Raw genomic sequence first — 143,523 nt, 5'->3', positions numbered from 1 at the left:
AGTCTATTTACAGTGCTATGAAGAAATACCTGAGACTGGGTAATTTACAAAGAAAGAGGTTATATTTGGCTCACGGTTCTGCAGGCAATACAAGACGCATGGTACCAGCATCTGCTTCTAATGAGGGGCTCAGGAAGCTTCCACTCACAGCAGAAGGCAGAAGGGATCAGGCATCACATGACAAGAGGAAGGAGGCAAGAGAAAGGGGAAGGTACCAAGCTCTTTTTAAGAACCAATTCTTGAGGGAACCTAGTAGAGCAAGAGAGAACACACTCATTACTATGATATTGGGGATCAAATTTTAACATGAGATTTGGAGAGGGAAACTATCCAAACTATATTAACCTCCTCTAGTGTTTGATGCATTTTTCTGTAAGGAGATTTTGAAATCATTCCCCAGATCCTCAGCAGAGAAAGCCAGCAACACCTTAGGTCTCAGTTCTTAAGGAAATCACTGTTCCTTTTATACTAGTAATAGGAGTACACAGATTAAACACTGAAGAGCCAGGTTTGTGGTAAACTGAATGGAGCAAAATGCTTGACAAAGAGGGGGAAGAGATCATCTGTCTTTTCTGTCCCTTGAAAAGCCTTACAAGATGTCGTTGCTCAAACCGCAGCTGAGCACTAGAATTTGACAAAACCTTGCATGGCTGTTCAGCAAGGCATCATCCAACAGCTGAAACTGAATCTAGTAGCCCCAGCCTCTGAGGATTGCTCATTGTCCTCACTTGTGGGAAAGTCAGCCCAATGGAAACATGCATATTACACAATGGGTGAGAGACATAGGCAGCCCAGAAAAAGTCAGAGACCCTGATGCTTTCCAGTCCCTTCCTTGTCTATACTTGGCCTAGATTTCTCTTCTTTTTCTTTCTTTTTTTTTTTTTTTTGGAGACTGAGTCTCGCTCTGTCACCCAGGCTGGAGTGCAGTGGCACGATCTTGGCTCACTGCAAGCTCCGCCTCCTGGGTTCACGCCATTCTCCTGCCTCAGCCCCCTGAGTAGCTGGGACTACAGGCACCTGCCACCACGCCCCGCTAATTTTTTGTATTTTTAGTAGAGATGGGATTTCACCGTGTTAGCCAGGATGGTCTTGATCTCCTCGCCTCAGCCTCCCAAAGTGCTGGGATTACAGGCATGAGCCACCACGCCCAGCCCACTTGGCCTAGATTTCTTACACAAGCATCAAGAGATCAGTTAAATGCCCTGTCCTATACGAAAAAAACCCAAAAACCAAAACCAACAAACAAACAAACAAAAACTATGTGATTCAGGAAAACAGAATGTAAGAAGACTTTACATTTACCAGGAAAACAGATTTATCTGCGGTAGCTTTTGGAAATCTTTCTTTAATAATTTTGTGCCTTCCAAATGACTTTCTTTAAGAAAATGATTACTGAAACCAGAAAATAGGATTTTATTGGAACACAGCCATACCTGTTTGTTTCTAAAGGAATTAAAACTTTAATAGCTTGTAGCTTAATGTTGAATTCATTCTTGGCTTGGGCTATGCGTCGCTGATGCGGTGCTGTCCAGGTGCCCTGGAGTGTTTCTTGGTATTGCCAAACACAGCCATTTCCCACTGGACTTCCTTGGCCCCATTTTCCACTCCTCTGAAAGATAAATCACCCCCAATTACTGCCTTAATTGAATGGAATATTTGAGTCGACGTGATTATATCTAGCGCCAGAAGCAAAGAATCTAGCGTCTTTGACTCATCTCCAAATGTTAAATTCCAAAAATAAAAGATACTCAGTGATTAAATAGTTTATTGTAAGTTAAGTTGACTGCAAAATTTAATGCACTGAAGTTCTGTGCTCCCACTCCTCTCAGCCTATAAAGAACTGTTGCTGTGTATTTCTTGAAGAAATACACTATAGATAATCATTAAATATCAGAGCTAGAAAGGCTCTTAGAGGTCCCATTGATCTCTCTCACATTTCATCTTACAGTTGATAAAACTCAGGCTCAGAGAGGTAAAGTTACGTTTTACCACAAGGTGCAATGGCTCATGCCTGTAATCCCAGCACTTTGGGAGGCTGAGGTGGCTAGATGACCTGAGGTCAGGAGTTTGAGACTAGCCTGGCCAATATGGTGAAACCTTGTCTCTACTAAAAATACAAAAGTTAGCCTGGTATGGTGGCAGGTGCCTGTAATCCCAGCTACTCGGGAGGCTGAGACATGAGAATCGCTTGAACCCAGGAGGCGGAGGTTGCAATGAGCCGAGACCACACCACTGCACTCCAGCCTGGATGACAGTGCAATATTCCATTTCAAAAAAAAAAAGTTACATTTTTACCAGACCCTATAAGACGCTGGTAGAGGAGCCAGAAATGGAATCTAGTTCTCAGCCGTGGGCTTTTGTGCTTTATCATGTTTACAATAGAATAGCTAAGTGACACTGTTAGCAATATAATCTTTAGGCAGAATAACTAAAACAATTCAGTCGTTTTTCAGAGATGTGCCAGAGAATCTGGATGAGAAGAAACCTTTGGAAACATGCAGTTCAACTTTCTAGTACATCAGAAATTCCATTAGAGTTCCTAGGTAGAGGGTATACTAGTTAGATTAATATCCCTCTTGCTGCTGCTTTAAAAAAACAACTCCTGGCCAGGTGCAGTGGCTCACTCCTGTAACCCCAGAACTCTGGGAGGCCTAGGTGGGTGGATCACCTGAGGTTGGGGTTCAAGATCAGCCTGACCAACATGGAGAAACCCCGTCTCTACTAAAAATACCAAAAATTAGCCGGGCTTAGTGGCACATGCCTGTAATCCCAGATACTCGGGAAGCTGAGGTAGGATAATTGCTTGAACTTGGGAGGGGGAAGTTGCAGTGAGCCGAGATTTCACCATTGCACTCCAGCCTGGGCAACAAGAGTGAAATTACGTCTCAAAAAAAAAAAAATAATAAAATAAAATAAAACAACTCCTAAACCTTGGTGGCTAAACATGGTAAAAGTTTATTTCTCATTCACTTAAGAGTGCAGGTGTTCCTGACTGGTGGCAGCCTTCCATGAGGTGATTCAGGAACCCAGGCTCCTTTAATCTGGGTAGGGTTAACCAGTAGGGTTAACCCAGCTGTAGGGTTTCCATGTCCTCTGCATGCAGGATGAAGGATGGAGAAAGAACAAGCAGAGAAGTCTTCTTAATCTTCTTGGTCTTGAGAGAATACATCTCATTTCCTCTCACATTCCACTGATGAGAACTATCCACATGGCCCTGGCTAGTTGCAAGGAGGCTGAGAAATGCAGTCTATGGCTGGACACCGCCTCCGGGCACTGTGGAAGGGGGAGCACAAATGTTTGGTGAACCTTCCGGAAGCAAGGGGCTGGGCCTATCCCCCTGCATCCATCAGTCATTGACCACAGATTATCTGTGGGGTGGGGAGTATGTTAATCTTTCAGTCATCTGAGGCTTAGGCAGCTGCCTTCAGCCAAATGCAAGTCTCTGGGGAGGAGCACATGTGTAAACCATTAGCAGCCAACGCTGGCACACCAGCCTGTCTAGGGGGATTTATGAGGGCACCAACAGCATCTGCTACAGTCTACCCTTTGTACCATTCAGCTCCAAATGTTTCTCATGTTAATGTCAGTCCATCTGGCTGCAGGTTTTCTGGGATTCTGGCTGGTGCAATTTCTGGGACCTTATAAGAGAAGGGCTAGTGGAACAAACTTAACAACCCTGACTGCTGCAGCTGGTCCTGAGGCTATAATAAATACAGTGTTGCCCAGGATGAATTGTTGCTCTTTGCAGAATGAAAGGGGTCTGATATAATCATTTTGCCACCAAGTAGCGGTTGGTTTTCTCAAGGTGCTGTACTGCCTGGAGGGCTCAGTTTTGCTCTTTGTTCCTGCGGCTGGACACTCAGCAGCAACAGTAACTGGATCAGCGTTGTTGAGAGGGAACCCATGCTGCTGAACTCACGCATAACCCACATTGCTTCTACCACAGCTACTCTGCTCATAAACCACTGTGCAAATGCTGGTGTGGCTGAGGATAGAAGCTAGCTGCCACCCAATAGATGACTGCTTATTTAGAGCCTCATCTGCAGTGCATGCTGTCTAGTGGACATTAGCTGGCATTTCTTGCCCACTGCCGTCAATCTACTCACATGCTTCTTCTCCAAGCATTCTTTTTTTGTTTGTTCGTTTTTGAGATGGAGTCTCGCTCTGCTGCCCAGGCTGGAGTGCAGTGGCGCAATCTTGGCTTGCTGCAACCTCTGCCTCCCAGGTTCAAGCAATTCTCCTGCCTCAGCTTCCAAGGGGCTGGAATTACAGGCGTGTGCCACCATGCCCAGCTAATTTTGTATTTTTAGTAGAGACAGGGTTTCACTATGTTGGCCAGGCTAGTCTCAAATTCCCGACTTCAGGTGATCCACCTGCCTCGGCCTCCCAAAGTGCTGGGATTACAGGCATGAGCCACCATGTCCAGCCTCTCTAGGCATTCTTTGTAATTTTTTCAGTCTTGTTATTTCCAAGCCAGCAGACCACTTGCCACTGCCCATGAACTGTGTATCCCCACCTTTTGCTGGGCAATGTTTCTCTCCACACATAGTAGATAATCAGGAGCCCCCCGCCCCCTGAATTTCTGGACATTGAGATAATTAGTGTCCACCATTATCTTTCAGCCCAAATGGGCCTTAGAGCAGCAACAGTCTCTTTTCTGCCTATAGCAACATACCAAGGCCAGGATTTTTCTTTCTCTATCGGGTGGTCCTAGTGAAGCCTCATGAAACTGTAGGTACAAGCTGAAGGAAAAATGTTTGTGTAAGAATAGTGGGTGATATGTCAGCCTGGACTACTGACATCAGTTTGTACAGATTATTTGTGCCTTCCGGACCTACCTGATCCCAGTTTCAGATGTACTGTTTCCACCTTATAATGGAATGCACTGGCGTCCTCGAGTTTATGACTTGGTAGATCATAATAGGCAGCTCACTCTAATTTCATGATCATTGGATGTCTCATAATCAGTCTCTTCCAGGTCCCAATAGTGTGTGAGAAGTTGGGTTTTTTGTTTGTTTGTTTGTTTTTGAGACAGGGTCTCACTCTGTTGCCTGAGCTGGAGTGCAGTGGCCTGATCTTGGCTCAATGCAACCTCTGCCTCCCGAGGCTCAAGCAGTTCTCATGCCTCAGCCTCCCAAGTAGCTGAGACTATAGGCCCATGCCACCACACCTGGCTAATTTTTTGTATTTTTAGTATAGATGGGGTTAACTGTGTTGGCTAGGCTGGTCTTGAACTCCTGAGCTCAAGCGATCCACTCACCTTGGCCTCCCAAACTGTTGGGATTACAGGTGTGAGCCACCACGCCAGAGCTGGTTGTTGTTGTTGTTGTTGCTTTTTTACTGTTGTTTGTTTGAGATGGAGCCTCGCTGTGTTACACAGGCTGGAGTGCAGTGGCACAATCTTGGCTCACTGCAAGATCCGTCTCCCTGGTTCAAGTGATTCTCCTGTCTCAGCCTCCAGAGTAGGTGGGGTTACAGGTGTGTACCACCACACCCAACTAATTTTTGTATTTTTAGTGGAGATGGGGTTTTGCCACGTTGGCGAGGCTGGTCTCAAACTCCTGACCTCAAGTGACCTGCCTGCCTTGGCCTCTAAAAGTGCTGGAATTACAGGCATGAGCCACCACGCCTGGCCCAGAAGCTGTTTTTCGAATGGTATACAGTTTTGTTACCAGTGGCTTGGCCTTGCCCCAGAACCCTTCTCATCTGCCCTGAGATTCTCATATTTGAGCTTTTACACTGCATGTTTATCTACCACAGATACATCTAGTACCTTAGAATCTCCTTGGTCATATGGCCCAAGTGGCAATGTTCCTTGCAGTGCAAACTGGATCTACTATAGAGCCTTTTTCTGCCCTGGGTTTCACTTAAACTGGTAACTTCAAGGCTGGAGACGGTGGCTCACTCCTGTAATCCCAGCACTTTGGGAGGCCAAGGCAACCAGATCACCTGAGGTTAGGAGTTTGAGATGAACTGGCCAACATGGTAAAACCCCATCTCTACTAAAAATACAAAAATTAGGTGGGTGTGGTGGTGGGCACCTATAATCCCAGCTACTCGGGAGGCTGAGGCAGGAGAATTGCTTGAACCCGGGAGGTGGAGGTTGCAGTGAGTTGAGATTACATCATTGCACTCCAGCCTGGGCAACAAGAGCGAGACTTTTCTCAAAATAAAAATAAAAATAAATAAATAAACTGGTAACCTTCATCATCATCTAATGAATGAATCAAAGCAGTGTTCTCCAAGTGTGATATATAACTCCAATATGCATAGTGGCCTACCATGCTCTGTGCTTTTTTCTTAGTGGTAGGAGTTGGAAGGTATAATAGCTTGTTCTTTACCATAGAGGACATGTGCCGGCATGCCTCAGAACACTGGACCCCTGTAAACTTCACCAATGCATGTGGCAGACTCCTTTAAGGGCTTATCTTCTACCTTCTGAAGTGCATGTGTCTTATCAGCAACCCAGGGTACTTCTTATGTTCACTTATCATATCAACATAACTGCTGAATGTGAAATTCTGTGGAATGGCCACATGATCTGGGTCCCTTTGGACTGCATTGTGATGGAGAATAGGAGCGTTAACATAGTCCTGACACAAAGTCATGAATATATTCAATTGCATTAATTTATATTTATATAGTTGCCAGTCCAATAGCTACACACCACATATCAAAATCTGTTAATCTGTTCTAGTAAAAATACTACTTCCAGTCCAAGAGCTTTAACTGGGGATACTATTTGTTGAGTTTCTGGTAGTCCATGTCATCTGGCACAATTCGTTTGATTTTTGCAGAAACCAAGTTATCGAATTAAATGGGGATATGTGAGAATCATTGTTTCTGCATCCTTTAGTCCTTGAGGATGGTACTAATGTTTACTAGTCCACCTAGGATACCATATTGTTTTCATGATATTGCTATTTATTTACTTCAGTGGTTTGTTTTGTTTTGTTTTGTTTTGAGACAGGGTCTCACCCTGTCACCCAGGCAGGAGTGCAGGGGCACAATCATGGCTCACTGCAGCTTTGACCTCCCTGGCTCAAGCAATCCTCCCACCTCAGCCTCCTGACTAGCTGGGACTATAGGCATGCACCACCACACCCAGCTAATTTTTGTATTTTTTTGTAGAAATAAGGTTTTATCATGTTGCCCAGACTAGTCTCAAACTCCTGGGCTCAAGCAGTCCTCCTGCCTTGGCCTCACAGAAGGCTGGGATTACAGGCGTGAACCATCTTGCCCAGCCTATCTTCAGTTTTTAAACTTTTTATTTTGAAAGAATTACAGACTCACAAGAAGTTGAAAAAATAGTACAGTGGTCCTGCGTGCCCAGGTTTCCCCTGCTTTCTCCATACACTCAAATGCCAGAGCCATTCCACAAGTTAACACAACTTCTAACTACACTTCGTCCCCAGTAAACTACAGGTGAACATTTTAGCAATTGCATCATCACAGTAATTCCCACCACCGATGATGGGGTTCTCACTGCCATCTAGTGGACGAGTGATCCAATGTCCAAATCTAGATCTAGTCAGTTTCCTAGGCCCACTTATGTCACTACCTTTAGATTATGTTGCTGGGTGGGCAGAAACTGAGGCAGGAATTCTTGCTTCAGTGATTTTAAGAAGGAAGCTGGGAGTAAGAAAAGTTGAAGACACCAGGGAAAAAGTTAGGCAAAATGACTTCAGAAGTTTAGCCTCCTGGCTGGGCCCAGTGGCTCACGTCTGTAATTCCAGCACTTTGGGAGGCTGAAGCGGGTGGATCACTTGAGATTAGGAGTTCAAGACCAGCCTGGACAGCATGGTGAAACCCCGTCTCTACTACAAATACAAAAATTAGCCGGACACGGTGGTGTGTGCCTGTAATCTCAGCTATTTGGGAGGCTGAGGCAGGAGAATCGCTTGAACCCGGGAGGCAGGCGGAGGTTGCATTGAGCTGATATCATACCACTACACTCCAACCTGGGCAACAGAGTGGTGAGACTCTGCCTCAAAAAAAAATATAATAATAATAATAATAATAAAGGAAGTTTAGCCTCCACCTGATCCGCACTGCAAGCTCTCAGCTGTTAATTGTACCACAGAAGTTGTCCCACCCCGAGGCGAGAAGGCTGCTGTATCCCTTCATCAGTGAGTCTTTGGCCCTGGCTCCTCCAGGAAGAGGACATAACCTCTCAGCCATCATCTCCAGGACCCACTTCTAGGGGAGGAGGCTCCTCTCAGCCAACAACAATCATCTGTGAAAGGACAATGGCCTGAGCCATTAGCAGCCAAGGCCCGTAGCAGCTGGAGGATGAATGCACAGCCGGGTGAGGGGGTACGGGCAGGGCACCCAGCAGCATCTGCTCTACCTCCCCGAGGAGATGACATTCAATTTAAAAGCCGAACAATGTGGCTGGGCAAGGTGGCTCACCCCTGTAATCCCAGCACTTTGGGAGGCCGAGGTGGGCAGATCACCTGAGGCCAGGAGTTTGAGACCAGCCTGGCCAACATGGTGAAACCCCGTCTCTACTAAATATACAAAAATTAGCCAGGTATGGTGGTGCACACCTGTAATCCCAGCTACTCCAGAGGCTGAGGCACAAGGATTGCTTGAATCTGGGAGGCAGAGGTTGCAGTGAGCTGCGACTGCACCACTGTACTCCAGCCTGGGTGACAGAGTGAGACTCCACCTCAAAAAAAAAAGGAAAAAAGAAAAAACTGGGCTGACTCTCTTTTCGGGCTCAGCCCGCCTGCACCCAGGTGATTAAAAAGCTTTATTGCTCACACAAAGCCTGTTTGGCGGTCTCTTCACATGGATGTGCGTGACATTTGGTGCTGAAAACCTAGGACAGGAGGACTCCTTCGGGAGACCAGCCCCCTGTCCTTGCCCTCACTCCATGAGGAGATCCACCTACAATCTCGGGTCCTCAGACCAGCCAGCCCAAGGAACATCTCACCAATTTCAAATCCGGTAAGCGGTCTTTTCACTAAACTTCTGCCATCCATTCCCCCTTCTTCTCTCAAGAACTTAAACGCCTTGTTTTCTTCTAAATACTGCTTGGCCCCAATACAAACTCGACAGTAGTTCCAAGTGGCCAGAGAATGGCACTTTCAATTTGTCTATCCAATACAAGATCCTTATGCAAGATCTAGATAATTTCTGTCGAAAAATGGGCAAATGGTCTGAGGTGCCTGACATCCAGGCATTCTTTTACACATTGGTCCCTTCCTAATCTCTGCTCCCAGTGCGACTCGTCCCAAACCTTTCTTCTTTCTCTCCTGTCTGTTCCTTCAGTCTCCACTCCAAGCTCTGAGTTCTTTGAATCCTCCTTTCCTACGGACTCATCTGACCTCTCCCCTCCTCCCCAGGCTGCTCCGCGCCAGGCCTAGCCAGGTCCCAATTCTTCCTCAGCCTCCCTTCCCCCACCCTATAATCATTCCATCACCTCCCCTCCTCACACCTGGTCTGGTTTACAGCTTCGTTCTGGGACTAGCCCTCCCCCACCTGCCCAACAATTTCCTCTTAGAAAGGTGGCTGGAGCTAAAGGCATAGTCACAGTTAATGCTCCTTTTTCTTTAACTGACCTCTCCCAAATCAGTGAGCGTTTAGGCTCTTTTTCATCAAATATAAAAACCCAGCCCAGTTCATGGCCCATTTGGCAACAACCCTTAGATGCTTTACCGCCCTAGACCCAGAGAGGCCAGAAGGCTGTTTTATTCTCAATATGCATTTTATTACCCAACCCCTCCCGACATTAGAAAAAACTCCAAAAATTGGATTCTGGTCCTCACACCCCACAACAGGACTTAATTAACCTCACCTTCAAGGTGTACAATAATAGAGAAGAAGCAGCCAAGTGACAATGCATCTCTGAGTTACAGCTACCTGACTCCACTGTAAGACAACCCGAAACCATGTCTCCAGCATACAAAAACTTCAGAACATCCAAGCCACAGCTCCCAGGGGCTCCTTCAAAACCTCCTTGTGGACCTTGCTTCATATGCCAAAAGCCTGGCCACTGGGCCTCAGAATGCCTGCAGCCTGGGATTCCTCCTAAGCTGTGCCCTGTCTGTGCAGGCCCCCACTGGAGGTTGGACTGTCCAACTCACATCGCTGCCACTCCTAAAGCTCCTCGAGCTCAAACCCAACGTTGCTCGGCCGACTCCTTCCCAGATCTCCTTGGCTTAACAGCTGAAGACTGATGCTGCCCAATCGCTTTGGAAACTCCTGGACTGTCATGGACCCTGAGCTTTGAGTAACTCTTACAGTGGAGGGTAAGTCCATCCCCTGTTTCATGCGCATCCGTGTGAAGAGACCACCAAACAGGCTTTGTGTGAGCAACAAGGCTGTTTATTTCACCTGGGTGCAGGCGGGCTGAGTCCGAAAAGAGAGTCAGCGAAGGGAGATAGGGGTGGGGCAGTTTTATAGGATTTGAGTAGGTAAAGGAAAAAGGGGGGTTCTCTGGCGGGCAGGTGTGGGGGTCACAAGGTGCTCAGTAGGGGAGCTTTTGAGCCAGGATGAGCTAGGAGAAGGAATTTCACAAGATAATGTCATCAGTTAAGGCAGGAACAGGCCATTTTCATTTCTTTTGTGGTGGAATGTCATCAGTTAAGGCAGGAACTGGCCATCTGGATGGGTACATGCAGGTCACAGGGGATATGATGGCTTAGCTTGGGCTCAAAGGCCTGACACCCTGTTTAATCAATATGGGAGCTACCCACTCCACATTACCTTCTTTTCAAGGGCCTGTTTCCCTTGCCCGTTTCCCTTGCCTCCATCCACTGTTGTGGGTGTTGACGGCCAGGCTGCTAGACCCCTTAAAACTCCCCAACTCTGGTGCCAAGTTGGACAACATTCTTTTTTTTTTTTTTTTTTTGAGGTGGAGTCTTGCTCTGTTGCCCAGGCTGGAGTACAGTGGCACGATCTCGGCTCACTGCAAGCTCTGCCTCCCAGGTTCATGCCATTCTCCTGCCTCAGCCACCCAAGTAGCTGGGACTACAGGCGCCCACCACCATGCCTGGCTAATGTTTTGTATTTTTAGTAGAGACGGGGTTTCACCATGTTGGCCAGGATGGTCTTTATCTCCTGATCTCATGATCTGCCCTCCTCGGCCTCCCAAAGTGCTGGGATTACAGGCGTGAGCCACCGCACCCAGCTGGACAACATTCTTTAATGCACTCCTTTTTAATTATCCTCACCTGCCCAGCTCCCTTACTAGGTCGAGACATTTTAACTAAATTATCTGCTTCCCTGACTATTCCTGGGCTACAGCCACACCTCATTGCCACCTTTTTCCCCAGTTCAAAGCCTTCACATCCTCCCCTTGTATCTCCCCACCTTAATCCACAAGTATAGGACACCTCTACTCTCTCCTTGGTGATGGATGATGCACCCCTTACCATCCCATTAAAATCTAATCACCCTTACCCCGCTCAATGCCAATATCCCATCCCACAGCACACTTTAAAGGATTAAAGCCTCTTATCACTTGCCTGTTACAACATGGCCTTTTAAAGCCTATAAACTCTCCTTACAATTCCCCCATTTTACCTGTCCATAAACCAGACAAGCCTTACAGGTTAGTTCAGGATATGCGCCTTATCAACCAAATTATCTTGCCTATCCACCCCGTGGTGCCAAACCCATATATTCTCCTATCCTCAATATCTCCCTCTACAACCCATTATTCTGTTCTAGATAAACCTAGCTGACCCCATAAATCCTAAATCCTTGCCCCACTCCCCTTTCCATTCCTTAAAAAGCAGCCCTAAAAGCTGCTCCCACACTAGCTCTCCCTAACTCATCCCAACCTTTTTCATTACACACAGCCGAAGTACAGGGCTGTGTGGTCAGAATTCTTATACAAGAGCCGGGACCGCACCCTGTAGCCTTTCTGTCCAAACAACTTGACCTTACTTTTTTAGCCTAGCCCTCACGTCTGCATGTGGCAGCTGCCGCTGCTTTAATACTTTTAGAGGCCCTCAAAATCACAAACTATGCTCAACTCACTCTCTACAGTTCTCATAACTTCCAAAGTCTATTTTGTTCCTCACACCTGACACATATACTTTCTGCCCTCCAGCTCCTTTGGCTGTATTCACTGTTTGTTGAGTCTCCCACAATTGCCATTGTTCCTGACCTGGACTTCAATCCGGCCTCCCACATTATTCCTGATACCACAGCTGACCCCCATGACTATATCTCTGATCCACCTGACATTCACTCCATTTCCCCATATTTCCTTCTTTCCTGTTCCTCACCCTGATCACACTTGGTTTATTGATAGCAGTTCCACCAGGCCTAATCGCCACACACCAGCAAAGGCAGGATATGCTATAGTATCTTCCATATCTATCATTGAGGCTACCGCTCTACCCCTCCACTACCTCTCAGTAAGCTGAACTCATTGCCTTAACTCAGGCCCTCATTCTTGCAAAGGGACTACGCATCAATATTTATACTGACTCTAAATATGCCTTCCATATCCTACACCACCATGCTGTTATACAGGCAGAAAGAGGTTTCCTCACTATGAAAGGGCCCTCCATCATTAATGCCTCTTTAATAAAAACTCTTCTCAAGGCTGCTTTACTTCCAAAGGAAGCTGGAGTCATTCACTGCAAGGGCCACCTTGCAGTGGCCTTATCACTCAGGACAATGTTTATGCTAATAAGGTAGCTAAAGAAGCAGCTAGCGTTCCAACTTCTGTCCCTCATCGCCAGTTTTTCTCCTTCTCATCGGTCACTCCCACCTACTCTCCCACTGAAACTTCCACCTATCAATCTCTTCCCACACAGGGCAAACGGTTCTTGGACCAAGGAGAATATCTCCTTCCAGCCTCACAGGCCCATTCTATTCTGTTGTCCTTTCATAACCTCTTCCATGTAGGTTACAAGCCGTTAGCCCACCTCTTAGAACCTCTCATTTCCTTTCCATCATGGAAATCTATCCTCAAGGAAATCACTTCTCAATGTTCCATCTGCTAGTCTACTCTTCCTCAGGGATTGTTCAGGGCCCCTCTCTTCCCTACACATCAAGCTTGGGGATTTGCCCCTGCCCAGGACTGACAAATTGACTTTACTCATATGCCCCGAGTCAGGAAACTAAAATACCTCTTGGTCTGGGTAGACAGTTTCACTGGATGGGTAGAGGCCTTTCCCACAGGGTCTGAGAAGGCCACCATGGTCATTTCCTCCCTTCTGTCAGACAATTCCTCAGTTTGGCCTTCCCACCTCTATACAGTCCGATAATGGACCGACCTTTATTAGTCAAGTCACTCAGGCAGTCTCCCAGGCCCTGGGCATTCAATGGAAACTTCATGCTCCTTATCGCCCTCAATACTCTGGAAAGGTAGAAAGAACTAATGGTCTTTTAAAGACACACCTCACCAAGCTCAGCCTCCAGCTTAAAAAGGACTGGATAGTACTTTTACCACTTGCCCTTCTCAGAATTCGGACCTGTCCTCGGGATGCTACAAGGTACAGCCCATTTGAGCTCCTGTATGGATGCTCCTTTTGATTAGGCCCCAGTCTCATTCCAGACACCAGCCCTCTAGGTGATTATCTTCCAGTCCTCCAGCAAGCTAGACAGGAAATTCGCTGAGCTGCTAATCTTCTTTTGCCTACACTAGATTCCCAGCCATATGAAGACACCCTAGCTGGTCGATCAGTTCTTTTTAAAAATCTGACCCCTCAAACTCTACAACCTCAGTGGACCTGACCCCACTTAGTCATCTATAGTACCCCAACAGCTGTTCATCTGCAGGATCCTCCTCCCTTTAGGTTCATCATCCCAGAGTAAAGCTGTGCCCATCAGACAGACAGCCTGATTTCTCCTCTTCCGCCTGGAAGTCGCAAGTACTCTCTCCTACTTCCCTTAAACTCACCTGCATTCCTAAAGGATAACAGTAACCCTTATAAGCCTAATACATCCTTTCATTTTTATTAGGTCTCTTCTTCCTTACCCTACTCTTTACAACAGGGCTTTACGCAGTCACCCCCACTACTTGGACTGCACCCAAAAAACTCGTCATCCCTACCATCTTCTGTCTAGTCATACTCCTATTCACCATTCTCAACTACTCGTATATGCCCTGCCCTTGTTTACACTGCTGGTTTACACTTTTCCTCCAAACCATCGTAGCAGATATCTCCTGGTACTTTCCCCAATCTGCCACTCTTGACTCCCTCTTGGAGTGGATAGATGATCTTTGCTGATAGGGCACACACCAATACTTTCACCCTGATGAAGTCCTATTCTTTACTTTTATATTCACTCTTATTCTATGCCACCCTCTACCTCTCCCCAGCTATCTCCACCACACTATCAATCTTACTCACTCTCTCCTAGCCGTTTCTAATCCTTCTTTAACAAACTATTGCTGGCTTTGCCTTTCTCTTTCCTCCAAAATTGCCGAGGACCCGACTTAATGCTAAAAAAATCAAAAGGGGACTCTGTATATTTTTAAATGAAGAGTGTTGTTTTTACCTAAATCAATCTGGCCTGGTATATGACAACATAAAAAAAAACCTCAAGGATAAAACCCAAAAACTCACTAGCCAAGCAAATAATTATGCTGGACCCCCTTGGACACTCTCTAATTGGATGTCCTGGGTACTCCCAATTCTTAGTCCTTTAATACCTATTTTTCTCCTTCTTTTATTTGGACCTCATGTCTTCTGTTTAGTTTCTCAATTCACACAAAACTGCATCTAGGCTATCACTAATCATTCCATACAATAAATGCTCCTTCTAATAACCCCACACCACCACCCCTTACCCCCAAATCTTTCTTCAGTTTAGTCTCTTCCACTCTAGGTTCCCATGCCGCCCCTAATCCCACTTGAAGCAGCCCTGAGAAACATCGCCCATTATCTCTCCATACCACCACCAAACATTTTTGCCACCACAACACTTCATCACCATTTTGTTTTGTTTTTCTTCTTAATATAAGAAGACAAGAATAATTAATAATTAATATAAGAAGTCAGGCCTCTCAGCCCAAGCTAAGCCATCATATCCCCTGTGACCTGCATGTATACATCCAGATGGCCTGAAGCAACTGAAGAACTATGAAAGATGACATTCCATCATTGTGATCTGTTCCTGCCCCACCCTAACTGATCAACTGACCTTATGACAATACACCCTCCCCGCCCTTGTGATAATGTACTTTGTGATATTCCCCAGCCCTTAAGAAGGTACTTTGTAATATCCTCCCTCGACCTTAAGAAAGTACTTTGTAATATTCTCCCTGACCTTGAGAATGTACTTTGTGAGATCCATCCCCTGCCCACAAAAAATTGCTCCTAGCTCCACCACCTATCCCAAACCTATAAGAACTAATGATAATCCCACCACCCTTTGCTGAGTCTCTTTTCAGACTCAGCTCACCTGCACCCAGGTGATTAAAAAGCTTTATTGCTCAAAAAAAAAAAAGGAAAAGAAAAAACTGAATGATGCCAGACATGGTGGCTTACATTTGTAATCCCAGAACTTTGGAAGGTTGAGGTGGGAGGGTCACTTGAGCCTGGGAGGTCAAGGCTGCAGTGACAGCCTGGGTGACAGAGTGAGACCGTGTCTCAGATAAATAAATAAATAAGTAAATAAATAAATGATAAGAAAGAGACAGCCATGTGAAAATCTCAGGAATAACTTTCCAGGTCGTTCTGAGATGGGGACAAACTCACCATATTTGAAGTACAGGAGGAAGGCCAACATCAGTGGAATATGGTGAAGGAGAGGAAACAGGGAGAAACTAGGCTTGTGAATCTTCTTCTTCCTTTTTTTTTTTTTTTTTTGAGATAGGAGTCTCACTACATTGTCCAAGCTGGTCTCGAACACCTGGTTTCAAGCAATCTTCCCACCTCAGGCTCCCAAGTAGCTGGGATGACAGGTGCATGCCCAGCTGTGAGTTTCTGAATCCAAGAGGGCGGTATGGGATAATTGCAGTAGCTGGCTTTTATTCTGACTACTGCTTCCTCAGGCCATTTCATATCTCCAAAGCAGGTTGATAAAGTTATTTATTTTCTAAATAAATACGTAATACATGTTGGGAATTGCTTTTTTAATAAGATAAATGAGAGTCATAGTGTTAATTTGATTTGCACTAAGACATGAGAAATTTGAGTTAGTGACATGATTAGATATGTCATTCCTGCTTTGATTAAAAATGCACACCCACACATCAGTTCATGGCTTGTTCTCAATGTATCAATTCTTAAATATTGCCACTCTCGTGAGTCTTTAGAAGGTAACAAAGCAAGTCCAATCTTGACCTTGGGTGCATAGTCTATTCCCTCCTAATTAGGCTGTACTTAAGTGAACTATTTCGGAAGAGGAAAACAGATTAGTCATACTAAATGCTTCCTTTAAAAATTTCATCATAAAAGAAAGCTCCCGCCAGGAGCAGTGGCTCATGCCTTTAATCCAAGCATTTTGGGATACTGGGGCAGGAGGATCACCTGAGGTCGGGAGTTCGAAACCTGCCTGACCATCATTGAGAAACCCCATCTCTACTAAATATACAAAAATTAGCCGGGCGCGGTGGCGCATGCCTGTAATCCCAGCTACTAGGGAGGCTGAGGTAGGAGAATTGATTGAACCCGGGAGGCAGAGGTTGCGGTGAGCCAAGATTGCACCATTGCACTCCAGCCTGGGCAACAAGAGCGAACTCAGTCTCGAAAAGAAAAGAAAAGAAAGCTCCCTACATCTTGCTACTTCCAACACCACACCTTGATTTCTTTCTTACTTTTTTTTTCTTTCTTTTTTTTTTTTTTGGAGACAGACTTTTGGTCTTGTTGCCCAGGCTGGAGTGCAATGGCGCAACCTTGGCTCACTGCAACCTCTTCCTCCCGGGATCAAGCGATTCTCGTACCTCAGCCTGCAGAGTAGCTGGGATTACAGGCATGTGCCACCATACCCAGCTACTCTTTTTATTTTTAGTAGAGATGGGGTTTCACCATGTTGGCCAGGCTGGTCTCGAACTCCTGACCTCAGGTAATCCACCTGCCTCGGCCTCCCAAAGTGCTGGGATTGCAGGTGTGAGCCACTGTGCCTGGCCGATTTTTTTTTTCCTCTCTGTACCATCTGTCTTTCTAGAAAAATGTTTTATTCCTTTTTTTTTTTTTTTTTTTGGAGGTTAAAATAGCTCTCTTTAATACCGCCTTCCTGACCTCCTTTATAAAGATCTCTCCCAAGTACAATTCACCTCTTCCGCTGTGGGTCAAACCTGTGTCCATGTGCCCAGTTCTTCATTGTGTACGTCATTCACTCCAACAGAAAATGTCATGAGCAGCCCCTTTTTCTCCATTCACACAGCTTTGATGTGAATCTGGCACCTCTTACCTGGATGTGTTTCCAAACAAGTGTCCCTGTCTCTTTGTCTCCAATTCATCCTTTGAAGTACTGCCAGATTAATTTTTGTTAAATCCTGTTCTGATCATGAACATCCCCTCTAATTCACAGTAATCTGTGTCAATCACTTGTTTGGGGATTTAAAGTTTTTTACAGGATGGATCATATTTCTTATCTAACAGTATCTTTTTTTATTCTCCAACAGAAACCTTCTGTTTTACCCAGGAGGTTTTCACCTTCCCATAAATACAGTGGGTGTTTTTTACGTCCTCGTTGCCTCTATTTGTACTTTTTCCTCATGTAGAAAGTCCACTGCAGTTTTAATTTCCTCAAGTCCTTTTCTTTTTAACAGAGATGGGTTTTCACTATGTTGCTCAGGTTGGACTTGAACACCTGGACTCAAGCGATCCTCCGGCTTTGGCCTTCTGAGTAGCTGGAACTACAGGCCTATGCCACCATGCCCAGCTCTCATCTCCTCAAATCCTGCGCCCTCTTGGAACCCACTCTGAGCCTTGGCTCACAAAACCTTCTCTCTCCTCTGACAAGTAGCACCAGTCAAAGACTTCTTGCCTGGTAAACACTTAGGATAAAATGCACAGGCAATTGCTTGAAAAAACTATGACACAAGTATCATCTTTGTCTTCCAATACCAGAAAGACAATGAACCTTCCTGTACTTGAAAATAATTAATCAACTCCCCAGAAAGACCAAAGGATGAACACCTTTATAATCCTGACCAAAAAGGAAAGAAAGAAGAAAGAAAGAAAGAAAAGAAAAGGAAGAAAGAAAGAGAAGAAAGAAAAGGAAGAAAGAAAGAAAGAGAAAGAAAGAAAAAGAAGAAAGAAAGAAAAAGAAAGAAGAAAGAAAAGGAAGAAAGAAAGAAAGAAGGCTGGGTGCGGTGGCTCACGCCTGTAATCCCCGCACTTTGGGAGGCCCAGGTGGGCAGATAATAAGGTCAAGAGACCAAGACCATCCCGGCCAACATGGTGAAACCCCATCTCTACTAAAAATACAAAAATTAGCTGGGCAAGGTGGTGCCTGCCTACTCGAGAGGCTGAGGCAGGAGAATCGCTAGATCCTGGGAGGTGGATGTTGCAGTGAGCCGAGATCACACCACTGCACTCTAGCCTGGGCGAGGGAGCAACACTCTGAAAAGAAAGAAAGAAAGAGAGAGAGGGAGGGAGGGAGGAAGGAAGGAAGGAAGGAAGGAAGGAAGCAAGCAAGCAAGGGAGGAGGGAAAAGTCCAGGTGTGTTGGCTCATGTCTGTAATCCCAGCGCACTTTGGGAGGCCGAGGCGGGTGGATTGCCTGAGTTTAGGAGTTTGAGACCAGCCTGGCCAGCACGGTGAAATCCCATCTCTACTAAAAATAAAAAAATTAGCCAGGTGTGGTGGCACATGCCTGTAGTCCCAGCTACTCGGGAGGCTGAGGCAGAAGAATTGCTTGAACCTGGGAGGCGGAGGTTGCAGTGAGCCAAGATCGCACCACTGCACTCCAGCTTGGGCAACAGAGTAAGACTCCGTCTTGAAAAAAAAAAAAAAGTATTAAAGGAAAAAAGTGATGTGTGTGTGTATGGGTGGATGGGTGTCTGAGGGAGAGAGAGAGAGTTAAATTCCAAAGACTCCAGACAGAGGACAGTACATTTTTCTCCTCCTGGTGATCTTCAGGAAAAAAAAAAAAAAGAAAACTGATTTCAAAGCCTTTGCCAATTCTTCATGCTGCTGATGGTAGAGACTAGGTATAAATGGCTGTTTTGTTTTGCTAAGTAAAGCATCTCAGATAATTTTCTTGTTAGTGCAAAGATCTGGAGAGCCCAGATTATTTTCTTCATTGTGTGCAGGAGTCATCTTTGAAAATTATTTTTGTGTTTGGGAAAATGTGTGTTTTTCTTAGTTTGGATTTGAACTGCATCATCGCTGAGAATTATTGCTCATCTGTGCTTGGGGTGTGTGTGTGTGTGTGTGTGTGTGTGTGTGTTTCTGTGTGTGTGTGTGATTTGCCCAAGGCCTATCCATAGGAGACAAGAAGTCCCTAGAGAAAATAAAGGGGCATGCTTTTCCCTCACACTGCCAGAGAACAAAGAGGATGCTCTCTTTTGTTAAATGCCTGTTTATCTGTTTCCCATTTGAAAGATTGGAGCCTGGCCAACATGGCAAAATCCTGTCTCTATCAAAAAATACAAAAATTAGGCCAGGCGTGGTGGCTCACGCCTGTAATCCAGCACTTTGGGAGGCAGAAGTGGGTGGATCACTTGAGATCAGGAGTTCGAGACAAGCCTGGCCAACATGGTGAAACCCTGTTTCTACTAAAACTACGAAGAAAAAAAAAAAAAAAAGGCCAGGCATGGTGGTGCACACTTGTAATCCCAGCTACTCTGGAGGTTGAGGCAGGAAAATCACTTGAATCTGAGAGGCAGGGGTTGCAGTGAGCCGAGATCTTGCCACTGCACACCAGCCTGGGTGACAGAGTGAGACTCCATTTCAAAAACAAAACAAAACAAAAATTAGCCAAGCGTGGTGGCACACGCCTGTAGTCCCAGCTACTCAGGAGGCTGAAATGGGAGAACTGGTTGAACCTGGGAGGTAGAGGTTGCAGTGAGCCAAGATTGTGCCACTGCACTCCAGCATGGGCAACAGAGTAAGACCCCATTTCCAAAAAAAAAAAAAAAAAAAAAAAACCACTGGATTGCTTATTTTTTTTCTTATTGATTTAAAGGGGTGTTTTATATATTCTGAATTGAAGACTTTGCATTTATGTATTTCACATGTCTTCTATCAGTCTATGGCCTTCCTTTCACTCCCTTAATGGAATCTTATGATGAAGATAAGTTTTTAATTTTAATGAACTTCAAATTTTCACTCTTTTCTTTATGGTTAGTGCTTTTGCATGGAGTCTAAACAATCTTTTTGCTAACCTTAAAGTATTTATATAACAGTTGCCTCAGCCAGGCATGGTGGCTCACATCTGTAATCCCAGCACTTTGGGAGGCCAAGGCAGGTGCATCACTTGATGCCAGGAATTCGAGACCAGACTGGCCAACATAGTGAAACCCCATCTCTGCTGAAAATACAAAAATTAGCCGGGTGTGGTGGCGCACGCCTGTAATCCCAGCTACTTGGGGAACTGAGGCACGAGGATCGCTTGAACCTGGGAGGCGGAGGCTGCAGTGAGCCGAGATCATGCCGCTGCACTCCAGCCTGGGCGGCAAAGCGAGACTCTGTTTCAAAAACAAAAACAAAAAACAGTTGCCTCTATTGACTCAGGATGTACTCTCTATGACCTACCAGCCTTTGGGTTCAGTACTGAGGACTCAGCACTCTGTATTTGGTGGTGGAGAATGATTCTTCTCTCTGTTTCTAGATGATTCTGTTTTCAAAAGCTAGGCCTAAAAGCTTTCAGAAAGGAGCAGTAATCAAAATCATTGACACACTATTCAGCAGTAGTATTCATCAATCAGAATGAACATGGTCATAAGCAGCCTGTACTAGTGAAACAGCAACATCATCAACCTTGCTTATAGGAAATGAAAGTCATTTACCCATGATCCAATTTCTTTAAATCTGCCTCAGTTATGTGGGCTGTGGCTGTGACTACTGTAAACAAAAAAGATCTGAGACAGGTCTCAATCAATTAAGAAGTTTATTTTGTCGAGTTTAAGGACATGCCTGGAAGAAATAAACATGAAATCACACATTCTGTGGTCTGTGCCTTTCTCCAAAGATGATTTTGAGGGCTTCAATATTTAAAGGGGAAAAATGGGCTGGAGGGGAAAGAGGAAGTGTATGGTAGTCCACATGTTGCAGGAGAAAAGGAGCAGGGAGGGTAATAGTCAATTATGTATTCATTTCGCTCTAAGTAAATCGTAAATTAGCACTTCACATAAAAGGTGAACACAGAGTAGCTGCCTACAGAGAGATTTAACCTTTTATTGGTAGCTATCTGCTTAGGAACAAAAGGAAATGCAATTTCTTTTTTTTTTTTTTTTTGAGACAGGGTCTTGCTCGGTCACGTAGGCTGGAATGCAGTGGTGCGATCTTGGCTCATTGCAACCTCCACCTCCCGGGTTCAAGTGATTCTTCTGCCTCAGCCTTCTGAGTATCGAGGATTACAGGTGTGTACCACCACATCCACCTAAAGGAAAGGCAACTTCTTTTTTTTTTTTCAGACAGGGTCTCACTCCAACACCCAGGCTAGAGTGCAGTGGCATGATCTCGGCTCACTGCAACCTCTGCCTCCTGGGTTCAAGCGATTCTCCTGCCTCAGCCTCCCAAGTAGCTGGAATTACAGGGGCCTGCCATTGTGCCTGGCTAATTTTTTTTTTTTTTTTTTTTTTTTGAGACAGAGTTTGGCTTTTGTCGCCCAGGCTGGAGTGCAATGGCGCGATCTCGGCTCACTGCAACCTCCGCCTCCCAGGTTCAAGGGGTTTTCCTGCCTCAGCCTCCCAAGTAGCTGGAATTCCAGGCCCATGCCACCACGCTTGGCTAATTTTTGTATTTTTAGTAGAGATGGGGTTTCACCATGTTAGCCAGGCTGGTCTCGAACTCCTGACCTCAGGAGATCCACCCACCTCAGCCTCCCAAAGTTCTGGGATTACAGGCATGAGTCACCCTGCCTGGCCTAAGAATGCTATTTTTTGAAATAGAAAATGTATATTTATATTAGACCAGGAGCTCAGTCCTCAAGTAGGTTCAAAACTCTTTCTTTGTGTTTTTGTTTTCTTGTTTTTTAAAAGACTTTTCTCCAAAAATAGAAAAAAGAAAAAAATTTAAAAAAAAGAAAAAAGGTAAAAAAAAAAAAAAGGAAAAAAAGAGTTAAACTTTTCTCCTAGTAAAAATGGCCAAGTAAAATGGCTAAGCTAGTAAAAATAGCTAAGAAGTCCAGAGTTCATTGTTAACACTGACAAATCATTTACAACGAAGATTCATCTGTTTTTTGGGAGGAGTTTGGGGGGACAGTGTCTCACTCTGTCACCCAGGCTGGAGTGCAGTGGTGCAATCATGGCTCACTGCAGCCTCCAACTCCTTGGCTCAAGCTGTCTTCCTACCTCAGCCTCCCAACTAGCTGGAACTACAGGTGCATGCCACCACACCAGGCTAATTTGTGTGGGCGGATTTTTTTTTTTTGGTTTTGGTTTTGGTTAGAGATGGGGTTTTGCCATGTTGCCCAGGATGGTCTCGAACTCTGGGCTCAAGAGATTCTCCCACCTCAGCCTCCCAAAGTGCTGGGATTATAGGTGAAGATGCATCTTTATAATGGAGATGTTAACATAATGTTAACTCCTGGCGATAATGGAGGCAAAGTTACACAAGGGACATCCATGCATTCTTCCATGGTTATTCTCCTGGAAGATAAAGTATTGCTCAGCAATCATTCATTAAGAAGATAATGGTTGGGCACAGTGGCTCACAGCTGTAATCGCAGCACTTTTAGAGACTGAGGCATGTGGATTGCTTGAGCCCAGGAATTCAAGACCTGCCTGGGCAATATGGCAAAAACATGCCTCTACAAAAAATACAAAAATTAGCCAGGTGTTGTGGTGCGTGTCTGCAGTCCCAGCTACTTGGGAAATTGAGGTAGGAGGACAGCTTGAGTCCAGGAGGTCAAAGCTGCAGTGAGCTGTGATTGCTCTACTATACTCCTGCCTGGGTGACAAAAAAAAAAGTGCTAGGCTCACGCCTGTAATCCCAGCACTTTGGGAGGCCGAGGCAGGCAGATCATGAGGTCAGGAGACTGAGACCATTCTGGTCAATATGGTGGAACCCCCTCTGTACTGAAAATACAAAAATTAGCTGGGCGTGGCGGCGCATGCCTGTAATCCCAGCTACTTGGGAGGCTGAGGCAGGAGAATTGCTTGAACCAGGGAGTCGGAGGTTGCAGTGAGCCGAGATCACGCCACAGCACTCCAGTCTGTCAACAGCAAGACTCCATCTCAAAAAAAAGAAAAAAAAAAAGGAATAAGATAATGGTGCTTAACATTTAAAATTTTATCAAGATTAATTCATTATCTTTAAAATGATGTCCTTAACCGTCCAATAGCAAAATGCTGCTAGCATACCCAATAAAGAAATGGAGTTAGAGAGATAGAATATTCCTTTCCTGGCTGGGCATGGTGGCTCACGCCTGTAATCCCAGCACTTTGGGAGGCTAAGGTAGGTGGCCTCGAGGTCAGGAGTTCGAGACCAGCCTGCCCAACATGGTGAAACCCCATCTTTACTAAAAAAATACAAAAAATTAGCCAGGTGATGGTGGCGCATGCCTGTAATTCCAGCTACTCAGGAGGCTGAGGCAGGAGGATCACTTGAGCCTGGGAGGTGGAGATCCCAGTGAGCTGAGATCGTGCCACTGTACTCCAGCCTGGTTGACAGAGTGAGACCCTGTCTCAAAAAAAAAAAAAAGAATATTCCTTTCCTACAGGTTTTCATGGGAACATAAGGAATATTGACTATGAACCCATTATATTTTGGTCCCACAATTTAATAATTTAGAATTTACTGACTAATAAAATGAAGAAAGAGGAAAACTAACATTTCCAAAAACCATCAAAATGAAATGTTACACCGAAGCGCGTAAAGCTCTTTAAATGCCCGTGCGGACAGGTTGGGGATTGGACCTTAATAGTCGGGGTGGTGCAAAGCTCCACAAGGATCCCAGCATCAGCTTCTGGGCTCGTCTTTGTCTTTCACGTCAGCCATTCAATAAATGGTCATTGCAGATCTGCTCTGTGCGAAGCACTCTGGTAAAAGTGAGAGCAAATACCAAGAGGATTAAGGCACAGTCTCAGTCCTTAAGAAGATTTATACAGGCAGAATAGTGATAGAAAACACCGAAGCCCAGCAAAAGAGATTATTTCCAACATGATAGATATGAGAGGGAAGACTTCATGGACAAAATGCAGTTGAACTGGGCTTTGAATGGCTGGAAGGTCAGCATATGGTTATATTCAGCAAGTTTGAAAAACAAAAGAGCTAAATCCAAGACAAAGCACAGGCTAGGTATGAGGACTTTGAAGGAAGTTGTTGCCGAGAAAGGAGTGTGAGTGCAAGCATATGTGGGGGCGCTGGGGGTGGTATGAACATCATACGGTAAGATGCAGCTGTACTAATGAAGATTGACTGGAGTTGGATGGTGATGGTCCCTATAGAACACTATGTTGTGGATGTTTGAATCATTAATGGGTTTTTTTGGTAATAAAATATGTATAACATAATATTTATCATTTTAACCATTTTTGAGTGTTAGTTCAGTGGCACTAAGTACATTGACATTGTTGTGGAATCACCACCACCATCCATCCACAGAACATTTCATGAATGGCTTTTTTTTTTAGACAGTCTTGTTCTGTCACCCAAGCTGGAGTGCAGTGGCGATCGCAGCTCACTGCAACCTCTATCTCTCGAGTTCAAGCAATTCTTACGCCTCAGCCTCCTGAGTAGCTGGGACCACAGGCCCGCGCCACCACGCCCAGCTGATTTTTTTTATTTTTAATAAAGAAGGGGTTTTGCCATGTTGGCCAGGCTGGTCTCAAACTCCTGACCTCAAGTGATCCACTCACCTCGGCCTCCCAAAGTGCTGGGATTATGGGCATGAGCCACTGCACCCGGCCTATGAATGGCTTTTGAACAGGAAGATGAAGGGACCACAGGTGACTACATCATTCTAGTAGCAGCATACAGAATTAACTGAGCTGTCCCAATTTATTTATGGGAAAGGTGAGAGAGGAGGCAGGGGATGAACTAAGAGGTTATTGTAACACATTTGGTGCCAGGAGAGTAGTTCCCACAATGAAAATTAAAGAGGGGACAGCTATGCTAGGTGTGGTGGCGTGCGCCTGTAGTCACTGCTTGGAGGTTGCAGTGAGTTCAGATTGCACCACTGCACTCCAGCCTGGGGGACAGAGGGAGACCCTGTCTCAAATAAACAAACAAAACAAAACAAAAAACCCATCATTACCACCACAAAATAAAAACAATATTGTGAATTAGCTATCAGTATCCCCATTTTCAAGATGAGAAGCTGAGGATGAGGCATGTGGTGTATGGAGCATGCTTAAAGTTGCACAGTAAGTGACGGAGTCAAAACTCAAATACTGGCCGGTCACGGTGGCTCACGCCTGTAATGCTAACACTTTGGGAGGCCAAGGCAGGCAGATCATCGGAGGCCAGGAGTTTGAGACCAGCCTGCTCAACATGGTGAAACCCCGTCTCTACTGAAAATACAAAATAAATTAGCCGGGCGTCGTGGTGCACACCTGTAAACCCAGCTACTTGGGAGGCTGAGGCAGGAGAATTACTTGAACGCGGGAGGCAGAGGTTGCAGTGAGCTGAGAACGCACCACTGCTGAGATCCAGGCTGGGTGGCAGAGCAAGACACCATCTCAAAAACAAACAAACAAACAAACAAAAACAAAAACACAAAAAACCCTCAAATCCTAGTTGATCTAACTCCTAAGTTGATGCTTTGAAGTACTGTACTAATGGTTTTTAGTTTGTCCCTGGAAAAGTTTGGTTTTCCTGTTTAAATGTATTCTCTCTTGTTTTCTCTTTTTTTACTTTCAAAGTTTTGCATATCAGATAAAATTCTCTGTGGCTCAGTAAAGTGCTAGGTACTAATGAGAATAGTCCAAAGGCTGTAAGTTTCCATTCGTTGATAAAATACTCCACTTGAAAACTTGTTAGTTACAGAGGCATTGATAGATGTCTATGTCTAACTTCTATAATATCATAATATCTCTAGGAAATATAATATCATATTTCTAAAGAAAAAGTTTTCCCTTAGTAAAAAAGAGCAAAACAAAACAAACAAAAACCCCAAAACAGTTTATCAGAAAGGCTTTGTTTTTTCTTAAGCGACGCAACACCGACCTCTTCTGGTCAGGAAGCAGAAGTATTAGGCAAATAATAAACTTGGAAAAATCAGGGTGGAAAAGTCAGGTTAAGGAGAAAATAGACTAGGAAACAGGTTTCACAGAAGACTTGACATTTATCTTGAATTTGAAACTCTGACAGACAGAACAGAGGGAGAGTGCATTCCACACGAGGAGCAGTGTATGCAAAGCAAAAATTGTTCTGTCTTTTCTGATAAAATACATCTACTGTAGATAATTTTTCTTTTCTTTTCTTTTCTTTTTTTTTTTTTTTTTTTGAGACAAGGACTTACTCTGTCACCCAGGCTGGAGTGCAGTGGTGCAATCACGGCTCACTGTAGCCTCGACCTCTCAGGCTCAAGTGGTCCTCCCACCGCAGCCTCTGGAGTAGCTGGGACAACAGGAGTACACCACCATGCCCAGCTAATTTTTGTATTTTTGGTAGAGACGGAGTTTTGTTATGTTACCCAGGTTAATCTCGAACTCCTGGGCTCAAGCAATCCCCTTGCTTCAGCCTCCCAAAGTGTTGGAATTACAGGTGTGAGCTATCGCCCAGCCCAGCCATGCTGTTGATAATTTTTAAAGGTATAAGGATGTAAATAAGAATCATCCATAACTCCTCCATGCAGGAATAATACTGGAAACATTTGGATGCACTGATTTTGTTTTCTGGTCATATACATTATTTTTGTCCACAAAACTAGGTAAATCTCAACTTACTCAGTATTCTATCACACACATCTTCCCACATTCTAAAAAGAAGAAAAAGATGTTTTCTGAAAGGCAGGCTTTATCAGTAAATCATGTTAAAGTAAAAGAATACGTCTTACTGAGTATTTTTGTATTGATCCCCACTTGCCAGGGCCTCAATGAATGCACTGAGATTCACACAGCTTGGTGAGTGGGGTGCTGGCTAGATTCCAGCCACTGCCACCTCCTCTCCCATACTCCCCTATATGGGATCCACCTACAGACCTGCTCTTGGTGACGCTCAGCCTGACAAGAAGCTAATGAGTAACTGTGAAATGTAATCACCAGTATTCTCAGCATATGAAAATTATACTCACTGGCATTTTTTGCAATCACTGGGACTAACCCACCCAGCATAATATTCTGTTCTCTTGTGCGGAAGTTTACAGTCTCAAACTAACAAATTGTGGAAGAAGAGGGCTCTGAAAGGAGTAGGCCAAAGGTATAAATTAATTAGAGTTTATATTTAAGAGAGTGAAATTAAATAAGGAATGATGGAATTGCTTATTGGGAAATAACTTGGAGGGGTCACAGAAACTTAGAGAAAATTAAGCAGAAAAGCAGAAAAATGGATATTTTAGGTTAATGAGATAGTCTTCGAGTCAGATCTCACAGAGTGGTGAATGGATTAGCATGGTCAACCTAAGTAACAGAGAGAGGGTCTCTAAGAGAAAATGATATTTGGGAAAAAAGCTTTGCAATCATTAACTATATGTGTATTCAGGGAGGTAAAAGAAGACAAAGGATTTTTAAAGGAAATAAATAAGGAGGATTATATAATTGTTTTATAATAATTATCTTTGGCTACGAAGATCAGTAACAAAGGTGATACCAGTCCAAAGGTGGACAGGCAGTTGCAGGGCAGATGTCCTTACAGAAGTAGTTTTTGTTTAAGCTTTTGATAGCTTTTGTGTGAGGCTGTGGTTTTTGCAGAGCCTTTTGTGATGTTTTTGTTTTCAGGCATACAAGTGTGAGAACTCTCTCTTCATAGCCTTTCTGGTTCTATTTGTTAGGGTTTTGTGCTTTTTTTTTTTTTTTTTTTTAACAGTAGTGATTTTATTTTCATTCTGACAACTTTCACATTTTCCTCTGTTGATCAAGGTCTTTCTCTGAAAGTATCACTGATTAATCACCCTGTACTTAGGTATTTTGTTTTGTTTGTTTTGTTTTTTGAGACAGAGTCTTGCTCTGTCACCCTGGCTGGAGTGCAGTGGCAAGATTTCAGCTCACTGCAATCTCTGCCTTCCCAGTTCAAGCAATTCTCTTGCCTCAGCCTCCAGAGTAGCTGGGATTACAGGCGTGTGCCACCACACTTAACTAATTTTCATGTTTTTTATAGAGATGGGATTTTGCCATATTGGCAAGGCTGGTCTCAAACTCCCAGCCTCAAGTGATCTGCCGCCTCGGCCTCCCAAGGTGCTGGGATGACAGGCGTGAACCACCGCGCCCAGCCTGTACTTAGGTTTTGATGTCCCTCGGTGCAGGGATGAATTTGTCCCAGTTGCTGGTTTCTTTTCATTTTGAGGGTAGTGACTAGTGACTAGAAGTCAGTGTCAAAAGACTTTTAGCAATATTTAAGCAACAAGGGAGGTTTGAAGAGAGGGGCTCTCAGGCTAAGTATACCTAAAGTCCATTATTAAAGTTCAATTTTGTCTGTTCCATAGTCTTTTACCATCATCCCAAAGCGCTGAGCCAGTATTATTTTGTTACGAGTTGTAATTCTGTAAAAATTTAACAAGTAACAGATACAAAGTTTAAAAAGGAAAAATACAAATTAAAATTAATAATAATATGACAATCCCAATTTGCATAATATGTTTTTCAGCCATAAACCTAGGCTTAAAAACAACCAATTAAATCAAATGACCATACGGAATTGCATGTTGTACAAATACCTGTTGTAACCATGTGGCCTGTTTTCCTGTTTTGTGTATGTGGGTCTGATATGGTTTGGATCTGTGTTCCCACCCAAATCTCACATGAAATTGTAATCACCAATGTTGGAGGTGGGGTCTAGTGGGAGGTGATTAGCTCATGGGGAGGAGTTCTCATGAATGGGTAGGACCATCTTTTCTGTGCAGCTCTCATGATAGTGAGTTATCGTGAGATCTGGTTGTTTAAAAGTGTGTAGCACCTCCCTGCTCTCATTCTTGCTCTTACTCCGGCCATGTGATGTGTCTGCTCCTCCTTCTCCTTCGGACATGATTGTATGTTTCCTGAGGCCTTTCCAGAAGCAGAAGCTGCTATGCTTCCTGGACAGCCTGCAGAACTGTCAGCCAATTAAACCTCTTTTCTTTCTAAATTACCCAGACTCAGATATTTCTTCTTTTTTTTTATAAATTAAAGAATATATTTGTATTTTCTTTAGAGACAAAGGTCTTGCTATATTGCCCAGGCTGGTCTCCAACTCCTGGGCTCAAGCAAGCCTCCCACCTCAGTCTCCCAAAGTCCTGGGATTACAGGCATGAGCCACTGTGCCCAGCATAGGTATTTCTTCGAGAATAGACTAATACAGGGTCTCAACTTTCCCAAGGAATTTATCCAGTTACAGCAGGTAGTATTAACAATAGCACAGAAATTTTCTTATTTAACCAATGAATACGAAAGGATTTCTTAGGCTAGAATCTGCTAAATTGACAGCAGAAGCTTCTGATTATGAGATTTCAATAATATCATTATCCTGCCAAATGAAAAACGTAGCATTAAAAAGGGTAAGAGGGCCAGGCATAGTGGCTCAGGTATGTAAGCCAAGCACTTTGGGAGGCTGAGGCAAGCGAATCACTTGAGGTCAGGAGTTCAAGACCAGCCTGGCCAACATGGTGAAACCCCGTCTTTACTAAAAATACAAAAACAAACAAACAAACAAACAAACAAAAAACTAGCCAGGCAGGCTGGCAGGTGTCTGTGATCCCAGCTACTTGGGAGGCTGAGGCAGGAGAATTGTTTGAACCCAGGAGGTGGAGGTTGCAGTAAGCCGGTATCGCACCGCTGCACTCCAGCCTGTGCAACAGAGCAAGATTCTGTCTCAAAAAAAAAAAAAAAGCAAACAACAACAACAACAACAACAAATGGCCGGGTGCGATGGCTCACGCCTGTAATGCCTCATGAGCAGCTGAGACTATAGGTGCGTGCCACCATAACTGGTTATTTACTGAGTTATTTTTTTGTAGAGACAAGGTCATGCTTTGTTGCCCAGGCTGTAATTTTTAAAATGTTTATTAATAAATCAAATATATTTAGTCTTTCTATAAAGATTAAGAAGCCAAGAACAAACTTATATTTTTGTTCAGCAATTAGTTTTATCATTTTTTTCCCAGTTGTTTCTTTTGGCCTCTGTATGGCAGAAAAAGTAAAATTTTTATGCCAAGCAGAGATTCCTGATATTATTTTTCTAAGCTTTAAAGTGTTGACCTGTTTGATATGACAGCCTTTTATAAACACTAACCTAGTTCTTTTTCTTTTAAATTATTAATTTTTCAATTAAGTGTTCTATCATTGTAACCAATTGTTAGGAAAACTTAAATTTATATTTCCTAAAGCTATCTAAGTTGTTGGTTACCATGAAGCTGTTGTAATTTGTAAAGTCATTAATTTGAAGGCCCTTTTCAAATTAAGAAATTTGAAATTCTAAGACTTTAAAAAAAAAATCATGGCTGGAATGCCATAAGCAGTGAGTTTTATCTCAAGACCAGTAGACTTGTCAGTGGATTGAAAGTAAAGTAGGGAGAAAAAAAAAATAGAAAGATGGAGAACTCAGAAGACTACATGCTGGCTCTATAGTTGTGAAATTTCTTTTTTGATAGTTTGAATAATCACCATTTGAGCTCTGAACCAACCTTCCTTCCTTCCTTCCTTCTTCCTTCCTTCCGTCCTTTCTTTTTCTTTTTTTTGACAGAATCTCGCTCTGTCCCCCAGGATGGAGTGCAGTGGCATGATCTTGGCTCACTGCAGCCTCCACCTCCCAGGTTCAAGCAATTCTCCTGCCTCAGCCTCCGAGTAGCTTGGACTACAGGCACCTGCCACCACACCCAGCTAATTCTTTGTATTTTTAGTAGAGATGGGGTTTCACTATGTTGGCCAGGCTGGTCTCAAACTCCTGACCTCTGGTGATCCGCCTGCCTCGTACTCCCAAAGTTCTGGGATTATAGGCGTGAGCCACCGTGCCCGGCCTGACTCTTTCTTGATGTAATTTTGTTCATCAATTTAAAAATGTGCATCAGTTTAAAAATGGGCTATAATTTGTAGCTCTCTGGAGTCCCAAAAAACCTGGCATGCCTTATTGCTTGAAAATCCTCTTCCATTTCTTATTAATATCTCAAGAGCAAAGAAAATTCTATAAATCCTGTGAGGAAATGGTAGAAGTTTAAAGCAGTTTTTTAGATGGTGATGAACGCCCCACTGGCTTTTAATTAGCCATCCTGTGCGCACCATCCAGAACAATTAATTTTGTTCCTGAAAGATTTTTAGCAATAATCAAGGGAAAAGAGTTAAACTAAATAAAAAGAAACCAAGATAAGAATGTTCACAAAAATTTTAACCCACGAGTGCAGGTCAAATATTTAACTAGGCTTGCAAACCAAACCAAAAATAAATTAACCAGAAAAGACATGCCTCACAGGCAGAATGTCAATTCTGTAGACTCCAGAGTACTCAGTCTAGAAAGATATACATTCTTATACAAGAAATAAGTTACCATAAAAGACAAAAAGTCTTTTATCATCTCAGGAGGGATGGATGGTTTGCCATTAAGATGGGCTTATTCAAATCAGATCCCAAACAAAGTCAAGAGGTTCTACCAAAAAGAGGGAGGCCTGGCCTGAGAGTAGACTCAGCGCAGAGAAGGCTAGCCATGGAAGCAGAGAGCTCAAAGGGCTCAACTGACTACTGCACTCCAATTCCAAGAACTGCCAACGTCTTCCAATAGTGATCTTTTTCAGGTCCCATTTCTGACACCATGTCAATTTAAATAACACATAGAGAGAGGCTCTCCGAAAGAAAATGATATTTACTTGGGACTAGAGCATTGCAATGAGAATACACATGCCATAGTATGTATGTATTCAGAGAAGTAAAGGAAGACAAAGGTTTTTTTGTTTTGTTTTGTTTTTAATGAAGAGGATTGAATAACTGTTTTGAAATAATTATTCTTGGCTACAGAGATCAATAACAAGGGTGACATCAGTCTGAAATTGGACAAGGAGTTACTAGGCAGATGTCCTTGCAGAAGTTTTTTTTGTGTAAGTTTGCAATGGACTTTGTGTGAAGTTGGTTTTTGCGGAGCATTTTGTGATAGTTTTTGTTATCAGGCATATAAACATGAGAATCCTCTCTTCACAGCCTTCCCTGGCTCTATTTGTCGGGGTTTTATTTTTAACATTAGGTACTCCATTTTTTTTCCTGATAACTGTCACAGCACCATTAGATGCAAACAATATATTCAGATGTGTTCGTGAGGCCAGAACCAAGCACCGTGCATTGTTCAGTTCAACTCTTGTGTTCACCTTCTTTTTTTTCCCATTTAATTCTGGAAATGTACAAAAATTTTACTCAAATGAGCTCCTGGAGTGCAAGGTATCTGTTCATAGAGGGTGTAGCCCCTTCAGGATGCCCTGCAACATTCCCATTCCTCATTCCTAGGAAATTTGGTCTCAGTAATTACCTTGGATTTTGAATTCTAGTTCAGTGGTATAAACATAAGAAATACCTCAAAATTTTACTCAAAGACCTTGCTGGAAATTATTCCATTACCAGCTAAATTTACCTTTGTTTTCAGTGGAAGGGAAAATAATGGAAATATTCTTTTTTTTTGTTGAGACGGAATTTTCCTCGTTGCCCAGGTTGGAGTGCAATGGTGCGATCTCTGCTCACCGCAACCTCCGCCTCCCAGGTTCAATCAATTCTCCTGCCTCAGCCTCCCGAGTAGCTGCGATTACAGGCGTGTGTCACCACGCCTGGCTAATTTTGTATTTTTAGTAGACAGGGTTTCTCCATGTTGGTCAGGCTGACCTCAGGTGATCCGTCTGCCTCAGCCTCCTAAAGTGCTGGGATTACTGGTGTGAGCCACCATGCCTGGCCCTGGAAAGATTCTTAATAGACACAGAGTGCTGATACTGCTTCCTCTTAAAGAGAAGTGGCTTAATTGGCTCTGGTCTATTTTAGTGGTAAGGTAGTATTAGGGGATTATAAGAAGTAAAAATCTACTTAATCCTAAATAGCTTTTAGAAATTCAGGACTACCAGCTTTTTGTTCCTTAAATGTATAAAATAACTCCTCTGTGAGGTACTCCCAGTTATTTCTCAAGCCTTGGACTGAATTGGGTTACAGAATGGTACAGTTATGTAAATTATAGCTCACTGTTTATCTTTTCTCATATACCTTTACTTAGGTTTTAGTACTTGCCAAATAAGAAGACAGAATTAGTCTAGTATTTCTTCTAATTCTTTGGTCTGTACTTATGTTTTCTATGTTATGCGAGTCTGTGTGAAGAGAGTCCACCAACAGGCTTTGTGTGAGCAACAAGGCTGTTTATTTCACTTGGGTGTAAGTGGGCAGAGTCTGAAAAGAGAATCAGTATAAATATTGACACGCAGTCCTTTTGCAAGGGTGAGGGCTCAAGTTAAGGCAATGAGTTTGGCTTGCTGAGAGGTAGTGGAGTGGGGCAGAGCAGTAGCCTCAACGATAGATGTGGAAGATACTATAGCATAGCCTGCCTTTGCTGGTGTGTGGCAATTAGGCCTGGTGGCATTGCCATCAATAAACCAAGTGTGATCAGGGTGAGGAACAGGAAAGAAGGAAATATGGGGAAATGGGGTGAATGCCAGGTGGATTAGAGAGATACAGTCATGGGGGTCAGGTATGGTATCAGGAATAATATGGGAGGCTGGATAGAAGTCCGGGCCAGGAACAATGGTAATTATGGGAGACTCAACAAAGAGTGAGTACAGCTGAAGGAGCGGGGTGGTTGGGGGGCGGGGGGGTGGCGCAGAAAGTATGTGCGTCAGGTGTGAGGAAGAAAATAGATTTTGCAAGTTATGAGAACTGTAGAGAGTGAGTTGAGCATAGTTTGTGATTTTGAGGGCCTCTAAAAGTATTAGAGCAGAGCAGCTGCCGCACGCAGACATGAGGGCTGGCCTAAAACAGAAAGGTCAAGTTGTTTGGACTAAAAGGCTACAGGGGGCAGTCCCGGTGCTTCTGTAAGAATTCCGACCACACACTCTAGAGAACATGACTCTCTAGATGAACTTGAACACAGTGCTTCTCTTCTCCCATTTCTAGTCAGAGGGCTATCCTCCCAGGAGGGGCAGGATGTCAGTATTTCTCATCCTTCCCCCTACCTGTTTCTTAGGCTAAGCACCAGGCAAGTGTGACCAAGAGGTGGGGATTCTCTTCTACCCTGCTCCAACCCATGGGATAGAAGCTCTCTACATTGGGCACAGAACCACCAAGAATATTGAGGCCCCAATTACACTTGCCCAGGTTGTAAGGTGGTGGTTCCATGCTGGGAGAAGCAAGATAAGAAGACCCAATTACACTGTCCTTCCATTCCACTGAATGCTCAACTCCTGGAATAGATGTGTCATGTGGAGAGATTTGTGCCTTTCTTTTTTTTCTTGGGACGGAGTTTCGCTGTTGTTGCCAGGCCAGAGTGCAACTCCCAGGTTCAAGTGATTCTCCTGTCTCAGCCTCCTGAGTAACTGGGAGTACAGGCTTGCACCACCACACCTGGCTAAATTTGTATTTTTAGTAGAAATATGGTTTCTCCATGTTGGTCAGGCTGGTCTCAACCTCCCGACCTCAGGTGATCCACCGGCCTCGGCCTCCCAAAGTGCTGGGATTACAGGTGTGAGCCACCATGCCTGGCCTATGTGCCTTTTTTTAAATCATCCTAAACTCCACAGCCATGGCTTGGAGATTTTGCCTGAGGGGAGAAGCAGGCCATAACACACATAGCTCCTACTTTCTTCCCAGAGGACATGACTTTTTTGCAAAAGTGTTTGGAGAAGCTTAAGCCTAAGGGGCTCTCCAATACAAAGGAGGTTGTCATGACAGGCAATCGAAAGGAGATTGGTAGACTCACTGGAGATATAAACTGTAGGCTGGCTAGTTTGACTGAGAGAACCAGGGAAAGAGATAGCTGGAAGGATCCTTCTGGAGTAAGAACAAATCTCACTGACCTTGAGAACTATCCCTTCAAAACTTCAAAAGAGCCCAAGGTTGGTTGCGGTGGCTCATGCCTGTAATCCCAGCACTTTGGGAGGCCAAGGTGGGTAGATCACCTGAAGTCAGGAGTTCGAGACCACCCTGGCCAACATGGTGAAAGTATCTCTACTAAAAATACAAAAATCAGCCGGGTGTGGTGGCATGCGACTGTAATCCCAGCTACTCAGGAGGCTGAGGCACAAGAATAGCTGGAACCCAGGAGGTGGAGGCTGCAGTGAGCTGAGACTGAGAAAAAAGAGCCCAAATGTAATGGGACTAGTCTTTGGAGCAATTCATTCCTTAGGGTGCTATTGAAAACAATAGAGCAATCAGCCTGCAATCAGTGGAGCTTAACAGCTGAGTGGAGTCAGGGAAATAAATATTGAAGAGTGTCCTGCCAAAACCACTGTCATCAGAGGGTTAACTAGGCATAGCCAAGGCTGAGATCCTGAGAAACAACATCAGAGGTTTAACACTGCAGGTGGATGTGGGGGTGGGAATAGGGGTGGGGAGAGATTAAACTTCCCTAAAATTATCCAGCCAGTCAGTAAACAAGTAAACAAGCAAATAAGAACAAAATGCACTAGAGTTGGGTGGGACTGGAAGGAATTAGTACCCAAAGTTGCTACAATATATTTTCTAAAATATTCATCTTCCAACAAAAAATTTTGAGACATGCAAAAAAAGAGAGAAGTATAATCCATTCACCAGAAAAAAAAAAAAAAGCAAGTAACAGAAATGACCAGCTGTCAGTTTTCTTTTGTTTATTGAGATGGAGGTCTCGCTATATTGCCCAGGCTGGTCTTGAACTCCTGAGCTCCAGCGATCCTCCTTCAGTCTCCCAAAGTGCTTGTATTACAGGTGTGAGCCATTGTGCCTGGCCAAGCTGTCAGTTTTAACAAAGCCTTCAAAGGAAACATTATAAATATGTTCAAAGAACTAAAGAAAACTATGATTAAAGAAGTAGTTCCACCAGCCTAGGCAACATGGCAAGACCTTGTCTCTACAAATAAATAAATGAAAATTTAAAAAAATTAGTAGGCCAGGTGTGGTGGCTCACGCCTGTAATCCAAGCACTTTGGGAGGCTGAGGCAGGTGGATCACCTGAGGTCAGGAGTTGTTCAAGACCAGCCTGGCCAACATGGTGAAACCCCATCTCAACTAAAAATACAAAAAAATTAGCTGGGAGTGTTGGCAGGTGCCTGTAATCCTAGCTACTTTGGGAGGCTGAGGCAGGAGAATTGCTTGAATCTGGGAGGCAGAGGTTACAGTGAGCCAAGATCGTGCTACTGCATTCCAGCCTGGGCGATGAGAGCAAAACTCTGTCTCAAAAAAAAAAAAAAAAAAAAATTAAGTGTGGTGGCATGTGCCTGTAGTCTCAGCTACTCTGGAGGCTGAGGTAGGGGGAATGCTTGAGCCTGGGATGTGGAAGCTGCAGTGAGCCAAGATCACACTACTGGACTCCAGCTTGGGTGACAGAGCAAGACTGTGTCATTAAAAAAAAAAAAAAAGAAAGAAAGAAAAGAGAAAGAAAAAAATAAAATGAATAGTTTCAGGTTGCTGAACACATGCAGGTGCTGAGAGGGTGATGCACCTGAAGAGAGCATAGGCGCTCCCTGCTCCTTCCTCCATACCTTGCCTTATGCATGTCTTTCACCTGGCTGTTCTTAAACTGTATCCTTTTATAATAAAAAAAAAGAAGTAGTAAAGGAAGATATGAGAAAAATGTTGCATTAAATAGAGAATAACAGTAAAGAGATAGAAACTATAAAGAGACAAATGGAAATTCTGGAGTTGAAAAGCATAACAACAAATTAAATATTAATTCACTAGGGGTTGGGGGTAGGGAGGAGGGGATTCAATAGTATCTTCAAACTGGCAGAATAAAAAAGTAGTAAATTTGAAAATAGATTAATAGGGTTTATGTAACATGAAGAACAAAAAAAATAGAATGAAGAAAAATTAACAGTCTTGGAGAAATTTGGGACACCACTAAATTCATCAACACAGAAGTAATGGAAGCATGAAGGAGAGGGGAAAAAGAATGGAGCAGAAAAAATATTGAAGATATAATGGCTGAAGTCTTGCCAAATTTATTGAATGTTAACTGACACATCTAGAGTGCTCAATGAACTCTAAGTAGGATAAACACAAGTAGACCCACAAACAGAAACATCATAGGAAAAATGTGGAGACTCAGCAACAAAGAATAGCCAAAGAAAACAATGAGTCACTTACAAGGGAACCCCAATAACATTAACAGTTGACTTTTCAGCTGAAACAGTGGCAGCCAGAAGGCAGTGGAATAACAAAAATATTCAAAGTGCTCTAAAAAAAAAAAAAAAAAAGCAAAACTAAACCTGACAACCAAAAATCCTATATCCACCAAAGGTTCTTTCAAAAATGATGGTGAAATAAAGATTTCTCAGATTAACAAAAACTAAGACAATTCATTGCTAGTAGACATGCCTTAAAAAAAAAAAGTAAAGGAAGTTCTTCAGACTAAAAGAAATTAATCTCAGAAGGTAATCTGAATCTACACAAAGAGCAGTAGTGACTTATTTGGCTCTGGCTGCTGTAACAAAATACAGTAGACTGTGCGGCTTAAACAACATTCATTCATGTCTCACAGTTGTGGAATCTGGGAAGTCCAAGGCCAAGGTCCCAGAAGATTGAGTTCCTGGTGAGAGCCTTCTTCCTGGCTTGCAGATGGCCGCTTTCTTGCTGTGTTATCACATGGTGGAGAGAGTGAGTGAGCTCCGGTCTCTTTCTCTTCTCATATGGACACTAATCCCATCATGGGGGCTCCACCCTCATGACTCCGTCTAAACCTACTCACTTCCCAGTACAATCACATTGGGAGTTTAGGTTTCAATCTTTGAATCTGAGGGGACAAAAACATTTGGTCCCTAACAACCAGTAAATGTAATTATGTAATTATTCAAGATAGTATAAATGCACATTTCTTCTGCTTTATTTTTTTAACTGATTTAAACAGCAATGGTATAAAACAATATGTATACACTGTATTTTGGGACCTATAACATAAACAAATATATTTGCCTGGATGAGTGCTGTGGCTCACGCCTGTAACTCCAGTGCTTTGGGAGGCCGAAGAGGGTGGATCACCTGAGGTCAGGAGTTTGTGAGCAGCCAGGCTAACATGGTGAAACCCTGTCTCTACTAAAAATACAAAAATTAGCGGGGTGTGATGGCACGTGCCTGTAATCCCAGCTACTCAGGAGGCTGAGGCATGAGAATGGCTTGAACCTGGGAAGCAGAGGTTGCAGTCAGCCAAGATCACACCACTCCACTCCAGCCTAGGTGACAGAGTGAGACTCTGTCTCAAAAAAAAAAAAAAAAAAAATTTTAACAATTCAAAAAAATAGGAAATATATTTGCTAATAACAGCCGAAAGGAGATGGGTGGTAGCATAGCTGTATTGGACTAAGGAAATGACTCCAGATGGTAACTCAAATCCACAGGAACAAATGAAGAGAGCCAGAAATGATAAGTAAGAAGGTTGATATAACAAAAGCTATAAATATATACTTGCTATCTTTCCTTCTTTCAGCTTCTTTAAAAGACATAAAATTATGTAATGATTATAACAATGTACTGTTGTATTTGTAACATTTAAAAATGCAACATGTGTAACAGTAACAACACAAAAATGGGGGGCAAGAAATAGAGCTATCTTGGAGTAACAGGTCTATATCTTACTGAAATTAAATTAGTTGAAATCTGAGGTTGATAAATTAAGTTGCATATGGTAAGCCTGAGAGCAACCACTAAAGAAATAATTTAAAAAATGTATTAAATAACTATTGCATAAATTACAATGCTACTTCGAAAATATTCACTTAGGCCTGGCACAGTGGCTCACGCCTGTAATCCCAACACTTTGGAAGGCCGAGGCAGGTGGATCACCTGAGGTCGGGAGTTTGAGATCAGCCTGGGCAACACAGTGAAACCCCGTCTCTACTAAAAATACAAAATTAGCCAGGCGTGGTGGCACATGCTTGTAATCCCAGCTACTCGGGAGGCTGAGGCAGGAGAATCACTTGAACCTGGAGGGGGAGGATGAGGTGAGCCGAGATCGCGCCTTTGCTCTCCAGCCTGGACAACAAGAGTAAATCTCCATCTCACCAAAAAAAAAAAAAAAGAAAAGAAAATATTCACTTAATTCAAAAGAAAGCAGTAAATGTAAATTGAGGAACAAAAAGGACATGAGGCATATAGAAAACACAGTAAAATGGCAAATATAAATCCAACTATATTCATATTAATTCAATGTTATTTATTTTTAATATTATCAATAATAACAAAAACTCAGGCAGAGCGCGGTGGCTTACACCTGTAATCCCAGCACTTTGGGAGGCTGAGGCGGGCGAAGCACGAGGTCAGGAGATCGAGACCATCCTGGCTAACACGGTGAAACTCCGTCTCTACTAAAAAAATACAAAAAATTAGCCAGGTGTGGTGGCGCGCACCTGTAGTCCCAGCTCCTCGGGAGGCTGAGGCAGGAGAATGGCGTGAACCTGGGAGGCGGAGCTTGCAGTGAGCCGAGATTGTGCCACTGCACTCCAGCCTGGGAGACAGAGTGAGACTCCGTTTCAAAATAATAATAATAATAATAATAATAATAACACAAATTCACTCAAGAAAAAAAAGACAATCTGAATAGACTTATTACAAGTAAAAAATTGAATAAGTAACCCAAAACCTAACTGCAAAGAAAAGCCCAGGCTACAGATTGCTTCACTGGTCAATTCTACCAAACATTTAAAGAAGAATTTATACCAATTCTTTTCAAACCCTTTCAAAAAGTAGGAAGGATATTTCCCAATTCATTCTATGAAGCCAGTATTAATGTGATAGCAAAGCTGAACAATGACATCACAAGAAAAGTACAGAGCAATATCCCTTTTGAATATGGATGTAAAAATCCTCAGCAAAATAGTATCAAATCATATCCAGCAGCATATAAAAGGAATCACAATTATACCTCATTTTCTTGTGTTTTGTAGACACTGTGTTTTTTACAAATCGAAGATCTGTGGCAGCCCTGTGTTGAGTAAGTCATTGGTGCCATTTTTCTAACTCAATGCACTCGCTTCATGTCACTGTGTCACATTTTGGAAATTTTAACAATTTTTCAAGCTTTTTTATTATTGTTATATGTGTTGTAGTGATCTGTGATCAGTGATCTTTGATGTTACTATTGGAATTGTTCTGGGGCACCATGAGCTGCACCCATGGAAGACAGCAAACTTAATGGATAAATGTGGTGTGTGTTCTGACCGCTCCACTCACTGGCCATTCCCCTATTCCTATCCCTCTCCTTGGACTTCCCTATTCCCTGAGACACAACAATATTGAAATTAGTCCAATTAATAACCCTACGATGGCTTCTAAGTGTTCAAGAGAAAGGAAGTACACATGTCTCCCACTTTAAATCTGTATTAGTCAGTTCTTGCATTGCTATAAAGGAATACCTGAGACTGGGTAATTTATAAAGAAAAGAGGTTAAATGGGCTAATGGTTGTGCAGGCTGTAGAAGCATGGCACCACCATTGCTTGGCTTCTGGGGAAGCCTCAGCATGGTGGAAGCCTTTACTCATGGTGGAAGGCAAAGTGGGAGCAGGCACATCATAAGGCAAAAGCAGGAGCAAGAGAGAGTTGGGGTGGGGGGAAGTGCTACACGCTTAAAGGACCACATCTCGTGTGAACTCAGAGTGAAAGCTCACATATCACCAAGGGGATGGCCTAAGCCATTCATGACGGATCTGCCCCCACGATCCACACACCTGCCACCAGGTCCCACCTCCTAGGCTGGGGATTACATTTCAACATGAGATTTGGACAGGAACATACATTCAAACTATTTCAAAATTGAAAGCTAGAAATGGTTAAGCTTAGTGAAGAAATGTTGAAAGCCAAGATAGGCCAAAAGAAAGCCTCTTGCACCAAACAGCCAGGTTTTGAATGCAAAGGAAAAGTTCTCGAAGGACATTAAAAGTGCTATTCCAGGGAATACATGAATGATATTAATAAGAAAAACAGTCATATTGCTGACATGCGGAAAGTTTTAGTGATCCATATAGAAGGTCAAACCAGCCACAAAATTCCCTTAAGCCAAAGCCTAATCCAGAGCAAGCTGAGAGGTGAGGAAGCTGCAGAAGAATAGTCTGAAGCTAGCAGAGGTTGGCTCATGAGGCTTAGGAAGCTGAGTCTATAATACATAGAACTGGTGAGAGCAGGCATCTCTATCTTGTTCCTGATCTTAGGAGGAAGTGATCCAATCTTTCTTCACCATTAGTTGTAATATTAGCTGTGGGTTTTTTGTTTTGTTTTGTTTGTTTTTCAATTTTTTGCTGTGGGTTTTTCATGGATGAGATTTATCAGGTTGAGGAAGTTTCCTTTGATTCCTAGTTTTTATCATGAAGGAGTGTTAGATTTTGTTACACGCTTTTTTAGTGTCTACTGAGATCATCATGTGGCTTTTGTGTTGTATTCTTTTGATATAGAGTGTTACATTAATTGATTCTTGGATATTAAGCTAACCCTGCATTCCTGGGTTAAATCACATTCAGTCAGGATGTGACTTATACTTATACCTTATGCATCCTGACTGAATGTGATTTAACCCAGGAATGCAGGGAGGGAGATACTGCACGTTCAGTTCCAGACCACTGGAAGTGCTCTGAATAAAGTTTTGGCTTAAGGGAATTTTGTGGCTGGCTTGATCTTCTGTGTAGACCACTAAAACTTTCCCCCTATCAGCAATATGGCTGTGTCATTTATCATTCATATATTCCCTGGAGTAGTACTTTTAATTTCCTTCACTGGAAAAATTGCAATAAAGCAAGTATTGCAATAAAGTGAATCACACCAATTTTTTTTGGTTTCTGAATGCATATAAAAGTTACATTTACGGCTGGGTGCGATGGCTCACACCTGTAATCCCAGCACTTTGGGAGGCCAAGGTGGGAAGATCACGAGGTCAGGGGTTCGAGACCAGCCTGACCAACATGGTGAAACCTCATCTCTACTAAAAATACAAAAATTAGCTAGGCTTGGTGGCACATGCCTGTAATCCCAACTACTCAGGAGGCTGAGGCAGGAGAATCACTTGAACCTGGGAGGTGGAGGTTGCAGTGAGCCAAGATTGCGACACCGCATTCCAGCCTGGGTGAGAGAGTGAGACTCCACCTCAAAAAAAAAAAAAAAATTACATTTATGCTATACTGTAGTATACTAAGTGTGCAATAGTATTCTGTCTAAAAAATTTATATACTTAAATCTTAAAATATTGTTTTTGTTTGTTTGTTTGTTTTGAGATGAGGTCTTGCTCTGTCGCCCAGGCTGGAGTGCAATGGCCCGATCTCGGCTCACTGCATCCTCTGCCTCCTGGGTTCACGCTATTCTCCTTCTCAGCCTCCTGAGTAGCTGGGACTACAGGCGCATGCTGCCATGCCCGGCTAATTTTTTGTATTTTTAGTAGAGACGGGGTTTCACCGTGTTAGCCAGGATGGTCTCAATCTCCTGACCTCGTGATCCGCCCACCTCAGCCTCCCAAAGTGCTGGGATTACAGGCGTGATCCACCGTGCCCGGCAATATCGTTTTTTAGAAAAGCTGCTGTATGCTATGTTTGTACCTGTGAATAGCCACTGCACTCCAGCCTGTGCAACATAGCAATAATTTGTATCTAGGAAAATGAAACAAAAAGGCCGGGCATGGTGCCTCACGCCTGTAATCCCAACACTTTGGGAGGCCGAGGCAGGCGGATCAGCTGAGGTCAGGAGTTCAAGACCAGCCTGGCCAACGTGATGAAACCCCATCTCTACTAAAAATACAAAAATTAGCCGGGCATGGTGGCAGGCGCCTGTAGACCCAGATTGGGAGGCTGAGGCAGGAGCATTGCTTGAACCTGGGAGGCGGAGGTTGCAGTGAGCCGAGATCACACCACCGCACTCCAGCCTAGGTGACAGAGCGAGACTCCGTCTCAAAATAAATAAATACATAAACAAATAAGTAAAACAAATAACCTAACATTTAAAAAAAATGTATTACTGGCTGGACACAGTGACTCATGCCTGTAATCCCAGCACTTTGGGAGGCCGAGGTGGATGGATTGCCTCAGCTCAAGAGTTCAAGACCAGTCTGGTCAACATGGTGAAATTCAGTCTCTACTAAAAATACAAAAAAATTAGCTGGGCATGGTGGTGTGCGCCTGTAGTCCCAGCTATATTACTAAATGCCCTTTTGGTGAGGATATGCCAAGAACCTCAAGTTTGAACCACTTCTTATCCAAGGCTGCTATCTCAGTTATCTTTGATATGCTACGAAGCGCCTGGCATAAGTTAAACAGAATTTATATGTGCCACGCGATATGAAGACGGCATACTAAGCATTTTTCACGTTAAAAATAGCTGTGCTGGCCGGGCGCGGTGGCTCACGCCTGTAATCCCAGCACTTTGGGAGGCCGAGGTGGGTGGATCAGGAGGTCAGAAGATAGAGACCATCCTGGCTAACACGGTGAAACCCCTTCTCTACTAAAAATACAAAAAAATTAGCCAGGCGTGGTGGCGGGCGTATGTAGTCCCAGCTACTCCGGAGGCTGAGGCAGGAGAATGGCATGAACCCGGGAGGCGGAGCTTGCAGTGAGCCGAGATCGCGCCACTGCACTCCTGCCTGGGCGACAGAGCGAGACTCCGTCTCAAAAAAATAAAAAAATAGCTGTGCTTGGCCGGGCCGCGGTGGCTCACGCCTGTAATCCCAGCACTTTGGGAGGCCGAGTCCCTCAGATCACGAGGTCAGGAGATCGAGACCATCCTGGCTAACGCAGTGAAACCCTGTCTCTACTAAAAACACAAAAAATTAGCCGGGTGTCCTGGCGTGCGCCTGTAGTCCCAGCTACTCGGGAAGCTGAGGCAGGAAAATCGCTTGAACCCGGGAGGTGGAGGCTGCAATGAGCCGAGATCGTGCCACTGCACTCCAGCTTGGGCGACAGAGCGAGACTCCCTCTCAAAAAACAAACAAAACAAATAAAATAAATAAAAGTTTTGCTACATTGCTCAGGCTGGTCTCTAACTAATGGGCTCAAGCAATCCTCCTGCATCAGCATCTGCAGTAGTTGGGACTACAAGCCTGCACCACCACACCTGGCTAGCCCTTTTTGAATATCCTATTTAGTGGCATTAAGTACATTCACCTTAGGCAACCATCCATCTCTAGAATTTTTCCATCATGCCAATCTGAAATTCTGTACATATTAAATGATAACTTCCCATTCCCTCCTCCCTCACAGACCCTGGTAACCACCTTCCTTCCTTCCTTCCTTCCTTCCTTCCTTCCTTCCCTCCTTCCTTCCTTCTTTCCTTCCTTCCTCCCTCCCTCCCTCCCTCCCTCCCTTCCTCCCTTCCCTTCCCTTCCTTCCTTCCTTCCTTTTTTGTTTGTGACAGAGTTTTGCTCTTGTTGCCCAGGCTGGAGTGCAATGGCGAGATCTCGGCTCACCGCAACCTCCACTTCCCAGGTTCAAGCAATTCTCCTGCCTCAGCCTCCCGAGTAGATGGGATTACAGGCATGAGCCACCATACCTGGCTAATTTTGCATTTTTAGTAGAGACGGGATTTCTCCATGTTGCTTAGGCTGGTCTCAGGTGATCCCCCCGCCTCGACCTCCCAAAGTGCTAGGATTACAGGCATAAGCCACTGTGCCTAGCTATTCTTTCTTTCTTTGTTTATGAAGGTGACTATTTTAGGATCTCACATAAGAGGAATCCACACAATATTTATTCTTTTGTGTCTGGGTTGTTCCATTTAGTATGAGGTTTTCAATGTTCCTCCATGTTGTAGCATGTATCAGAATATCATTCCTTTGTGTGGGTAAATAATATTCCATTGTATGTGTATACCACATTTTGTTTATCCATTCATCAGGTGATGAACATTTGGGTTGTTTCCACATTTTTGCTATTGTGAATAATGCTGCTATGAACACTGGTGTACAAATATCTGTTCACGTTCTTGGTGTCAATTCTTTTGAGTATATTCTGAGAAGTGGAATTGCTGAATCATATGGTAATTCTATGTTTAATTTTTTGAGAAACTGCCAGGCTGTCTTCTACAGCGGCTGTACTACTTTACATATGGTAGTTGTTATGTAGCCAAATTATGTGAATAAATCATTTGCTGTAGGAAATTGGCACTTGTATACTCTAAACCAATACAGAAAATACATCTCTCTCACTAAAATTGTTTGATGCATCAAAGAGTTGTCTGCTAAACACTTCTAATTACCATGGTGATTAATTACCAGTATCCAGAATCTTAGATATATGTGTGTTGGAGGCGTGCGTCAGAAAAGAGGAGGTTAGGTGGAATCAGCAAGCAGCAAAAATATTTCCAAATCCTGCTAGGTGTGGTGGCTCACACCTGTAATCCCAGCACTTTGGGAGGTTTAGGTGGGTGGATCACTTGAGCTCAGGAGTTTGAGACTGGCCTGGGGAACATGATGAAACCCCATCTCTACAAAAAATAAAAAATTAGCCAGGCATGCTGGCATGCACCTATAGTCCCAGCTACTTGGGATGCAGAAGTTGCAGTGAGCCACTGGGCAACAGAGCGAGACTCTGTCTCAAAAATAAATAAATTAATTAATTAAACATCTTGCAACTCTATTTCAGTTTGGTTTATCTGACATTGAAGATCAAAGAGGATGAATAATAAAGATATAGTGAGGAGGAGAGAAAGGTAGAGGAATATGGTAAGGTTAGGCAGTGGAACTGGACTGGTCTGCTGATTCTTATGTAGTTAGCGTGAAATGAATGTCAGCAAGGCAGTTTTCCTTCTTCCTCCACTTCATCTCAGATTATCTCAGAGTCTGTTTCCTTGCTAAAGCTTGTATAATCTATAAATTATACAACTGACTTAAGACCTTTAAACAAATTGAACTTGCAGGTGAAATACAAATTTACAACAAACTTAAACATTTATCAGAGACAGTAAGAGAGCAAGGATTGAAACACTTTATTATTTTATTCTTCTTTCATCAGACTAGTCGCCTCCTGAAGCCATGGGCAATCACAGTGCTTTGGTATCTGGAGAGAGGCGAATGCAAAGGCATATCTGCAATTTTTATTTCTGGTTGGCCTTTTTGGAAGACAGCTTTCCGATCTTCCCCATGGCAAAGCCTTTCACTGTGATTCAAAAACAGCGAGTCTTCTAAAGGGCCAGTGTGGATCCCACACACTTCTGCTTGCTAAGAGAAAAGAAAATCTGTGTATCACATCAAACATCATTTTCTTGTTAGATTAAGAAGGAAGTTTCACCAGGAGCCGTGGCTCATGCCTGTAATCCCAGCATTTTGGGAGGCCAAGACAGGAAGATTGCTTGAGCTCAGGAGTTTGAGACCAGCCTGGGCAACAGAGCAAGACCCCATCTATACAAAAAATAAAAAATTAGGTGGGTGTCGTTGCAGGTGTCTGTGAGGCTGAGGCAAGAGAATCCCTTGATCCTGGGAAATCAAGGCTGCAGTGAGCTATGATCACACCCCTGCACTTCAGCCTGGGCAACAGAGTGAGACCCCATCCCCTCTCCAAAAAAGATGGAAGTTTCCCAATAGTTTTTCTAACTATCCTTGTTGAGAAGGAAGCTCTGCTGAACAGAGGAACATCCCTTTTCTAAAAGCAATGCTTTGTGGGTCAGTGTGATCTGACTACCAGAAAGAGTCATGCAGACTATAAATGTGATATATTTGGAGGCAGATTGTTGAACTTTAGCTTCACTACTTAATGTGACCTTTTCAAGTCATTTACTCCCAGAAGACTCAGTTTTTTCAAATATAAAATGGGAATATTAAAGAATTCTTTGAGTAGCAAATAAAATATATGTGAATGAAAAAGCTTTGCCAACTACTAAGTATCAAAAAGGTTTAAAGTATGATGATGCTGTTATGACTGTTGAATAAATAAATAACAACTGTTTGAAGTTATTAACTTAAATACACATCTACTTCTGATTCTTCAATATTGCCAAATAGCATTCTGGTCTGTTCTTGGTATGCAGCCCCAACTCTGGTATGCTGTGTTTCTCATATATATATATATATATATATATATATATATATTTCACAGACAGGGCCTCAGTCTGTCACCCAGGCTGGAGTGCAGTGGTGCAATCATAGCTCACTGCAGCCTGGAACGCCTAGGCTCAAGCAATCCTCCTGCCTCAGCCTCCCAAGTAGCTGGGACTACAGCACACACCACAATGCCGGGATAATTTTTTTTTTAATAGACAGGATCTCGCTATGTTGCTCTGGCTGGTCTTAAACTCCTGGCCTCAAACCATCCCCGTCTCAGCCTCCCAACACGCTAAGATTAGAGGCATAAGCCACTGCACCTAGTTTGTGTGCTATATTTTTTAATGTTGTTAGATGCAGTTTTTTAACTCCTAATGGAAAAATGGTGAGGATAAATAAAAGGAAGGAAAGCATAACTTAGCATTTACTAGCGTTTACTCAGCGTGGGCACATTAACTTTACTTAATTCACTTATTTAAGTTTCATTGGTAGGAACACTGTCAACTAAATTGCAAAAGTAAAATAGCTCTGAAAAATGATGCTGAATTATAGCTCTAAAAGTAAGGTCAAGAAAAACAAAGTTTTTCTTTACTGGTTTCAACTTATAAAGTTTACAACCTATAATTCTCATAAATGAAAAAGTCAGTACTGCCACCATGCTGAAGCTACTTAGGGCATTGAAAATGACCTTGATATGCCACTAAATTACATGAAATGCAGACTAATATTAAGACTGTAGTAAGTCTGAGTAAACATTTATTTATTTATTTATTTATTTGTTTGAGATGGAGTCTCGCTCTGTTGCCCAGGCTGGAGTGCAATGGCGTGATCTGGCTTGCTGCAATCTGTCTCCCGGATTCAAGTGATTCTCCTGCCTCAGCCTCCCAAGTAGCTGGGATTACAGGCATGTGCCACCATGCCCGGCTAATTTTTGTATTTTTAGTAGAGATGGGGTTTCACCATGTTGGCCAGGCTGGTCTTGAACTCCTGAACTCAGGTTATCTGCCCGCCTCAGCCTCCCAAAGTGCTAGGATCACAGGCATGAGCCACCACGCCAGCCAGAAAATGTTTTAAAACAAGCCTGTTGAAATCCCTGCTTTCAATTATTTTGAGCATATACCTAGAAGTGGAATTGCTGAATCATATGGTAATTCTATGTTTAATTTTTTGAAGAATGGTTTCACTATCTTCTACAGTGGCTGCAGCATTTTACCTATAGTAGTTTTCCTGCTGTTATAAAACTACTGACTGGAGCCGGGTACAGTGGTTCATGCCTGTAATCCTAGCACTTTGGGAGGCTGAGGCAGGAGGATCGCTTGGGCCCAGGAGACAAGCCTGGACCACATAGTAGAGATCCCATTTCTACAAAAAATACCAAAACTCTCCGGGCATGGTGGCATGTGCCTGTAGTCCCAGCTGCTCAGGAGGCTGAGGTGGGAGGATCACCTGAGCCCAAGAGGTTGCTGCAGCTACAGTGAGCCATGATTGCTTCATTGCGCTCCTGTCTGGGTGACAGAGTGAGATCCTGTCTCTAAATAAATAAATAAAGTAGGCCCGGTGTGTTGGCTAACTCCTGTAATCCTAGAATTTTGGAAGGCCGAGGCAGTAGGATTGCTTGAGCTCAGGAGTTCAAGACCAAACTGGAAGACATAGTGAGACCCCATCTCTACTAAAAATAAAAAGCTGGCAAGGTGTGGTGATGTGCACCTGTAATCCCAGCTACTTGGGAGGCTGAGGCAGGAGGATCAATTGAGCTCAGCAGATTGAGGCTGCAGTGAGCTGTGATCACGCCACTGCACTCCAGCCTGGACGACAGAGCAAAATCCTGTCTCCAAAAAGAAAAAAAGGAATAAATAAATAAAACTGCTGACTGAACAGGAGCATTAAAAGGGTAAATCATGTGTAAACTAGCCAAAATATTCCCATGCCTCTCTATCTGAATATGCAGTATAACCTAAAAAATATATGCTTTGTAGTGTAACTTTAATATTAATGGCATCTTCCGATGATGAGTTTAACAACTGCAAGATAGCATGATGCAGAGTTTCTGAAATTCTTCAGTGTATAATTAGGTTATTTAAACAGATATTACTATTTAACATTTGTTTGCAAGTTTATGTGACAGTACATCAAAATAGTTTTTGTATAGTTATGCACGTCTATCACAGATATACTAAATTATATATATAATATTATTTATTTATTTATTTAGAGACAGAGTATTGCTCTGTTGCCCAGGCTAGATTGCAGTGGCGCAATCTCGGCTCACTGCAACCTCTGCCTCTAGGGTTCGAGAGATTCTCATGCCTAAGCTTCCCGAGTAGCTGGGATTACAAGTGCCCACCACCACACACAGCTAATTTTCATATTTTTAGTAGAGATGGGGTTTTGCCAGTTGGCTAGACTGGTCTCGAACTCCTGACCTCAAGTGATCCACCCACCTCGGTCTCCCAAAGTGCTAGGATTATTGGCACAAGTCACCGCATCCGGCTTAATGTTTTTTTTTTTTTTTTTCTTATGTGTGCTTATGGGGAAATACCTTCAGATTCACATTCCTGAATATCATGTTTTCTTTCCAAGGCATAACATAACGTCTTGGGATCATCCCTTGCTTTAATGAAAATCGTGGCAAATGAATCTCTTCATACCTGATGATTAGGAAAGCAAGAAGAAAAGATATCTTGTGAGCCAAATACAATCATTTTAGTATCATTCCAGGGACTGGAGGCAGTTGTGCATTCATGTTTGGTCCCCTGCTGCTGCAGGACAGACGGCTGTGCCGTTGACACTCAGCTAAAAGATAACCATTTAAGTACCCACGTATCACCAAGATCAAGCCAGGGCCAGGTATCTGTAACTCTAACTGCATGCTGTCCTTTATAATTTGCCCACAATGTCCATTTTAATCTGACTTTTTTTTTTCTTTTTTTTAATAAGATGGAGTGCATCACCCTGCACAGCCGGGGTTTTGCCATGTTGGTCAGGCTGGTCTCGAATTCCTGACCTCAAGTGAGCCACCCGCCTTGGCCTCTCAAACTGTTGACATTACAGCCATGAGCCACTGCGCCCGGCCCATTTTAACTTGACTTTAAGGGAAAAGGCAAGGCACTTGGATTTGCCTCAGGGCTACCCACTGCCTAAAGGAAATGTCTGGCCAGCCACAAAAAACAGAAACTATACCGGTTTCTGAATTTATGTATGCTCTACACTCAGGTCAGACTTGCTTTCCCTGCACACATATTTCCCTCTGGAACATAAAGCTTTCTATATAGACGCCAAAGGGGAACACAAAGTTATTGACCTTATCTATGTAGCTCCCAGGTTGCAAAACAAGCAAACAAAAAACCCCAGAACCCCATAAGTCCTTACTTATTAGCAGATTTGTAGAGACTCTCATCAGAGCAGTTGTTAGTGAGTTTAGGCAAAGTAGGACAAGTATCTTTCCCTGAAGCCATTCCTGACAGCAATGGATGGAATTCTCATCTAAAACTTCACCAACTCACTAGTCTAATTATGATGACAACGCTGCTCTGATGTAACAATGCTAACTCCATAGTAACTCTCAGCAGTTACAGTAGCAGTTAAGAGTGTCCAGCTCACAGGTGTGGTGGTGGGTGCCTGTAATCCCAGCTACTCAGGAGGCTGAGGCAGGAGAATCACTTGAACCCAGGAGGCAGAGGTTGCAGTGAGCCGAGATTGCGCCACTGCACTCCAACCTGGGTGACAGGGTGAGACTCTAAATCAAAAAAAAAGTGTCCAGCTCAGAGCTATTTTCAGGGTTTTTAAAAAAATCCCCCTTCTGGCCTGGCACAGTGGCTCATGCCTGTAATCCTAGCACTTTGGGAGGATGTGGCAGGAGGATCACTTGAGCCCAGGAATTTGAGACCAGCCTGGGCAACATAGTAAATTCCGGTCTCTACAAAAAATAAAAAAATTTGGCCGAGTGTAGTGGCTCATGCCTGTAATCCCAGCAGTTTGGGAGTCCAAGGCAGGTGGATCACTTGAGGTCAGGAGTTCAAGACCAGCCTGGCCAACATGGTAAAACACCTTCTTTACTAAAAACACAAAAATTAGCCAGGCATCGTGGTGTGAGCCTGTAATCCCAGCTACTTGGGAAGCTGAGGCAGGAGAATTGCTTGAATCCAGGCGGAGGTTACGGTGAACAGGGATGATGCCACTCCACTCCAGCCTGGGTGACAGAGCAAGACTCCATCTCAAAAAAAAAAAAAATAAATAAGCTGGACGTGGTCACGTGTACTTGTCGTCCCAGCTATTTGAAAGGCTGAGGCAGGAGGATCACCTGAACCCAGGAGGTTGAAGCTGCAGTGAGCTGTGATTGCACCACGGCACTCCAGTCGGGGCAACAAAGCAATACCTTGTCTCCAAAAAATGAGACAAAACAAAACAAAATAAAACAAATTCCTTTTTGAGTAAAACATCATTCTTATAATGAGCAATTAAAAATGAAGATGTTTGTGACAATACAAATTTGACACATACTAAAAATAAGTTGAACTGAACAATTATTCAGTAATTAAAAAATAATCACTTCAAATTAACATTCTCTATTGGTCCATGGCTGATTTTCCTCTTTATATATTGCGCATGCCATCTACAGTCAACTGATTTTCAACAAAGGTGCCAAGAACACACACGAGGGAAAAGACAGTCTCGTCAATAAACAGTGCTGGGGAAACTGAACATCCCCATGAAGAAGAATGAGACTAGACCCCTACCTGTCACCATACACAAAAATCAGCTCAGAATGGATTAGGATTAAATGTAACTTGAAACTACAAAACTACTAGAAAATATACGGAAATACTCTACAACATTGGACTGGGCAAGGTTTTTTTTTTTTTTTTTTTTTTTTTTTGAGACAGGGAGGTTCTCACTCTGTCACTCAAGGTTGAGTGCAGTGGCGCAATCACGGCTCACTGCAGCCTCAACCTCAATCAATCGTGGGCCCAGGTGATCTTCCCACCCCAGCCGCCCTAGTAGCTGGGACCACAGGTGTGCACTACCATGCTTGCCTAATTTTTTAATTTTTTTTATTTTTTTTAGACAGAGTCTTGCTCTGTCACCAGGCTGGAGTGCAGTGGTGCAATCGCAGCTCACTGCATCTTCCGACTCCCTGGTTCAAGCGATTCTCCTGCCTCAGCCTCCTGAGTAGCTGGGATTACAGGCACGTGCCACAACGCCCAGCTAATTTTTGTATTTTTAGTAGAGACAGCGTTTCACCATGTGGGCCAGGATGGTCTTGATCTCCTGACCTCATGATCTGACCGCCTTGGCCTCCCAAAGTGCTGGAATTACAGGAGTGAGCCACTGCGCCCAACCTAATTTTTAAATTTTTTGTAGAGATGGGGTTTTGCCATGTTGCCCAGGCTGGTCTTGAACTCCTATGCTTATGTGATTCACCCACCCAAGCCTCCCAAAGTGCTGGGATTACAGGTGTAAGTCACTTTGCCTGGCCCAAGGATTTTTAAAATAAGACCTCAGCAAAACAGGCCAACAAAAGCAAAAATAAACACATGGGATTACATCAAACTGACAGGCTTTTGTACAGCAAAGGAAACAAGAGTGAAGAGACAACCTACAGAATGGGACAAAACATCTGCAAAATATATATCTGACAAGGGGTTAAAAACCAGACTATATAAAGAACAGTGAAAAATGACCAATCTGATTTAAAAATGGGTAAAATTACTGGGTGTGGTGGCTCATGCCTATAATACCAGCACTTTGGGAGGCTGAGGCGGGAGGATTGCTTGAGCCCAGGAATTCGAGACCAGTGTGGTGCTAGGCATGATGGATCCTCAGGCAGGAAGATCGCTTGAGCCTGGAAGGTCGAGGCTGCAGTGAACCATGACTGTGCCACTGCACTCCCAGCCCAGGCAACACAGCGAGACCCTGTCTCGAAAGGTAAAAGATCTTAGTAGACATTTCTCAAAAGAATGCAAGCAAAGGTCAAGTAATGAAAAAGTGCTCAACATCACTATATACTGCACAACTGATACGTGTCCCATTTATGTTTCACCATCTATTACATGCAGCTCAAGAGTGTAAATCCAATTTGTTTAAACTCAAACCAATCCAGCCTATTTTATCTCTAAGAATTTGTCATATTGCAGAATATTTTAGGTTATGAAAACTGATTTTAATAAAGAAAGGTTACTAGTGAGGATAAATGCTTAAACTACTAAAACAGAGAGGTGGAGGGTTATAAGTCCTACCTACTGGCAAGTAGGAAAAATATTAATATTAGGCTAAGCAGGAAGAATTACTGCAAGATATGCTGGTTTGATGAGAGCATAAACTAAAAGAATACATACCTAAGAACAGTTTGCACATCTTGATTTGGATAGCCAGAAAGGTTCAGAGTCATCTTAGATAATTTTTTATTTTATTTTTGGAGACGGAGTCTAGCTCTGTACTCAGTCTGGAGTGCAGTGGCATGATGTTCGTTCACTGCAACCTCCACCTCCCAGGTTCAAGCAATTCTCCTGCCTCAGGCTCTCGAGTAGCTGGGACCACAGGCACACGCTGCCATGCCCAGCTGATATTTTGTATTTTAGTATAGACAGGGTTTTACCGTGTTGCCCCGGCTGGTCTTGAACTCCTGAGTTCAGGCAATCCACCTGCCTTGGCCTCCCAGTGTTAGAATTACAGGTATGAGCCACCATGCCGGGCCAATAAATTTTTAAAGAACCTTAAAAACTGCCCTTTCCTCAGCTGCTGCCAAGGTGCTTGGTCATTCCAAGGAAGCTAAGGCCACATTGGGTGAGAGCCTCACTTCATCCGGCGATTAGCACCTCACCCAGCAGCGCCAGCCCCACACACACCCGTGCCATGGCCTCCCTCTCCGAGCTCACCTACATCTACTCGGCCCTCATTCTGCATAATAAAATCAATGCCCTCATCAAAGCAGCTGGTGTAAATGTTGAACCTTTCTGGCCTGGCATGTTTGCAAAGGCCCTAGCCAATGTCAGCATTGGGAACCCTATCTGCAATGTAAGGGCTGGTGGACTTGCAGCAGCTGGAGATCCTACCCCCTCCACTGCTGCTGCTTCAGTTAAGTGGAAGCAAAGAAAGAATCCGAGGAGTCTGATAAGGACATGGGGCTTTGGTCTTTTTGACTAAACCTCTTTTATAGCATATTCAATAAAAACCTAAACTTTGAAAAAAAGAAATAAATAACCTTAAAAATTGAAACACTGCTTTCTGTATGGCAGTAGGATACAACACAAGCCAGAAATCTGAGTGGTTTCCAAATGTTAAAGAAAATAACTATTGGCTGGGCGTGGTAGCTCATGCCTGTAATCCCAACACTTTGGGAGGCTGAGGCAGGTGGATCACCTGAGGTCAGGAGTTTGAGACCAGCCTGGCTAACATGGTAAAACCCTGTCTCTACTAAAAATACAAAAAAATTAGCTGGGTGTGGTGGCGTGTGCTTGTAATCCCAGCCACTTGGGAGGCTGAGGCAGGAGAATCGCTTGAACCCAGGAGGCGGAGGTTGCAGTGAGCTGAGATGGCGCCATTGTACTCCAGCCTGGGCAACAAAAGTGAAAACTCCGTCTCAAAAAAAAAAAAAGAGAAAAAAAAAACTATTGCTAAAAAACCAGGAAGGTGTGGGGGAAGAAACAATCTTGATGAAGATAAAGTAGCTTCAGGCATCAATGCCCTTTAAAAGGCATAACTTTTGATAGAAAAATTGGCAATATTTACATTAATATGTGGCATTTAAGTATTCAGAATAATGATCTTTCTTAATGTACTATTTCTAAAATCACCTCCCATAAATTGTCTTAGGGTCAATATCCAATTACCTTTTAAAAATATTTTTCTTGGTTATAGCAATTTTATGAAAAAACATTCAAGATTTAAAAATATAATCACTTGAAGCTCATTAAGGACTGCCAAAAATCTAATTTTATTTTTGCATCCTTTATAAATAAAAAGGAACCAATAACCACTTTCCTCTTAGATCCAACTTCAATGACCACATTCTCAGAACTACCAAAAGACTTCAAGTACATTGTCTGTAAGGAACAGTTTATAATTGCTGAATTTTACATTTTTGCTTAATATACAAAATTTCTGCTTAATATATCAAGCATATTTTTGCTTAATATATTTTTGTAAACTATAGTTAACTCTTGGAATGTCTAAACTACCTTTATTTTCTTCATTAATAAAAATGAGTAATTTAAAACTTCATGCACATGTAACATTTTATTATTATTTTTGAGACAAAGTCTTGCTCTGTTGCCCAGGCTGGAGTGCAGTGGCACAATCTCGATTCACTGCAACCTCTGCCTCCTGGGTTCAAGTGATTCTCCTGCCTCGGCCTCCCAAATAGCTGGGATTACAGGCATGCACCATCATGCCCGGCTAATTTCTTGTATTTTTAGTTGAGACGGGGTTTCACCATGTAGGCCAGGTTGGTTCTGAACTCCTGACCTCAAATGATCTACCTGTCTCAGCCTCCCAAATTGCTGGGATTACACACATGAGCCACTGCGCTGGCATATGTAACATTTTAAATACCTGACTTCCTTAACATAAGGTAAGACAGTCTTAGGCGGGCTGCCACTGGGAATGTTTTTTTCTTTTTCTTTTTTAAATTAGAGACAGGGTCTCACTACGTTGCATCGATTGGTCTCGAACTCCTGGGCTCAAGCAATCTTCCTCTCTTGGCCTCCCAAAGTGTTGGGATTGCAGGTGTGCACCACTATGCCCAGCTTGAAAATTTTTTTAATGCATGTGGTAATCCACAGGAGTAGATCACATTTAATATATGACCAAGTTAATTAAGAAGTCAAAAAACACGTTAAATTTAAGCAGAATAAGGCTGGGTGCGGTGGCTCATGCCTGTGATCCCAGCACTTTGGGAGGCAGAGGTGGGCAGATCATTTGAGGCCAGGAGTTCGAGACCAGCCTGGACAACATGGCAAAAGTCTTTACTAAAAATACAAAAATCAGCTGGGCGTGGTGGTACACACCTGTGATCCCAGCTACCCAGGAGGCTTAGGCACATGATCGCTTGAACCTGGGAGATGGAAGCTGCAATAAGCTGAGATCCTGCCACTGTACTCCAGCCTGGGTGACAGATCAAGACTCTAACTAAAAAAACCCCAAAAAGAACAAATAGTTACTTGGAAAACTTCTGACATTTATTTACTTCTGGACAAACAAATGAGTGGGAAGAATCATCAGTATACACCTCTTAACTGTATTTTTTTTTTTTTTTTTTTTTTTGAGACGGAGTCTTGCTCTGTCGCCCAGGCTGGAGTACAGTGGTACGATCTCAGCTCACTGCAAACTTTGCCTCCCGGGTTCAGGTGATTCTCCTGCCTCAGCCTCCCGAGTAGCTGCGATTACAGGCATGGAGAACCACACCTGGCTAGTTTTTGTATTTTTAGTAGAGACGAAGTTTCACCATGTTGGCCTGGCTGGTCTCAAACCTCTGACCTCAAGTGATCCGCCCGCCTCAGTCTCCCAAAGTGTTGGGATTACAGGCGTGAGCCACCGTGCCTGGCCAATGTTAGTTTTTATCCTTAAGATTGCCTGAGTTCTTAGAACACAGAAAAAACAAATTTGAATGCATTTCTAACAGCTTAATAATTTATATGTCCCATTATGATTTTAGTGGAATGTTTTAAAGCCAAAGCATAATTCACTGCAAAGATAAACTTGAAAAAGCAAACAAACTTTCAAATAGTATGTTATGACATAGACAAAACTGATTATCAACTAGTAATACTCATAATTAGCACATGCAACAGATTGAGAAATTAAATCCTGTGTTATATACTCTAAGTATTTTGTCAGATATGAGATATCTTTAAATGTTCTATCAACTGCATTCCTTTCCGCACATATTTTAAATAAGAAAACAATTGTCTTTCCTCCAGATTCTCATGTTTATCAGTGCAAAATGCTGCAATCTCAGTAAAAATGGTTTATTACAATGTTATTTTAGAAAGGCTTAGTCCTCAAACTGTTGAAAATGTACTTAAAAGATGTCCAAATCATGAGAATGATCAACTTCAATGGCTTCCTCTGCATCCAACTTGGCCTCTGCATGTCCTTCCTGTGACTCATCAAGAGAGGCCAAGGCCTCATTTGTGTCACTTGCAAAAGTTTCTCGTGATGTATCATCATCTTCTTGAAAATTTAGACTTTTAATTGCTTGTTTCATCTTTTTTCCCAACACTTGTGTTCTCCTCTTCCTAGCAGCTTTTTTATTTTCATACTCCTTTTGGTTTTCAATGTAGAAAATGTCCTGTAATAAAGGAACAATGTTAGTAAACAAGAACTACCACGTTATTAAAGGTTTATTCCGTGACTGTCCCTTTAAAATCATTATCTCCATTTCTTACAAAAAATAAACAAATATTATTAGGCTCATTATTAAGATGGAGTTCAAGATATTAAGTAAGTACTCACTGCAAGATTGAAACTGATTTAAACCCAGCCTAGTGTTAGGTTTAGGGCCCATGCTTATTCTACCATAACGTATCATCTCTACAGTTAAAAATTTCCTAAATGAAGGCTGGGCATGGTGACTCACGCCTATAATCCCAGCACTTTGGGAGGCAGAGGTGGGTGGTTCACTTGAGGTCAGGAGTTGCAGACCAGCCTGGCCAACATGGTGAAACCCGGTCTCTACTAAAAATACAAAAAGTAGCCGGCCGTGGTGGCACACACCTGTAGTCTCAGCTACTAGGGAGGCTGAGGCAGGAGGATCATTTGAACCCAGGAGACAGAGGTTGCAGTGAGCTGAGATTGCGCCACTGCACTCCAGCATGGGCAGCAGAGTGAAACTGTGTCTCAAAAACAAAACAAAACAAAACAAACCACCAAACCAAAACAAAAAGTTTTGGAGCATTTTGGATTTTCAGATTAGGGATTGTCAACCTGTACTAAAACAGAGACGGTTCAAAGGTTTAAAAAAGAAGCTAGTGTAGGTAGGACACACTTCTGGGATCCTATTATCTCCTGGGCAGGGATTCCAAAAAGCTCAAGCCAAGCCAGTCCCTATTATATTCTTAAAGAATACAAATCCCAATCCCTTCTTGTTTATAAAAAGCACTATGGAAGATGGTGGGATGAAGGAGACTCTCTCCTAAAATTTATGCTAAATAGTTACAAGCAGCACACAGAATTAAGAGGAAGGTGTAAAAATCTTTGAAATGAAGAGGTAAAGGAAAACTTCAGAATGAGTGTTTTGATGAAGATAAATAAGAAAAGTATTTGCTAAAGAGGAGGAACTGAGGAGGGAGAAGGAGGGTACATATGTGAGAAAAGACAAAGGTAAATTCAGAAGATAATGAGGCTTGCTACCAGTTATCAAGTGAGTACTTTTACGTACCAGGCATTTTGCTAAGGACTTTACACACACATTAACTCATTTCATCCTCACAAAAGCCTTATGAGGTAGTTATACTATCCTTGTTTTCAGATGTGGAAAATGAGGCACAAGATTACAGGGCTAACATGTGAAGGTATGAAGTCTGAACTCACATATGATTTCTCTAATATTCTCCTTTTTAAAAGTCTTTGATAGAGATGGGGCCTCGCTGTCACCCAAGCTGGAGTGCAGTGGTATAATTATGCCTCACCGCAGCCTCGAATTCCTGGACTAAAGCAATCCTCTTGCCTCAGCATCCCAAGTAGCTGCTGATTTCTCCTACATTCTTATTGTTTTTCTTCTTTTTTTTTGAGACAGAGTCTGGCTCTGTCACCCAGGCTGGAGGGTAGTGGTCTGATCTCGGCTCACTGCAATCTCCGCTTCCAGGGTTCAAGCAATTCTCATGCCTTGGCCTCCTGAGTAGCTGGAACTACAGGCGTGAGCTACCACACCCAACTATATTTTGTATTTTTAGTAGAGATGGGGTTTCTCCATGCTGCCCAGGCTGGTCTCCAACTCCTGGCCTCAAGTGATCCACCTGCCTCGGCCTCCCAAAGTGCTGGGATTGCAGGGGTAAGCCACCGTGCCCGGCCCAATGTTCTTAAAATCTATTATACTGCCTTCACAAAAGTGTGATGATTTGCAATTTTTCCCAAGAGTTCACTTACCTTTAATTCAAAGAATATGAAGAAGCCACAGTAGAAGCATTTTCATTTTATATGGAAGCATATCCAAGCATCTTGCTAAGAATTCTAAGTAGTATAATGCTTGGTAACACTGAGTAAATTTTACACAACTGCCCTTTTCTCTCCAAATATGGCAAGCCTTATTAAAAAGAAACTTTGGGCCGGTCGCGGTGGCTCACGCCTGTAATCCCAGCACTTTGGGAGGCCGAGGCCGGCGGATCACGAGGTCAGGAGATCGAGACCATGCTGGCTAACATGGTGAAACCCCGCCTCTACTAAAAATACAAAAAATTAGCCAGGCATGGTGGCGGGCGCCTGTAGTCCCAGCAACTTGGGAGGCTGAGGCAGGAGAATGGCGTGAACCCGGGAGGCAGAGCTTGCAGTGAGCTGAGATTGTGCCACTGCACTCCAGCCTGGGTGACAGAGCAAGACTCCGTCTCAAAAAAAAAATAAAAATAAATAAAATATAAAAAGAAACTTTGGCCAGGCGCGGTAGCGCATGCTTGTAATCCTAGCATTTCAGGAGGCCGAGGTGGTCAGATCACTTGAGGTCACGAGTTCGAGACCAGCCTGGCCAATATGGTAAAACTCCATCTCTACTAAAAAAAAAAAAAAAACAAAAAAAACAAAAATTAGGTTGGGTGTGCTGGCTCTCGCCTGTAATCCCAGCACTTTGGGAGGCCAAGGCTGGCGGATCACGAGGTCAGGAGATCGAGACCATCCTGGCCAACATGGTGAAACCCCATCTCTAGTAAAATACAAAAAATTAGCTGGGCATGGTGGTGCGAGCCTATAATCGCAGCTACTTGGGAGGCTGAGGCAGGGGAATCGCCTGAACCCGGGAGGCAGAGGTTGCACTGAGCTGAGAGTGCGCCACTGCACTCCAGCCTGGCGATAGAGCAAGACTCCATCTCAAAAAACAAACAAACAAAACACAAAAATCAGCCAGGCATGATGGCGGGCACCTGTAATCCCAGCTACTTGGGAGAGTGAGGCAGGAGAATCGCTTGAACCCGGGATGAGCCGAGATCTCGCCACTGCACTCCAGTCTGGGCAACAGAGCTAGGAGACTCCATCTCAAAAATTTAAAAAATAAACAATAAACAAAATAAAAACCAATTTCATTCCCATGCGTTATGAATTTAATAGAACAAAGTGGGAAATGGTCCCCAAAATGTTGTTGCAACATGTTGTGAATATCTTTATCACAAATACAGGCAGGTAATTTGAGGGAAAATATCCCCCCTCACATCCATATCTACATATACTTAACTCTCCAAGTTAAGGATCTAACTCCAGTGTTTTAGCTGAGCTTTTTTTTTCTTTGAACAAAGCAAATAAAATTTTAAATATTGCTTTTTTCCTTCAGAAAACTTTGTATTTTTTTTTTTTTAAAAACTTAATTGTGAGGTCATGTACCCAAATGGAATTTTAAAACAGGAAAACAAACTCACTCAGTCAAGTTCTGGCTTCTAAGTTCTACATATGGTGACTGTTAGCAATATAGCAATTAAAAGAATAATTATAACATCATCATTTGGGTGGCATCTGAAATAAATGATCTACAATAAAATTTTATTGGTCAGGCATGGGGGCTCACACCTGTAATCCCAGGACTTTGGGAGGCCCAGGCAGGAGGATTGCTTAAGGCCAGGAGTTTGAGACTAGACTGGGCAATATAGGAAGACCCTGTCTCTACAAAATATTTAAAAAATAAGCTGAGAGTGATGGCATGTGCCTATAGTCCCAGCTACTCAGGAGGCTGAGGCAAGAGGGTCACTTGAGCCCTGGAGTTTGAGGCTACAGTGAGCTGTGATAGTGCCATTGGACTCCTGCCTGAGTGATAGCAGGAGACCTACCTCTTCAAAACAAAACAAAACTGCCAGGTACAGTGGCTCACACCTGTAATCCCAGCACTTTGAGAGGCCAAGGCATGAACATCATTTGAGCCCCAGAGTTCAAGACCAGCCTAAGCAACATACTGTGAGACCTGGGTGACAGAGTGAAACCGTCTCTTTTTAAAAAGAATTTTTTGGCCAGGTGCGGTGGCTCACTCCTGTAATTCCAGCACTTTGGGAGGCGGAGGAGGGTGGATCACCTGAAGTCAGTAGTTTGGGACAAGCCCAGACAACATGGTGAAAACGTCTCTACTAAAAACACAAAAATTAGCCGGGTGTGGTGGTATGCCTGTAATCCCAGCTACTCGAGAGGCTGAGGTGAGAGAACTGCTTGAACTTGGGAGGCGGAGGATGCAGTGAGCCAAGATCGTGCCACTGCACTTCAGCCTAGGGGACAGAGCGAGACTCCGTCTCAAAAAAACAAACAAAAGAATGTCCTTGTAAGTCAACATGTCCCTATTATTAGATATTCCAAATGTTTCTATTTTTTGTTATTATAATGCAAAGTTTCTGGTAGTTTAACATAAAAACTTTCTAGTATTAAAATCCTTTCCCTAAATGAGCTGGAATAACTGAATTACAAAGACATAATACAGTGAAAGTTAACTCCAACATGGGTTTGGAGTCAGAGTGGTCTGTGTGATCTCAGGCATATGATTTTCTTCATTTGCATAACAAATTATTCTTCATTTGCATAACAAAGTAACATCCATGGTGATACAATGTGGTGAAGATTAAGTTACATAATATTAATCTTTGGTCCAGTGGGAGGAAATCAATAAATGTTACAGTATTTCTTCTCTCCTGCCTGAGAATATTATTTGTCCAAGGTTTAGTTACTTAGAAGGTATCTTTTAAGTACATACTTTTTGTCAATAATTATTTTGGGTGAGGGGAGAGAATATGAGAGTATAATCTTTGCTACCACTCAACAGTTGTGTTCCTAAGGAAACTTACATTGTTACAAATCTTGTTACTGAAACAGTTGTTACAATGAAATGAAAAAAGTTACTAGATATCTTAGATTTACAGTAACAGTAACATTTCCTATAGGAATGTCAATATAGCAGACTCTATTAAAATGACTGTTAAGTGAACAGCCAGAAAACTTAAGGAAAAAGAACACTGAGCAGATGCAAAATGCAATTACCTGGACCAGCTCAAGGTAAGTTGCTTTATCTGTCATCATTAGCATTACAGTCAGTATGGCTAAAAGACACATTCCTATTACCTTTATCACCATTGTTATCATAAGGAAAATGCGCGGCTACTCAAATATAACAGCTGTGTTAGATGTGCACCACCTCTTTCCTATGCAAGAGTTTAGTTCTCAATCTTTAGTATTTGAATAAATGCTAAGTGCAAATCACGTTCTCGGATTAACAAATAAAAAGATAACATATTTTAAGTTTTGAAAAACCCATACTGTAGAAGAATGTCCGTAAAAGATATTCCCAGTAACACAAACATGATTTAAAATACTAAAGAGTCTACACCTTCTAGTTTATAATACTGGAGACAGAAGAATGAATGAAAGCCACAAGGAGACAATCACCAAAATGTAATAAGGTAACCTAATATTCTGTAAGATAACCACGTGTAACTTTTTTTTTTTTTTTTAAAGACAGAGTCTCGCTCTGTCACCCAGGCTGGAGTACAGTGGTGTGATCTCGGCTCACTGCGACGTCCACCTCCCAGGTTCAAGCAATTCTCCTGCGTCAGCCTCCCGAGTAGCAGGGATTACAGGCGCCCGCCACCATGCCTGGTTAATTTTTGTATTTTGAGTAGGGTCAGGGTTTCACCATGCTGGCCAGGCTGGTCTTGAACTCCTGAACTCAACTGATCTGCCCACCTCGGCCTCCCAAAATGCTGGAATTACAGACATGAGCCACCACGCCTGACCTAACCATCTTTAACTCTTCAAGAGGTCTAAATCATGAAGGAAAATGTGGGGTTAAAAAGAATAAAGGAGGGCCAGGCGAGGTGGCTAACACCTGTAATTCCAGCACTTTTGGAGGCCAAGGTGGGAGGACTGCTTGAGCCCAGGAGTTGGAGACCAGCCTGGCCAACATGGAGAAACTCCATCTCTACAAAAAACACAAAAATTAGCTGGCCATAGTGGTGCATGTCTGTTGTCCCAGCTACTTGGGAGGCTGAGGGTCATCTAAGACCAGGGAGATCAAGACTGCAGTGAGCCGTGATGATGCACTCCAGCTGGGGCAACAGAGTAACACTTTTGTCTCCGGCTGGGCGTGGTGGCTCATGCCTGTAATCCCAGCACTCTGGGAGGCCAAGGCAGGTGGATCACGAGGTCAGGAGATCGAGACCATCCTGGTTAACATGGTGAAACCCCGTCTCTACTAAAATACAAAAAATTAGCTGGGCGTGGTGGCGCAAGCCTGTAATCCCAGCTACTCGGGACGCTGAGGCAGGGGAATTGCTTGAACCCGGGAGGCAGAGGTTGCCGAGATCACGCCACTGCACTCCAGCCTGGCGACAGAGCAAGACTCCATCTCAAAAAAAAAAAAAAAGCAGTTTTTAAAAAAAGACTTTGTTTCCAAAAATTAAAAAAAAAAAATTAAATAATTAAAAATATATAATACAGGAGGAGATATAACAAATGGAATATGGAAACCTAGACTGTATCCTGCTTAGGGGGAAAGTATATAAAATATATTCTTGGGACAAATTAGGAAACCGGAATAAGGTCTAGATATTGAATACTATGAAATTGTTTTTATTTCTCTTAGGAGTGATAATGGGTCTTGTGGTTATGTAGGGTATTGTCATTACTGGGAGATACTTTTTTGGTATTTTTTTTTGGTGGGGGATGGCACCAAGCTGAAGTGTTAACTGTACACTCACTCCGGACTCACTGCCTGCCCTTATGCTTGTTCAAATAATTGGAACTAAGCATCTGATGCTTGTTATTTATTTCCACATGGAACAGGAAAAGACTGTATAGGCCAGGCGTGGTGGCTCATGCCTATAATCCCAACATTCTGGGAGGCTGGGGTGGGTGGATCACTACAGCCCAGAGTTCCAGACCAGCCTGGGCAACATCTCTACAAAAAATACAAAAATTAGCTGGGTGTAATGGCACATGCCTGTACTCCCAGTTACTCTGGAGGCTGAGGTGGGAGGACCACTTGAGCCCAGGAGGCAGAGGTGGGAGGACCACTTGAGCCCAGGAGGCAGAGGCTGTAGTGAACAGAAATTGCGCCACTGCACTCCAGCCTGGGCAACAGAGCCAGATCCTTAGACCCTGTCTCAAGGGGAAAAAAGAAAGAAAGAAAGAAATAGAGAAACAAATAAAAAGTGTATAGGTAAAGAAAGAATGGTTCATGCCTGTAATTGCAGCACTTTGGGAGATTGGGGCAGGAGGATTGCTTGAGCCGAGACGTACAAGACCAGCCTGGGAAACACAGCGAGACGCCATCTCTACAAAAAATAAAAGGCTGGCTGGGAGCACTGGCTCACGCCTGTAATCCCAGCACTTTGGGGGGCCTGAGATGGGCAGATTGCTTGAGGTCAGGAGTTTGAGACCAGCCTGGCCAATACGGTGAAACCCTGTCTCTACTAAAAGTACAAAAATCAGCCAGGCATGGTGGCATGTGCCTGTAATCCCAGCTACTTGGGAGGCTGAAGCACCAGAATCACTTGAACCCGGGAGGCGGAGGTTGCAGTGAGCTGAGATCATGCCACTACACTCCAGCCTGGATGACAGAGTGAGACTCCGCCTCAAAAAAAATAAATAAAATAAAAGGCATAAATGTTACTTAGAATAAGACAATAACAAAATCAGTCCACTGAAGGCAGAGCAGGTAATGCATATCCATAGAAAATGAAGCTAGAGGGTGAGTAGAAGTCAAATTATGATGGCGCTTAAGAGGTGAGGACATTATCATTACCTTAATTTGTTCCTCGCTGATACTAGGAGTGTTTTTCAAGAGATTCAGAAAAACTCCACCTGGTGTTCTTCTTCGACTACCATTCTACAAAAAGGAACAGAAAAGTTAAACTGCATATACTATTCCCATAAATGGTCAAGGCATCTTTTAACAGAGACACAATTAAGGGGATAGAAGAAATACCAGATCTGAAGTTCAGTCCTGATTCTGACTCTTACAAAATAGGTAACATGAGTAAATTACTGAAATATGAGTTTCAGTTTCTTCATCTATAAAATGAAGGCCAAAGATATTTGGTCTTTTTTAATTCTGAAATTCCATGATTTAAAAAATCTATATGGTAACAAAGAGAAATAGGCCACTCAGCTCAAATGACCTAACAAATGACTGGATTTTCTGTTTTAATCTGCCACCTGGCTAAGTCAGTGAATATTCTTTCTTTTTTTTTTTTGAGACGGAGTTTCACTCTTTCGCTCAGGCTGGAGTGAAGTGGCGCGATCTCGGCTCACTGTAGCCTCTGCCCCCCAGGGTTCAAGCGTTTCTCCTGCCTCAGCCTCCTGAGTAGCTGGGATTATAGGCACTCCCCACCACGCCCGGCGAATTTTTGTATTTTTAGTAGAAACGGGGTTTCACCATGTTGGCCAGCCTGGTCTCAAACTCCTGACCTTAGGTGATCTGCCCGCCTCGGCCTCACAAAGTGCTAGGATTACAGGTGTGAGCCACCGCGCCCACCATGAATATTCTATTAGATGTTAAAACACATCATAAACTCTAAATAATTAAAACAGTATGGTTCCAAAATAAAACTAGAACGATCAGTGAAGCAAAATAGAAAACCCAGAAAAAAAAGCCAAATATATATAGGTATTTAGTCTATGATATAGATACTATCTTAAATTGGAGAAGATAAATGTATTATTCAAGAATTGGCATTTGAGGCTGGGCGCAGTGGCTCACGCCTGTAATCCCAGCACTTTGGAGGCCGAGGCGGGTGGATCACCTAAGGTCAGGAATTCGAGACCAGCCTGGTCAACAACATGGTGAAACTCTCTCTCTATCAAAAATTAGCTGGGCATGGTAGCACATATCTGTAATCCCAGCTACTTGGGAGGCTAAGGCAGGAGAATCACTTGAACCCGGGAGGTGGAGGTTGCAGTGAACCGAGACTGTGACATTGTACTCTAGCCTGGACGACAAGAGCAAACCTCCATTTCATTTTTTTTTTTTTTTTTTTTTTTTTGAGACGAAGTCTCATGCAAACCTCTATTGCAAAAAAAAAAAGCTGGTGGTTGACCTACTGGGTAGCCACCATGGAAAATATTACTTTGGATTCACACCTCATGTCTTGTACCAAGGGATCAAAGATTTAAATATATATAATAAATCAGATATACATACACACATACAGTGGCTTCTCAACAGTCACGGTAGTCATGTTTTATAAAGTTGCTGCAAACATTGAATAAGCAAATATTGAAACATTCCTTCTGAAAAATACAGGGTTAGGTTCCTGAAAGCCTCTGATAGACAACACTTTTGTCAACAGATCAGTATATAACCTTGTATGTATCTTGGTTTCAAGACACCTTATTGAAAACATATTGTTGATTTATTAACATTGAATTAGTGGCCAACAGCCTATAACTCATGCCTAAACGATGCTTATCTAACCATATTTTCTCTCTAACGCATGTCACAGTCTTCTTGCACTTAGAAACACTAGTTGGCACTACAGCACTACCCTTGGAGGGGCCATTTTATACAGTAAAATCCCCAGAGGGGCAAAAAAAAAAAAAAAAAGCACAGAATGTGAAAAAGATGGCACTAAAATAGACCTTGAAAAGAACACCTGTTTATAGTATGGAAGCTGAAACAAAGCAATGTTGCCTTGTTTGACCTCAGCTAAGCATATGCATGTCGGACAACTCAAATCTTTCTAGACACTGCACATCTGTGAATGACTGTGAAACCACCACTGGTATTGATTTTGAGGTTATGAATAACTTTTACCAAGTAGGCAAATTTGAAAATATAAAATCTACAAATAATGAGGATCAACTGAGCATGTATGTGTATATACACATAGTCATATAAATTATGATATAACCATTCACTGGAATGCTAGCAACTGCAAAAAAGAATGAGGGGGCTCTCTTTATATACTTGATAAGATTTCTAAGATAAATTAAGTTAAAAAAAAAAAAAGCAAGGTATAAAATAGCGTGTATAGTATATGACCATTTGTGTAAAAACAAGTGTGTTAGGGCTGGGCACGGTGGCTCACGCCTGTAATCCCAGCACATTGGGAGGCCAAAGTGGGCAGATCATGAGGTCAGGAGTTCGAGACCAGCCTAACATGGTGAAACCTCGTCTCTACTAAAAATATAAAAATTAGCTGGGCGTGGTGGTGTGTGCCTGTAATCCCAGCTACTTTGGAGGCTGAGGCAGGAGAATCGCTTGAACCCGGCAGGCAGAGGTTGCAGTAAGCCGAGATCGCACCACTGCACTCCTGCCTGGGCGACAGAGCAAGACTCCATCTCAAAAAAATAATAATAATGGGTGTTGGAGAGGAGTCTGGGTGGCTCAAGGATAGGTGTGGTCGGGTAGCCTCTCACTACACACTCTTTTACTCTGATTTTTTATTGTGATAATAAACACATGACAAAAAAAAATTTATCATCTTCACAATTTTTAAGTGTACAGTTCAGTAGTAAAGTATATTTACACTGTTATAAAACAGATCTCCAAAACTGTTTCATCTTGCAAATCTGAAACTCTGTACACATGAATTTCCCTTAGCCTCCTCCCTTTAGCCCTTGATACTCTTTCTTGTTTTACCATGTGAACTGGTTGCCTATTCAAATAACTGAATTTTTAAAAATAAGGAAATAGGTATATATACACACTTGTGGCCAGGTGCGGTGACTCAAGGGTTGGGTGTTGGGTATAATCCCAGCACTTTGGGAGGCCGAGACGGGTGGATCACTTGAGGTCAGGAGTTTGAGACCAGCCTGGCCAACAGGGTGAAACCCTGTTTCTACTAAAAATACAAAATTAGCTGGACATGGTGGGATGTGCCTGTAATCCCAGTTACTCAGAAGGCTGAGGGCAGGAGAATTGTTTGAATCTGGGAGGCAGAGGTTGCAGTGACCTGAGATGGCAACACTGCACTCCACCCTGGGTGACAGAGCAAGACTCTGTCTCACATATAAGTTAATTGCAGAAAAAGTAGCAAAAACATGCAGTTAAAAGAAAAAATAGGCGGGGTACAATGGCTCACACCTGTAATCCTAGAGGCAGATGGATTGCTTGAGCGCCCAGGAGTTTGAGACCAGCCTGGGCAACATGGTGAAACCCTGTCTCTACAAAAAATACAAAAATTAGCTGGGCATTGTGGCTCAAGCCTATAGTCCCAGCTACTTGGGAAACTGAAGTGGAAGGACTGCTTGAGCCAGGGAGGTTGAGGCTCCAGTGACCTGTGATTGTGCCACTGTATTCCAGCCTGGATGACGGAGTGAGACCCTGTATCAAAAAGGAAAAAAAAAAAAGAAAGAAAAAGAAAAGAAAAAAAACCACCCATAATCCCACTAACCATAGGTAATCATTGTAACATTTTGACACATACAATCTTTTTACTTTTTTTTGACACAGTCTGGCTCTTCACCCAGGCTGAAGTGAGGTGGTATGATCATGCCTCACTGCAGCTTGACCTTCTGGGCTCAAGGGATCCTCCCACCTCCTTAGCCTCCCAAGTAGCTGGGACTACAAGCACATGCCACAACATCCAGCTAATTTTTGTATTTTTTTGGTAGAGATTAGGTTTCACCATGTCACCCAGGCTGGTCTCAGGATTACAGGTATGAGCCACCACACCTGGACATCTTTTTACTTTTTTATATGCCATATATATTTGTAACTCCAACCCCAAATGGGATTCTGTCATATAAATTGGTTTATTTATTTTTGAGACAGAGTCATGTTCTTGTTGCCCAGGCTGGAGTGCAGTGGCACAATCTCTGCTCACTGCAACCTCCACCTCCCTGGTTCAAGCAATTCTCCTGCCTCAGCCTCCCGAGCACCTGTGATTACAGGCACGTGCCACCACACCCGGCTAATTTTTGTATTTTTAGTAGAGACGGGGTTTCACCATGTTGGACAGGCTGGTCTCGAACGTCTGACCTCAGGTGATATGCCCGTCTCAGCCTCCCAAAGTGCTGGGATTACAGGCATGAGGCACTGCGCCTGGCCAACTGGTTTGTAATCTGTGTCTTTTCATTAAACAATCCATTATATATACCCTTCCATGTTCATGTTAAATAGACTTTTGAGACTTTGAAGCCAATGTGAATTTTTGGATATTGCTCTTCAAACTGGCTAAAAACCTTGGAGTCATCTTTGACTCTTCCTTTTCTTACATCCTCCATCTAATCCATTAGGAAATTCTGTTGGCTGTATCTTCCACATATACCCAGAATCTGACCACTTTTCCTTCACCCCATTGCTACCATGCTGGTCAGACCCATTGGAATGGCTTTTCCTGCTTCTAATCTTATTCCCCAATTCAGTCTATTCTCAAAACAGCAGCTGAAAGGAAACGCATTTCTTTTTCTTTTTTCTTTTTTGAGACTGAGTTTCGCTCTTGTTGCCCAGGCTGGAGTCCAATGGCACAATCTCGGCTCATGGCAACCTCCAACTCCCGGGTTCAAGTGATTGTCCTGCCTCAGCCTCCTGAGTAGCTGGGATTACAGGCATACACCACCATACCTGGCTAATTTTTATGTATTTTTAATAGAGATGGAGTTTCTCCACATTAGTTAGGCTGGTCTCGAACTCCTGACCTCAGGTGATCCGCCCGCCTCGGCCTCCCAAAGTGGTGGGATTACAGGTGTGAGCCACCACGCCCGGCCTAGGAAATGCATTTCTTATCTGTTCAAAACCCTCTATGGGCTATTTCATTTAAAGTAAAAGGAAAATTCCTTAAGATGGCAAACAAGTTCCCACTAGACCTGGCCCAATTATCTCTCTGACCTCATATCCTACTCACTCTCTCATGCACTCTGCTCCTGCCACATTGGCCCCTTGTTGAGACAGGAACTAGGTAGAGATTAGGGTGGAGAGGGCAGTCTTGCCAAGTACAGGGTAAGAGCCTGTCTTTAAAATTTTGTCCATTATGGATTTTTTGCATTAATTTTGATGTTTGAAACTGGTACATTCAAATATTATTTATTTTGATTATTGAGTTTTGAAGGCACTCTCAAATTTTGAACCTAAAGCAAGTAAACTGCTCACTTCACGCTAGTTCTGGCCTTGCTGGGCACCCTTCACTTCTACAATAGCTGTTACTTCTGCTTGGTCTATTCTTCCTGCAGTATTCATTGCTTCACCTCAAGTCTCTGTTCAAATGGCACCTTCTTAATAACATCTACCCAGACCACTCTAGTTTAACTGCAACATCCTCCTCTCTGCTACTATTCCCTATAGCTCCATCTGCTTTCTTTCTTTTCCCATAGGATGTATCACTTTTTTTTTTTTTTTTTTTTTTGAGACAGGGTCTCGCTCTGTCACCCAAGCTGGAGTGCAGTGGCACGATTACGGTCCACTGCAGCCTTGACCTACCAGGTTCAAGTGATCCTCCCACCTCAGCCTCCTGGGTAGTTGGGACTAAACACATGTGCCACCAAGCCTGGCTAATATATATATACATATTTTTTGTAGAAACAGGATTTCACCATGTTGCCCAGGCTGGTCTCAAACTCCTGTACTCAAGCAATCTACCCTCCTTGGCCTCCCAAAGTGCTGGGATTACAGGTGCGTCTGGTCAATGTATCACTTTTTAACATACTTGAAGTTATATTTATTGTTTATTGACTGTCTTCCTTTCCCCCAACCACAACATAAGCTCCCTCCTCTAGAACAGTGCCTGGCATATAGAAAGCACTGAATTCAAGGAAAGAATGTATCCAAAGAAAGTAAATTTGCAGGCTGGGCGCGGTGCCTCACGCCTGTAATCCCAGCACTTTGGGAGGCCGAGGCAGGCAGATCACCTGAGGTCAGGAGTTCAAGACCAGCCTGACCAACATGGAGGAAACCCCGTCTCTATTAAAAATACAAAATTAGCCGGGGTGGTGGCGCATGCCTGTTAATCCCAGCTACTTGGGAGGCTGAGGCAGGAGAATCGCTTGAACCTGGGAGGCAGAGGTTGCGGTGAGCCGAGATTGCGCCATTGGACTCCAGCCTGGGCAACAAGAGCGAAACTACATCTCAAAACAAACAAACAAACAAACAAACACAAAAAAAAGGAAGTAAATTTGGGGGCCAGATATAGTGGCTCACACCTGTAATCCCAGCACTTTGGGAGACCGAGGTGGGCAGATTCCTTGAGCTCACAAGTTCAAAACCAGCCTGGGCAACATGGTAAAACTCCATCTCTACTAAAAACACAAAAAATTAGCCAAGCGTGGTGGCACGCACCTGCAATCCCAGCTACTCAGAAGGCTGAGGTTGGGGATGGCTTGAGCCTGGGAGGTGGAGGATATAGTCGGCTGAGATTGCGCCACTGCACTCCAGCCTAGGCAACAGAGCCAGACTATGTCTCAAAAAATAAAATAAAATAAGAAAGTAAATTTGAACTTGCATCTTCCCAATATTCAGTAAATCTGCATTAGCTCACTGGAATATAGTTTTATTACTACAGTACTAAAATATTGATGAAATCTGTAACTCTGTGTTCAACTGAATGAAAATCAAAGTACTTTAACAATGACACAAATAGGGATGGCAGTGCATTCAAGATTATTATAACTTCTTTTGTTGCTAACTCCTGTTTTGACTTCTGTAATTTATGTTCACAGGCTGTTTCCTTAGCCAATGCTATTAATCCTAACTCGTTTTTTTTTCTCCCCATGTCCAAAGCACAATATTGATCTACTCCCGTGTGATGTTATTACAGTATTCAGACTTATCAGTAACAAAAAACAAAGAAGTCATTCAAACCTTTATCCTCACCCTGTGGTGAAAGCTGAATTAAATGAGATGTGCCAAACCCTTCTATAACCGCCAGTGCTCGTGATCTGGCCTAGCCGGAAGAGCTCTTTCTGTCATTCTGAAACAGTAAAGAGCTTCTCAAACTTTTCTCCCATTATTGCTCTTTTTAGACTTCCCCCAATTTTCATTCTTATACCCAGGAAATTTTAATACACACAAAAATACTGTATACCTACTTGTACTTTATTGTGTATCTATCTGTGCTTACATAACAAAAGTGTTGACTGGGCGCAGTGGCTCAAGCCTGTAATCCCAGCACTTTGGGAGGCCGAGGCAGGCGGATTGCCTGAGCTCAGGAGTTCTCAACCAGCCTAGGCAACATGGTGAAAGCCTGCCTCTACTAAAATACAAAAATTAGCTGGGCGTGGTGGCAGGCTATGGTCCCAGTATACTTGGGAGGCTGAGGCAGGGGAATTGCTTGAACCCGGGAGACGGAGGTTTCAGTGAGCTGAGATCGTGCCACTGCGCTCCAGCCTGGGAGACAGAGTGAGAATCTGTCTCAAAAAACAAACAAACAAAAAAAAGTGTGGTTTTTTTTTCCCCCTTTTTCAAGAATGCATGAATTAAGTGAACCAAAATGAACACTTCTGTTTACCATTGCTAAAGTGCTGGACACTGTGGTCAGTATTTTATGTGCATCATCTCCTCTAATCCTTAAAATGTAGGACTAATCTCCATTTTACAGCTAAGGAGACTGAGGCTCCAAGGAGTCAAACAACTTAGCCGAATTTCAATTAGTATGTTGAAAATCTAGAAGTAAAAAAGGGTACCCAAACTCTAAAACCCATATTCTCAAGATCTGAGCTCCTAGGCTCCCCTAGACTTTGTTGTCTTAAAACTTCAACCCTTTGGCTGGGTGCAGTGGCTCACGCCTGTAATCCCAGCACTTTGGGAGGCCAAGCTGGGTAGACTGCCTAAGGTCAGAAGTTTGAGACCTGCCTGGCCAACATGGTGAAACCCCATCTCTACTAAAAATACAAACGTTAGCTGGGTGTGGTAGTGCATGCCTGTGATCTCACTACTTGGGGGGCTGAGGCAGGAGAATTGCTTGAACTCGAGAGGCGGAGGTTGCAGTGAGCCAAGATTGCACCACTGCACTCCATTCTGGGCGACAGAGCGAGACTCCTTCTCAAAAAAAAAAAAAAAAAAAAAAAAAAAATTCACCCCCTACCTTTAACGAATCATGTAAGAAATGTTTTGGTGACTATACGGCAACAGGCTACAATTTATGTTTGTTTTTTTTTGTTGTTAGGAAAGTACTAACTGCAAAAACAACTGTACTAATTTTTTCTTTTTATTCTTTTTTTTTTGACACGGAGTTTCGCTCCTGTTGCCCAGGATGGAGTGCAAGGGTGCGATCTCAGCTCACTGCAACCTCTGGCCTCTCAGGTTCAAGTGATTCTCCTGCCTCAGCCTCCTGAGTAGCTGGGATTACAGGCATGTGCCACCACACTTGGCTAATTTTGTATTTTTAGTAGAGACACGGTTTCTCCATGTTGGTCAGGCTGGTCTCGAACTCCCGATCTCAGGTGATCGGCCCGCCTCAGCCTCCCAAAGTGCTGGGAATACAGGCGTGAGCCACCGCGCCTGGCAACTAATTTTTTTTTTAACCCAGTCTTCATTGTTGATAATAGTTTAAAAACCTCAAACATACTGTAAGAATGCATGATAAATCAGAGATCCAACAAAGGCCAAATTAAATTTGTAATCAAAAACAAAAACAAAAACACAGGATAAACAATACAAAAACAAAAACAGTTAAGCAGTCTTACCATTATAAAGAGACCACCATTTTGTTCAACTTCAGCGGTTTCCATCAGAAGTTCAATTGCCTTTTTGTTACCAATAATCCTCACTACTCGGGCTATCAGGTCTTTCTTCGGTTCCTGTAACCTGATGAGAAACAAGTAAAATTAACCTCTTTGTTTGTTGTACAAAGTTGAAGAAATCCACCTTAGTCTCCAGCTAGAACAAAAATCTGATTCTAGTAACTCTTGGTTTTCGAAATCTTCAATATTTAATCTTGGAATCACTGACACATAAATATTCCTAATCTTGGATCACAGAAGGAGATGGTAACCTCAAGTTTCCATCTAAACTCTCATAATTGGCTTATTTGTCTTATTGGATTATAGCAGATTTCAAAATGCACATGCATGATGAATGCAGGTCTGAATGCAAAAGATGATAAAGGCAGTCCACTATTGTCAAAATAAATAACAGACATATATACTTTCAATTATTATGCCTAAAAGCTAAGTCTCTCGTAATTCCAGAGATGTCTGGAGCTTTAAAATGGGATAGGACCTTTCCCTCATAGACTCCCTGCCTCAGAAAAAATAGAAACAGCTAATATTTACTGATGGCTTATTATGATTATAATAAGCACAATCCTAAGAACCTTACATGCACTATGCCAGCTGATTCTCTCAAGAATGTACAAGATAGGTACTATCATTTTCATTTTGTCATTAAGAGGTTAGAAACGTAGGTAGCCTAAGTAATTCTTCCAGTGTCAAAGCTCACACTCTCAACAGATCAAGAATTCAGCTGGGTGCAGTGGCTCACGCCTGTAATCCCAGCATTTTGGGAGGCCGAGGTGGGTGGATCACCAGAGGTTGGGAGTTCGAGACCAGCCTGACTAACGTGGAGAAACCCTGTCTCTACAAAAAATACAAAATTAGCTGGGTGTGGTGGCACATGCCTGTAATCCCAGCTACTTGGGAGGCTGAGGCAGGAGAATTGCTTGAACCCTGAGGCTGAGGCAGAGGTTGCAGTGAGCCAAGATGGCACCATTGCACTCCAGCCTGGGCAACAAGAGTGAAACTCTGTCTCAGAAAAAAAAAAAAAAAAAAAATTCAGACCTGGCACCCTTTGTTTCTTCTCAACAGGAGGCAGTGCATTTTTATGGAAAGAGAAATAGACTAGGAACACAAGGATCAGGGTTTAACTCCAGGTCTAATATTAATCTGTGAAATGAAGTTTCTGGTTTACAACATCTCTAAGTTTCTTTCCAGCACTCAAATTCCAAACTTCTCCAGTATTTTAAAAATCAAGTACTGGTGTTCAGATAGGCTTGCCTGGAAAGTAAATACTTGTTTTCCTACCAGCTGCATTACTCTTGAACCATATCTGTTTTCAAATTTGTGACACAGTTCATTAGTAATTTAGAGCTAATGAAAATGTTAATTCAAAATCTGAACTTGGTAAAAATACATGAATTGTAAATTTACCACACACCAAGCAATTCTACTTCTGGGTATTTACCCAAAAGAAATGAAAATATGGCCAGGTGAGGTGGCTCACGCCTGTAATCCCAACACTTTGGGAGGCCGAAGGGAGTGGAGCATCTGAGGTTAGAAGTTTGAGACCAGCCTGGTCAACATGGTGAGACTCTGTCTCTACTAAAAATACAAAAAAAAATTATCCGGGTGTGGTGGCACACGCCTCTAATCCCAGCTACTAGGGAGGCTGAGGCAGGAGATTTGGTTGAACCCAGGAGGCAGGGGTTGCAGTGAGCTGAGATCATGCCACTGCACTCCAGCCTGGGCGACAGTGAGACTCCGTCTAAAACAAAACAAAAGAAAACAAAGATATGAAAATATATGTTTAAAGATCTGGATGTGAAGGTTCATAATAGCATTATTCATAATAGCCAAAAAGTAGAATATTCAATACGAATATATGCATATATACACACACTATAAAAATGTATTGATTCCTGCTACACCATGGATCAATCTCAAAAACACAACATTGGCTGGGCGCAGTGGCTCACACCTCTAATCCCACCACTTTGGGAGGCCGAGGTGGTCTGGAGTTCGAGACCAGCCTGGCCAACATGGCGAAACCCTGTCTCTACTAAAAAATATAAAAATTAGCTGGGCGTTGTAGCACATGGCTATAATTCCAGCTACTCACGAGGCTGAGGCATGAGAATTGCTTGAACCCGGGAGGCGGAGGTTGCAGTGAGCTGAGATCATGACACTGCACTCCAGCCTGGGCAAGAGTGACACTCTGTCTCAAAAAAACAAACAATCAAAAAAACAAACCACACGCACAAAAAAACAAGAACAAAAACATAACATTAGCTGACAGAAGCAAGGCACGAAATTACATACTACATGACACCATTTATATGAAATATCCAGAAAAGGCAAATTTATAGAGACAGAAAGTAGATTAGCAGTTATCTGGGATGAGAACAGGGATTAACTATAAACTGGCATGTGGACATAAGAGATCTTACTGGGTGACAGAAATGTTTCAGAGGTGATGGTTATACAACTTGGTATGTTTCCTAAAAAAATTAACACTAGAAATGGGTGAATATTATCTGTAAAATATACCTCAAAGTTAAGAAAAAAGTCACAAATTCTTGAAAACACTAAACAAACAAAAACAACCCATGATTTAAAAATATATGCTTTATTTAAAAAGCTCTATGGCACTAAATGTAACAAGTTGTTTAACAGTTCATAAAAGTCTACAAAATTATTCTTATCAGGCTTGTCCAAATTTAAGAAAACACAGCGGGTGCGCAGCCCACGCCTATAATCCCAGCACTTTGGGAGGCCAAGGCAGGCAAATCACTTGAGGCCAGGAGTTCGAGATCAGCCCGGCCAATACAGTGAAACCCTATCTCTACTAAAAATACAAAAAAAAAAAAAAAAAAAAATTAGTTGGGTGTGGTGGCGAATGCCTATAGTCCCAGCTACTCAGGTGGCTCTCTCATGTTCAAGCAATTCTCATGAGGGGATGTTGCAGTGAGCCAGGATAACACCACTGCACTCCAGCCTGGGTGACAGAGCAAGACTATCTCAAAAAACAAACAAACAAAAAACCAACAGAAAAATACATTACGATTGTATTCATATAACCAAATTACCCCAGTTCCTTAAAGAAAAATTTTCAAAGAGTCAGGCACAGTGGTTCACATCTATAATCTCAGCAATCTGGGAAGTTGAGGCAGGAGGATTGCTTAAGCCTAGGAGTTCAGCTTCAGTGAGCTCTGATTGTGCTAATGCACTCCAGCTGAGTGACCAGAGCAACACCATCTCTTAAAAAAAAAAAAAAAATCTGCGCACAGTGCAGTGGTTGATGCATATAATCCCAGCACTTTGGGAGGCCAATGTGGGAGGACTGCTTGCTCCCAGGAGTTTGACACCAGCCTGGGCAACACAGTGAAACTCCTAATTTTTTTTTTTTTCTGAGACAGAGTCTAGTTCTGTCGCCCAGGCTGGAGTGCAGTGGCACAATCTCGGCTCACTGCAACCTCCGCCTCCTGGGTTCAAGCGATTCTCCTGCCTCAGCCTCCCGAGTAGCTGGGATTACAGGTGCCCACTACCACGCCCAGCTAATTTTTGTATTTTTAGTAGAGATGGGGTTTCACTGTGTTGGCCAGGCTGGTCTTGAACTCCTGACCTCATGATCCACTCACCTCGGCCTCCCAAAGTGCTGGGATTACAAGCGTGAGCCACGGTGTGTGGCCATAATTTTTTTTTGTTTGTTTAATTAGCCAGGCATGATGGCCTGAGCCTGTGGTCCCAGTTACTCAGGAAGCTGAGGTGGAAGAATCCCTTCAGCCCAAGAGTTCTAGGTTCCAGTGAGGTGTGATTGCAGCACTGCACTCCAGCCTGGGCAACAGAGTGAGATCCTTTCTCAAAAAAATAAATAAATAAATTAGGTCAGCCCATGGCTCATGCCTGTAATTTCAGCACTTTGAGAGGCAAAGGCGGGCGGATCCCTTGAGCTCTGGAGTTTGAGAGTAGCTTGGACAACATGGCAAGACCCTGTCTCTACTAAAAATACAAAGAATAGCTGAGCGTGGGGGTGCGTACCTGTGGTCCCAGCTACTCAAGAGGCTGAGGTAGGAGAATCCCTTAAGCGAGGAGGTGGAGGTTGCAGTGAGCAACTGCACTCCAGCTTGGGTGACAGAGCAAGACCCTGTCTCAAAAAAAAAAAAAAAAAAAAGGGGGAACATATCATTTGGCATTTATTTTATTTCCTGTAAATAGAAGCCATCTGGTCAAGTACTTATTTGTAATTCAAATGCTCACCTGAATGAAATTTCATCAGCCACTTTCTCTTGAGAATCTTCCGCTGTGATCTCGTATCGACCTTTATAGTTCATTTCTGGTCTGTTCCCTAGCCTGTCTTTGACAGGTCGTTTCCTTTTGAGATGACCTTGCCCATTTTCCTCTTCCTTTGATCCCATTTTTTTGCCACCGTGCATATATTCATCTAGTTCCTTGTCTAGATCTTTTGTATGCTCTTGAGATTCCCTCCTAAGTTTTTTAGCAAGCAAATAATTGTAGGTCTCGGATTGTCTGCTTCTGTCAATAGTGCCCTCCATTCCCAAGATACCAAGTTCAGTGGCCACTGCATCTTGATTCTGTTCCTGCAGCACAGCACCCCATATGTTGTTAATCTTCTTTCCTCCAGCAACAGGTGGTTTCTGACTGCTCTGGCCAAACTGAAAAGGCTCTGGTTTGGGAGGAGGGTTAAAACATTTCTGTCGTTTGCGTTTCCAAAGACAGCTATCATCATCTGAATCAGAAAAACTCTCTTCACTTGAATCCACACTTTCAACAGCTCGATAATGTGATACTGGTGCACATGTAGTTGCCGTGTTCTGGAAGGCCCTCATAGCACTGTCACCACCTTGCACTTTCTGCAAGTGAAAAGAAACACAATCAATTTCACAAAATACATAAACTCCACCTACCTAATTTTCTAAAATTTAGAGATTCAACTGTGCCATTCCGAAATGGAACTGATCTTCAAAGACAAGTCTGAGACCAATCAAGTTCCTACTTTTCTAAGTTCCACATGGATATTTGCCAATTTAAAAGTCACAAATTCTCATCTTTACAACTAATGCAGCACTTTGTTCTAAGATCTCCTTCTACTATATTACCAAAGCTCTTGTCACCTTTAAAAGATTTCAAACTTTTCAGTTACCATCAGAATGTTTTAAAATGACATACATAATAATTGTTCCTTTTTTTTTTTTTTTGAGACAAAGTTTTGTTCTGTGGTCGGGGCTGGAGTGCAGTGGAGTAATCATGGCTCACCACCCCCCAGGCTCAAGCGATCCTCCTACCACAGCCTCCTGAGGGACTGGTACTACAGGTAATCTTCACCATACCCAGCTAACTTTTTTTTTTTTTGCATTTTTTTGTAGAGACGGGGTCTTGCCAAGTTGCCCAGGCTGGGCATGAGATATATATATATATATATATATATATATATGTATATATTTTTTTTTCTTGAGATGGGAGTCTCGCTCTGTCACCCAGGCTGGAGTGCAGTGGCGCAATCTCGGCTCACTGCAAGCTCCGCCTCCCGGGTTCACACCATTCTCCTGCCTCAGCCTCCCGAGTAGCTGGGACTACAGGCGCCCGCCACCACGCCCAGCTAATTTTTTTTGTATTTTTAGTAGAGAGGGGGTTTCACCGTGTTAGCCAGGATGGTCTCGATCTCCTGACCTCGTGATCCACCCGCCTCGGCCTCCCAAATTGCTGGGATTACAGGCGTGAGCCACCGCGCCCAGCCTGGGCATGATATTTTTAAAACCCCAGAGTCCACGGCATTAAGTTTATTTACCAAGTCATGGGTCAGTTTATATAAAAACAACCAGAGATTGAAAAACAAAATATCTTGGTACTAATTTCCTAAACATTTATATGCAAAAGCTAGTATTTGTATTTGTTAAACTCCTACTACGCTAGAAATGGAAGTTGGGACGATCTTCCTATCTTCAAATAATAATCAGAGATAACACTTATCAGGCATTACTGCGCACTGTATGCTCCATAGAATCCTTGCAATAACCCTATCAGTGGTACATCATGCCAATTCCACAGATGGAGACAAAAAGCAGTGAGGCTAAATAAACCTGCTGTAGGTCACACATCGGTGGCCCCAGGATCTGAACACAGGCAGCCTGGCACCAACGCCCTCTCAAAGAGGTTGCTACCTACCAAGGCAGTCAAGACAAATTCCCGTTTAGAAAGCAGGGAAGCTGGGCCGGGCACGGTGGCTCGCGCCTGTAATCCCAGCACTTTGGGAAGCCGAGGCGAGTGGATCACTTGAGGTCGGGAGTTCAAGACCAGCCTGGCCAACATGGAGAACCCCCGTCTCTACTAAAAATACAAAAATTAGGCCGGGCGCGGTGGCTCACGCATGTAATCCCAGCACTTTGGGAGCCCGAGGCAGGTGGATCACTTAGGGTCAGGAGTTCGAGACCAGCCTGGCCAACACGGTGAAACCCCGTGCCCACCAAAAATACAAAAAATACAAAAATTAGCCGGGCGTGGCAGCGGGCGCATGTAATCCCAGCTACTCGGGAGGCTGAGGCAGGAGAATCGCTTGAACCCGGGAGGCGGAGGTTGCAGTGAGCCGAGATCGCGCCACTGCACTCCAGCCTGGGAAACAGCGTGAGATTGTCTCAAAACAACAAACAAAACCAGAGAAGCTAAAGCAAAAGCCTAGTGCCATGGTACCGCATGACAAAGCTAGGTTCGGTGGAAAGACGGAAAACCAGGTCTTTGAGTGAGCGATAAACTTCATTCCTGGGCCTCAGTCTCCCTTCGGCTCAGGGAGAAAATGAGCATCACAGGCTGTTTCAGGCCGATGTCCCCAGATGCTACATAGTTGGCAAAATCTGCCCCTTTATGGTCACCTAGCGGCGCTGGAGTGGGGAAGCCCTAAGTTTAAAAAAGAGCGGTAGGCGGAGGGGAGACGGCCAAGAGGCCGCCGCAAGCCGGCCTCAAGGAGGCACCAGGGCTCGCGCGCCCCGCCTCGCAGGGAGCCGCAGGGTCGGGGTTCGCACGCCCAGCCGCTGCCGCTGCCGCCGTCGCCCCTCGCCCCCCGGCACCCGCAGCCCGGGCTCCGTGAGCCCGCCCGGGGGACGCTTGCTCGCCCCTTCTGCGGCCACTGACCCGACAGCCCGGGCTCCTCGCTCCCACCCCTCACCCTCACCGCTGCTTGCGCGCTCCCCAGGGCCCAGCCACGATCACCCACCCTTCTTTCACACTCACCGTCAATTGCAGCGGCCTGTCGCTGGGTGCGACCGTCATGTCGGAATCCGAGTCGGAAAGCTGCCCGTCTTCCATATCGCCGACCTCCAACGCCATCTTCCCGGGGTGCGGTGCGCTGCACGGCAGCAGGTCAGGAGAGCACTTCCGGCGGGGCGGCCGGAAGGCCCGGCAGCGCGGCTGCTCGGGCGCCCCCGCGCGGAGGCCAGCCTGTCCCAGCGGCCTGAGGCGTCCCATTGCATTCCAACTGCCTCGGGAAAATGAATCCCTTGTTCCCCCAACACTTTTCTTCCAAACTTTATTTTCGTGCAAACATAATATGTCACGTATCGCGGTCGTCTGGGATTCCTCCCTTGGCCCTACATCCTTCCCCTGTATGCTCTGAACAAGCCTCCCCGCTTCTGTGCTTGCTCCTCCACAATCCACTCTACATGTTGCTTCCAGGGAAGCCTTTCAAGCTGTGTAGTCCGCCCTCCGTATCCACTCCCTATCCACCGATGGCGAACCTGCGGATGGGAAGGACCCACCGTGCACCGCCACATAATGTAAGGGGCTTGAGCGTGGCGGATGTTGGCATCTGTGGGGGTCCTGAAAACAATGACCTGCGGATACCTAGGGAGAATTGTACCTTAGCTCGAATCTTCCAAGTGCATCCCTCCCCAAAACAGGGACTGAGTTCTTAGCATGGTGTTTGAAATGTTTGTTTTCCGGTGTCATAAAGAAATAGCACTTGAACATAAATTTAACTTATTGAGTAAGGCCATTTTTACTTTCTGCAGAAAGGGTACACTCGCCAGCAGTTTTGCCAGGAGAGTACACTGAACAAAGGAGACAGGGTCATTTATAACCTGAAGTGTTTACCTTACTGCTGTGGCTGGTTTTTATTGGCTGGACCGGACCTCACATTTTGTATTTGCCCCGATTGGCTAGCAACTTAGAACTTTTTAAATGAGGCAAAGGTAGAGAGAACAAAGGAAGGAGGAAGTAACTTGTGGAATGCTGAGAAAGATAAAAACACTTTTAAATAAGGAAGAGGAACAGGCTATGACCTAATGCTTGCTTGGACTAGTATAAGCATGCTAGGGCAAATATTTAGACTAAATTGTGGGGGCTAAGAACATAAAGTACATTTTTTTTTATTATGGCTAGCAGGTATTTAAGAATGTTAGCACAGGTCTTTGAATAAATTTTGCTTTTAAGAGAAGTTACTATTTATTCCTAATTAGACGGGGAGGAAAGTCTTTGAAGAGGAACCTCTATTTTACTTTTTACAATGGCAAACAAGGTCATGTGGACTGGGCATCTGGTCACTGGTCCTGGTGTGTCCCCGTGCCTAACCGCTGGCGCGCTGAGCCTGTTGTTCGTCAGGCCAGGCCTCTGCATTTGCTGTTCACTCAGCCTGAGAGGCCCTTCCCTCAACCCACCCCATTCTTTAAAGGTTATCTTGGAACCGCCTTTGCGAAAATTATAACAGTGAGAAAATTATGGCAGTGGGAGAGATCTGATCTAGCCAACCCCTATCTTGCTTTTAGCCTTCAAGCTGCCCTTCATTATTCCTGGGCTTGGGCCTGTCAATGTAACTTTGGGAGACATTTAGTTTATAGTTTAAATGATAATAACCCTTCCCCAAAAGCCAACCGCCTTTGTAAAGCTAGTAAGAGACCACCAGGGTAGAAGGATAAAGGAGGCTGAATTCTGCTAAGGTGTAGACATAAACCTTTGCCAGCCATTATCCCAGAGGTCACAAGGTATGCAACTTTTCCAGTTACTCTTCCAGATAACATCACTATTGTAGACCCTAAGATTGGCGTTTTGAGATATCTTTTCAGGTATTTTGCACGTCTGACTACCAATGGTTCCACCTGAACCTCGAACCGATTCTGGGTTCCCACACAGAAGTTGTTGAGTGCTTGAGGACAATTTCCCACACCCCTACGACTGCATCCCCAACCAATAAGCAGCAAGAACCCATTACTTAGCCACTCCATCCCTTCTGCAAACTATCTTTGAAAAACACTAGTCCCTGAATTCTCCAAGAGATTGATTTGAGTAATAACTCTGTCTCCCACGTGGCGTGGGTGGCCTCCTGTCTATTAAATTCTTTCTTCTTTTTTGAGGCAGAGTTTTGCTCTGTCTCCTAGGCTAGGGTGCAGTGGCAAAATCTCGGCTCACTGCAACTTCTGCCTCCCAGCTTCAAGCGATTCTCATCCCTCAGCCTCCTGAGTAGCTGGGATTACAGGAATGCACCACCAGGCTCGGCTAATTTTTGTATTTTTAGTAGAGACGGGGTTTGACCACGTTGGCCAGGCTGGTCTTGAACTCCTGACCACCCTGACTCCTTATCTGCCCTCCTTGGCCTCCCAAAGTGCTGGAACTACAGGCGTGAGCCACAGCACCTGGTTCGTCTGCCACTTTTAATACAGAACTGTTTTAAGGTGTCCTGAGTTTAGCCACTACATTTTCATTTCTATAGGGCTTTGCAGTTTTCAAAGTGCTTTCGTATATGATTCATTTAATTCTGTCTCTTCCTGCTCAACCTCATTACAATTCATCATTTCTGATTTTTCCTGAACTCCTGTTAAGCAGGGCTAACAGGAGTTTTGAAAAAAGGAGGTAGAAGAAGGATGCAATCCCTGTTTTCAATGTGAGCAGTTGCTGGTGCCTATATTCCCAGAATTGGCTTATTTATTTATTTTTTGAGACAGGGTTGTGCTCTGTCCCCCAGGCTGGAGTGCAATGGCACGATCTTGGCGCTCTGCAACCTCCATCTCCTGGGTTTAAGCGATTCTCCAGGCTCAGCTTCCCAAGTAGCTGGGACTATAGACGTGCACCACCACATCCGGCTAATTTTTGTTTTTTTAGTAGAGATGGGGTTTCACCACGTTGGCCAGGCTGGTCTTGAACTTCTGATCACTCAAGTGATCCTTCCACCTTGGCCTCCCAAAGTTCTGGGATTACAGGTATGAGCCACTGTGCCCAGCCAGCCAGAATTGGTTTAGAAGGATGGGCACACTTCTCTTCTTGACTTGAAGAGAGGGCAGCCAACACTCCTTGATGACACTATGTGTTGCTCCTAATCCTTAGTGCATCTGTCTATGTATTTTAATTTCATTGAAGTGAATGGAAAAGAAGAGAAGGAAGAATGTGGTTTTGGGATATGTGGACAAATAATCTTGTTGGCTGATAGAAAGTGATGAGAATCAGTTAAAATGTCTGAGAATTAGCCAGGCGCGGTGGCTCATGCCTGTAATCCCAGCACTTTGGGAGGCTGAGGCGGGCAGACCACAAGGTCAGGAGATCGAGACCATCCTGGCCAACGTGGTGAAACCCTGTCTCTACTAAAAATACAAAAATTAGCCGGGTGTGATGGTGCGTGCCTGTAGTCCCAGCTACTCAGGATGCTGAGGCAGGAGAATCACTTGAACCTGGGAGGCGGAGGTTATGGTGAGCCGAGATTGCGCCACTGCACTCCAGCCTGGGGACAGAGCGAGACTCCGTCTCAAAATAAATAAATAATAAATAAATAAATAAAGTTTGAGAATTAAAATTAGAAAAATTAGCACCATGGTCCTCCGTGTAGATGGAAGACAGCAGCAGGGTTGTTGATACAGATTACCAATGTCAGCTAGGGCATTGCTACTCCTTCGACGGTGTTATTCATTGGTTCATTTGTTCATACACTCATGTAAGTGAGCATAAACTTGGAACAATGCTAGGAACTGTGGAGCAATGCAAAGATGAGTCAGAGATGGTCCTTGCCCTAACAGGAAAAAACTGTAGCATTTACAAAAGGAAGCATCATTCATGTATGCCTAGTACTAACTGCAGTTTCTGGTAGCTGCTTGATACATGCAGTGTTTGTTCAGATCATTTGTACTATAAGGGTGAAAGAGATAAAGCTTATATTTGAATGCAGAGATAAAAGGGGCCAGAAGTGGTGGCTCAAGCCTGTATCCCAGCACTTTGGGAGGCTCAAGGCAGATCCCTTGAGCCAAGGAGGTGCAGACCAGCCTGGGCAACATGGGGGAACCCTGTCTCTACAAAAAACCCTCAAAAATTAGCTGGGTGTGATGGCATGTCTGTAGTCCCAGCTACTTGGGAGGTTGAGGTAGGAGAATCACTAGAGTCTCGGAGGTCGAGGCTTCAGTAAGCCATGATCCTGCCACTGCACTGTAGCGTGGAAAAGCATATTTTAAACTCATGTTCAAATAATGCTAATTGAGATATTAGTATTTCCGTTTTACAGGGTAGGCCCAGTCGTTGTGAAATGAGATGGGGCATGCATGAATGGATAGGATATTGTAGGAAGACAGAAATGGAGAATGAAGGAAATTGATCAAAACTGTCTTTATTCTTTAAGAGTAAGAGCTGGGCGTGGTGGCTCACACCTGTAATCCCAGCACTTTGGGAGGCTGAGGTGGGTGGATCACGAGGTCAGGAATTCGAGACCAATCTGGCCAAAATAGTGAAACCCTGTCTCTACTCAAAATACAAAAAATTGGCTGAGCGTGGTGGTGGGCACCTGCAATCCCAGCTATGCAGGAGGCTGAAGCAAGAGAATCGCGTGAACCCAGGCGGAGGTTGCAGTGAGCCGAGATTGCGCCATTGGACTCCAGCCCCGGCAACAGTGCGAGACTCCGTCTCAAAAAAAAAAAAAAAATGTAAGAATAGGCCGGACACAGTGGCTCACGCCTGTAATCCCAGCACTTTGGGAGGCAGAGGCGGGCAGATCACAAAGTCAGGAGTTCGAGACCAGCCTGGCCAACATGGAGAAACTCCGTCTCTACTAAAAATACAAAAATTATCCGGTGTGGTGGTGTGCACCTGTAATCCCAGCTACTGGGGAGGCTGAGGCAGGAGAATCACTTGAACCGAGGAGGTTGAAGTTGTAGTGAGTGGAGATCGTGCCATTGCACTCCAGCCTGGGCGATAGGGTGAGACTCCATCTCAGAAAAAAAAAAGTAAGAGGCCGGGCGCAGTGGCTCATGCCTGTAATCCCAGCACTTTCAGAGGGTGAGGCAGGCAGATCATCTCAGGTCAGGAGTTCCAGACCAGCCTGACTAACATGGTGAAACCCCGTTTGTACTAAAAATACAAAAAATTAGCCGGGTGTGGTGGCGCACACCTGTAATCCCAGCTACTTGGGAGGCTGAGGCAGGAGAATCCGCTTGAACCCGGTAGGCGGAGGTTGCAGTGAGCCGAGATCGCGCCGTTGCACTCTAGCTTGGGCAACAAGAGCGAAACTCCGTTTCCAAAAAAAAACAAAAAAAAGTACGAATATACCCAGGCAGGATATTTATAGAGGAAATGCAGCAATCTAATATTTATCATTAATTAGAAAACTTTAATTTGTAATCTACCAAAACAATGAAAACAAACAACCCTTCCCCTGCCCCCCAATACAAACCCTCCGTTGGCTACTCCAGGGACAAGAGGCGTCACCATCGCTAAGGAGCTGGTTAGGAATGTCGGCCCTCCGACCCTAGCCCAGACTTACTGAATCAGAATGTGCATTTACCACGACGACCAGGTCATTACACGCATTTTACAGTTTCAGAACCCCTGCTATAGCCTACTGTACTTCAGCGCCAATATTTTGCCGAAAAAAATTCCCAGCTGGAGCTGTGGCTCCGGGAGTCTTTCACCAGATGGCAGTAGCCCACTCCTCCCTATAGCACTCCCATTGTTCCAGGCAGGATTCAGCCGCAGGCTCCTCCGGAAGACCAGGGGCCGATGGGGCGGTGGCGGGGTCGTGCCCAGTGGGAGGGGTCGGGTCTGCCCAATGGGTTCTCCCGGGCGGGGGGCGGGGCTCTATTTCAGCAGCTCTCAGGGCCTTAGGCTCATCCCGAGTCCCGGGCTCAGTATGTGGCGCCTACCCCGAGCGCTGTGTGTGCATGCTGCAAAGACCAGCAAGCTCCCTGGACCTTGGAGCAGGCCTGCCGCCTTCATGTCCACTCTCCTCATCAATCAGCCCCAGTATGCGTGGCTGAAAGAGCTGGGGCTCCGCGAGGAAAACGAGGGCGTGTATAATGGAAGCTGGGGAGGCCAGGGAGAGGTACGCGGGCGCTCAAGAAATCTCTGCAGCCGCCGGGGTACGCTCGAGGAGGCCGGGCGGGCACTGACCTACCGACTCCCCGCTGGCGCTGGAGGCGGTAGTACAGCATGGGAGATTTTGAAGCTCCACAGTAAAAGTTTTCTCTTGTAGGGTGCCTTTAAAACAAAAACTTAGATTTTAGGTCCTTGTGTGCTATGCAGAATCGACGTCATTTTGGAGCTGTAGGGGCTAAACTTCCCGCGCATATTTAAAACCTTATGGTCGACCGGGCGCGGTGGCTCACGCCTGTTATCCCAGCACTTTGGGAGGCCTAGGCGGGCGGATCACCTGAGGTAGAGAGTTCAAGACCAGCCTGACCAACATGGAGAAACCTCGTCTCTACTAAAAAAAAAATACAAAATAGCTGGGCGTGGTGGCGCATGCCTGTAATCCCAGCTACTAGGGAGGCTGAGGCAGGAGAATCGCTTGAACCCGGGAGGTGGAGGTTGTAGTGAGCCGAGATCGTGCCATTGCACTCCAGCCTGAGGAACAAGAGCGAAATTCCGTCTCAAAAAAAAAAAAAAAATTAAAACCTTATGGTCTTGGGATCTATGGTGTTGTGAGAAATGTGGCACACTGAGCGGTGCAACTTAATTTAGAGCTTAACTCTGGCTCTTCAGCTGTGACGTGCACCGCAGGTAACGTTCTTCAGTGTAGTTTTAAGTTATCTTCCTTCCTGAATTCCTTGGGAGTTTGCAAGCTCGGACTTGCCGAAATCTTGCCATGTTGTACGTTGGGCTGTGAACTCCTTTGAGGACTGGGTTTTCAGCATTTCTCCATTGCCCAGGGCTTAACACCGCGCCTGATACCCATTACTGCTCAAAACAATGTTTTATAGAATGCAATGGAAAAGTAAGGTTATTATCGCCTAGATTTTTTTTTAAAAGAAATTTTTTTTTTATAGGAGAATGTTATGTAACAGTTAACAAACTTTGTTGGACGTTGTATATTATATAATGAACCTGCCTTGGTAGAGGCAACACGTCTTTTGGTAATCAGTGGCTGTAGGAGATAGAGATAATTTTAATTGCTCCTCAAACCTTAGTGTTTCATCCTGATTTCCATGTGGTATCTGATCATTAGGCTCTTGAAGGCCTTTTTAGCTGTGCCTTGATTTTCCCTTTCATTGTTGACCTGAGACCTCTCCAGTTGGTGTGGACACAGGACTTTCCCATGGTTTTCCTGCCTTGGCCATTTCATCTCTGAGCAGAGGGTGGGCAAAGTAAGGAAGAGAAGAAATAACTAAAACTAGTCAGTTTGGTCTGTTATTAACGGAAAAAGATGCAAAATAACTGCTTATATTAAGGCTTTTGTTTATATGCCTAATATTGAGATGTCAGGGGAGAGTTTTGCAGAAAGGTAGTTTCTAATGTTTAAGTCACAAATGAAAGACAACCTCTGTAGAGTGGTTTATATGTAACAGAAGTTAACCTAAGCTTTTTGAGTTTGGGTATTATATCATTTTTTCCTCTCTTGTTTTTCTTCCCCCCGTTTCGTCTATTCCCTTACTTCAGAAGGGATTACGTTTTCTATACATGATCATCATCCTTTTGTTTTAAGGTTATTACGACCTATTGCCCTGCTAACAACGAGCCAATAGCAAGAGTCCGACAGGTAAGTGTGTGTGTGTGTGTGTGTGTGTGTGTGTGTGTGTGTGTTTAATTTTTAATGTTTGTGCAGGCTTTCTTTAGAGGCAGAAGCCAGTTAGGCAGGTCAAGAATAATATAAAATCACAAATGCAGAGAATAATGTATTTATTTTTCATTTGTCATTTAGGACTGTCTTGGGGAGACTGTCCTCTCTTGGGTGGGGGCGTGAAAAGGAAAGAACCATAGAAAAGGTGAAGCATAGAAAGACTAGGCAGGGGGCCATTTAAGGCAGTGCTTCTGAAGTACCTGAGGATTTTGTTAGAATGAAGCTTCTGATTTCCGAAGTCTGGATTGGAGCTCAAGGTTCTGCGTTTCTCATATGCCTCACATGTTGTTCCCAGATGAAGCTGACAGATTTTGCTTTGAAAAGCAAGGTTTTAAAGCATAGTTGGATACCAACCTGTTTTACGGGTTCTAGCTAGTTTTTGGAAGTATAGACTGTGGGAATCATTCTCAGCCAATAAATGTTAGGGAACCCTAGAGATTTCCCAATTCTTTTCTGAAAATATTTGTGTGCTCTAGAAGATCATCATCACTTCTCTTTATTTCCCCCTTTCTGTCCCCTTAATTCTTAATTTAGGCTAGTGTGGCAGACTATGAAGAAACTATAAAGAAAGCAAGAGAAGCATGGAAAATCTGGGCAGATGTAAGTATGGCCTTTGTTTCTAGAATTCAGAAGAGATCACTTTGCCTATTGTAACCAATGAGATACATAAACATCTGATAAGCAGGTCAGTGCCGCCTTGTTAAAATGTGAGCTCCTTGGGGGCTGTGATACTGTACTAGGGCTCCTGCTGTTTTGGAAACACCTCTGCCATATTTCTAGGGTAGTGCCTTTTTTGTACTTGCCATTCATTGAATGGATAAATTTAAATGAATTAAAACTTTGTGCTGGTATAGTATAAACTTGAGCTGTGAACACTATTCTTCACTGAAATTACTTGAATTTATAATTAAATAGAAAATGAATAGAAGATCTATGCCAGAAATATTCGTTTGCTCCTCCTCTATCCCCCTGCCAGATTTGTCTGGGAGTATCTCAGCAATAGGTCAGCATTCCTGGTTTAAAGAACAACAGCAGATCGGACCTGGTGGCTCATGCTTGTGATCCCACCACTTCAGGAGGCTGAGGCGGGTGGATCATCTGAGGTCAGGAGTTTGAGACCAGCCTGGCCAACATGGTGAAACCCTGTCTCTAGTAAAAATACAAAAATTAGCCGAATGTGGTGGCGCGTGTAATCCAGCCTACTCAGGAGGCTGAGGCAGGAGAATTGCTTGATCTTGGGAGGCGGAGGCTGCAGTGAGCCGAGATAGCACCACTGCACTCCATCCAGCCTGGGCGACAGAGTGAGATTCCATCTCAAAAAAAAAAAAAAGAGCAGTGGCAGCATCCCTTTCTCAGGGCCAGAGGCTCATGTTCCTTGACTGTCTAATCAGACTGTGAGGCAGAGTCAGCCTCCTTGGTCTCTGAGTCTCCACCATTGGTTAAATGAGCAAATGTGGGAACTGTGACTGGTGCTGGGCTGGCCACACTGACTTGTCACTAGGTGGGAGCTAGGCTCCTGAGAACGGGAGAGTAAAGGCGAACTGGGATAGCCTGATTTCCCAACCTTTCCACTACCCCCATCCTCAGTGTGCTTTGTCTTGTAAAAAGAAAAGACTGGGGGTGCCTGCCTCCTGGGAGGGTTAAATGAGTTAATCATTTAAAGTGCTTACTGGAGAGCCTGGCACAAGAAAAGCCTCAATACATTTGAGTTAAACCCTGTGCTGCTGGGTGTGGGACTGCTGAGGGACTGCTGAGCTGTAGTATTTTCTCTGAGTCAGTGATTGCAAGGGGGGTTGGGTGGGGTTGGGGTGGGTTGCAGAGTAGCAGCCTGTCCAAGAGAGCCCTGGGTTGGATGAAGCTTTTTTTTTTTATCAGCCAAGAGACGTCTTTGTGTAAAGCATGAAGCACATCTTTCCTCTACTTTAATTATGGATAGAAGTATGGCCTAGGGTTCCATTATACACAATCAAAAGTATCCTTGGGCAGAAAAATACCACTTCTACAAGTAAACAGTGTGCTAGGTGAAGTTCACCCTACCTGGATAGAGAATACTGTCCAAAACAGTGTCCTTCATTGTTTTAAAAACTTACTTGTATTTATTTCTGATCATAAAAGTAATAAACATTCTTTTTTTTTTAAGAAAAGATTGATGCTGTAAATAAGGTAAACAAATTTAGTCCCCTTACCCCAACCTCTGCAATGCAAAATGATTATTAGGTTTAGGTTTTGGTGCATTTCCTTCCAGTCTTTCATGTATTTATTTCATAGTTGTGATTATTGTACATCCATATATACATGGTGTGTATAAAATTTTGTGACCTGTGATCTTTGCATTGCATACCATCCTAAAGTTATTACTTTTTTTTTTTTTTTTTTTAAGACAGGGTCTGGCTCTGTCACCCAGGCTGGAGTGCAGTGGCCCAATCTCGGCTCACTGTAACCTCTGCCTTCTGGGCTTGGGATCCTCCCATCTCAGCCTCCCAAGTGGCTGGGATTAGACGTACACACCACCATGCCTGGCTAATTTTTTCGTATTGTTTGTAGAGATGGGGTTTCACCATACTGCCCAGGGTGGTCTCGAACTCCTAACTTCAAACGATCTGCCCTCTTTGGCCTCCCAAAGTGCTGGGATTACAGGCATGAACCACCATGCCCAGCTGCATAATTTTTTTTAAATTGTTGTTTTCCTATACGTATATACTTTTTTCTTTTGAGACGGAGTCTCACTCTGTCACTCTGCAGTGGTGTGATCTCGGCTTACTGCAATCTCTGCCTTTCAGGTTCAAGTGATTCTCCTGCCTCAGTCTCCCAAGTAGCTGAAACTACAGGTGTGTGCCACCAGGCCTGGCTAATTTTTTTTTTAAAATATATTCTCCAATTTAAAACTTTTAATTAAAAAGTAAACTTTACATCAAAAATGCAAACTTGGAGAAGACAGAAAAGATCACACACAAGACTGTCACTTCACACTTGGAAGGTTGCACAGCGGCCAGGCAGAGGCGCTCCTCACTTCCCAGACTGGGCAGCGGCCGGGCAGAGGCGCTCCTCACTTCCCAGACGGGGCGGCAGCTGGGCAGAGGGACTCCTCACTTCCCAGACAGTGGGCAGCTGGGCAGAGGCACTCCTCACTTCCCAGACAGTGGGCAGCTGGGCAGAGGCGCTCCTCACTTTCCAGATGGGGCAGCAGCTGGGCAGAGGCACTCCTCACTTCCCAGACAGCGGGCAGCTGGGCAGAGGCACTCCTCACTTCCCAGACAGCGGGCAGCTGGGCAGAGGCGCTCCTCACTTCCCAGACAGTGGGCAGCTGGGCAGAGGCACTCCTCACTTCCCAGATGGTGGGACGGCTGGGCAGAGGCGCTCCTCACATCCCAGACTGAGCGGCAGCTGGGTGGAGGCACTCCTCACTTCCCAGACAGCGGGCAGCTGGGCAGAGGCGCTCCACACTTGCCAGGCAGTGGGGCGGCCGGGCAGAGGTGCTCCTCACATCCCAGACTGGGCGACAGCTGGGCGGAGGCACTCCTCACTTCCCAGACAGTGGGGCGGCCGGGCAGAGGCGCTCCTCACACCCCAGATGGGGCGGCAGCTGGGCAGAGGTGCTTCTCACTTCCCAGACGGTGGACAGCCGAGCAGAGGCACTCCTCACTTCCCAGTCAATTGGGAGGCTGGGCAGAGGCGCTCCTCACTTCCCAGATGGTGGGGCGGCCGGGCAGTGGCGCCCCTCACATCCCAGACGGGGCGGTGGCCGGGCAGGAGGGCGCTCCTCACTTCCCAGATGGGGTGGCAGGCCTGGCTAATTTTTGTATTTTTGGTAGAGACAGGGTTTCACCATGCTGGCCAGGTTGGTCTCGAACTCCTGAACTCGTGATCCACCCACCTTGGCCTCCCAAAGTGTTTGGATTACAGGCGTTAGGCACTTCATCTGGCCTTCCTATACATATATACTTAAAAAAAAAACACACACACACAAAAATAGACCAGGCACGCCTGGTCTATTACAGCTCACGCCTGGTCTATTACAGCTCACGCCTGTAATCCCAGCACTTTGGGAAGCCAAGGTGGGCGGATCACCTGAGGTTGGGAGTTCGAGACCAGCCTGACCAACATGGAGAAACCCCGTCTCTACTAAAAATACAAAATTAGCCAGGTGTGGTGTTGCGTGCCTGTAATCCCAGCTACTTCGGAGGCTGAGGCAGGAGAATCACTTGAACCTGGGAGGCCGACCTTGCAGTGAGCGGACATCGAGCCATTGCACCCCAGCCTGGGCAACAAGAGCAAAACTCCGTCTCAAAGAAAAAAAGAAATTAATAGACTTATTTTTTAGAGCAGTTTTAAGTTTACAGAAAAACGAGTAGAAAGTACAGAATTCCCATTACTCCCTCATTCCTCTTCCCAAGTTTCCTTTTCTTTTTTCTTTTTTTAAGACAGAGTCGCCCAGGCTAGTGTACAGTGCCGTGCTCACAGCTCACGGCTCACTGCAGCTTTGACCTCCTGGGCTCAAGCAATCCTCCCACCTCAGCCTCCTTGGTAACTAGGACTACAGGCATGTTCCTCCACACCTGGCTAATTTTTGTATTTTTTGTAGAGATGGGGTTTTGCTCTGTTGCCTAGGCTGGTCTCAGACTCCTGGGCTCAAGCAATTTACCCACCTCAGCCTCCCAAAGTGCTGGGATTACAGGCATGAGCCAACAGGCCTGGCCATTTCCCCTATTATTAACATTTTGCATTAGTATGTCATATTTTGTTACAACTGATGAGCCAATGTTGATGTGTTATTATAAACTGAAGTACACAATTTACATGAGGGTTCACTCTTTGCATATACTGTTTTGAATGCTAGTGCAACTTAACATGTCTTTTGACTAGAAACATCTATTGTATGTGTCTATTTATCTAGGGTAAATACAAACACATTTGAAAAAAAAAAAAGAGTTTATGTGAATTCAGGTTCTTGTCTTTTCCTGAACTGTTTTTTTTTTTTTTTTTCTTTTTTTTTTGAGACTGAGTCTTGCTCTGTTGCCCAGGCTGGAGTGCAGTGGCATGATCTTGGCTCACTGCAACCTCCGCCTCCTAGACTCAAGTGATTCTCCTGCCTCATCTTCCTGAGTAGCCGGGACTACAGGCATGAGCCACCATGCCCAGCTAATTTTTTTTTTTGTATTTTTTAGTAGAGAACAGGGTTTCACCATATTGGCCAGGTTGGTCTTGAACTCCTGACCTCAAGTGATCTGCCTGCCTCTGCCTCCCAAAGTGCTGGGATTACAGGCATGAGCCACCACAGCTGGAATGAACTGGTTTTTAAATCTATCTTTGCTCTAGGGAGTGCCAGCTGACATTATGATCTTTCTTAAATATTGGGCTGTACTTTTTTTGTTGCTATTTTCACATTCAGGATCTGCTTTGGCAGTCAACTCTTACCCATTATGCCAGCCTCTGCACCTAACATCCTTTCTCATACTTCTGGTGCTTTTTAGACCTCCCAACAAATAGAATGGGGGTGCTAAGTGGGAGCAGGTTGCTTTCCTGGGTAATAGTAGAGTCAGTTGGGGATCCTACTTGTTTGATTTTGAGTTAAGCAATTGAGTTCAAGGTTTAGGGAAGATGCAGAGTTTTTCCTAATTGTGCTCTGGGGCTCCTGCCAATAGGGCAGGGACTTAGAGAGGCTCGGTAAAAACAGACCAAAGCTTGACCCCCTTCTTGTCACCGAAGCTTTCCCATCTCGATCCTCCCTCATGTGAGGCTTCTCTGCTTGGCCCTCATCCATTTGGCTGGCCTTGACTGTGTTAGGACAAACCACTGTTTCATGTAGTTCATTTGAGTTAATTCTAGAATTTTTCTTTTTCTTTTTTTTTTTTGAGACAGAGTTTTGCTCTTGTTGCCCAGGCTGGAGTGCAATGGTGCCATCTCAGCCCACTGCAAGCCCCGCCTCCCCGGTTCAAGCGATTCTCCTACCTCAGCCTACCAAGTAGCTGGGATTACAGGCGCCCGCCACCAATTTTTTAAATATTTTTAGCAGAGACGGGGTTTCACCATGTTGGCCAGGCTGGTTTTGAATTCCTCACCTCAAGCGATCCACCCGCCTTGGCCTCCCAAAGTGCTAGGATTACAGGCATGAGCCACTGCGACCAGCCAATTCTAGAATTTTTCAAAGGGAACATTTTTCTTTAAGGGAAATGGAAACAAAGTGAAACATATGGAAAGGTGGTTTATAGAAATTGATTTCTTTCTAAGGAATAGACTTGCTGCTTTCTTCCATGAGCCAGTTTCAGCACAGAATGCAGCCCATTTCTGCCCTCTGCATCCCCATGTGTCCTCATTTTCCCTCCCATCTCTGGTGAGAAAGAGCGGGAGTCTCTCTGTCCTTGAAGACAGGGAACTGTTTTTTTTCTTTCTTTTTTCTTTTTCTGAGACAGACTCTTACTCTGTCACCCAGGCTGGAGTGCAGTGGTGCGATCTCGGCACACTGCAACCTCTGCCTCCTGGGTTCAAGTGATTCTCCTGCCTCAATCTCCTGAGTAGCTGGGATTACAGGTACCAAAGTGTGGCTAATTTTTGTATTTTTAGTAGAGACAGGGTCTCACCATGTTGGCCAAGCCGGTCTTGAACTCCTGATCTCAAATGATCCACCTGCCTTGGCCTCCCAAAGTGCTGGGAATACAGGCGTGAACCACAGCCCCCGGCCATAATTTTCCAAAACCACTTTCTCTTGCTTTTCAGCCTTTGCGTATGCCCTGTACCCTTCTAACCCCATGCTTTTCCTCCACTTTGCCTACCTCTTCACAACACCTGGCATGCTTTAGGTCTTAGCCCTAAACTTCTAAACTTGTAAAAAGCCTACTTCAGGTTGCTCCAGTTGTGAAATCTAGCTCCCCTTTCATGGCATTTGCTACATTAGATTGTAATTGCCTGTTTTTTGCCTTTATCACCCCCATGGACTGTCAGCTCTATAGAGGGCAAGAATTGTCACTGCCTCATTTGCAGTAGAATACCCAGGGATTAGCACAGTATCTGGCACATAGAACATGTGCAATAATTATTTGTTGAAAGACTGACTGAATAAAATGTGTCCAGAATGGGAGGTAAAAGGCCATGTATACTGGCCATTCTGAGTTGAAATTAACCAACTCAACTAAACTTATAAATGTGCTGACTAAATTCAATTGAAACATCATTAAACCCACACCATGTGCTAGGAAATGTATAGGTTATGTGCTGATTGATATAATGCTACAGGTTTTTGTTTCCTGTTTCCAAAAGTGTGCATATGTTGTGAAAATGACAGACATTGCCAACATATAAATTGTGGATGAAAATCTGTTATAATTTCACTCCCCAGAAAAAACCACTGTGAACAGCTTGGTATATGTTCCTCCAAATTTAAGCAAAAGTTTACTTACCATAAGTGTTTTCTTTTTTTCTATTATTCTATTATAGCTTTTCAATGTTTTCCCATAAAAATCTACCTTATTTTATCACTGTTCCATAATTAACCAATCATGTGCTGATGGACAGTTGGTTTCTTTTTTTCTTTACTAGAAACAGCACTGCAATGAATATAATTGTACCTATACTTTTGCATACTTATGTATATAAGCTCAGTTTCTGTAAGCAGAGCTGTTTAGTTAAAGGGTAGGAATGTCATGCCTGTAATCCCAGCACTTTGGGAGGCCGAGGCAGGCGGATTACCTGGGATCAGGAGTTCGAGACCAGCCTGACCAACATGGCGAAACCCCATCTCTGCTAAAAATACAAAAAATTAGCCGGGCCTGGTGGCAGGTGCCTGTAATGCCAGCTACTTGGGAGGCTGAGGCAGGAGAATCACTTGAACCCAGGAGGCAGAGGTTGCAGTGAGCCGAGATTGCGCCACTGCACTCAAGCCTGGGCGTGACAGAGCGAGACTCCGTCTCAAAAAATAAATAGATAAAACAAAGGGTAGGAATGTTTTAAATGTTAATAGATTGCAAAATGACCATCCAGAAAAGCTGTACTAAGATACGGTGATACACTTGGGGAGAAGAGAGAGCAAGGAAGAACCTTGAGCTCACAGCCAAGCTCTGTGAGGCAAGTGTGGGCAGTGCTGTGATTAGGAGCAGTGGGAGTTAGGGGGAGGGTGTGAGTGGCTTCTGCCTGGGGGAAGGTTTCATGGAGGGGAATGTTCCTTTTACCTGTACTTTATTATTTTTTTTGCGACAGAATTTCACTCTTGTCATCCAGGCTGGAGTGTAATGGCGGGATCTCAGCTCCCTGCAACCTCCCCCTCCCGGGTTCAAGTGATTCTCCTGCTTCAGCCTCCCAAGTAGCTGAGATTACAGGCGCCTGCCACCATGCTCAGCTAATTTTTGTATTTTTAGTAAAGATGGGGTTTCACCATGTTGGTCAGGCTCGTCTTGAACTTCTGACCCCAAGTGATCCACCTGCCTCAGCTTCTCAAAGTGCTGGGATTACAGACGTGAGCCACCACGCCCAGCCTTAGCTGTACTTTGAAGGAGAGGCAGAATTGGGAAGAACTTGATGGGAGAGAGGGAGTGATGGTCATAGTTGGAGAAATTGTATCTCATTCATGAATCACATCTCAAACTTTATATGGCGTAAGCTGTGCTCTTTACCCCCAAAACCTGATGTTTCCCTTCAAGTCTTCTTCATCCCAGTAATTATACTTCATCTACCTATTTAAGCCAGAGAGCTGGAAGTCATCCTGAGTTCTTTTATTCTCTTCATTTCCTGCATCTGTGTGTCCTGTCAATTCTACTCCCAAAATAGACCCTTAATCCACTTGTTGTTCCACTTGTTACCACTGCAATTTTTTTTTTTTTTTGAGACGGAGTCTCACTCTGATGCCCAGGCTGCAGTGCAGTGGCGCAATCTCGGCTCATTGCAAACTCTGCCTCCCGGGTTCACGCCATTCTCCTGCCTCAGCCTCCCGAGTAGCTGGGACTACAGGAGCCCGCCACCACGCCCGGGTAATTTTTTGTATTTTTAGTAGAGACAGGGTTTCACTGTGTTAGCCAGGATGGTCTCGATCTCCTGACCTTGTGATCCGCCTGCCTCAGCCTCCCAAAGTGCTGGGATTACAGGCGTGAGCCACAGCTCCTGGCCACCACTGCAATCTTAAAACTAAGTCACTATAATCTTTTTTTTTTTTTTTTATTTGAGATAGGGTTTTGCTCTTGTTGCCCAGGCTGGAGTGCAGTGGCATGATCTTGGTTCACTGCAACCTCCGCCTCCCGGGTTCCAGTGATTCTCCTGCCTCAGCCTCCCAAGTAGCTGGGATTACAGGTGCCCACCACCATGTCCTGCTAATTGTTGTATTTTTAGTAGAGACGAGGTTTCCCCGTGTTGGCCAGGCTGGTCTTGATCTGCTGACCTCAGGTGATCCACCCACCTTGGCCTCCCAAAGTCCTGGGATTACAGGCATGTGCCACTGCGCCTGGCCTATAATACATTCTTAATTGATCTCCCTGCTTCTACTCTTTTCCCCGTCAACGTATCCTCTACCTATCAGATAGCGATATTAAAACATAAAGCAAATCCTCTTATTCTGCACCTTAAAAGACATTCAAGACTTCACATTGCACCTGGAGTAAGATTCCAACACCTTACAAGCTTCTAGCTTTAGACATACTGGCCTTCCCAATCAGCCCCTTTTATTTTCCATGGATCCCTCTTACATGTTTTTTCCTTATCCCTGGGAAGAATATTCCTATGGCTTACTTTTTCCATTCTTCAGGTTTCAGCTTCAATATTACCTCATTAGAGATTTTTCCTGCCAACCTTTTTTTTTTTTTTTTTTTGAGATGGAGTGTCACTCTGTTGCCCAGGCTGGAGTGCAATGGAGCGATCTCAGCTCACTGCAATCTCCACCTCCCAGGTTCAAGCGATTCTCCTGCCTCAGCCTCCTGAGTAGCTGGGATTACAGGCGCACACCACCATGCCCAGCTAATTTTTGCATTTTTAGTAGAGACGGGGTTTCACCATGTTGGCCAGGCTGGTCTCGAACTCCTGACCTTGTGATCTGCCTGCCTCAGCCTCCCAAAGTGTTGGGATTACAGGTGTGAGCCACCACACCCGGCCTCCTGCCAACCTTTTAGGTAAAGTAACTTACCCATTTCCCCTCCAATCTTGCTGTTTTTCTCTGTCTCAGCTTCCTTTTTATTTCCTTTGTCTTTAAAACCCTGATGGCAATTTGTAATTATTTGTTGCCTTTTCTTCTCCTCTGTGCCTTCCAGTAGATATTTGCTCTGTGAATGCCTTGCTTCTTATTTTAGCTCCGGTGCCTGGCCATATCACAGTCTTGATGTGATCAAAAGTCTTCTTTGATATGATTGTACTTTGTTCTTTTACAGCACACATCCAATACTGTGTTATAGACATGAATTTATGCTTTGAATCAGACACAAAAATTGCATTCTTTTCTTAGATTCCTGCTCCAAAACGAGGAGAAATAGTAAGACAGATTGGCGATGCCTTGCGGGAGAAGATCCAAGTACTAGGAAGCTTGGTAAAGTATTTTTGTAGTATGTACACAATTCTTTGAGTGGAGAATAAGGCTGTCATGCTTTTCTATATATAAGATTGTGAGGTTTTTTTTTTTTGAGATGGAGTCTCGCTGTCACCCAGGCTGGAGTGCACTGGTAAAATCTTGGCTCACTGCAGCCTCCGCCTCCCATGTTCCAGCAATTCCTCTGCCTGAGCCTCCCAAGTAGCTGGGATTACAGGCTTGTGCCACCACGGCTGGCTAATTTTTTGTATTTTTAAAGTAGAGATGGGGTTTCATCATGTTGGCCAGGCTGGTCTTGAACTCCTAACCTCAGGTGATCCTGCCTGCCTCGGCCTCTCAAAGTGCTGGGATTACAGGCATGGGCCACCACACTTGGCTAGAAGAGTTTTTAAGAAAAGTAGTTTATATTATATTATATTATATATTTATTTATTACTTATTTATTTATTTTTGAGATGGAGTCTTGCTCTTATTGCCCAGGCTGGAGTGCAATGGCAGGATCTCAGCTCACTGCAACCTCCCGCTCCTGGGTTCAAGCGATTCTCCTGCCTCAGCTTCCCGAGTAGCTGGGATTACAGGTGTGTGCCACCATGCCTGGCTAATTTTTGTATTTTTAGTAGAGATGGTGTTTCACCATGTTGGCCAGGCTGGTCTTGAACTCCTGACCTCAGGTGATCCGCCCGCCTTGGCCTCCCGAAGTGCCGGGATTACAGGCATGAGCCACTGTGCCCGGTTGTACTTTATATATTTTAAAAATTCTTTCTTTAGAGGAAAGATTAACAAGGTAGACAGAAAAAAGTGAAGGCAATTGTTGTGTTTTAAAATTCTTTGGAAAATAAAACAGACTTTCTTCAGTTTATTACAGTTACAAAATATGTTTTGCTTCCCCCTTTCTTTAATTTAATGTTTATAATGTGAATTCTGTTGGAAAAATTCTGTTTGTCGTTTTATATTTCTAGGTGTCTTTGGAGATGGGGAAAATCTTAGTGGAAGGTGTGGGTGAAGTTCAGGAGTATGTGGATATCTGTGACTATGCTGTTGGTTTATCAAGGATGATTGGAGGACCTATCTTGCCTTCTGAAAGTAAGCAATGAAATTAGTTAAGCTGAGTTTTGTACTCTGATATACAGAGCTCCAAAAAAAATAAAATACTCTGGCTATAGACTGTGCAAAAGAGAAATTTCAAGTGGCATAAATATGTGAAAATATCCTCAATCTTTCAAAGAAATGCACATTAAGACAGATGAAAATGTTAGATCAAGAACCTTTTTGTTTAAAAACTTTTGTTTTAAAGATAAAACTTAATGTTGGCAAGTCCATGGGTAAGACACTTTTAACTCATCTGTAAAATGATTTGGAAATCATTTACATTTACAAAGTGCTCTAACTTTAAAGAGCCCAGTTTTAAGAATCTAAGTAAATAATCTGAAATAAGACAGAAGTTATGTTTAAAGAAGTTCATTGTGGCATCAATAAAAAACATTAGAAATGACCTAAATGTCGAATTATAAGGGGAAAAAATCTAAGCCAATTTTGGTAGCTGTTAGCATGTACTAAAAATGTTTGTGAAGGTTGTCTTCCCCTAACCCACACTTTTACGGGAAGGTTTTATTTACTTATTTTTAAATTATACTAATGTTAATTTTTTTTGAGGAAGCGATAGATGCATATCAGAAAATAAGAAAGCAATAAAAGGTTGAAGGATTAAAAATTTCCCTCCTGCCCCCATGACTAAGCCATAGTACCCCATGGAAGTAGTGAATGCTTTCAATTTCTTGTGTGTCTTTTTTATATTTTGTAGGATCTTGCTGTGTTGTTCAGGCTGGTCTCAAACTTCTGGCCTCAAGTGATCCTCCCCTTCAGCCTCCCGAGTAGCTGGGATTAAAGGCGTGAGCCACCTTCCTAGGCCCTTGTGTATCTTTTTAGAGCACGTGCAGCCAAATATGTAGCCAACTAGACATTTTTTTTTTTGAGATGGAGTCTTGCTCTGTCACCCAGGCTGGAGTGCAATGGCACGATCTTGGCTCACTGCAACCTCCACCTCCCGGGTTCAAGCGATTCTTTTGCCTCAGACTCCTGAGTAGCTGGGATTACAGGTGTGCGCCACCACACCTGGCTAATTTTTGTATTTTTGGTAGGGATGGGGTTTCACCATCTTGGCCAGGCTGGTCTTGAACTCCTCACCTCGTGGTCCACCCGCCTTGGCCTCCCAAAGTGCTGGGATTACAGGCGTGAGCCACTGTGCCTGGCCGCAAACTGTACGTTCTGTTTTATACTTTTATATTCAATAATATATCTTGGAAATTGTTTCTTTGTTTACTTTTTTTGAGACAGGATTTTACTCTCTTGCCCAGGCCAGAATGTAGTGGCGTGATCACAGTTCACCACAGCCTCAACATCCCTGGGATCAGGCGATCCTCCCACCTCAGCTAGGACTGTAGGTGCATGCCACCATACCTGGCTATTTTTTTTTTTTTTTTGTAGAGGTGGGATTTTGCAGTGTTGCCCAGGCTGGTCTCAAACTCCAGGGCTCAGGTGATCTGCCTGTCTCAACCTCCCAAAGTGTTAGGATTGCAGGCGTGAGCCACTGTGTCAGGCTGGAAATTGTTTTCATATTATTCTATTAAGGGGCTTCCTTCATCTGTGTTTGCGGCTATTTTGTTATAAAGAGACTATAATTTATTTAGTCAGCTCCCAAATGATGTATATGTAGGGTTGTTTTCAGTGTTTTGCTATTACAAGCTGTTCTGTAAGAACCAATCTTATACTCTGAGGTTTTAACAATGAAGATAATAAGATGACAGCAAGAGTAAGAAAAGAAAAAAATGCTGGACAGGGTGGCTTACACCTGTAATCCCAGCACTTTGGGAGGCCAAGGCAGGCAGATCACCTGAGGTCGGGAGTTAGAGACCATCCTGGCCAACATGGAGAAACCCCATTTCTACGAAAAATACAAAATTAGCGAGGCATGGTGGCGCATGCCTGTAATCCCAGCTACTCAGGAGGCTGAGGCAGGAGAATCGCTTGAACCCAGGAGGCGGAGGTTGCGGTGAGCCGAGATCCTGCCATTGCATTGCAGCCTGGACAACAAGAGCGAAACTCCATCTCAAAAAAAAAAAAAAAAAAAAAAATGAGGTTAAGAGTGTAAGTGATTTGTGATGTTTGCAATGTGGATAGAGCAAAACAGGTGACTGTATGTCTGCATTGGCAATGCTGGGATAGAAGTGTATGTTAAAGTGGTAGCAGTGGTTATCTTTGTGGCAGAATTATTAGTAGTGGATTTTCTTCAATTTTTCTGTATTTTCTAAATTTCCATGATGGTTATTAGGTTACATTTATAATCAGGAAATAAATATTTTTCAAAAAATCATATTTTTCTCTTTTTCTTGGAATATTGAATAAATTCCCTACTTGTAGAAAGAGTTAGGGGAGTCTTTTAAAGTCTAATTAAGGACAGTTAATGTCCTTAATTAGATATCTAGCAATGATTCCTATTATCCAATATTAATTTTATGTCATTGAACACTTTCAAGAGTTTTTTTCTAGGTAAGAAAAGTTAATAGGCCCACCACGGTGGCTCACACCTGTAATCCCAGCACTTTGGGAGGCAGAGATGGGCAGATCACTTGAGGTCGGGAGTTTAAGACCAGCCTGACCAACATGGAAAAACCCCATCTCTAATAAAAATACGGATTAGCTGGGCATGGTGGCACATTCCTGTAATCCCAGCTACTCAGGAGGCTGAGGCAGGAGAATCACTTGAACCTGGGAAGTGGAGGTTGCAGTGAGCCGAGAGCACGCCATTGTTCTCCAACCTGGGCAACAGAAGCAAAACTCCGTCTCAACAACAACAACAATAACAACGAAAAAGTTAATAAACCTCCAGTTTGGGGATATGTACATGGGCAAGCAGGTAACTATTTGATTTATACCTACTATGGTACCTGCCCCACAATTAAAATTTTTCTCAATTGCTTGCACATTTTTGTTTGTTTGTTTATTTGAGATAGGATCTCTGTCACCCAGGCTGGAGTGCAGTGGTGTGATTATAGCCCCTTGCAGCCTGGACCTCCTGGACTCAAGCAATCTTTCCACCTCAGCCTCCTGAGTAGCTGGGATTACAGGCACATGCCACTAAGCCTAGCTAATTTAAAAATTTTTCTTGTAGAGACGAGGTCGCACTATGTGGCCTAGGCTGGTCTAGAACTCCTCGGCTTAAATAATCCTCCTGCCTTGGCCACTCAAAGTGTTGGGATTGTAGGCATGAGCCACCACACCTAGCTTACACTTTTTTTTTTTTTTAAAGCAGTTTACTCATCTATGTAGAGACTTTGGGGTAACTTTGGCTTTATTAATTCAATAAATGCTTATGGAACATCTATCAGGTGCTGGGTAATCTACTAGGTGATACTGGAGCTATAAGGCATAGTCCCTGTCCTCAAGGGATTTATAAGCTTATAAATTATACCTTAAAGTGGGAGATAAATAAACAGGTAATTATATCCAGCATAATCTAGCATGATAAGTAATATGAGGGAGTAGATGGTAGGATGGTCGGCATATAGCTGGGAGCCCCTAACCCAGCCTCATGAGTGCAGTCGGGGAAGGCCTCCAAGAGAAGGTTAGTCAAGGTAAGGTCCCAAATGGGACAAAGGAGAAGGGGTGGAGTGCTGGAAGTTGTTTTAAAGAAGGAAGAAGCCTGTGTGAAGGCTGAGAGGGTCTGGCTTATTTGCGGGGATTGCATTGCTTCAGCACAGCTGGAGGATGCAGTGGTAGGGCAGGTAGAGTGGAAAGAACCTCGGGAAGAGACTTTCTCTGACAAGGAGATTGGACTTTATTCTGAGAATAGCTACAGTGGGTATCCAAAATCCAGAGGGTTATAAGCAAGGGGGTGACATCAGGGCAGAGATGGGAGGGCAGGAGAGGAGGAGGCAGGCCCTGCCAGGAAGAGGCTGTGCCAGCACTTCATCTCTAGGGATTAAGCTGCCTAGATTAAGGAGGGCCCAGGAGTGAGGTGCTGCATCTGGTATGGTCCCCCATCCTAGCTAGCAGTGTGAGTGTGGCCAGAAAGACTGATGGCTGGGACAGCCGCCTTTCCAGTTGGTCTGTGGTTTTAACTGGGATTTGCGAACCATCGTATTCCTGTGGTATGGTTCTATACTGTCCAGCTGCCTTTAATTAAAATAAACACCTTGTGGGATTGTGGGTGACTTTAAAGTTTGTATTTAAAATACAATATTTTTGTTTGTATTTTCTTTTTCTTTTCTTTTCTTTTTTTTTTTTTTTGAGACAGGGTCTTACTCTGTTGTCCAGGCTGGAGTGCAGTGGTGCAATCACAGGTCACTTCAGCCTCAACCTCCTGGGCTCAAGCAGTTCTCTCACCTCAGCCTCCCAAGTAGCTGGGACTACAGGCATATAACCAATCACACGTAACTAATTTTTAATTTTTTTTGTAGAGACGGGTCTTGCCATGTTGATGCAAGTCTCAAACTGAGCTCAAGTGATTCTCCCGTCCCAGCATCCCAAAGTGCTGGAGATTGTAGGCATGAGCCACTGCTCCTAGCTTATTTGTATTTTTAGTTTTCTTATAGTGAATGTAAAGATTTGCTTAATTCATTTTATTTATTTATTTATTTTTTGAGACGGAGTCTCCCTCTGTTGTGCAGGCTGGAGTGTAATGGCAGGATCTCGGCTCACTGCAACCTCTGCCTCCCGGGTTCAAGCGATTCTCCTGCCTCAGCCTCCCGAGTAGCTGGGATTACAGGCACCCGCCACCATGCCCGGCTAATTTTTGTTTTTTCAGTAGAGACAGGGTTTCACCATGTTGGCCAGGCTGATCTTGAACTCCTGACCTCAGGTGGTCCACCTGCCTCGGCCTCCCAAAGCGCTGGGATTACAGGAGTGAGCCACCACGCCCGGCCTGCTTAATTCAATTATTCAACATATATATAATTATTAGAACTCCCCCTTCCCATCTTCCACCAATAAATGAGCCACCTTGTCTTGAATTCAGAGAAGTTGGCCCAGGGATTCATCAGGTAACATAAAGAATATCGGAGGCCAGGCGTGGTGGTTCACTCCTGTAATCCCAGCACTTTGGAAGGCCAAGGTGGACGGATCACTTGAGGTCAGGAGTTTGAGACCAGCCTGGGCAACATGGTGAAACTCCTTCTCTACTACAAATACAAAAATTAGCTGGGCATGGTGGTGCGTGCCTGTAATCCCAGCTACTCAGGAGGGTGGGGCTCGAGGATTGCTTGAACTCGAGAGGTGCGATTGCAGTGAGCTGAGATTGCACCACTCCACTCCAGCCTGGGTGACAGAGTGAGACTGACTCAAAACCAAACAAAACAAAGAACATGGGCCTAAGCCCCTGTGCCCTGGTCATGTTCTGCCCTTTGTGATCATACCACCTAGGGCACCCATCATCTCTAGAAAGTGTCATTGTCTCCCAGGTGCACTGATACTGCTGTGATCTACGCAGAGTTCCTATGAAGATCAGAGGCATAATGAATATCATTATGATTTACAAGGTAGTATAGTAATAACCACTTTTGTTGTACATTAGTTGATGTACCGATATCCCATGGCTGTGTAGCAATTTCCCACTATAAGGCATCTGGAATCTTCTCTGGTCTGCTGTACATTTGTTCTTATTAACTTGATGGGCATTAAATTAACATGCTTCTGCATGTTCCATCCTTTTCCTGTCCTTAGGACCTGGCCATGCGCTGATTGAGCAGTGGAATCCTGTAGGCCTGGTTGGAATCATCACGGCATTCAATTTCCCTGTGGCAGTGTATGGTTGGAACAACGCCATTGCCATGATCTGTGGAAATGTCTGCCTCTGGTAAGGCCTGCTCACTTTCCTATTTAGTAGTGAGTGATAAAAATAGCCATTTCTAGATACTACTACCTCAGCCTCTTGAGTAACTGGGATTATAAGTGTGCATCACTACACCTGGCTTCTTCAATAAAACTTTATTTTATTTTATTTTTTTGAGATGGAGTTTCACTCTTGTTGCCCTGGCTGGAGTGCAGTGGTGCAAACTCAGCTCACTGCAACTTCCGCCTCCCAGGTTCAAGCAATTCTCCTGCCTCAGCCTCCCAAGTGGCTGGGATTACAGGCATGCACCACCATGCCCGGCTAATTTTTTGTATTTTTAGTAGAGATGGGGTTTCACGGTGTTGGCCAGGCTGGTTTTGAACTCCTGACCTCAGGTGATCCACCTGCCTCGGCCTCCCAAAGTGTTGGCATTACAGGTATTAGCCATTGCACCTGGCCAATAAAACTTTGATGGTGAACTCCCAAGTAATTCTGAGGCAGTTGGTCAGTGTTCCCATTTAGGTCTTAAATTTTTCAACTCTACAAAATATCTGATAGTAAAAATGTTATATTTTAGAGTGGCAAACAGTTACTTGTTTTTTGCTTTTGTGTTCAGTGGAATAAATTAAATAAGGAAAATCAGGACAATTGTCTTTAGCTCATTTTGCTTGCATCTGTTCCACTAGTTATTAATTTGTTTTAAATATGTGGTACTCAGTTGAATGTATTCAAAAACTAACTGTAAAATAGGTCATATTTGGGAGGACTAATAACTGTATTTCTTATTTTAACAAGAGAAAAAACTCTGCTTGTCCACAATTGGTTTTTTTTTTTTTTTTGAGACAGTCTCGCTCTGTCTGTCGCCCAGGCTGGAGTGCAGGGGCGCGATCTCGGCTCACTGCAAGCTCCGCCTCCCGGGTTCACGCCATTCTCCTGCCTCAGCCTCCCGAGTAGCTGGGACTACAGGCGTCTGCCACCATGCCTGGCTAATTTTTTTTGTATTTTTAGTAGAGACGGAGTTTCACCATGTTAGCCGGGATGGTCTCAATCTCGTGACCTCGTGATCCACCCGTCTCGGCCTCCCAAAGTGCTGGGATTACAGGTGTGAGCCACCGTGCCCTGCCTGTCCACAGTTCTTTAGCCTGCAGGGCACTGATATTTTCTGACCGACGTGGTTTGGTGGGAACTCGCCCCGAGCTCTTTCAGGGTTCTGCCCCATGTTGTGAAAGGAACTCATGCTTTCAAACATTCTAATCTAAAAAGGTTCATTGTGTAGTTTTCCTCAGCTCTCTGAGTTTTCCAAGGAAAGTTTACTTAATGCAGCACGTTGGTAGATTTCTGCTTCACTCAGTTCCTATAATTGGCTGAGGTTAATGCAGTGATTCCTGCGATCAGTGCAGCAAGCTGATTCAGAATTGCTTGGTGCCATTTTTATGTTCATGAAAGTTTTGTTGTTCCTTAGGTCTCAAAGACACCCAGCTGAAGAACAGATTTCTGTTTCAGTTACTAGATTCATTTGTTAGTTGTCTAATTGGACAGAGCTTTTTCTCACACTTTTGCTTCTGTTTGATAATAAAAGGTATTTATGGTTTCCGTCAAGTAAGTTTTTCTTTTTCTTTTTTTGTTTTCACCTTCTTAAGGAAAGGAGCTCCAACCACTTCCCTCATTAGTGTGGCTGTCACAAAGTAAGTACATGTGGCTTTCTTTTTCCTGGGTATGGAATAATATTGAAAGGGTTATTGATAGGCCTTGACTTTTAAATCTGATGTCAGAGAGTCACATAGCATGGAATTTGGATAACCTCTTTCTCCTTTGCTTGTAATATTATTTTTATATACAGAGTGCTTTCAGTGCCATGTCATTTAATTTAACTCTTTGGAAACATGCCAGATATTGACATATTGATTGAACTCTTGCAGACATTATTTTGTCACTTGGAAAATAAAAGCATCTTCAGTGGAAAGGAAATTTTTGCAATTTAGGAGCTATATTTTCTCACTATTCAACAAGTTAATGGTTTTGAGAATAGATTTCTATCCAGCTAATACTTTTTTTTTTTTTTTTTTTTTTTTTTAATTTATGAAGAATTTATTGATGATTCTTGGGTGTTTCTGGGAGGGGGGATATGGCAGGGTCATAGGATAATAGTGGAGAGAAGGTCAGGAGATAAACACATGAACAAAGGTCTCTGGTTTTCCTAGGCAGAGGTCCCTGCGGCCTTCTGCAGTGTTTGTGCCCCTGAGTACTTGAGATTAGGGAGTGGTGATGACTCTTAAAGAGCATGCTGCCTTCAAGCATCTGTTTAACAAAGCACATCTTGCACCGCCCTTAATCCATTTAACCCTGAGTTGACACAGCATATGTTTCAGAGAGCAGGGGGCTGGGGGAAAGGCCATAGATCAACAGCATCCCAAGGCAGAAGAATTTCTCCTAGTCAGAACAAAATGGAGTCTCCTATGCCCACCTCTTTCTACACAGACACAGCAACAATCTGATCTCTCCTTCCTTTCCCCACACTTCCTCCTCTTCTCTTCAACAAAACCGCCATCGTCCTCATGGCCCGCTCCCCATGGTCGCTGTCTCTTCGGAGCTGTTGGGTACACCTCCCAGACAGGGCAGCCGGGCAGAGGCGCTCCTCACCTCCCAGACGGGGCGGCCGGGCAGAGGTGCTCCTCATTTCCCAGACGGGGCAGCCGGGCATAGGTGCTCCTCACTTCCTCCCAGACGGGGTGGCAGCCGGGCAGAGGCGCTCCTCACTTCCCATACGGGGTGGCGGCCGGGCAGAGGCGCTCCTCACTTCCTCCCAGACGGGGTGGCGGCCAGACAGAGGTGCTCCTCACTTCCCAGACGGGGTGGCCGGGCAGAGGCGCTCCTCACTTCCCAGACGGGGTGGCCAGGCAGAGGCACTCCTCACCTCCCAGACGGGGCGGCCGGGCAGAGGGGCTCCTCACTTCCCATACGGGGTGGCAGCCGGGCAGAGGCGCTCCTCACTTCCCAGATGGGGCAGCCGGGCAGAGGCGCTCCTCACTTCCCAGATGGGGCAACCGGGCAGAGGCGCTCCTCACTTCCCATACGGGGTGGCAGCCGGGCAGAGGCGCTCCTCACTTCCCAGACGGGGCGGCCGGGCAGAGGTGCTCCTCACTTCCTCCCAGACCGGGTGGCGGCCAGGCAGAGGCGCTCCTCACTTCCCAGATGGGGCAGCCGGGTAGAGGAGCTCCTCCCTTCCCAGACGGAGTGGCCAGGCAGAGGCACTCCTCACCTCCCAGAGTGGGCGGCCGGGTAGAGGCGCTCCTCACTTCCCAGAGTGGGCGGCCGGGCAGAGGCGCTCCTCACTCCCCATAGGGGGTGGCAGCCGGGCAGAGGCGCTCCTCACTTCCCAGATGGGGCAGCTGGGCAGAGGTGCTCCTCACTTCCTCCCAGACGGGGTGGCGGCCAGGCAGAGGCGCTCCTCACCTCCCAGACGGGGCGGCCGGGCAGAGGCACTCCTCACCTCCCAGACGGGGCGGCCGGGCAGAGGCGCTCCTCACTTCCCAGAGTGGGCGGCCGGGCAGAGGCGCTCCTCACTTCCCAGAGTGGGCGGCCGGGCAGAGGCGCTCCTCACTTCCCATAGGGGGTGGCAGCCGGGCAGAGGCGCTCCTCACTTCCCAGATGGGGCAGCTGGGCAGAGGCGCTCCTCACTTCCTCCCAGACGGGGTGGCGGCCAGGCAGAGGCGCTCCTCACCTCCCAGACGGGGCGACTGGGCAGAGGCACTCCTCATCTCCCAGACGGGGCGGCTGGGCAGAGGCACTCCTCATCTCCCAGACGGGGCGGCTGGGCAGAGGCGCTCCTCACTTCCCATATGGGGTGGCAGCCGGGCAGAGGCGCTCCTCACTACCCAGATGGGGCAGCTGGGCAGAGGTGCTCCTCACTTCCTCCCAGACGGGGTGGCGGCCAGGCAGAGGCGCTCCTCACCTCCCAGACGGGGCGGCCAGGCAGAGGCGCTCCTCACCTCCCAGACGGGGCGGCCGGGCAGAGGCACTCCTCACCTCCCAGACGGGGCGGCCGGGCAGAGGCGCTCCTCACTTCCCAGAGTGGGCGGCCGGGCAGAGGTGCTCCTCACTTCCCAGAGTGGGCGGCCGGGCAGAGGCGCTCCTCACTTCCCATAGGGGGTGGCAGCCGGGCAGAGGCGCTCCTCACTTCCCAGATGGGGCAGCTAGGCAGAGGCGCTCCTCACTTCCTCCCAGACGGGGTGGCGGCCAGGCAGAGGCGCTCCTCACCTCCCAGACGGGGCGACTGGGCAGAGGCACTCCTTATCTCCCAGACGGGGCGGCTGGGCAGAGGCGCTCCTCACTTCCCATATGGGGTGGCAGCCGGGCAGAGGCGCTCCTCACTTCCCAGACGGGGTGGCGGCCAGGCAGAGGCGCTCCTCACTTCCCAGATGGGGCAACCGGGCAGAGGCGCTCCTCACTTCCTCCCAGACGGGGTGGCGGCCAGGCAGAGGCGCTCCTCACCTCCCAGATGGGGCGGCCGGGCAGAGGTGCTCCTCATCTCCCAGACGGGGCAGCCGGGCAGAGGCGCTCCTCACTTCCTCCCAGACGGGGTGGCAGCCGGGCAGAGGCGCTCCTCACTTCCTCCCAGACGGGGTGGCAGCCGGGCAGAGGCGCTCCTCACCTCCCAGACGGGGTGGCAGCCGGGCAGAGGCGCTCCTCACATCCCAGACGATGGGCGGCCGGGCAGAGGCGCTCCTTACTTCCCAGATAGGGCGGCCTGGCAGAGGGGCTCCTCACATCCCAGACGATGGGCGGCCAGGCAGAGATGCTCCTCACTTCCTAGACGGGGTGGCGGCGGGACAGAGGCTGTAATCTTAGCACTTTAAGAGGCCAAGGCAGGAGGCTGGTAGGTGGAGGTTGCAGCGAGCCGAGATCACACCACTGCACTCCAGCCTGAGCACCATTGAGCATTGAGTTAGCGAGACTCCGTCTGCAATCCCAGCACCTCGGGAGGCCGAGGCAAGCAGATCACTCGAGGCCAGGAGCTGGAGACCAGCCCGGTCAACACGGCGAAACCCCGTCTCCACCAAAAATACAAAAACCATTCAGGCGTGGCGGCGCGTGGCTGCAATCCCAGGCACTCGGCAGGCCGAGGCAGGAGAGTCACAGGAGCCCGAGGCAGGGAGGTTGCAGCGAGCCGAGATCATGGCAGTACAGTCCAGCTTCGATAACAGCGGGAGACCGAAAAAAGAAGGAGAGGGAGACCGAAGAAAGCGGAGAGGGAGGGGGAGGGGGAGGGGGAGGGGGAGGGGGAGGGAGAGGGAGAGCCAGCTAATACTTTTATTGCTTTTGCTTAATAGAGTGTTAACAAACTGATTATTATACTCATCTGCTGATTCATCTAACACTAAAATGTATCGCATCTTTTGGTTAAAAAATTATTAGTGCTTTACTTATATTTGAGAATTTGGCAGCTCTGGTTAAGTCGTAAAAGCAATGTGACTGATTTGTCATTCTGGAATTTGGAGGATGTATAGAGTTAGGGTGCCTTCCCATGTAGGATTAGGATGTACCTTTGATGTTCCATCGCTTGTGTGGTCTGCATTCTGATTTCAGAATTATTAGTAGAGAAATTGGGGTGGAGTCTGTGGGCAAGAGGGTTCTTCATATTAGAATATTATTATTATTATTATTATTTTTGAGATGGAGTCTTGCTCTGTCACTCAGGCTGGAGTGCAGTGGCGCGATCTTGGCTCACTGCAAGCTCCACCTCCTGGGTTCACACCATTCTCCTGCCTCAGCCTCCAGAGTAGCTGGGACTACAGGTGGGCGCCACCACACCCGGCCAATTTTTTGTATTTTTAGTAGAGACGGGGTTTCACTGTGTTAGCCAGGATGGTCTCGATCTCCTGACCTTGTGATCCGCCCGCCTCAGCCTCCCAAAGTGCTGGGATTACAGGCGTGAGCCACCGCGCCCAGCTATTATTATTATTTTTGAGATAGAGTCTTGCTCTGTCGCCAGGCTGGAGTGCAATGGCGCAATCTTGGCTCATGGCAACCTCCAACTCCCTGGTTCAAGTGATTCTCCTGCCTCAGCCTCCTGAGTAACTGGGAATACAGGCATGTGCCACCACGCCTGGCTAATTTTTTGTATTTTTAGTAGAGATGGGGTTTCACCATGTTGGCCAGGATGGTCTTGATCTCTTGACCTTGTGATCCGCCTGCCTTGGCCTCCCAAAGTGCTGGGATGGGCATGAGCCACTGTGCCCAGCCTAGAAGATTATTTAGAGTAGTGGTTTAGGAATTGGAAAGTGGTGGGCTGGAAAAGAGCAAGGGTAATATGTTTTAATTTTTTTTTTATTTTGAGACAGTCTTTGTTGCCCAGGCTGGAGTGCAGTGGGGCCATCTCAGCTCATTGTAGTTTCTGCTTCCTGGGTTCAAGAGATTCTCATGTCTCAGCCTCCCGAGTACCTGGGATTACAGGTGTGGGCCACCACGCCGGGCTAATTTTTTTTTTTTTTTAAAGACAGAGTCTTGCTCTGTCGCCCAGGCTGGAGGGCAGTGGCACAATCTCGGCTCACTCCAACCTCTGCCTCCCAGGTTCAAGCGATTCTCCTGCCTCAACCTCCCGAGTAGCTGGGATTACAGGTGCATGCCACCATGCTTGGCTAATTTTTTCTTTTTTTTGAGACTGAGTCTTGCTCTGTCGCCAGGCTAGAGTGCAGTAGCAAGATCTTGGCTCACTGAAACCTCTGCCTCCCGGGTTCAAGTGATTCCCCTGCTTCAGCCTCCTGAGTGGCTGGGACTACAGGTGTGCGCCACCACGCCTGGCTAATTTTTTGTATTTTAGTAGAGATGGGGTTTCACCATGTTGGCCAGGATGGTCTCGATCTCCTGACCTCATGATCTGCCATCCTCAACCTCCCAAAGTGCTGGGATTACAGGTGTGAGCCACTGTGCCCAGCTAGCTAATTTTTATATTTTTAGTAGACATGGAGTTTCACCATGTTGTCCAGGCTGGTCTTGAATTCCTGGCCTCAAGTCATCTGCCTGCCTCGGCCTCCCAAAGTGCTAGGATTACAAGATGAGCCACTGCTCCTCGCCTAAAAATAAACCTAAAAAAAAAAATTTAAAAAAAACAAAAAACAAAACCCAGCAGAATAATTAATGTGGAAGTAGTGAACTGACTTAATTGTTATGAAGTAGCTGGTTAAAATATTGTTCATTTTGATACTGGTTTTGCTTTAAGCTTTTTTTTTTTTTTTTTTTTTTTTTTTTTGCTTTAAATGGTTGAGGAATTTGAAATGTTCACGTAAGAGTTTATATGCTGGTTGATAGTTTTCAAAGCATTGAAAATGTTATTTGCTTTTGTAATAGAAGATAATAAGTAAAATGATGCTAAATTTTGCTGGAATTAACTAAGGGTGATGCAGTGCTACAAGGAGGTCTTGGTAAATTCAACTAAATGTTCAGATTCCTAAGATGACCACAGGCCACACATGGTTCTTCTGTGTATTCAGAAGGATATAGGACAGGAGCATAGCTTGTCAGGAGGATGGCATCAGGTATTCCTCTTTAACCAGTGTTCTTGTCACAATCATACAGGTACAAGAAAGTGAGAGCCACATTGGAGAGGTGTGGGGTTACCTTGGCTTATAAAGCCTAATGCCCCACAGAAACCAAAATCTCCTGTAACAATTGTAGCTTTCAGGGGCCACAGGGACATGCAGTTACAAGTGTCACTGCACTCAGGAAAGGCCAAAAAGCATGGTATTCCCATTAATAGCTCATAGATATTCAGTTCAGATGGAAGTGACCAGGCAGGGGTCATTTTTACCATAAGCCGGGTTGTCTAAGAAACATTGACGACACTCTGACACTTATCAGGTAACGTGGAGAACAGTGCTAGAGTTCAACTTAAAGTTAGATTCTCATGCCTTAGGGGCAGGGGTTTGTTAACCTTTACCCATAGGCACAAAACAAAAGCCTTGCTCTTAAAGAGAGTACAGTCTACTTGTGCAGACAATATAGACACCCGGAGTCCCTGGGAAGAATTTTACATCCTGAAACCTGGTCTTGGACATGAGAGCTGGAGTTCATGATCCTTGATTGGATCCTGGATTGGAAGGAAGAAAGAAAACAGCTATAAAGCGTATTTTAGGGGAACTTAGGTGTGATAATGATACCTTTTCTATGAAAGTGAGCATGGGATTTGGGAGTTTTTGAAATTTAAACCAATTGGAAAGTAGCCAGTAAGTTGAGATGATTGATGAAAATAACCTTTGCTCTTTGGTCCTCTGGAAACTCAAAATGAATGGAATCCTTTTTCAGAGAAACTAGAATTATTTTAGCCATTTTTTTTTTTATAACTCAAAATCAGATTTAAGTAGTATTTAAATGTATTTCTCATTTTAACAAGAGAAAAAACTCTGCTTGTCCACAATTCTTTAGCCTGCAGGGCACTGATATTTTCTGACCGACATGGTTTGGTGGGAACTAGCCCCAAGCTCTTTCAGGGCTCTGCAGGGTGGCCCCAGCTCCTTCTTTTGTGTCTGTGGCATTTACTTTAGGTTTTGGGGATCCCTTCTGCTTCCCCAATTTGTGCTTTACAATTTCTCTAACTCTGCTTTGCAGAGATGTGTTTAAATCTCTTATTTGCTGGTGGTGACTACCTCTAATTTCCTTCATTGTTCTAGGTCTTATTCCTTTTTAATCATCATTTTAATAGATTTGTGTAAGACCAAAAAAAATAAAAATAAATAAATAAATAAAAGGCCCAGTGATCAGTCTGCTGTCTTGAACCAGATGTGTCCTCATAGTTTGGGAGAAAATACTTGAAAACAATGACAGTTTGAGCTACCTAAACAGTGCTTTGTGTCTTCTGTTTATGTTCTATGTTTTTTTCTTCTTCTCAAGATTCTTTTTTTTTTTTGAGATAGATTCTCCCTGTCTCCCAGGCTGGAGTGAGTGGCACGATCTCAGCTCACTGCAACCTCTGTCTTCCAGGTTCAAGCGATTCTCCTGCCTCAGCCTCCTGAGTAGATGGGATTACAGGCTCCCACCATAACTCTCGGCTAATTTTTATATTTTTAGTAGAGATGGGGTTTCACCATGTTGACCAGGCTGGTCTTGAACTCCTGACCTCAAGTGATCCACCTGCGTCGGCCTCCCAAAGTGCTGGGATTACAGGCATGAGCCACCACACCTGGCCTCAAGATTCTTTTAGGACCAAAAAAAAAAAAAAAATTCTGCTAATAGTTTTTTGAAAACGGCATTTTCAATATGTGAGGAGAAATCCAGGTCTGAATGTTTGAGGACAGAGTCTGGTATAAGAGGGTTCTTAATGTAGAAGTCCATTTAGGAACGGTGACTTAGAAATTGAAAAGTGGGCTGAAAAAGCAAGAGAGTAGTATATTTGAGGGATGGGAGAGAAAGTTGAAAAAAGGAGAGTCAAGTGGTTGGAATTTATTCCTTGTTTTTAAAAAAGTGACTTAAGAAATTAAATTATTGCCTCAGTAATTGTTTTTTCCTTTCTAGGATAATAGCCAAGGTTCTGGAGGACAACAAGCTGCCTGGTGCAATTTGTTCCTTGACTTGTGGTGGAGCAGATATTGGGTAGGTTACTAGGCTGAGAGCATCCTCTGTTGAAGGACCCCAGGTTGACCAACTAGAATCATCATTACTAGAATAATGAACTCACTTATAACTAAGGAGTTGAGAACGGTTTTTGAAATCATTATTATTATGGACTTTGTTGGGTTCTTATTTTATTAATGCCTAACCTCTATTGGAGGATGAATAAGAATTGTCTTTTTAATTGCCCAGAGGTACTATTTGTAAGGTGTTTATATCCTGAAATAACAAACTGCTGTAATGGGGGGCAGCCTTGTGAATTCCTGACACTTGGTTTATTAAGGTGTTTACTTACACAGAAAGCTTTGAAATTGTAGTCTGGGGTCTCACTGCCTGCCAAGAACCTAGCCTATTGTCTGAGTTTCTCAGCTGACTGAAAAAGGGAACCCTGGGAGCACAGCCTCTTTTAAGTAAACTGTTTTTTTCTTTTTTAATTGCCATATAATTCACAATTTGTGTACCATAAAATGCTCTCTTTTAAAGTGTACAATATAGTGGTTTTTAAAATATTCAGAGTATTGTACAACTATCACCACTATCTTATTCCGGAACATTTTGATCAGCCCAGAAAGTAATCCCATACCCATTGGCAGTCTCTTCCCATTCCCCATGCCCTCATGCCCTGACAGTCACTAAAGAATTTTCTGTCCTATGGATTTGCCTATTTGAGACATTTTGTATAAATGTAATCATATAATATGTGGCCTTTCGTGTCTTGCTGCTTTTACTTGGCATGATATTAAGATGACATGGACTATAATTGTGCTGAACTGGGATGAAAGCTGAGGTTCTTACTGGCTTAGACTTTGATTAGGTGAGTTTTCCAGGAGTCAAGTCTTACAACCCATACTGGTGTGGCTAAAGTGTTAGTTTCCTTGCCCTCCAACACTTTTAACATACTATTGTACTTACTGGGCAATCTCAAAAAGGAGCAATAAGCAATAAATAATGACTGTATTCTTGCATTCTAGGTATTTAGTCCTTGTGCTGGCCTTGCAATAGCTCAGAAAATTATGGTAGTACATACAGGAGCATGTTAAGCAGCAGCCACTTTGAGTATTAGTGCTCATGCTTGCTGGGTTGAACCTCGGAAGACTGACCTAGGCAATTGAGCCAAGCCGTCCAGCCCTACATTAGACTAATGCTGTGGCTGCCCTGCTTGGCTCACACTGGACCCTTTGTAGCATTGAAGTAGGAACAAAGAGGTTCAAATCAGTAGTGTCTGATTTGCATTCCTTAGAAGCAACTGGAAATCCTAGCATAGCCTTTATAAGTTGGCTTCCATGAGGAATACTTTAGGATAGCGGTCCCCAACCTTTCTGGCACCAGGGACTGGGACTGGTTTAGTGGAAGACAATTTTTCCATGGACCACGGTAGGGGGATGGTTTTAGGCTGAAATTGTTCCACCTCAGATCATAAGGCATTAGTTAGATTCTCATAAGGAGCATGCAATCTAGATCCCTTGCATGCACAGCTCACAATAGGGTTCACACTCCTAAGAAAATCTAATGCTGCTGCTGATCTGACAGGAGGTGGCACTCAGGCAGTAATGCTCGCTGGGTCGCCTGCTGCCTACCCCTCCTGCTGTGCAGCCTGGCTCCTAATAGGCCACAGACTGGAACTGGTCAGTGTGCTGGGGCTTGGGGACCCCTGCTTTAGGATATTTCCCTACAGGCTTTTAAGTTTGAATTCTTTTATTTTTTATTTATTTTATTTTTATCTTTTTGAGACAGGGTCTCAGTCTGTCTCCTAGGCTGGAGTGCAGTGGCTCGATCTCAGCTCACTGCAACCTCTGCCTCCCAGGTTCAAGCGATCCTCCCACCTCAGCCTCCCAAGTAGCTGGGACTACAGGCACATGCCTCCACACTTGGCTAATTTTAGTATTTTTTATAGAGATGGGGTTTCATCAAGTTGCCTAGGCTGGTCCTGCCCAAGTTTTAATCCTTAAAGGAATTACACAGCAGTTAAAAGTCTGTAAAACTGGAATGCTCAGCAAGGAAATGCTAAGATCATATTGTCCAGTCACTCACTCAGTATAGGAAAGACTTTCTTCCCTAACAACTTCTTCTAGGTGATTTCTATTCAAATGCTCACAGCAGGTTAGCCTCTTCTGCCTAATGGTTCTACTTGTGAAAAACTTTTTTCCTTCTCATGAAGACCTTCCCTTGCTCCCCTGGGACAGACTTTCTTGTAGCTTTGAGGGACTGCTTTTTCAAGGGCACTTCAGTGCTGGGTACCATTAGATGTTGTCATTGCTGGGTTTCTCTGCTTGGGTGACCGACCGTGTCTGTTCCCTTGTAGCACAGCAATGGCCAAAGATGAACGAGTGAACCTGCTGTCCTTCACCGGGAGCACTCAGGTGGGAAAACAGGTGGCCCTGATGGTGCAGGAGAGGTTTGGTAAGTGTTGGCTTTCTCATGAGGATTTTAATTCTCTCAAATATGGAGGTGAAATCTAAAAGTTGAGTTTTTGTTTTCCCCTCAACCTTTTCCATGGAGGCAGTGGTCATGTTTATTTGAATGTCTAAGTAAAAGAAAAGGGTACAGTTATTAACAGTTGAATATTAGGGAAGTCCTAAATTTAAATACCAAAATTTATGAAAATCCCAGCACTTTGGGAGGCCAAGGCAGGTGGATCACAAGGTCAGGAGATCCAGACCATCCTGGCTAACACGGTGAAACCCCATCTCTACTAAAAATACAAAAAATTAGCCGGGTGTGGTGGCCGGCGCCTGTAGTCCCAGCTACTCGGGAGGCTGAGGCAGGAGAATGGTGTGAACCCGGGAGGTGGAGCTTGCAGTGAGCCGAGATGGCACCACTGCACTGCAGCCTGGGCGGCAGAGTGAGACTCCGTCTCAGAAAAAAAAAAAAAAAAAAATCAAGCCAGGCACGGTGGCTCACTCCTGTAATCCCAGCACTTTGGGAGGGCGAGGTGGGTGGATCACGAGGTCAGGAGCTTAAGACCAGCCTGGGCAAGATGGTGAAACCCCGTCTCTACTACAAATACAAAAAATTAGCCGGGCGTGGTGGCATGTGCCTGTAATCCCAGCTACTGGGGAGGCTGAGGCAGGAGAATGGCGTGAACCCGGGAGGCGGAGCTTGCAGGAAGCCGAGATCGCGTCACTGCACTCCAGCCTGGGTGACAGAGTGAGACTCCGTCTAAAAAAAAAAAAAAATTATGAAAGGAAGTCATTTTCTCTCTAAATGGGTATAATTGAATCACAGAATATTTATGTTTGAAATGTTTGTTTTTGGGTGCTGTAAAGAAATAGTACTTGAACATAAATTTATTTAGTAAGGCCATTTTTACTTCCTGTAGAAAGGGTACAGTCACCAGCAGTTTTCCCATGAGAGTACACTGAACAAAGGAGACAGGGTCATTTATAACCCGATGCGTCCACTCTACTGCTGTGTCCAGTTTCCGTTGGCTGGAATGGGACCTCACATTTTGTATTTGTCCCAATTGGCTAGCAACTTAGAATTTTTAAAAGAGGCAAAGGTAGAGGAGAACAAAGGAAGGAGAAAGTAACTTGTGGAATGCTGAGGAAGGTAAAAACACTTTTAAATAAGGAAGAGGAACAGGCTATGACCTAATATGTGCTTGGACCAGTATAAGCATGCCAGGGCAAATATTTAGGAGCACAAGTCTTTGAATAACTTTTGCTTTTAAGAGAAATTATTATTTATTTTTAATTAGATGGGTAGGAAAATCTTTGAAGAGGAAGCTCTACTTTACTTTTTACACTTAATAAATTGTACTAGTCCTATTTGGCAAATTAAAGAAGAAAAATGTCATCATTTCTCATTAGTATAGTGGTGAGAAAAATGTCATCATTTAAACAGGAGCACTGAGTACAGAACTTACAGTGAGTGTGGAACAGAAGGTAAATCTGCTCTTCTCTCATGTATATGGATCATGGATACGGATCCCTATGTATCCATATGCATATGGATCATGGATATGGATCCTGGATACATGATTGAAAAGGGTTGTATAGACATAGCTTTGTATACTGTACTGTGCTTTATGGATGATTTCCAAGGTTTTTGAGGATGATATTGGCTATCAATTTTTGGCTGTTAGGCTGAATTTTAGACTTTAGCCCCAGCATAAGACAAAATTTGACTAATCTGTCAACTGTTTAACTATGTAGGCATTGCTTTTAAAAAAGAATTTATTAAAAAACAGCTAATGAAAAAGGTCAGCAAGGTTGCAGGACTCAAGATTGAGATACAAAAATCAATTATATTTCTATGCATTAACAATGAACAATCCAAAAATGAAATCCAGAAAACAATTCAATTTGTAGTAGCGTCAAAAAGAATAAAATACTTAGGAATACATTTAACAAAAGAAGTGTAAGTCTGTTGCACGGAGCACTACAAATCATCATCAAAATAAATTAAAGATGACCTAAATAAATGAGTAGATATACCCTTTTCATTTTTTGGAAGATTTAATATTGTTAAGGTTTCAATATGGTCCACATGATCTATAGATTCAATGCAATTCCTGTAAAAATCCCAGTTTTCTGTTTTGTAACAATTGACAAGTTAATCCTAAAATTCACATGACAATGCAAAGGACCCTAAAAGGCCAAAACAATCTTGAAAAAGAAGATAATTGAAGGACTCTCACTTCTCAGTCAAAAAATTTACGGCAAAACTATGATAATCAAGACTATGTGGCACCAGCAGAAGGATAGATATAAAAATCAATGAAATAGAATTGGAAGTCCAGAAATAAACCCTTGCATTTATGGTCAGTTGTGTCAAGGGTGACAAGACATTTCAATGGGGAAAGGATGGTCTTTTTAACAAATGGTACTGACACAACTAGCTATCTATACACATGAATGTGAAGTCAGGCCCCTACTACATCTCCTATGCAAAGACAAACTCAAAATGTATCAAAGACCTATAAAACTCTTAGAAGAAAACATAGGAATAAGTTTTCACGACCTTGGATTAGGCGATGGTTTCTTAGAAATGACAACTAAAGCACAAGCAACAACAATTAAAAATACAAATTAGTTTTTATCAAAATTAAAGCATTTTGTGCTTCAAAGGACATCAGGAAGAAGTGAAAAGAACAACCTACGGAATGGCAGAAAATGTTTGGAAGTTGTTTGATAAGGAACTTGTATGTAGTATATATAAAGAACTCTTAAAATATAAGAATATAAAAGACAACCCAATTAAAAATAGGCATTGGATTTGAATAGACATCTTTTTTTTTTTTTTTTTTTTGAGATGGAATCTCACGTTCTGTCGCCAAGGCTGGAGTGCAGTGGGGAGATCCCGGCTCACTGCAACCTCTGCCTCCCAGGTTCAAGCGATTCTTCTGCCTCAGCCTCCCAAGTAGCTGGGATTACAGGCATGCGCCACCACGCCTGACTAATTTTTGTATTTTTAGTAGAGACAGGGTTTCACCATATTGGCCAGGCTGGTCTCGAACTCCAGACCTTGTGATCCACCCGCCTTGGCCTCCCAAAGTGCTGGGATTACAGGCATAAGCTACCGCACCAGGCCTAGAATAGACATCTTAAATGGCCAATTAGCACATGAAAAGATTCTCAACATCATTAGTCCCACTAGCAGATTTCACCTTCTCAGCTTTCTCCCCTTTTCCTTACTCAAGGCGGTAGTTTGTTGTTCTTGGCTAAGTAGTAGTAGTAGAATTATAATTTTTAAAATGTATCTGCCTGTCTTAAGTTATAGGTGCTTTTCTTAGAGGAGTTGGTGGTTAGGAGTATAGTCAGAGAGCACCTGATAGAGAACTGGAAGGATGTAGAAAGTATAGATCCCTCCTCTTCTGCCAAACATCACTTGCAGCCAGGCAGGAGAAGCTAATGTCAGGTGTAAAAGCTTCTGTTTCCTTCCTTCTCTTCTTAACACCTAGCATAGTGCTATGCTTTAGCCAGCAAGCTGTCATTAATTCAGTGATTGCAGCAGAGACTAGAGTTGGTGTAGCATTTGGTGGCTTTTGGTAATAACAGCCACGTCTTCATAATTAATATTCACTTGATGTTACCTGTTTCAGAGCAATGGAAATGAGAAGATACTCTGCTTTTGTCACATATGCTCCTGATATCACAAATGAATAAAAGTTATTCACATGGAAGCTGATTTTAAAATGCACTTAAGGAAATTGATGATCAAAAGATCAGTAATAAATGTATGTCTAAGGCCAGGCGCAGTGGCTCACGCCTGTAATCCTAGCACTTTGGGAGGCCAAGGTGGGTGAATTGCCTGAGCTCAAGAGTTCAAGACCAGCCTGGGCTACATGGTGAATCTCCCATCCCTACTAAAATACAAAAAAATTAGCTGGGTGTGGTGGCATGCCCAGCTACTTGGGAGGCTGAGGCAAGAGAATTGCTTGAACCCAGAGGCAGAGGTTGCAGTCAGCTGAGATTGCACTACTGCACTCTAGCCTGGCGACAGAGTGAGACTCTGTCTCAAAAATAAATAAATAAACATATGTCTAAAATTAAGGCAAACACATCTCTCAGATCTTTATGCTGGAAGGAGTAAGGTAAGAATGGCATTTATAGGCCAGGTGTAGTGGCTCATATCTGTAATCCCGGCACTTTGGGAGGTCAAGGTGGGTGGATCGCTGGAAGCTAGGAATGAGACCAGAGCTTAGGCAACATTGTGAAAACCTGTCTCTTAAAACAAAACAAGCCAGGTGTTGTGACACGTGCCTGTTGTCTGAGCTACTTGGGAGGCTGAGGATGGAGGTTTGCTTGAACCCAGAAATTGAGGCTGCAGTGAGCTATGATAGCACCACTGTATTCCAGCCTGGGTGACTCTTGAAAAAAGAAAGAAAGAAAAAACATGGTGGGCCAGTTGCGATGGCTCAAGCCTGTAATCCCAGCACTTTGGGAGGCTGAGGCGGGCGGATCACTTGAGGTCAGGAGTTCAAGACCAGCCTGGCCAATATGGCGAAACCCCGTCTCTACTAAAAATACAAAAATGAGCTGGGCGTGATGGCACGTGCCTGTAGTCCCAGCTACTTGGGAAGCTGAGACAGGAGAATCACTTGAACCCAGGAGGTGGAGGTTTGCAGTGAGCCGAGATCACGCCACTGCACTCCAGCAGCCTGGGCAACAGAGCAAGACTCTGACTGAAAAAAAAGAATGGCATTCATGGCCTGCTATATAACTTTTCTAGAATATAGGTTGGTAATGTCTATCAAGAGTCCTAACCTAAGTAGATAATCAACAAATATATTCAACACTGGAGAAACAGCTAAATAAAATTTGGTATGTCATCATGATGGAATGCTATGGAATGATTTTTCTTTTCTTGACTTTAATAACTTAGGGGAAAGGTGGAAGACATCAGAAAATAAAGTAAAATGAAATAATATAATTTCAACTAGATATAAATGCACAGAGGAAAGATTGGAAAACACTGTCAAATTGTAAGGAGAGATTTTTGTGGTGGCCTTATGGGCCATAGGTTTCTTTCTTTCTTTTTAATTGTGGGGGAAAGTCCACACAACATAAAATTTACTTAAAAATGGTTAAGATGGTACACAGTTGAGTAGTGTCAAGTACATTCACATGATCATACAGCCTATCTTTAGAACTTTTTCATCTTGTAAAACTGAAACTCCAATACCCTATAAACACTAATCCCTCCTTCCCACTACACCCAGCCCTTGGTAGCCACCCTTCTACTTCTTTCTGTTTCATTGATTTGGACTACTTTCATTTGAGCGGGGTTATAAGTATTTGTCCTTTAGTGACTACCTTATTTCACTTAACATAATGTCTACAAGGTACAACCATGGAGTCTCGCTCTGTTGCGAGACTGGAGTTCAGTGGTGCGATCTCTGCTCACTGTAACCTCCGCCTCCTGGGTTCAAGCAATTCTCCTGCCTCAGCCTCCCGAGTAGCTGGGATTACAGGCATCCGCCACCACGCCCAGCTAAATTTTGTATTTTTAGTAGAGATGGGGTTTCTATGTTGGCCAGGATGATCTTCATCTTTTGACCTTTTGATCTGCCCACCTCGGCCTCCTAAAGTGCTGGGATTACAGGCATGAGCCACCGCGCCCGGCCCAACATACAACCATCGTGTAGCATGTAGTAGGATTTCCTTTTTAAGGCTCTATAATAAGCCGGGTGTGGTGGCTCATGCCTGTAATCCTAGCACTTTGGGAGGCCAAGGCGGGAGGATCTCTTGAGCCCAGGAGTCCGAGACCAGCCTGGGCAACATGCCAAGACCCTGTCTCTGCCAAAAAAGAAGTACAAAAATGAGCTGGGCATGGTGGTGCATGCCTGTTGTCCCAGCTAATTGGGAGGCTGAGGTGGGGGAATTGCTTGAGCCCAGGAGGTTGAGGCTGCAGTAAGCCATGATCATGCTAGTACACCCCAGCCTGGGCAACAGAGTCAGACCCTGTCTCAAAAAAAAAAAAAAAATTAATAAAAATAAAAAAAGGCTGCGTGATATTTCATTGTATTGATATACCACATTTACTAATTGGTCAGATGATGTATATTTGGGTTGCTGCCCCCTTTTGGCTATTGTGAATTATGCTACTGTGAATATTGGTGTACAAACATCTACAGAGTCCCTGCTTTTACTATGTTTGCTTATATACTCAGAAGTGGAATTGCTCGGTCATATGGTAATTCTCTTATTTATTTATTTATTTATTTACTTATTTGAGACAGTCTCATTCTGTTGGCCAGGCTGGAGTGCAGTGGTGTGATCACAGCTCACTGTTGTCTCAGATTCCTGGGCTTCACGAGTAGCTGGGACTACAGGCAGACACCACCATGCCCAGCTAATTTGTTTTAATTTTTGTAGAGACAGGGTCTTGCCATGTTGCCTAGGCTCTGTTGTTTAATTTTTTGGGGCAATTGCCATACTGTTTTCTACAGTGGCTGTCCCATTTTACTTTATTTTTCTTGAATAATTTCAGACAAGACTGGGCACGTTCAGGGTGGTTTGGTTTGGCTGTAGACTTTCCTGTTAATTTCAAACCAAAATTATATGACCAACATAAGAAATTCCTGTAAACCCTTTAATCAGAGTCACTAATTGCTTACATTTTGCCCCATTTGATTTATCATTTTCTCTGTCTCCAGCAACATCTATGCACGCATGCACGCACACGTGCACACACACACGCTCTGTGGGTGCATACTATTGTTGACCTGTTTGGAGTAAGTCAAAGATGTGTCCCCTTTATTACTAAACATTTTGGTGTATTTCCTAAGAATGTGGACATTCTCTTGTATAACCACAGTAGTTAACTAAAATCAGGGCATTTGATATTGATACAATAGTAATGCTACTTTATAAATTAGAAAATAAATTGAAAAATAATTGGGATAGGGTGTAATCAGGATATGCTATATGATTGGGATAGGCTATATAAAAAATAATTGGACAGGCTATATAATTTAATAATTGGGATTAGGCTATATAGCAGTGTGCAGTAAATATGGAACTAGGCATTAATTTTTATATATAATTTTTTTTTTTTTTTTTTAAGGGAGAAGTTTGTTGGAACTTGGAGGAAACAATGCCATTATTGGTAAGGCTGCCCCTTTGTTTTTGTTTGTTTTCTGTTCAGTTTCCACAATCGCCATCCTGAATATATGGAACTTGTTTGGGATTTCATTTCTTCCATGTTGCATATGCCTGAGACCTAGTTCCTGTGTTTAGGAATTTTACTTGGGAGACAGGACACAAGCTTGTTTTGAAGGCAGAGGTAACTAGGAAGGAAAGGTATTCATGTTTAGAACATGTTACCTGGGATGGTCTAGAACCTGTGAATGAGACTTCCATTGCCATTGTAGTATGGCATTATTTCTTGTTTTTTCTTCTTCTGTTTGCTGAAAACTGGCCACATTTCTCTGGAATAACTTAAGTAACTCTTATGTGACTTGATCATTTCTTTAGATTTCAAAAACATTATTTTGTCTTTAGTGGAATATTGAGTGTTTTTATATTGGGAAGGAACACGTCCTTAAGGCATTAAAAAAAAGTCACTTACCTATAGGCTTAGAGATTACTTATGCTCTTTTTTAACTGTTTGAGTTTGTCACAAAAATGCTTAGATATTTGTAGTTGACACACATAAGAAGTATGTGTAAGATATAAGCAGTGTATGGTGAAGTGTTTGTTCTGGATGAACTTTTTTTTTTGAGACGGCGTCTTACTCTGTCGCCCAGGCTGGAGTGCAATGGTGTGATCTCAGCTCACTGCAACCTCCACCTCCCAGGTTCAAGCTGTTCTCCTGCCTCAGCCTCCCGAGTAGCTGGAATTACAGGCACATGCTACCATGCCCAGCTAATTTTTGTATTTTTAGTACAGATGGGGTTTCACCATGTTGGCAGGCTGGTCTTGAACTCCTGACCTCAGGTGATCCGCCTGCCTTGGCCTCCCAAAGTGCTGGGATTACAGGCATGAGCCATCACGCCTGGCCTCTGGATGAACTTTTAAAGAGAGACTTCAGTAAAAAATATAGTTTGCATTTAGTGAGCACTAGTGTTTGCCAGGTACTGTGTTCAGCAGTTTTATATGCATTATTTCATTTAATCCCCACAACAATCCTATGAAGTAAATACTGCTATTAATCTAATTTGAAGGTTATATTCTGAGACTTATAATGATTATGTACCTGAAGTGACAGGATAGCAAGTGACAAATGCTAGTATTTGTATCCTGGTAGCCAGACCTCAGAGCACAGCTCTTCCTTAACTACTTACTACCATCCATTATTACCCCGGGCATTATTGCCCCATTTTACAGATGAGGAAACTGAGGCTTGAAAAGTTAAAATAGGCTGGGCATGGTGGCTCACATCTGTAATCCCAGCACTTTGGAAGGCCAAGGCGGGTAGATTACTTGGTCCAGGAATTTGAGACCAGCCTGGGCAACATGGTGAAACCCTGTCTCTACAAAAAATACAAAAATCACATGGGTGTGGTGGTACGCATCTATAGTCCTAGTCACTGGGAGGCTGAGGTGGGAGGATTGCTTGAGCCCAGGAGGTCAAGGCTATAGTGCCACTACACTCCAGCCTGGGTGACAGAGTAAGACTGTCTCAAAAAAAAAAAAAGAACAAACAAAAAACCACCTGAGAAATGAAAGATGAAGAGGCCAGAGGAGTGAGAGCCTCAATTTACCCTTCTATATCTGGGTAAAGATCATAGAGCTCATAATCTTCCTTGGAAGAAGAGTGTGCCTTTCCCCCTCATGTGTATATATGTCTTTGTAATGTTAATATGCTTACTTTACAACAATAGTTTTGATGTTCTTTTACTGCACTTTACAAAAACGTTTGCCGGGCACAGTAATCCTGTAATCCCAGCACTTTGGGAGGCTCATGCCTGTAATCCCAGCACTTTGGGAGGCTAAGGTGGGTGCATCACTTGAGGTCAGGAGTTTGAAACTGGCCTGACCAACATGGTGAAACCCTGTTGCTACTAAAAATACAAAAATTAGCCAAGCGTGGTGGCACATGCTTGTAATCCCAACTACTTGGGAGGCTGAGGCAGAATCTCTTGAACCCGGGAGGCAAAGGTTGCAGTGAGTTGAGATTGCGCCATTGCACTCCAGCCTGGGCGACAAGAGCAAAACTCTGTCTCAAAAACAAAACAAAACAAAACAAAAACAAAAACAAAAAACAACTTTGTTTTATACCAGCTAACAAATACCTTGTCTACCTGTTTTAGTTCACTGATGGAAGTGTTTTTGTGCTTTCCTAAGCCTTTGAAGATGCAGACCTCAGCTTAGTTGTTCCATCAGCTCTCTTCGCTGCTGTGGGAACAGCTGGCCAGAGATGTACCACTGTGAGGCGACTGGTGAGTATATCTGCATAGGCCCGTGAGATTGTCTTGCTCTTAAAACATTACTTTTTAATGAATTCTGCTGTTAGGGAGGTGTCAGCAATACTGCTAGAACAATGTGCTCTCTAGATATGGCTGGCAAATATGTGGTCCAGTTCTCTTTCTGTGCTCATGGCAGATGTTGTTAATCAGTCGGGGACTTTGCCTTTTTCCCACCCCAAGCTAATAGGGGTTCGACTACCAATTGATTGGAGTTGGACTAGGAGATGAGACCGATTTTCAGTCCTACTCCTAGAACAATATGGACGAAGTCCAGTGTCGTTTAGAGAATAAAACAAGATAAAAATAAAAAGAATTATTAAACTATAGCTAAAAATAGAGTCTTGCTCTTTTATAAAAACATTTTAAGTAGAAAAACATTTTAAGTAGTAAAACATTTTAAACATTTTAGGCTGGGCATGGTGGCTCAAACATACAATTCTAACTCTTTGGGAGGCTGAGGCAGGAGTATTGCTTGAGCCCAGTAGTTCGAGACCAGCCTGGGCAACAAAGGGATTCCCTGTCTTTATAAAAAGTTAAAAAAAATTAGCAAGGCATGATGGCTCATGCTTGTAGTCCCAGCTACTTGGGAGGCTGAGGAAGGAGGATTGATTGAGCCCAGGAAAGGGCTCAATGAGGCTGCAATGAGCCATGATTGCACCACTGTACTCCAGCCTGGGTGACAGGGCAAGACCCTGTCTCAACCAATCAATCAATAACCACCTTTATTTTTAGCCTCAAGTCTAGAATTAGATTTGACTTGAAATGACATGATTCATTGAAAAGCAAATGGCTATGTATATGTGTGACCTCTCTGTATACATATATAGCCTGCATACATATATATATCGAGAGGACAGATTAATATTAAGTGTATATAAGGAGATGTGGTTTAGCTTCAGTGTGGGATCTGGGAAGTTTAATCTCTACACTTAGATTGAGCTGGACTTTAGTTTAGTATGTGTTACAACTTTGATTTTCATGAGTTTATGATACTAAAAGAGTATACTATAACTGAGCAAGTTTTTTTGTTTTGTTTTGTTTTTTGTTTTTTGTTTTTTTTTTGAGTTGGAGTCTTGCTCTGTTGCCCAGGTTGGAGTGTAGTGGCGCGATCTTGCTCACTGCAGTCTCCACCTCCTGGGTTCAAGCGAATCTCCTGCCTCACCCTCCTGAGTAGCTGGGACTACAGGCATGTGCCACCCTGCCTGGCTAATTTTTGTATTTTTAGTAGAGACGAGGTTTCACTATGTTGGCCAGGCTGGTCTTGAACTCCTGACCTCAGGTGATCCACCCACCTCGGCCTTGCAAAGTGCTGGGATTACAGGTGGAAGCCATCATGCCCAGCCCTGAGGAAGTTTTAGTTAGGTACAAAATTTGGCTGCATTTGCCATTTAAAAAAAATTCTTTTTAAGCTCTGTTGGACTTGAGCCTTTTTTTATTATTGTTGAGTTTTCCTTTTGTAATGAAAAAAGCCTTCAGTTGAATTATTAAGGAATTGGCTTTGAGTTTTTGCTCTCATTCATGTTGAGTGTGAACAAATTCTTTCTAAGACTGACATAATCTAAATTAATTAGAATAAGCTAAAAGATATATGAAAATTATCTTTACCTTACACTTCTCTTTTTTCTTTCTTTCTTTTTTTTTTTTTTTTTTTTTGAGATGGAGTCTCTCTCTGTTGGCCAGGCTGGAGTGCAATGGTGCGATCTCAGCTCACCGCAACCTCCACCTCCAGGTTCAAGTGATTCTCCCACCTCAGCCTCCTGAGTAGCTGGGACTACAGGCACCCACCACCGTGCCTGGCTAATTTTTGTATTTTTACTAGAGATGGGGTTTTGCCATTTTGGCCAGGCTGGTCTCAAACTCCTGACCTCAGGTGATCTGCCTGCCTTGGCCTCCCAAAGTGCTGAGACTACAGGTGTGAACCACCGCACCTGGCCTCTCACACTTTTCATATTTGTTTTTTCAGGTGTTTTGCACAAATGAAAATAAATCTTTATTTTTACATAGCTGACATTCTCAAATAATCTGATACTACATTTGTAACATTAAAGTTTATTAAATTTGTTCACGATAAACATTAAATTGCATTAAAGATTACATTAAACCTAAGAAAAAACCATGTACTCCAAATGATTATACCCTTAATTACATGGTAAAATATGAAATGACATAAAAGCCAAATATTTCTCTATTCAGCCAATTTTTATTTTTTCATGTGTTTTGAAGCAAATATTCATAGATGTCCTTTATATTAGTTTTAAATATTAATATAATATTCATTGTCCAAATAGATTTCCTTAGAGTTAGCAGTATATAATTAAAAAAATTCCATTACTATGGACTGATTCATGACTAGTTCTCATAATGTCAATTCATTCATCACATGTGGAGACTAACCCAGAGCATAGATGGTTTGGCAAGTTCAGCTCTGCCACTTGGAGCATAGCATGGACCTCACAACTACCCAGAGAATGCAAGGGTTGTCCTCACCTAATTAAGGCCTCCTCTGGAGACCTGTGTGGTCTGGGGTTAAGTGTTTGTAGCTACCCAGCAGAGGTCAGTTATGACTATGCTCTGTGTTCACTGGGACTTAGGGTTACAGTATGGGACACATGTACTTGAGGCCTTCTTTAATGTATTTGTGAAGCTTAGACAAATACATCCTTGGAAACGATGAAGATGTGGCTTATGGACTGGGTGTGGTGGCTCACGCCTGTAATCCCAGCACTTTGGGAGACTGAGGTGGGTGGATCACCTGAGGTCAGGAGTTCAAGACCAGCCTAGGCAACATGGCAAAAGCCCGCCTCTACTAAAAATACAAAAAATTAGCCAGGTGTGGTGGTGGGTGCCTGTAATTCCAGCTGCTCGGGAGGCTGAGGTATAAGAATCGCTTGAACCCGGGAAGTGGAGGTTGCAGTGAGCTGAGATCATGCCACTGCACTCCAGCCTGGGTGACAGAGTGAGACTCTGTCTCAAAAAAAGAAGACATGGCTTATGATTTTATTCTATTATCTACCTAAAAGGAAATTTTTAACTTCATATAGTTAATATTAAAATGAGAAATTATATAATTAAAAAATAAACATGCTTTGATTTGCTTATATTTTTAGAGATTACAGTATTTCAGTAACAAGGAAATAATTCATGTTTAAAAATGTGTACATTTATCATACTATGCCCTTGAATATCTTTTTTCACTTAGTTTGTACATGAAAGCATCCATGATGAGGTTGTAAACAGACTTAAAAAGGCCTATGCACAGATCCGAGTTGGGAACCCATGGGACTGTGAGTATCTCCTTCTGTTTTCAAAGCGATCCCTTTTTGAGAGCTGTTGTTAGCAAGTGTTTCTGATCTGAGTTTTGGAGTTTCTCTCCCTTTCCTGAGAGGCGTGGAGGCATGTGAAGCAGGTTATTAGGCTCTGGTGTATCATGTCTGCTCCTAGGTTTCGACCCTGGGTGCTTGATGTGTGCTAGTGGGTGAGACTGGGAGAGGTTGTTTAGATGGAATGAGATTTAGTGCGCTTCTCTCTCATTACTATTACCCTTGTCCAAGCCGACACCATCCCTCTTGTGCAAGGCTGCAAGAATCCCCTAACTGACCTTTCTGCATCCATTGCTACAGAATGATTTTTAAAATGCAGTCAGATAATTCACTCTCCTGCTTAAAATACTCCTCAGTAACTTCTCATTGCTTTTAGATTTTTTTTTCCTTTCCTTTCTTTTTTTTTTTTTTTTTTGAGACACAGTGAAACTCTGTTGCTCAGGCTGGAGTGCAGTGGCTTGATCTAGGCTCACTGCAGCCTCCGCCTCCTGGGTTCAAGCAATTCTCCTGCCTCAGCCTCCCGAATAGCTGGGATTACAGGTGCATTCCACCACGCTTGACTGATTTTCATATTTTTAGTAGAGACAGGGTTTTGCCACGTTAGCCAGGCTGGTCTCGAACTCCTGACCTCAAGCAATCTGCCTGCCTGGGCCTCCCAAAGTGCTAGGATTACAGGTGTGAGCCATTGCGCCAGGCCTGCTTTTAGATTAAAACCTAGAGTCCTCTTGATTTCTTCTTTTTTGCAGGCTCCTGATCCTTCCTGGTCTGCTATCTGCCTCCTGCTCCGCTTGCCTTCTCACCAGCCTTTCTGTGTCTATTTTCCCTCTTGCTCCCAGAGCTCCACCTTCTCCAATGTCCTTTCAGTGTTCCAGGCGTGCCAGGCTCTATCCTGCTGTGCTGTCTGCTGGAAACATTCTTCACCCAGAGTGAGGATGGCTCTGCTAACTTGCCTCCTCCTCATAGAGGCCTACCTACGTCTTCCTTCTTCCTTTGTTGCTGGGTCACTGTCAGTGCTCTAGTCCCCAGCAGCCATAACATAGGACAGCATCATTCTCTTCCCCCTTGAATTACACACCAACTACTGAGACTGTGATGTTTCCTTAGAGAATGGTCACACTGTAATGAGTAAACTGACCCTATATTTTGAGTGCAGTGCTTTGAGTAATTGATAGCCGTTCCTTTAAACTAGAGGTTGGCAGACAGACTTGGCCCTGCCTGTTTCTGTAAAAAAAAAGTTTCTCGGCACATACCCACTCATTTGCATGTCATTTGTGGCTGCTTTTGCACTACAATTATGGAGTTGAGTATTGGGATGGAGATCACGTATGTCCTCCAAAGCATAAAATATTTACCATCTGGTTCTTTATGGAAAAAGGATACTGACTTATGTTCTCAATTGAGAACATATAGGAAGGGATTGGTCTGTTCATTGAGAAAGCTGTTCTAATAATAAAATGATGCCATAAAGGGCAAAATGATGAGCCAGACTTCCTTTTCTCTCTCCAGCTAATGTTCTCTATGGGCCACTCCACACCAAGCAGGCAGTGAGCATGTTTCTTGGAGCAGTGGAAGAAGCAAAGAAAGAAGGTGGCACAGTGGTCTATGGGGGCAAGGTAAGGGATGCTCTGAGATCAATCGTGACAGCTTTTTAACCTTCTTTTCCCTGAGACACAAGCAGGGCTCTGGGCATATTGGGAAAGCCACCCCATTTGACATCCTTCTTCTCCCGTCTTTATTTATATAAATTATTATAAAACAAGGAAACACATGTTTTTGTTTGTCTGTTTTTGAGACAGAGTCTTACTCTGTGCCCAGGATGGAGTGCAGTGGCGCAATCTTGGCTCACTGCAACCTCCGCCTCCCGGGTTCAAGTAATTCTCCTGCTTCAGCCTCCCGAGTAGCTGAGATTACAGGTGCATGTCACCACACCCAGCTAATTTTTGTATTTTTTGGTAGAGACGGGGTTTCCCATGTTAGCCAGGCTGGTCTCTAACTCCTGGCCTCAAGTGATCCACCCACCTTGGCCTCCCAAGGTGCTGGGATTACAGGCATGAGCCACCACACTTGGCTCTGTTTGTTTGTTTTTGTGACAGTCTTGTTCTGCCACCTAGGCTGGAGTGCAGTGGTGCATGATCTCAGCTCACTGCAACCTCTTCCTCCTGGACTAAAGCAATCCTCCCACCTCAGGCTCCTGAGTCTTGCTCTGTTGCCCAGGCTGGAGTGCAGTGGCGTGATCTCAGCTCACTGCAACCTCCGCCTCCCAAGTTCAAGTGATTCTCCTGTCTCAGCCTCCCGAGTAGCTGGGATTACAGGCACCCATTACCATGCCCAGCTCATTTTTGTATTTTTAGTAGAGAAGGGGTTTCACCATGTTGGCCAGGCTGGTCTGGAACTCCTGACTTCGTGATCCACCGTCCTTGGCCTCCCAAAGTGCTGGGATTACAGGCGTGAGCCACTGTGCCTGGCCAGAAATACATGTTTTAAAGAATGACAACAATGCTTGCTTTGGCAGCACATATACTAAAATTGGAAAGATACAGAGAAGATTAGCATGGCCTATGCACAAGGATGATATGCAAATTCATATCCATATTTTAAAAAGCATTCCATATTTAAAAAAAAAGACAGCAGAAAATGCATGGGACATTTCTGGAAGGACATAGAAGAAACTGAGTCATGGTTGCTTTTGAATTGGGTCCTTAATATTTGTGTGGAAAGGAGAATTCCTTTTCAAGTACAGTAGCAGACTTTGTATTCAGAGCAATTATAATCTATTTATTGGTTATTTTAAAAAGTCAGTTAAGGCAAGGAATAAAAAATATATATCATAAGCATTAAAAAAGAAATTAACACATATTGCCAGGTGCAGTGGCTCACACCTGCAATCTCAGCACTTTGGGAGGCTGTGGTGGGAGGATTGCTTGAGGCCAGGAATTCAAGACCCTTCTGGACAACATAGTGAGACCCTGTCTCAAAAAAAAATTAGCTGAGTATGGTGGCATGCGCATGTAGTGCTAGCTACTTGGGAGGCTGAGGTGGGAGGATTGCTTGAGCCCACAAGTTCGAGGCTGCAATGAGTCATGATGATGTCACTGCACTGCAGCTTGGACAACAAAGCAAGACCAAATCAAAAACAAGAAACCAAATAATTAAAAAAAAAAAATCAAAAACAAAAAAACTCCCACATATAAAGATTTGTTTGTGGCCGGGCATGTTGACTCACACCTGTAATCCCAGCACTCTGGGAGGCTGAGGCAGGTGAATCACTTGAGGTCAGAAGTTCAAAACCAGCCTGGCCAAAATGGTGAAACCTGGTCTCTACTAAAAATACAAAAAAAATTTAACTGGGCATGGTGGTGCATGCCTGTAGTCCCAGTTACTTGGGAGGCTGAAGTGGGAGGATGGCTTGAACCCGGGAGACTGAGGTTGCAGTGAGCTGAGATCAAGCCATTGCACTACAGGCTGAGTGAAAATAACCGCTTGCAACAGTGTTTGTTCAACATAACTTGGTTGTGTCACATGGCATGGCTCTCCATCCCTGCCTGACTCCTTATTTCCATTTTTCTCTGACCAACTAAGTTAGAACCAATATCAGGAAGAGAATTTTCTTTCATGATTGGAAGTTATTTTGGAGAAATAATTCACCTATAAATGATGCTAATTTTTTTCTTTATAAATGTAGGCAAAGATTGCATCCTCTGACCTCAAGTCCTAGAAAACAAAATGCTTTCATTCTTTTTATTTCATTTCTCTGCATTAGGTTATGGATCGCCCTGGAAATTACGTAGAACCGACAATTGTGACAGGTCTTGCCCATGATGCATCCATTGCACACACAGAGACTTTTGCTCCGATTCTCTATGTCTTTAAATTCAAGGTAAAAATGCATTCTGTTCGCTAGCCTAATGTTGAAATAAATGATAAGAGGAAAATGATGGTGCATTAAATTTCACTTGATGAGCCTTTAAGAGGGTTTTAGAAAGTAATCTGAATAGTAGATATATGAAGGTTCAGGATAAAATATGAGATAAACACTTTAAAACTCTATAGCATGCCAAGCTAGCCGCCAGGGAAACCAGATTGGGTAGTGGACTAGTGTTGGAGTTTATGGAGTATGTGGTCATCATTTCCTGTGTCATCTTAATCCTGGGCTGTGTAGGCCATAGAGTCACCTTCTCCTGAACCGTGGTACTGGATAGTTTGATAGCCTGAGTGCTGTGAACATGTCAGCAGACAAAATGAGAACATGTGGAGGTAATATAAAGACCTATAGTTGGCCAGGCATGGTGGCTCACACCTGTAATCCCAGCACTTTGGGAGGGTGAGGCAGGCAGATCACCTGAGGTCAGGAGTTCGAGACCAGCCTGGCCAACGTGGTGAAACCCTGTCTCTACTAAAAAATAAAAAAATTAGCCAGGCGTGGTGGCGGGCACCTGTAATCTGTAATGCCAGCTACCTGAGAGGCTGAGGCAGGAGAATCACTTGAACCCAGGAGGCTGAGGTTGCAGTGAGCCAAGATCATACCGTTGCACTCCAGCCTGGGCAACAGAGTGAGACTCCGTCTCAAAAAAAAAAAAAAAAAAAAAAAAAAAAAAAAAAAAAAGACCTATAGTTATAAACTCCAGCAGAGGACAGGCTGCAGAGTTTTGTTTTGTTTTCCCTGATCTCATGTCTTGATCTCAAACTGTAGAGGTTTTAATAGGTGAAGAAGCTGGGTACAATGGCTGGTGCTTGTAATCTCAGTGCTTTGGGAGGATCACTTGAGGCCAGGTGCTCAAGACCAGCCTGGCCAACACAGTGAGACCTTGTCTCTACAAAAAAATTAAAAAATTAGCCAGGTGTTGTATGTACCTATAGTACTAGCTACTCAGGAGGCTGAGGTGGGAAGAGATCCTGTCTCTAAAACAAACAAATAAACAAAACCCAAAAAACCGACACAGGTGAATAAATTAGAAGATCTCATTCCCTAGCTTGAGACGGGCCCTAGCCTTGCTAGTAAATATTTAGGATTAATTTTGAGACTGCAGAGATTGAATCAATATTTGAATGTACCATTATTAACAGTAAAAGAATAGTGAGAATTGCATCTTGTGCAATTAGATCATTGCTTCTTTATTTCTTGCTTTAAATTGCCTATCATTGTTTTGCTTATGGGGACTAGAGAATATAATTTTGTGTTTTGTAATGTGTTTGTGTACATTATGAGGCTGTGTGAGCTCTTGAGCAAATTAGTCTCTGTAGGCCTCAGTTGCCCAATCTGTAAATTGGGAGGTAGTAGGAAACCTGTGTTATAAGATGAGGATTAAATAACTAAATGCATGTTAAGTGCTTAGATCAGTGTGTTACACACGTAAGAGCTCAATAGATATTAGCTATTATATATAGTAGCTTGAATGAAAGGAAGAATGTGTTAATATTTGTTTCTGATAATTAGGGGAAAAATCCCAAAAAGTTTTACTTATTATCAATGATCTGAATTATAAGAGAAACAGAGTGAGTAAACTTGACTCTTTGGTTTCCTTTTGTACACTGAAATTATACTGGTACACCTCAGGAAATGAGTTTAATGTCAGTGAACTTTGACTTGAACACTGTAACATCTAACAGCTTCCAATGTCTCTCCTTTTAGAATGAAGAAGAGGTCTTTGCATGGAATAATGAAGTAAAACAGGGACTTTCAAGTAGCATCTTTACCAAAGATCTGGGCAGAATCTTTCGCTGGCTTGGGTACAACTTTGTCTATTTTGAAAATTTATATAAGTCTGATTTATGTGGTGAGTGGACTTAAAAAAACTGTTGTAGTCGAAAATCAATTTTTCAGTATTGAAAGCCTTTGAGCTTTGGTTTAGATTTTTTTTTTTATTTTTGTTTGTTTTTAATTTCCTGTTCATTGCTCTCACCATGCCTCCCTTTTTACACAGACCTAAAGGATCAGACTGTGGCATTGTAAATGTCAACATTCCAACAAGTGGGGCTGAGATTGGAGGTGCCTTTGGTATGTAGAGAATCATTTCTCCTTTTCTATGTTGGGCAGCAAAGAAAAACCAGTAGTAGCTTTTAGAAAAGGTTGACGAAGAGACTGAAACACTGCTTATATTCTGAAATAACCTTATGTGATCTAACATGCCTGAAAAAGCTTACATTCTGTATTCAAGGTTATCGCATAGAGTCCTGCGTCATCTCCTCAGAGGCAGCATCAGGTTAGAGCAGAGGCCCTTAACCTGAAATGTGTGAACCCCTGAAATGGTGGCATTTGTTTTCTGGGGAGAAGTTTCCAGACCCAAAAAAGATTAAGAATCCCTGCTTCAAAGCCAGAAAATTTTACATGAAATATTCTGGTTTTTATTTGCAAAGTAGGCATATAAATGTTAAACATACTCTTTTTCACTAGATGGAATACAAAGTTGTTTCTTTTCACTGGGCCCTGCTCCTGTTTCCTCTTAATAAGCCATGCATTATTAATGCTGAAACTTGGTAGTAGTTTTTCCTAAAAAACTCTCCCTAACCATTGTATATTAAGTATTATTTATTAAAAATGATCCAAAGTAAAATAAAACAGATTGCTTGTTGTTTTTTTAAAATGTAGAAGCAAAACAAACATGCATTAATACTTGTAAAAGTTTATATCATTAGTAGCATTCTTTTATATTTTTATACCAAATACTACAATTAGTATTTGATGCACGGACTTTGCTGTTTTCAGTTCACCACTTACCCCTGCACTCCACTGTGCAGTTGCCTGAATGCATGAATGTCTGTCTTCTCCTTTTGTACTAATTTAATCCCTGTTTCCAACCCATGCCTGCTCTCTCCAATTGACTATTCCTTTTTTTTTTTTTTTTTTGAGATGGGGACTTGCTCTGTTGCCCAGGCTGGAGTGCAGTGGCGCGATCACAGCTCACTGCAGCCACCACCTCCCAGGCTCAAGCATTCCTCTCGCCTCAGCCTCATGAATAGCTGAGATTACAGGCATGTGCCTCCACACCCAGCTAATTAATTTTTTTTTTTTTTTTAGGAACAGGCCCTCACTATGTTGCCCAGGCTGGTCTCAAGTTCCTGGGCTCAAGCCATCCACCTGCCTTGGCTTCCCAGAGTGTTGGGATTACAGGCATCAGCCACTGCACCCAGTCAATTGACTATTCTTCATTTAAGCTTTTATAATTAATTTTTAAAGTTTTGGTGCCCAGGCACAGTGGCTTATGCCTGGAGTCCCGGCACTTTGGGAGGCAGAGGTGGGCCGATTGCTTGAGCTCAGGAGTTCAAGACAAGCCTGGGCAACATGGCAAAAACTCATCTCTACAAAAAATACAAAAATTAGCTAGGCATGGTGGTGTGTGCCTGTAGTCCCAGCTACTTGGGAGGTTGAGGTGGGAGGATCTCTTGAGTCTGGGAGGCGGAGGTTGCAGTGAGCCAAGACTGTGCCACTGCACTCAAGCCTGGGGACAGAGCGAGACCCTGTCTTCCCCCACAAAAAAAAAAAAAAAAAAAAAAAAATGGTTTGGGCTGGGCGTGGTGGCTCATGCCTGTAATTGCTTAAGCCCAGGAGTTTGAGATGAACCTGGCAACATGGTAGGACCCTGTCTCTACAAAAAATAAAAAAAACTAGCCAGGTGTGGTGTCACACACCTGTATTCCCAGCTACTCGTGAGTCTGAGGTGCAAGGCTCGCTTAAGCCCAAGAGTTTGAGGCTGCAGTAAGCCATGATCCCACCACTGCACTTCAGCCTGGGTGACAGAGTGAGTGTGACCCTGTCTCTAAATAAATAAAAGTTTTAAAAAAGTCTTAAAATGGAAAAAGTAGTTTTGCCCATACTTTTCTTCTCCTCCTCTTTTCCCAGAAGCTACATTCTTTTTTTTTTCTGAGACGGAATCTTGCTCTGTTGCTTATGCTGGAGTGCGGTGGTGCAATCTTGGCTTGCCGCAACCTCCACCTCCCCATTTCAAGCAATTCTCCTGCCTCAGCCTCCTGAGTAGCACAGGTGCACGCCACCATGCCCGGCTAATTTTTGTATTTTTTTAGTAGAGATGGGGTTTCACCATGTTGGCCAGCCTGGTCTTGAACTCCTGACCTTGTGATCCACCTGCCTCGGCCTCCCAAAGTGCTGGGAATACAGGTGTGAGCCACCGTACCCAGCCGAGATTCTTTTTACTAAAAGAAAAAAGCAAATTTACCTTTGAATTGATGTCCGTTTTTCTAACTAGTGCGCTTTCACTGCTGTGTCCTTGAAAGCTTTAGACATTATGTATTGACCCTCTATTATGATAGAGGTTTCTGTCCAGGAGCAGGACACATGGGAGTCAACTAGGAGAAAGTAGAAGCTGTTCTTTTCATTTTCTTCTTGGATGCACTCAGTACCCTTGCAGACTGAAGAAGGAGTAGAAAACAGAGGCAGGGAGCGCCCTGCAGGCCTGGCTAGCAAGCGGAGGGCAGTGGGGTACCAGCTCTCAGAATAGTGAGCATGGTCCTTGAAAGTGGATTAGTTCATTCACCCAGCATGTGCGTAGCTGGATAGGGAGTCTCTTGGGAGATTTTGACTAGGACTTGTTTCTTCTGCTTTTATTCGCTCTCTCCCTACTCTGTCCCTGCCCACCTTGGGTAGAAATAGCTTTTATTCAAGTGCAATAAAAGAGTTTGTTGGGGAAGACCCATGGGGTGTTATCTTGTAGAATGAGCACTGGGTGAGGAACCAAGAGACACCATCCCAGTCCCATTTACTGCTGTCATTAGCTCTGGAACCTCAGGCAGGTGCTCAGCCTTGGTTCCTTAGAGCCTCTGCGACTCTGTTCCTGCCAGGAATTTCAGAGGTGCTGTTAGCTGTGGCTTGTTTTATTTCAAATGTGTGCAGGCTTTTTGCTGGCTTCCCATTTTTTGAAGTCAGTTATGTCTCTTTTTACTTTACTTGTGCATTTGAGAGCTAGAAAGGCAAACATTCAGCTGTGATTTTTCTGGAACCCATTTAATGGAGATTCTTTCCCTCTCATGAGAAAAACCAGGTGACTAGTTAATAGAGAAGCTTTTATTTCAAAATTATTATATTTTCTTAATGTATTTGTATCAAATGGGAATATCTGTGTTTTCCCTGATAATACAAGTTATTGAGAGAGAGAAAGAAGACAGTTACAGCTCCCATATTCTTGTGCCCTGCTCAAAAGAAAAACTATGAATAACATGTATGGGCCGGGCACGGTGGGATTGCAGGCATGAGCCCCCACACCCAGCTAATGGGATTTTTTGGGTTTTTTTTACAGTTTCTTTCTGATATGTTTCCATTTTCTCTTAATTCCTTATATTTTATTTTCCCTCTTAATTCCTTTTTTCTGTTTGTTTTGGTCTCTTGGTCTCTGTCTTTGATTTATTTGTTTGCAGGGGAGATATTGTGGGCTAAATGTAAAGTAAATAATCAGGTTGTTCTGGTGTCCTTTTGGTATCTTCTTTTCATTGATACCAACTATGAGCCCACATGGAAACTGCTCAAAAGACATGATATTATTTTTTATTTCTCTAGGAGGAGAAAAGCACACTGGTGGTGGCAGGGAGTCTGGCAGTGATGCCTGGAAACAGTACATGAGAAGGTCTACTTGGTAAGAAAAGGCTTTGGGAAGATAGGCTTGGGCTTAAAGCCTTTGGGAATGGGCTTTTACACTCTCCTACTGTCTGTGCTGTCTTTGTGCAGTGTCATTTGATTTGATTTTTCCAGCATTCCACAGCTGTCTCCTCTGAGTATCTATTTGGTACTATTTTCGTAGCCTTCTTGTCTAGCTTCAGCTAGTGCCCAGTACCCAATAATGAAATGGTCTCATGCGTGGTTTCTGTATTTTTAGTAGAGTTGGGGTTTCTCCATATTGGTCAGGCTGGTCTTGAGCTCCCGACCTCAGGTGATCCACCCGCCTCGGCCTCCCAAAGTGTTGAGATTACAGGCGTGAGCCACAGCGCCCGGCTAATTTTTGTATTTTTAGTAGAGTTGGGGTTTCACCATGTTGGCCAGGCTGTTTTTGAACTCCTGACCTCAGGTGATCTGCCTGCCTCAGCCTCTCATAGTCCTGGGATTACAGGCATGAGCCAACATGCTGGGCTGTTTCTTGCATTTTTGAGGGCACACTTTTTTTTTTTTTTGAGATGGAGTCTTGCTCTGTCACCCAGGCTGGAGTGCAGTGGCCTGATCTCAGCTCACTGCAGCCTCAGCCTCTGCCTCCCAGATTCCAGCGATTCTCCTGCCTCAGCCTCCCAAGTAGCTGTGATTACAGGCCTGCACCACCATGCCTGGCTAATTTTTGCATTTTTAGTAGAGACCGGGTTTCACCATGTTGGCCAGGCTGGTCTTGAACTCCTGACCTCAGGTGATCCACGCCTGCAGTGGCTCATGCCTGTAATGCAAGCAGTTCAGGAGGCTGAGGCAGGTGGATCATTTGAGGTCAGGAGTTCAAGACCAGCCTGGCCAACATGATGAAACCCCATCTCTACTAAAAATACAAAAATTAGCCAGGCGTGGTGGCGGGTGCTTATAATCACAGCTAATCGGGAGGCTGAGGCAGGAGAATCCCTTGAGCCTGGGAGGCGGAGGTTGCAGTGAGTCGAGATTGTGCCATTGCACTCCAGTCTGGGCAACAGAGTGAGACCCTGTCTCAAAACAAAACAAAACAAACAAACAAAAACCAACCAAAAAAAAAACATGTATGATACATCTTTCCAGATTTTTATGTTTCTGTCTTTTTTCTTTTAAATAAAACGGGATCCATACTAACATTGTCTTTTATCTTAAAAGTTTGTCTTAAAAAGTTGTAACTTGGAGATCTCACCTTGTTAATATATACAGATCTGCTACATTTTAAAAGTGGGCATGAAAATCTTCTGTTACGTATGTACTATCATTAATTCTGTTCATTTTTTCCCACTAGTACTATCAACTACAGTAAAGACCTTCCTCTGGCCCAAGGAATCAAGTTTCAGTAAAGGTGTTTTAGATGAACATCCCTTAATTTGAGGTGTTCCGGCAGCTGTTTTTGAAGAAGACAAAGAAAATTAAAGTTTTCCCTAAATAAATGCATTATTATGACTGTGACAGTGACTAATCCCCCTATGACCCCAAAGCCCCGATTAAATCAAGAGACTCCTTTTTTAAAAATCAAAATAAAATTGTTACAACATAGCTATAGTTACTAAAAGATGGGTTAGATGGATTTTTATTATGTCAACTAGTTGTACATGGCTTTTTAAAAGTTAATGATTATTTTGTAATTAGAAAAAAATAGTACATATACCAGGGTAGGAATTTGGGAAAATACAGAACCGAGGAGAAAACAGAAGTCTTTGCAGTAGATACAGGGTGTCTCCTGACCAAGTGAAGGATTCGGCAGGGGGGCGGTGAATATTGCTTGACATTACCCACCTATGGCATGTGTTGGATGGTGTGTGATTGAAAGGGAGATGCATTCCCCTGTATGCTTGGACCATAGTTCAGTATTCATGTGGAATAACTTGCAGTGCTTAAAATGACAACAGGCATTCATCACAGTTGTGGCTCTTGCTTATGAAGGCTGTGTCAACTTGTGAGAGATTTGTGGGGTAGACAGATTTTGTTCCTGTTCTGGAGTCTGCCACCTGCTGGAGGACTCTTGAGGCCAAAATTGCCTGTGCAGAATTGTATAGAAAATGCATCTGGAGGCTGGGCGAGGTGGCTTACACCTATAATCCCAGCACTTTGAGAGGCCAAGGTGGGTGGATCAGTAGAGGCTAGGAGTTTGAGAACAGCCTGGCCGATATGGTGAAACCCCGTCTTTACCAAAAAATACAAAAATTAGCCCAGCGTGGTGGCAGGCGCCTGTAATCTCAGCTATTAGGGAGGTTGAGGCAGGAGAATTGTGTGAACCCAGGAGGCAGAGGTTGCAGTGAGCCTAGATTGTGCCACTGCCTGGGCAACAGTGAGATCCTGTCTCCAAAAAAAAAAAAAAAAAAAAAAGTGCATCTGGATGTTTTTATACAACCTTAGACTATTTTCTTTAGCTTTAGGTGTCTGTGGTTGCCCTTGGATCTGTTCTCAATCCTCAGTGTGTGTGGCAGCATGTGGTCATAGAGAGCTGGGCAAAGTTCACTTTCTCTTTGCTGACAGTCTCACCTTTTCTCACTGGGAAGCTGCACAGGAGCCTTTGGGCTGGTTCAGCCCAGAGGCCCCTGTTCTCCTGCCTTCCTGGCACTCTCTGCTTCCCTTCTGCTTGGCACCCCTCTACTCCTGCCAGGTTGGACTGGAGCAGAGGCCTTTGAACAAGATGACATTTGTAGACAACCTGATCCATCAGGATGTGGAGAGATTTGGACAAATGGTAAATAATTTGGGGTTGAATTATGGCCCAGAGAAGTAAGCAAATGAAAAACTAAACAATTATAAATGTATCTGGGAAGCAAAGGTATTC

General features: G+C 43.9%; 3 protein-coding genes and 2 pseudogenes across 4 annotated transcripts; 3 read left to right on the top strand and 2 right to left on the bottom strand.

Annotated features, from left to right (window-relative positions):
* Positions 1-46,172: 46,172 nt before the first annotated feature.
* Positions 46,173-51,575, bottom strand: SPMIP10 (sperm microtubule inner protein 10). The gene is made up of 3 exons (XM_002815831.5): positions 50,603-51,575; positions 49,773-49,881; positions 46,173-46,414 (listed from the first exon to the last, which is right to left on the bottom strand). Exons 1-3 carry the CDS (start codon positions 50,686-50,688, stop codon positions 46,205-46,207), a joined length of 405 nt encoding a protein of 134 aa, XP_002815877.1. The 5' UTR covers positions 50,689-51,575; the 3' UTR covers positions 46,173-46,204.
* Positions 51,576-53,983: 2,408 nt separating this feature from the next.
* Positions 53,984-54,372, top strand: LOC100442273 (large ribosomal subunit protein P1-like; annotated as a pseudogene).
* Positions 54,373-55,142: 770 nt separating this feature from the next.
* Positions 55,143-81,400, bottom strand: PHAX (phosphorylated adaptor for RNA export). The gene is made up of 5 exons (XM_002815830.6): positions 81,233-81,400; positions 78,248-78,861; positions 73,961-74,081; positions 65,145-65,228; positions 55,143-57,521 (listed from the first exon to the last, which is right to left on the bottom strand). The coding sequence occupies exons 1-5, from the start codon at positions 81,326-81,328 to the stop codon at positions 57,252-57,254; spliced, it is 1,185 nt and encodes a 394-aa protein (XP_002815876.1). The 5' UTR covers positions 81,329-81,400; the 3' UTR covers positions 55,143-57,251.
* A 5,516-nt stretch (positions 81,401-86,916) lies between these two features.
* Positions 86,917-142,278, top strand: ALDH7A1 (aldehyde dehydrogenase 7 family member A1). 2 transcript variants are annotated; one of them, XM_024247360.3, is made up of 18 exons: positions 86,917-87,284; positions 88,884-88,937; positions 89,553-89,618; positions 99,433-99,513; positions 100,473-100,596; positions 106,231-106,363; positions 107,980-108,024; positions 115,847-115,924; positions 118,245-118,342; positions 125,453-125,494; positions 127,675-127,769; positions 130,996-131,080; positions 132,623-132,729; positions 134,877-134,993; positions 136,746-136,843; positions 137,038-137,111; positions 140,622-140,697; positions 142,012-142,278. In XM_024247360.3, exons 1-18 carry the CDS (start codon positions 87,012-87,014, stop codon positions 142,064-142,066), a joined length of 1,701 nt encoding a protein of 566 aa, XP_024103128.3. In that variant the 5' UTR covers positions 86,917-87,011; the 3' UTR covers positions 142,067-142,278. The 2 variants fall into 2 exon arrangements, with proteins under 2 accessions (XP_024103128.3, XP_024103129.1); XM_024247361.3 differs by having other exon boundaries at positions 87,072-87,321.
* On the top strand, positions 133,617-133,713 carry LOC112133555 (U6 spliceosomal RNA; annotated as a pseudogene).
* Positions 142,279-143,523: the final 1,245 nt, after the last annotated feature.

This window comes from Pongo abelii, chromosome 4 (assembly GCF_028885655.2).
Source record: "Pongo abelii isolate AG06213 chromosome 4, NHGRI_mPonAbe1-v2.0_pri, whole genome shotgun sequence".
NCBI classification, from domain to species: Eukaryota; Metazoa; Chordata; class Mammalia; order Primates; family Hominidae; genus Pongo; species Pongo abelii.
Note: the sequence above shows the minus strand (reverse complement) of the source record. Positions and strands in the feature narration are given on the sequence as shown.

Coding starts and splice junctions, on each gene's coding strand:
- SPMIP10 (XM_002815831.5), bottom strand. CDS start 50,688: ATGGCTTCAGGGAAAGATACTTGTCCTACTTTGCCTAAACTCACTAAC. Junction 49,882..50,602: donor CTCTACAAATCTGCTAATAA/GTAAGGACTTAT, acceptor CCTAATCATCAG/GTATGAAGAGATTCATTTGC. Junction 46,415..49,772: donor TCAGGAATGTGAATCTGAAG/GTATTTCCCCAT, acceptor CTTTTCTCTTAG/CAAGCAGAAGTGTGTGGGAT.
- PHAX (XM_002815830.6), bottom strand. CDS start 81,328: ATGGCGTTGGAGGTCGGCGATATGGAAGACGGGCAGCTTTCCGACTCG. Junction 65,229..73,960: donor ATGGTGGTCTCTTTATAATG/GTAAGACTGCTT, acceptor TCCTTTTTGTAG/AATGGTAGTCGAAGAAGAAC. Junction 57,522..65,144: donor TCAGCGAGGAACAAATTAAG/GTAATGATAATG, acceptor CCTTTATTACAG/GACATTTTCTACATTGAAAA.
- ALDH7A1 (XM_024247360.3), top strand. CDS start 87,012: ATGGGTTCTCCCGGGCGGGGGGCGGGGCTCTATTTCAGCAGCTCTCAG. Junction 87,285..88,883: donor GCTGGGGAGGCCAGGGAGAG/GTACGCGGGCGC, acceptor TTTTGTTTTAAG/GTTATTACGACCTATTGCCC. Junction 131,081..132,622: donor AGTTGGGAACCCATGGGACT/GTGAGTATCTCC, acceptor TTCTCTCTCCAG/CTAATGTTCTCTATGGGCCA.